This window comes from Lemur catta, chromosome 13 (genome assembly GCF_020740605.2).
Source record: "Lemur catta isolate mLemCat1 chromosome 13, mLemCat1.pri, whole genome shotgun sequence".
Classification (NCBI taxonomy): domain Eukaryota; kingdom Metazoa; phylum Chordata; class Mammalia; order Primates; family Lemuridae; genus Lemur; species Lemur catta.
The window spans coordinates 83,829,842-83,974,020 of NC_059140.1; the positions used below are offsets into that span (position 1 = coordinate 83,829,842).

At 47.9% G+C, this 144,179-nt stretch overlaps 4 long non-coding RNA genes across 23 annotated transcripts; 1 reads left to right on the forward strand and 3 right to left on the reverse strand.

The window, feature by feature from the left end:
* Positions 1 to 21,341: 21,341 nt before the first annotated feature.
* On the forward strand, positions 21,342 to 46,101 carry LOC123649318. 5 transcript variants are annotated; one of them, XR_006738985.1, is made up of 3 exons: positions 21,342 to 21,354; positions 39,646 to 39,787; positions 45,446 to 46,101. It is a non-coding gene; the product is annotated as an uncharacterized LOC123649318 (long non-coding RNA). The 5 variants fall into 5 exon arrangements; XR_006738984.1 differs by lacking the exon at positions 21,342 to 21,354 and adding an exon at positions 25,280 to 25,303; XR_006738983.1 differs by lacking the exon at positions 21,342 to 21,354 and adding an exon at positions 37,152 to 37,245.
* LOC123649317 lies at positions 41,028 to 109,744 on the reverse strand. Of its 16 annotated transcripts, none has more exons than XR_006738972.1 (6): positions 80,665 to 80,696; positions 79,760 to 79,973; positions 72,030 to 72,564; positions 48,026 to 48,160; positions 42,820 to 42,920; positions 41,028 to 41,200 (listed from the first exon to the last, which is right to left on the reverse strand). It is a non-coding gene; the product is annotated as an uncharacterized LOC123649317 (long non-coding RNA). The 16 variants fall into 16 exon arrangements; XR_006738973.1 differs by lacking the exons at positions 72,030 to 72,564; positions 79,760 to 79,973; positions 80,665 to 80,696 and adding exons at positions 57,897 to 57,979; positions 69,775 to 69,827; positions 71,672 to 71,690; XR_006738971.1 differs by lacking the exons at positions 72,030 to 72,564; positions 79,760 to 79,973; positions 80,665 to 80,696 and adding exons at positions 57,897 to 57,979; positions 69,775 to 69,827; positions 71,190 to 71,629.
* Positions 109,743 to 114,250, reverse strand: LOC123649319. The gene is made up of 3 exons (XR_006738986.1): positions 113,815 to 114,250; positions 113,391 to 113,476; positions 109,743 to 109,760 (listed from the first exon to the last, which is right to left on the reverse strand). It is a non-coding gene; the product is annotated as an uncharacterized LOC123649319 (long non-coding RNA).
* Positions 114,251 to 115,194: 944 nt separating this feature from the next.
* Positions 115,195 to 118,599, reverse strand: LOC123648963. Its single transcript, XR_006738849.1, has 3 exons — positions 118,072 to 118,599; positions 116,971 to 117,234; positions 115,195 to 115,491 (listed from the first exon to the last, which is right to left on the reverse strand). It is a non-coding gene; the product is annotated as an uncharacterized LOC123648963 (long non-coding RNA).
* Between the last annotated feature and the right edge of the window lie 25,580 nt (positions 118,600 to 144,179).

The window sequence follows — 144,179 nt, forward strand, 5'->3', positions numbered from 1 at the left end:
CACTAATTTGAACAAAAATCGGATTTGGTGTTATATTTTTCTTTCACTTTAAAATAAACATGACCTTTATAATTCTTAAAAAGTCTATTTACATACCAAATAAAATGATTTTGGATGATACACTAGAAGTGTTTGCCTATGGTTTTGAAATAATCTTAGCCTGAACAACATAGTGAATTTATTTTATAGACTAATTAGGTCATCTTCATTAGAATTCAACATTGATGTACTTGAATTCATATGTTAGCATTTCACATATGAAGTAACCATCTTGGGTTAGTAAGATCCTTATTTCTGAGCTGGTGTGTAGTCCTACCACTAAGTTTATTTCAGCTGTAGTCACAGGTTTTTTTTTTTTTTTTTTTTAAAGAGACATAGTTTTGCTCTGTTCCCAAGGCTGGAGTGTAGTGGTGTGATCATAACTCCTGGGATTGTTGTAACTAGCTACTAATTTGCCATGCAGAACAATAGATGTACTTATATTCCTCTCCTTTTTTAAGGGGGACTAAATAGGCAGTACAGTACCAAGAGGACAGGTATACCAATACATTTTTGTACACTGAAAATCCCTCCCTAAAACTATGAGACTTCTATTGGAGGTTTTTACATTGGCAATCTCCTGCCATTGCCTCTTGAGTAGCTGGGACTACAGGCGTGTACCACCGTGCCCAGCTGAGCAGAATTTTTTTTTTTTTTTTTTTTTTTTTTTTAGAGATGGGGTCTTGCTGTGTTGCCCAGGCTGGTCTTGAATTCTTGGGCTCAGGAGATCTTCCTGCCTCTGACAACCTCTCAGACAATCTCACCTTTGCTCATTACACTCTATCCAAGTTAGTCTGTTCAATTTCTCAAACATGCCATGCTTGGTCTTGCCTTAGGACTTTTACACTAGTTGTTTCCTTTGTCTGAATGGTCTTTCCCAGATCTTGAGCCTGGCCCCTTAACTTTAAGGTCTCAGCTTAAATATCACCTAAGTCACCACTCCGTTTAAAATAGCTTCCCCATTACTGTTTTAATTTCTTCATGGCATTTCTCAGTCCTTGAAATTATGTATTTTTATGTATATTTCTTATGAGAGCAGGGACCTCCTTTGTCTTGTTCCCTGCTGTCCACAATGCCCAGAACGCTACCTGGCACTAAACAGGTGTGCAGTGAAGTGTTGAATGGATGAAACCGGGTACCAGTCTCAGCTGTTCTGTTATGAATGATTTTAGTGTACTAGTATTTTAAACTGTCAACAGCACATTTCTTCTGACCTGGGGAAGACAGAAACTGGATCAGTCAGACAAAAGCCTGGTTTTAGAAAAGGGTGAGACAGTCTGGGACCTGCTCTGGTCCTCAGCGTGTCCCGTGGAGCCAGTGGTGCTGGCGTCGGTGGGTGCCTGTGCCTCTCGCTCCGAGTCCGCGCCCGGTGCCTCGTCTGCAGCTTGGACTGGCCGTGGGGGGACAGTTACAACACGGGAGTGGGCAAAAGCTGCAGATCAGGGCTCTGTCTTTCAAAAGAGGTGGTGGTTCAGTATTTATCAGGAGACCACTGGGTGGGCCCATGTGAAATTGCTGGTTTTTGCTTGAATATTGGCAATGTCTTATGTTTTAACCTAGTAGTTAGTTGGTTTGGTTTAAAGATAATTTCTTCATAGGAGTTAGTGAAATTACCTCAGTGCTTTACTTTCTTTCTTTTTCAAAATTATGTTCCCTTCACATCTGATGATTAGTTGAAATTCATTTAATGCATAAAATTAGCTATTTATATGTTTGTATGTTATTTAACTGTATATCTAATAGTTTAGCTTATTCCAAAGCAGGCACGAAAGATCTTCAGATTCCTCTGAGAATGTTCTTGGTTTTGCTACTGAGCAGTAACTAAGCCTTTTGAAAGGTGTTCCTTTTCTAGTCAAGAAAGCAGATCCGATTCAGTTAGTGATACGGCATTATCTACCCTTTTTTTCCCCCCAGCATGATTTACATAAATATGTCCGAGTTCAATTCTTTGGTTTTTTTTTTTTTTTCTGGCTTTTTTCTTCTTTTGCCCATTATTACTCTTGAAGCGCTTGCTTACATTTTCTGATCATTTACTTTTGCTACTCCATGATTTCTTCTACAAATAAATGTCACTAAATCAATGAAATGATTTTGTCTTGTTTCTCGAGTTTTTTCCTGTTATCTTTCCTGTGGTTACCTGGACATTCCAGCCCATTTCCAACCCTCCCCCCAGCTCTCCAGTAAAGAGACATGAAATTACAGGCATCATTTTCTTATCTGAGGAAGTTTATTGTTTGAAAATTGAACTTTGTTGGCTCAGGGGAATTTATTGGTATTTCTTGAGCAACATTTGCTTTATGTTAATTCTGAATAAGTGGATTTGAACTGGTGGTATTGAATTATTATAAAATATGACACCCACGTTTTCTATCCTTTAACTCAAATTGTTCTCTTATGTGCATATGAAAAAAAGTGTTTAATATAGAGCATCAGAAAGTACATATAAGGTAAAGAAGAAACCTTTACGCCTACCACCGCAAGATAACCAACCGCTGGTAATATTTTGCTGAGTGTTCTTACAGATAAATCAGTGAATATATGCTTTTTCACAAAAGTAGGATCTTATTATACATACTATTCTATAACATTTTGCCTTAGCAAATGTTATGATCATATAAGCATTGCTTTTTATTACTTCAGTTTGAAAGGGTCTTATTGGAAAGTGAAAATTTTGTTTGACAAGGGTAAAGCTGTCAGTAAAGTTGTGATTAAAAACAATGGTGTTTATAGAGAGCAGAATGTGGCAGAGTCAACTGGAGACAAGAATTACTTAAGCAGTAATTTTTTTCTTAGGAGCTCTCTCACCATTGTACAATAGCCTGATTGTTTTATACTAGCTAACAAAAACCATTCCTGACTCTATGTAAAGTAGAATTATTTTAAATAGCCGTGTGGTGAAATATGGGCCTGTAAATATGTTCATATTTTTTAGACTGCCCAAGTCCTACTGATGTCTTAATATTAAAAACTTCTAGAAGAAAAATGTATTTTTTTGACATCCTTCATCTATGTGTAGTATGACAGTTTTATTAGATATTGCTACCCTTTCTATGTGTCAGAGTGAGGGAGTTTTTAGAAAAAGAAAATTTAGCATGTAAGAATTCTTATGTTAATGTTTGATTTGACTTTTGTTTTATGACTGTGAAAATTCTTGTGGAAGAATTGCTGATGTGTATTGGTGTATTGCATTCTTGGAAATTACCAGTCCCAATCTTGTCAAGTAATTGTTTAGGTCTTAAGGTAGCAATTTTTTTTTTTTCTTGAGACAGAGTCTTACTCTGTTGCCTGGGCTAGAGTGCCGTGGTGTCAACCTTGCTCACAGCAACCTCAGACTCCTGGGCTCAGGCAATCCTCCTGCCTCAGCCTCCTGAGTAGCTGGGACTACAGGCATGCACCACCATGCTCGGCTAATTTTTCTATATATATTTTTAGCTGTCCGTATAAGTTCTTTCTATGTTTAGTAGAGACGGGGTCTTGCTCTTGCTCAGGCTGGTCTCGAACTCCTGAGCTCAAACGATCCGTGCGCCTCAGCCTCCCAGAGTGCTAGGATTACAGGTATGAGCCACCGTGCCCGGCCAGCAATTTTTTTTTTTTGAGACAGCTCTTACTCAGTTGCTGGGGCTAGAGTGCTGGTGGAGTCCTCATATCTCTCTGCAACCTCCTACTTGTTGGCTCAAGTGATCCTCCTGCCGCAGCCTCCCAAGTAGTTGGGACTACAGGCATGCGCCATCATGCCCGGCTAATTTTTTCTGTTTGTGGTAGAGAAGAGGTCTCACTCTTGCTCAAGCTGGTCTTGAACTCCTGAGCTGAAGGGATCCTCCCCGTTCGGCCTCCCAGAGTGCTAGGCTTACAGGCGCCAGCCACTGTGCTGGGCCTAAAGTAGCAATTTTTAAAGCCAATCAAATATCCTTTAAGGGTTTTATAATTTAAATGTTTTTTCCTTTGCCACAGGAAAGGTACCTGTTACCTAGTGTAGAAGTAGGCTGTTGATGTTTTGCCTTGTTTTTAGCTATGTCATTTTCTGTGTTGTATTACTGCTTGCTCGCAAGCTCTTGTAGTCCTTTTCTGTTCAGTAGCCATTTCTCTTACCCCGCAGTGCTACATCCTGGACGGTGCATGTGTTGCGGAAAGCACTTCTCACATGGTAAAGAAAAATAAAAAGCAGTGTAGTCAATGTGGACTTTTTTACTGAGAAATGATGTATTTCTTGTTTAGAGACTGGCAGTGTAGTCACTAAAAAATGTTTTTCATCCACATTATATGTTTGTGAATGGATATGCAGGTGTCTCTGTTTGTTGGAAGGTAAAGTGAATCTTGAGATAAATTCGAGAAAAGTGTTTAGAATTATTCCATACACTTTGCTGTTTTAAAAAAGTGTTATTTTTTAAAAAGTTTCATTCCACAGTGAGTTTTTAGCCTCCTCTTTTTACATTTATTTTGTTTTTGTAAACTGTTCTAAAGAAGCTTAGAAACTAGTCACACAGTAAGTGGCAGAACTCACATTTGAAGTCTTTTCTGATTTTTCAGAGTCAGTAAGCTTGGGAAGTGCTGTACAGTGGCAGAAAGAATATGGACTTTGGAGTTAGACACACCTCAGTTTGGTCCCTAACTCTGGCACATATTTGCTGCATGGCAAGTTCTTACCCGTGGTGATTTTTATTTTTCTTTTCATTTAAGTGAGGGTAATAGGCTTATTAAGATTAAATGAAGTAATACACATAAAGCACTTGGCTTGTAGAAGATGCCGATAAATGTTTCATTTCCTTTCTGCTACACCTTATGGTTTTAAAATATCTTGGGAGCCACTTGGACATTTCACTTGAAAGTGAATTGCAGCCAGGAAACTGGAAATAGACATAACCCAGGTGGACTCATATTGTAGTGACCCTCTTAATTTCCCTGTCTGAGAAGCAGAGTGGTTCTTATAACTGTTCAAAATATTTGACTTCAAGTCAGGTTTTATTGTTAAAAGCTGAAATGGAACCCATTGGGATGAGTTAATTATTGCTGACCAAAATGGCAAGAAAGTAACTATTTCTACATTTCCTGAGAAATTGAAGCATTTGTGCTGTATGCATAAAGATGGTAAATTTTAAAGGCTAAGAACTGACCCTTTGAAAAGAAATATATGATGAAAATAGGAGAAGAAAGTGTTTAACCAATAATAAAATTTTTTTTATCAGATTTAAGAGATGGTGCTGATTCAGACGTGCGCACAGTGACACAGGTGCTAAATGCAGTGCTGGAGGGAGTACAAATCTGTGGAACCTGTTGCAGAAGCACTTTGGCAATGTCACAGAGCAGAACTTAGTACTTCTGCGAGTACATCCTAAGTAACCAATTTTTCTGTTTTGCGGGAGTGAGGGGAGAAATAATTTTTTTACTGTAACAGCCTTATTGAGATTATTCACATAACATAAACACCTTTTTAAAGTACATAAGTCAGAGTTATACAGCCCTTGCCACTATCTAATTTTACAATATTTTCATCACCCCCCCCCCCCAAAAAAAAAGAAATTAGTAGTCGTTCCCCGTTCTTCCCTCTCCTCAGTCCCTGGCAACCACTAACATATTTCATCTTTCTAGATTCGCCTCTTTGGACATGTGATATAAATGGAATTATATGCTGTGTGGCCAACTGGCTTTTTTTCATTTTGCATAATGTTTCAAGTGTGATCTGGACAGTGTATATCAATAGTACATCATTCTCTTTTATGGCTAAATATTATTCCATTGTAGGATATACAACATTTGACTTATGTATTCACTAATGAATAGATAGTGAGTGAGTGAACCCAAACAACTATGATGAACAACGCTGCTATGAAAATTCATGTACGGGTTTTTTTGTGTGGATATGTTTTTTTTTTTTTTTGAGACAGTGTCTTACTCTGTTGCCCAGCCTAGAGTGAGTGCCGTGGTGTCAGCCTACCTCACAGCAACCTCAAACTCCTGGGCTCAAGCAATCCTTCTGCCTCAGCCTCCCGAATAGCTGGGACTACAGGCATGTGCCACCATGCCCGGCTAATTTTTTTCTATATAGATTTTTAGCTGTCCAAGTCATTTCTTTCTGTTTTTAGTAGAGACGGGGTCTTTCTCTTCCTCAGGCTGCTCTCAAACTCCTGAGCTCAAACAATCTGCCCTCCTTGGCCTCCCAGAGTGCTAGGATTACAGGCGTGAGCCACCGCGCCCGGCCATCAAATCTCAATTTACTGAATCTTTTTTGATTTCAGACCAGGTTCCCTTCACAATATTGACTATGAGATTGCAGTCTAAGAATTTTCAATTTTTTTTGTCAAGCAAGAAAAAAATTATCTATAATCCTCGTATTTGTGGTTTCCAAAATCATACTAACTCAAGTTATTTGTCTCTTTTTTGTATGTGCTCTTAACATTATCACAAGCTATATAATACCTGCTGTTGATATTTGTCTGATTGAAAGGTTTTCTTGGTGCGCTATTTCCCCAGCAAAGGAATGTGTGTAAAGAGGTCTCTGAAACCACTAGCTCTAGCCAGTGCTGACACTAAGGAGTTAAGATCCTGTGTACATCCAGTGTTCTCATAGCACTTCTCTGAACCAAGGACAAATGACAGACTTTTTTAGTCGTGATGTACAGTCAGCCCATGGGTTCTGTAGTCATGGATTCAACCAACTTTCTTGTCATTATTTGCTAAACAATGCAGCATAACAATTATTTACATAGAATTTACATTGTATTAGGTAGTATAAATAATCTAGAGATGATTTAAAGTATACAGGAAGATGGGTGTGGATTATATGCAAATACTATGCGATTTTATATAAGGGATTTGAGCATCCTCAGATCTTGGTATCTGCAGGGAGTCCTAGAACCAGTCCCCCAGGGATACCAAGGGACAGGTGTAACTGATTACTCCTTTTAGATGTAATTTATTCATTTGAGCTATGAGAGACTTAATATTAACTAATCCAACCCATTTATTTTTTAAGATATGATTAAGGCCCAGAAATCTTAGCACTGTACTCCAGGCTTTTGGTCTTTAGTCTGGTCTTGCTGATATTTGCTGATAACTTTATAATAAGCTTTGTGATAGTAAAAAGAAACCATGAAATATTTAGCAATTTTTCATTTTCTCTTAAACTTCTCAATACAATAATGATCATTTCTGTGGTATATTGTGTTTTTCTACAAGCAGAAATGAATGCCAAACCCTTACGAAGAGATAAAGGTTATTTGGTACATATTGGTGGTCTCTGTCCTTCGGTATCTGAGGTATGCCAAGATTTCTTTTTTGAACTTCATTTTTAAGTTTGTTAATTGTTCATATTATGATCATTTGTTGTGTTTCTACTTTTCACAAAGTTATTTCTCTTTTTTTATGCTGATTGAAGGTCTCATTTCCAGAAATACCAAGTTTCTGAAATTTCAATTTATGATTCTTCTACTAATTACAGGTGTGTTTCCCAAATTCAGTCAAATGTGCATTACTGTGTGCCTGCTGTTCACTAGAGGTTCTGTAGCAGACATCAGCCACAGTGGTGATAAAGTCAAAGGCCATTCCCACAGGAGTGTCCCAGGCTAGTATAGGGGGACACGTAGACAAATAGTTGCAGTCATTATAGACAAATAGCTGCAGTCATTAGTTTGTGCTGTTCTTAATCAGATCTTTCTTTGATTATACTTTGTAGCTTGTCATTAGAGTGCCTTAGTTAAGGAGAATGGGCTCCAGAAATAGATAACTTTGGCTCAATTCCCAGGTCTGTTAGCAACTTTATGAATAAATTTGGGCAATTTACTTAATCTTTTTGTACCTCAGCCTCCTCTTTGTCTATAAAGTGAGGTTAATAGTACTGTCATAGCGTTGTTGTGAAACTATGAGTTAAGTATGTAAAGCACTAGGAGTAAAGCCTAGCACATAGTAGATGCGCAGAAAATTGTATTCTATTATTTCTAATTTTAATTGCTTTTTAGATGACACTTTTATACTTTTTAGGTAGATAGCTACATCATCTATATATAATCTCTTCCAATATATACATTGGTACTTTCTATTTTGTGACATTCTCAGATCATTCAAATCACAGTGGTGATGGAAATACCTTTACTATCTTCTGATAAAAAGTGCTGGCTGTTCATTTCAAATATGAAAATCTTTATCAATTAAGAGAATCCTGTTTGTAGTTGGGGTTGAAATTTGTTAAAAAATAGGTGTTTAATTTTATTTAATGGAGTCACCTAAGAGTATGTGCTTTTTAAATTTTACTCATTAATGTGGTATTAATACATTTCATTATAGTAAAGTAGTATTATAATTCTAGTATTACCTGATGTGAAAGATTCTTTCAATATCTTGTTGAATCCTTAAAACAAACTGTGGGTTTTTTTTTCTTAATTATTATACATACTGTGTGGAAATTTAGGAAATACAATTAAATGCAAAAATACAAGGAGGTTATAAAAAATTATCCATAGTCGCATCATTTGAAAACAACCACTTTTTAGATTTGGTATGTATCCTGCCACTGTCTAGGTCTGTGCTTTTATAGGAATAGCTCTTGCTTGACTGCCTCAATTATATGGCTAAAATTCTGATTAGATATTCTAGCTCTTTTTTTGGTCTACATATTTCCCCACAACAAGGCCATAAAGATATTCTCTTAAATATTCTGGTAAATGTTTTAAATTTTGACTTTCACATTGCAGGCCTTTGGGTCATCTGGAGGTTATGTTTGAACATAGGAATTAATTTTAATTTTTTTAGTATAAATAGTCCCCAGATTGCTAGTCTCTGCAACTTTATCATACATCAGCTTTGCAAATGTTTTATGTTAAATTTTAATATAAAATTAATAGGAGATAATTCATGAGAAATGCTTACTATCTTTTATTTGTCATCTTTAATTTGGTTTTTATTTACTTATCCTAAATAAACATTCTTCCTGATTTCAAGCTAAGTATATCAACCATTTTTTTTTTTGGGAGACAGAGTCTCACTGTGTTGCCCGGGCTAGAGTGCCCTGGAATCAGTCTAGCTCACAGCAACCTCAAACTCCTGGGCTTAAGCAATCCTACTGCCTCAGCCTTCCGAGTAGCTGGGATTACAGGCGTGTGCCACCATGCCTGGCTAATTTTTTCTACATATATTTTTAGTTGGGCAGATAATTTCTTTCTATTTTTAGTAGAAACAGGTCTCGCTCTTGCTCAGGCTGGTCTCGAACTCCTGACCTTGAACGATCCACCCACCTTGGCCTCCCAGAGTGCTAGGATTACAGGCGTGAGCCACCCTGCCCAGCTTAGTATATCATCCTTTATAAGAGCATTTATTATTTTGAAAACTATATTTGAGCCAGTGGTTACAAAATTAAGTTTGAGGTAATTTAAAGTCATTAATGAAAAATCTTTTGGTTTTCTGCTTTTGTATTTTAGATATGCATCTCTTGCTTTCCAAAAAAAAAAAAAAAAAACAGTGATGTAAAGATGGCTGTGAAAGGAATGATGCCAAAAAGGTGGGGGACTGCTGCTTTACAGTCTTTTTTTAATTCTTTATTCTTGAATAGTGCTACTCTATAAGTGACTAATTATTATACTTTCATCACTTTTTGTAGCTAACGTTATCTCATAATTGTTGAAACCATAAAATGCAGTCACTTTATTTTTTTATGCCCTCATCTTTACCTCACTGAAATTTTAAACACGATGTGGAAAATGATGGAAGTTTGCTTTGTTCACTCTTTCCACTTCTCAGCAAAATGCCTGGGATCCCGTAGGCATCCACAGACCTTTCTTTTCAATGTACATGTAGTAAAATGCACATTTTGGTGTCCATGACTTTAGATGAAGGCATACGGGCAAGTAACCTCCACCATAATCAAGATACAGAACAGTTTCCTCATTCCAGAAAATTCTCTCATGCTCTGATATATTTCCTATTCTTAAAATTTTACCTATTTCAGAATGTCATGTCAATGAAACCATACTATGTATCCCCAGTAGTCTGGTTTCTTTTGCTTAGCTTAATGCACTTGACGTTGATCCATGCTGTTGTGTGTGTAAGTACTTCATTCCTGTTCAAGTATTCCTCATTTTTATTCAGTTATTTTCTTACTGACTTTTGAATTCTTTATCAGATAGATATGTGATTTGCAAATAATTTTTCTCAGCTTGTGCCTTGTCTTTTCATCTTAACAGTGTCTTTCTTAGCAGGGGTTTTTAATTTTCATAAAGTATAAACTATCAATTTTGCTTTTGTAACTTTTTAGTGTTGTAGCTAAGAGCTCTTAGCATAATTCAAGGTCACAAAGGTTTTGAGTTAATTTTTATAAATTGTTTGAGGTTGAATTGTGGTGGTTTTGAATCTTTGTATTTGTTTCTATTTTGCGTATGGAATTGTGCCAGTGTCATTTGTTGAGAAGACTGTCTAATGTCCATTGAATTACCTTTGCACCTTGGCCAAATATCAGTTGCCCCATTTGTGTGGATCTATTTCTAGACTGTGACAGTTCCATTTAACTCTATCTATTTTTCCACCCATACTACATGGCCTTGATTACTGTAGCTTTATAGTAACTCTTGAAATCAGGTGGAATGAGTCCTCTAACTTTATTATTTTTTAAAATTGTGGCTGTTCTAGTCTGTTTTGTCTTGCTATATAAATTTTATAATTCAACTTGTCTATCTACAACAAAAATCTTACTTGGATTTTTACTGGAGTTACTTTGAATTTACAGATCAGCGCAAATCCCTTTTTAATAAATGGATGAAAGAAAAATATTCGTTGAATAAATGAATCTAAATTTTTTCCTTAGTAAGATTAAAGGGATCTCTTTCAACTTTGTCTGTTTTCCAATCCTTTCCTAATTCCTGGAGTTATCACATTCCTTTTCTATAGCATTACCGTTTCCATTCACAGACCTTTGTCTCTACTCTCAGTCAGGCATAGCCCTTCTTTATCCCGACAGGATTTTCACTTGACTTTGCATTCCTTTGACGTTACTATCCTTATCTGTCTTGTGTTCTTATTGCCAGACTTCTCAATGAAGTGATTTATATCCAATGTCAATTTCTTTGGTTGCTTCTCTCGTTTGTCCTAATAATCTGTCCTCAGTCTTTACAATTTCACTTGAACTCCTCTTTCCATTGTCACTGGTGACGTTTTCAATGGTCTTTCCCCATCTGCCTTCGTGACTCCTTGGCCTCTTTAAATTAGTCATTTCTTTCTGGAAACTCTTTTCGTCTCATCTCAGTGACACTTCACATGGAGGGTGAATTTTTTGTTTCCTTCCACAGTAGGAAGGAAGGAAACAAAGTACAATTAGGTTACATGGGGACCTACACAGAAGGTTTGGGAACTGTGGCTTCTCCTCTCCCTTCTCATGTACCAGTTAATATGGTTTCTTGCCTCTGCATCTCTGTGTGTTCATTCTCCTCCTCCTCTCTGCACATGACAGTTTTCTGCCTGCATTTGGCTTTGTGTTACTGAATTCTGACTCTACAGTATTTTCAGTTTGACAGATTAATTTGCTTGAGGAACACCAAAGAAGCACCCCGAACGCGGCGCCGGGTACCGGCACGGCCCCTTTGGGCCCTCGGACTCGGAGCTTCTTTGGTTGGACTGGTGGGTCGTCCCGAGCGCCGTTTTTGGTTGATGGTCTTGGTTTACTCTGAGCCGGTTCTTTTCCTAGGAATTGTTGTTTGGGATCCTAACTTAGATTTGGAGGTGCATCCTAAAGGGTCTTCTCGCTTGTCTTTTTATCCTAAAATTAATCTCAGTTGGCTTTGCTGTGCATTTTTGAAAGAGGAAACTGAACTGTCTTGTTGGTAGATAAATGAGAGACTGAGCTCCTCAGCTCCGAAGAGAAGGGGCAACCTTACTCCTCCCAGCCTTGGGAGACCCGGGCGACCGGGGTCCCGGGTGGGAGTTGCCTGGGGCGATTCCCTGAGGCGCGAGTGGCCCAATAGGGAACCCCCCACACACACACATTAATTAAAAGAAGGCTCTTCCAGGAAACGCATATAAGAGCTGATCACTCGGCGTTTGGAGCCCTCTCGGAGGTGCTAGACCTCCGAGAGAGAAACCTGAGACACCTAAGAGGGTGGGAGCGACTCACTCAGTGGTGAGACCTTGAGGAGCCCCACCCACAAGCAGCACACTCTGATCCACAACACCCAACCCCGTGTTACAGTTCGGTTGCTTCTTTTAAAGAAAAAATGGGACATCCTTTAAAATGGAGGAAAGACAAGGGAGAATGACCCCCATGGGGCACCGCAGTTGGTGTGTGGTACCTCTACCTATAAGTAGTTCTGGAAATGAAAAGAGTGGAAGGCATGCCAGGTGTTGGTAGGGCTCCAGCTGGTTATAGCTAATGCTTGTGCACAAGTTTTTACGAAAGGGCAAATGACATCCAGGAAAATTCAGAGTTGAAACGGTCTACCTACCGCCTATAGAGTTGAAGTGTCTTGAGCTATTTCTCTCTCTTCTTTTCTGGCTACTCTAAACCCTGCTAAGTTTTTCTGTTGATGTCCAGATAACTCATTCTTTACGGCATTTACAATGGAAAGGCTACGTGGAGATCCTGATGCCAGTTATTGGTCAAAGGGGTATGAGAATATTTCCATTTTGGTCTCTTAACCCTAAAGGCAGACAGAGTTTACCTCCACTGATTCACTGTGTATAGAGAGGTACACAGGAGGTGTTTTTAAACGCACTGTCATGTAATGTTAACCGGAGTGTCAGGGACTCAGAGTTGTCCTAGAAGTTGTGGTTAGAAGAGCTTAAGGTGAAAGCTTCAGTTTTCCCTTCGTCTCGTCCATTTTTGTCCCACTCTTTACAAGCGAGCAGGTTATGTGTACATTATGTGGGTGTGACAAAGTTTGTGCCTGGGGAAAATGTTTGTAAATTATTAATTTTTGTGTAGTAATTTATTTTAAGCTGAAAAGTGAATGATGATTACAATCCAGAGAATCTGAAAACAGTCTTACTCTTTATGAATATTGCGTGTACTCAAGTGTACAGCCCCCCCCAAAAAATTGTTCTGAGAACATTTAGATTGTTTCCAGACACCTTAATCTTGATCCTCACGGAGAAAGCATGCTACTTTTTTGTGTCATTGTTTGAGTTGCTGAGGACTGGCGCTTAGAGTTGTTTTTTTTTTTTTTCCTTTCTCTGTCTCTCTCTCTCTGAGCCTACACTCAGGTGATCTTATGTTGATATCAGATTCAGAAAACTTAACTTAAAACGAAGGCTTCAGGAGCAAAAATGTTCTGACCTTGCCTCGTCTGCCTGCATCTTGTACCAACCCCTCCCTGAAGCCAGCCATAAAAACCAGAATCCCTCTACCCAAGGCAGGTTGTACAGCCCAGAACCCCTGTTTTTCTGAAAGCTAGCCTCAAAACCCAAACTTAGTCTATGTAAAATGGCCATGAAGTAATTATCTGACCTGCTTTGTTCTTACTTTGTTTTACTGTAAAACCCCATGCCAGAAAGGGCCTTGCCACCCTGCGGCCCAGAAGGGAGGAAGGCACACTGGAGAGAGGCCAAGCAGAATCTAAATGTAAAAGCCTTGCTGGTTCTGCCACTTGGCCTGTTAGAGTGAGCGCACCCCCTTTTGGGCCAGTCATTTCTACTGCACTGGCCATGCTTTCAACATAAATAATGGGCAGTTTCCCCTGCACCTTTGAGTGTACGTTCTGAAGGTGTCCATGCATAAGTTTTATTCCTTTTTCCTAGTAACCTTCTCAGCAGTAAATTCTCAACAGGTCTTCACGGGGACCTTTTTGGGCCTTTGCTCCCCGACTTTGGGGACCAGAGAGACTTTCATCCCTGTGATGTCAATAAATTCTATTTTGGGATGTGACGTTTTGGAAGGATCTAACGAACTGATGGGATGTTATAAAATGTCTACTACGTTTATAACATTTAAAAGTGATGTCATATTTGCTGACTAAGTCTTACTGAAGGACTTACTTGCTTTTCTCGGTAAAATTTACGAGTTTAACATTGAAAAGCCAGTAACTTACACGATATTTTAATCCCTGTTCCATGTTACAGATCTAATTTACAGGGTACAAAAATGGCAAACAGAAAAGTAACTTAAACGAATAGCTGGAATCTACGTAAACTGCTAAGGTACATGAATAGATAAGATAAAGTAGGTAAATACAAACGAATAAAATTTTCCTATATTTTAAAATCTTGAAGTCATTATGTTAATTTAAAAGAGATACTCATAAAATGTTTGGATCATTTATAAGGTAAAAGACTACAACATTGGTTGTTAAACATAAGTTTAAAGCTTATACCTTGTTATCTTTGTATTTAGGAATGCCAATAAAATGGGCGACTAACACTTCAAAGTTACTTTAACTTCTTAGGTTTTTGTAAGAGTTGCCGTGATCATCTGTATATGTGTGTAATTAAAACTTGTAGATGAAAGGAAAATAATTCCATACAAAATTTTTTAATGAAAATATCATAAGATATAAGTATTTTGTGAAAAGATGATTTTGTCTAATTCACTGATCTTTGAAAGTAAACTTCAGTATGTCAATGGTCATTAAAAATTAAGTGGATGTGAAAGTTAAAGGTCATAAAAGTTTGGCCATAGATGCCATCTCTCTGACATATCTTGGCCAAAAGGGGGGACTTGCGAACTAAAGTAAAATTTTGAGGCTCACCCTCCCCCAATAGTGCCGCAGCTGCCTATAACCTGCAAGCCGCTGCTTCCAGATGGCCCACCTCTTCAGGCCAAAGGGATGTGTACCTGCCACGTATTAATTTATGACTTTACCTAGAGGCCTCTTGGGCGTGGTTCAAGGTCATGAGTCTCAAATTTGGCTCAGATTAAATCTCTTTCAAGTTATGTTACGGAGTTTGGTTTCTTTTCCATTGACAAGATTGACACCTGGGCGTGGCGCTCGGGGAAGACTCAGGACCACTGAAGGAGCAGCCCGAACGTGGCCCCGGGTACCGGCACGGCCCCTTTGGGCCCTCCGACACCGAGCTTCTCCTTTGGTGGGACTGGTGGTTCGTCCCGAGCGCCGTTTTTGGTTGATGTTCTTGGTTTACTCTGAGCCGGTTCTTTTCCTAGGAATTGTTGTTTGGGATCCTAACTTAGATTTGGAGGTGCATCCTAAAGGGTCTTCTCGCTTGTCTTTTTATCCTAAAATTAATCTCAATTGGCTTTGCTGTGCATTTTTGAAAGAGGAAACTGAACTGTCTTGTTGGTAGATAAATGAGAGACTGAGTTCCTCAGCTCCGAAGAGAAGGGGCAACCTTACTCCTCCCAGCCTTGGGAGCCCCGGGCGACTGGGGTCCCGGGTGGGAGTTGCCTGGGGCGATTCCCCAAGGCACGAGTGGCCCCATAGGGAACCCCCCCACATGTTAATTAAAAGAAGGCTCTTCCAGGAAACGCATATAAGAGCTGATCACTCGGCGTTTGGAGCCCTCTCGGAGGTGCTAGACCTCCGAGAGAGAAACCTGAGACACCTAAGAGGGTGGGAGCGACTCACTCAGTGGTGAGACCTTGAGGAGCCCCACCCACAAGCAGCACACTCTGATCCACGACACCAAACCCCGTGTTACAGTTCGGTTGCTTCTTTTAAAGAAAAAATGGGACATCCTTTAAAATGGAGGAAAGACAAGGGAGAACGACCCCCATGGGGCACCGCAGTTGGTGTGTGGTGCCTCTACTTGCAAGTAGTTCTGGAAATGAAAAGAGTGGAAGGCATGCCAGGTGTTGGTAGGGCTCCAGCTGGTTATAGCTAATGCTTGTGCACAAGTTTTTACGAAAGGGCAAATGACATCCAGGAAAATTCAGAGCCGAAACGGTCGACCTACCATGCTATAGAGTTGAAGTGTCTCGAGCTATTTCTCTCTCTCCTTTTCTGGCTACTCTAAACCCTGCTAACTTTTTCTGTTGATGTCCAGATAACTCACTGTTTACGGCATTTACAATGGAAAGGCTACCTGGAGATCCTGATGCCAGTTATTGGTCAAAGGTTTATGAAAATATTTCGGTTTTGGTCTTTTAACCCTAAAGGCAGATAGAGTTTACCTCCACTGATTCAGTGTGTATAGAGAGGTACACAGAAGGTGTTTCTAAACACACTGTCATGTAATGTTAACCAGAGTGTCAGGGACTCAGAGTTGTCCTGGAAGTTGTGGTTAGAAGAGCTTAAGTTGAAAGCTTTGGTTTTCCCTTGGTCTTGTCCATTTTTGTCCCACTCTTTACAAGCGATCCGGTTATGTGTACATTATGTGGCTGTGACAAAGTTTGTGCCTGGGAAAAACATTTGTAAATTATTAATTTTTGTGTAGTAATTTATGTTAAGATGAAAAGTGAATGATGATTATAATCCAGAGAATCTCAAAACAGTCTTACTCTTTATGAATATTGCATGTACTCAAGTGTACAGCCCCCCCCCCCCAAATTGTTCTGAGAACGTTTAGATTCTTTTCCAGACAGCTTAGTCTTGATCCTCACGGAAAAAGCATGCTACTTCTTTGTATCATTGTTGGAGGTGCTGAGGAGTGGCGCTGAGAGTTTTTTTTTTTTTTTCTTCTCTCTCTCTATCTCTCTCTCTGTCTAAGTGTACACTCAGGTGATCTTATGTTGATATGGGATTCAGAAAACTTAAAAGGAAGGCTTCAGTAGCAAAAATGTTCTTGCCTTGTCTGCCTGCCTCTTGTACCAATCCCTCCCTGAAGCCGGCCATAAAAACCAGAATCCCTCTACCCAAGGCAGGCTGTACAGCTCAGAACCCCTTTTTTTCTGAAAGCTAGCCTTAAAACCCAAACTTAGTCTATGTAAAATGGCCATGAAGTAATTATCTGACCTACTTTGTTCTTACTTTGTTTTACCGTAAAACCCCGTGCCAGAAAGGGCCTTGCTGCCCTGTGGCCCAGAAGGGGGGAGGAAGGCACACTGGAGAGAGTCCGAGCAGAATCTCAATGTAAAGGCCTTGCTGGTTCTGCCACTCGGCCTGTTAGAATGAGCGCACCCCCTTTTGGGCCAGTCATTTCTACTGCCCTGTCCATGCTTTCAACATAAATAATGGACAGTTTCCGCTGCACCTTTGAGTGTTTGTTCTGAAGGTGTGCATGCATAAGTTGTAATCATTTCTCCTAGTAATGTCCACGGCAGTAAATTCTCAACAGGTCTTCATGGGAACCTTTTGGGGGCCTTTGCTCCCAGAGTTTGGGGACCAGAAACACTTTGATCCCTGTGATGTCAATAAATTCTGTTTTGGGACGTGACATCTTGGAAGGATCTAACGAACTAATGGGATGTTCTAAAACGTCAACTACATTTATAACATTTAAAAGTGATGTCATATTTGTTTACTAAGTCTTACTGCAGTACTTACTTGCTTTTCTCGGTAAGATTTATGAGTTTAAGAATGAAAAGCCAATAACATAAAGTATATTTTAATCCCTGTTCCGTGTTACAGGTCTAATTTACAGGGTACAAAAATGGCAAACAGAAAAGTAACTTAAACGAGTAGGTGGAATCTAAGTAAACCGCTAAGGTAAATGAATAGATAAGATAAAGTAGGTAAATACAAATGAATAAAATTTTCCTATAATTGAAAATCTTAAAGTCATTATGTTAATTTAAAAGAGAGAATTATAAAACGTTTCGCTCGTTTGTAAGGTAAAATACTACAACATTGGTTCTTAAACATAAGTTTAAAGCTTATACCTTGTTATCTTTGTATTTAGGAATGCCAATAAAATGGGCGACTAACAAACACTTCAAAGTTACTTTAACTTCCTAGGTTTTTCTAAGAGTTGACGTGATTGTCCATATATGTGTGTAAGTAAAACTTGTAGATGAAAGAAAAATAATTCCATACAAAATTTTTTAATGAAAATATCATAAGATATCAGTATTTTGTGAAAAGATGATTTTGTCTAATTCACTGATCTTTGAAACTAAACTTCAGTATGTCAATGGTCATTAGAAATTAAGTGGATATAAAAGTTAAAGCTCATAAAAGTTTGGCCATAGATGCTGTCTCTCTGACATATCTTGGCCAAAAGTGGGGACTTGCGAACTAAAATAAAATTTTGAGGCTCACCCCCCACACACACACACTGCCGCTGCCTATAACCTGCGAGCCCCTGCCCGCTTCGAGAGGGCCCACCTCTTCAGGCGAAACCAATGTGTGCCTCTTACGTATTGATTTATGACTTTACCTATGACCCCTGTCTCCCTGAAATGCATAAAACCAAGCTATAACATACCAGCCACAGCGAGTCCACTTCCTCAAGGCCTCTTGGGCGTGGCTTGGAGTCATGAGCCTCAAATTTGGCTCAGATTAAATCTTCAAATTATGTTATGGAGTTCGGTTTCTTTTCCGTTGACGAGATTGACGCCCGGGCGTGGGGCTCGGGGAAGACTCAGGACCACCGAAGGAGCAGGCCGAACGCGGCGCCTGGTACTGGCACAGCCCCTTTGGGCCCTCCGACTCCGAGCTTCTCCTTTGGTGGGACTGGTGGGTCGTCCCGAGCGCCATTTTTGGTTGATGGTCTTGGTTTACTCTGAGCCGGTTCTTTTCCTAGGAATTGTTGTTTGGGATCCTAACTTAGATTTGGAGGTGCATCCTAAAGGGTCTTCTCGCTTGTCTTTTTATCCTAAAATTAATCTCAATTGGCTTTGCTGTGCATTTTTGAAAGAGGAAACTGAACTGTCTTGTTGGTAGATAAATGAGAGACTGAGTTCCTCAGCTCCGAAGAGAAGGGGCAACCTTACTCCTCCCAGCCTTGGGAGCCCCGGGCGACTGGGGTCCCAGGTGGGAGTTGCCTGGGGCGATTCCCCGAGGCACGAGTGGCCCCATAGGGAACCCCCCCACATGTTAATTAAAAGAAGGCTCTTCCAGGAAACGCATATAAGAGCTGATCACTCGGCGTTTGGAGCCCTCTCGGAGGTGCTAGACCTCCGAGAGAGAAACCTGAGACACCTAAGAGGGTGGGAGCCACTCAGTGGTGAGACCTTGAGGAGCCCCACCCACAAGCAGCACACTCTGATCCACGACACCAAACCCCGTGTAACAGTTTGGTTGCTTCTTTTAAAGAAAAAATGGGACATCCTTTAAAATGGAGGAAAGACAAGGGAGAACGACCCCCATGGGGCACCGCAGTTGGTGTGTGGTGCCTCTACTTGCAAGTAGTTCTGGAAATGAAAAGAGTGGAAGGCATGCCAGGTGTTTGTAGGCTCCAGCTGGTTACAGCTAATGCTTGTGCACAAGTTTTTACGAAAGAGCAAATGACATCCAGGAAAATTCAGAGCCGAAACGGTCGACCTACCACGCTATAGAGTTGAAGTGTCTCGAGCTATTTCTCTCTCTTCTTTTCTGGGTACTCTAAACCCTGCTAACTTTTTCTGTTGATGTCCAGATAACTCACTGTTTATGGCATTTACAATGGAAAGGCTACCTGGAGATCCTAATGCCAGTTATTGGTCAAAGGGGTAGGAAAATATTTCGGTTTTGGTCTTTTAACCCTAAAGGCAGATAGAGTTTACCTCCACTGATTCAGTGTGTATAGAGAGGTACACAGAAGGTGTTTCTAAACACTCTGTCATGTAATGTTAACCAGAGTGTCAGGGACTCAGAGTTGTCCTGGAAGTTGTGGTTAGAAGAGCTTACGTTGAAAGCTTCGGTTTTCCCTTGCTCTCCGCCATTTTTGTCCCACCCTTTACAAGCGAGCCGGTTATGTGTACATTATGTGGCTGTAACAAAGTTTGTGCCTAGGGAAAAACTTTCTAAATTATTAATTTTTGTGTAGTCATTTAAGATGAAAAGTGAATGATGTTTACAATCCAGAGGATCAAAAAACAGTCTTACTCTTTATAATATTGCGTGTACTCAAGTGTATACCCCCCCCCAAACAAAAAATTGTTCTGAGACCATTTAGATTGTTTTCCAGACAGCTTAATCTTGATCCTCACGGAGAAAGCATGCTGCTTCTTTTCATCATTGTTTGAGGTGCTGAGGACTGGCGCTGAGAGGTTATGTTTTGTTTTTTTCCCTCTCTCTCTGTCTCTCTCTCTCAGTCTACACTCAGGTTATCTTATGTTGATATGGTATTCAGAAAACTTAAAACCATGGCTTCAGTAGCAAAAATGTTCTGACCTTGCCTCGTCTGCCTGCCTCTTGTACCAACCCCTCCCTGAAGCAGGCCATAAAAACCAGAATCCCTCTACCCAAGGCAGGTCATACAGCCCAGAACCCCTTTTTTTCTGAAAGTTAGCCTTAAAACCCAAACTTAGTCTGTGTAAAATGGCCATGAAGTAATTATCTGACCTGCTTTGTTCTTACTTTGTTTTACCCTAAAACCCCATGCCAGAAAGGGCCTTGCCGCCCTGCAGCCCGGAAGGGAGGAAGGCACACTGGAGAGAGGCCAAGCAGAATCTCAGTGTAAAAGCCTTGCTGGTTCTGCCACTCGGCCTGTTAGAATGAGTGCACCCCCTTTTGGGCCAGTCATTTCTACTGCACTGTCCATGGTTTCAACATAAATAGTGGACAGTTTTCCCTGCACCTTTGAGTGTTTGTTCTGAAGGTGTGCATGCATAAGTTTTAATCATTTCTCCTAGTTTATCTTCACGGCAGTAAATTCTCAACAGGTCTTCACGGGGACCTTTTGGGGGCCTTTGCTCCCAGACTTTGGGAACCAGAGACACTTTGATCCCTGTGATATCAATAAATTCTGTTTTCGGACATGACGTTTTGGAAGGATCTAACAAAATGATGGGATGTTCTAAAAAGTCTACTACGTTCATAACATTTAAAGGTTATGTCTTATTTGTTTACTAAGTCTTACTGAAGTACTTACTTGCTTTTCTCAGTAAGGTTTACGAGTTTAAGATTGAAAAGCCAAGGCCGGGCGTGGTGGCTCATGCCTTTAATCCTCGCCCTCTGGGAGGCCGAGGTGGGTGGATCGCTCGAGGTCAGGAGTTCCAGACCAGCCTGAGCGAGACCCCGTCTCTACTAAAAATAGAAATAAATTATCTGGACAACTAAAAATATATATAGAAAAAATTAGCCGGGCATGGTGGCACATGGCTGTAGTCCCAGCTACTCGGGAGGCTGAGGCAGTAGGATCACTTAAGCCCAGGAGTTTGAGGTTGCTGTGAGCTAGGCTGATGCCCTGACACTCACTCTAGCCCAGGCAACAAAGTGAGACTCTGTCTCAAAAAAAAAAAAGATTGAAAAGCCAGTAACTTAAACTATATTTTAATCCCTGTTCCGTGTTACAGATCTAATTTACAGGTACAAAAATGGCAAACAGAAAAGTAACTTAAACGAATAGGTGGAATCTAAGTAAACTGCTAAGGTAAATGAATAGATAAGATAAAGTAGGTAAATACAAATGAATAAAATTTTCCTATAATTGAAAATCTTAAAGTCATTATGTTAATTTAAAAGAGATAATCATAAAATGTTTGGCTCGTTTGTAAGGTAAAATACTACAACATTGGTTCTTAAACATAATTTTAAAGCTTATGCCTTGTTTTCTTTGTATTTAGGAATGCCAATGAAATGGGCGACTAACGCTTCAAAGTTACTTTAACTTCCTAGGTTTTTCTAAGAGTTGAGGTGATCATCTGTATTTGTGTGTAATTAAAACTTGTAGATGAAAGGAAAATAATTCCATACAAAACTTTTTAATGAAAATACTATAAGATATAAGTATTTTGTGAAAAGATGATTTTGTCTAATTCACTGATCTTTGAAAGTAAACTTCAGTATGTCAATGGTCATTAAAAATTAAGTGGATGTGAAAGTTAAAGGTCATAAAAGTTTGGCCATAGATGCTGTCTCTCTGACATATCTTGGCCAAAGGGGGGCACTTGCGAACTAAAATAAAATTTTGAGGCTCACCCTCCCCCAACACTGCCGCCGCTGCCTATAACCTGCAAGCCCCTGCTTCCAGATGGCCCACCTCTTCAGGCCAAAGGGATGTGTACCTGCCCCGTATTGATTTATGACTTTACCTAGAGGCCTCTTGGGCGTGGTTCAAGGTCATGAGTCTCAAATTTGGCTCAGATTAAATCTCTTTCAAATTATGTTACGGAGTTTGGTTTCTTTTCCATTGACAAGATTGAGGCCCGGGCGTGGCGCTCGGGGAAGACTGAGGACCACCGAAGGAGCAGGCTGAACACGGCGCCAGGTACCAGCATGGCCCCTTTGGGCCCTCTGACTCTGAGCTTCTCCTTTGGTGGGACTGGTGGGTCGTCCCGAGCGCCGTTTTTGGTTGATGGTCTTGGTTTACTCTGAGCCGGTTCTTTTCCTAGGAATTGTTGTTTGGGATCCTAACTTAGATTTGGAGGTGCATCCTAAAGGGTCTTCTCGCTTGTCTTTTTATCCTAAAATTAATCTCAATTGGCTTTGCTGTGCATTTTTGAAAGAGGAAACTGAACTGTCTTGTTGGTAGATAAATGAGAGACTGAGTTCCTCAGCTCCGAAGAGAAGGGGCAACCTTACTCCTCCCAGCCTTGGGAGCCCCGGGCGACTGGGGTCCCGGGTGGGAGTTGCCTGGGGCGATTCCCCGAGGCACGAGTGGCCCCATAGGGAACCCCCCCCAACATGTTAATTAAAAGAAGGCTCTTCCAGGAAACGCATATAAGAGCTGATCACTCGGCGTTTGGAGCCCTCTCAGAGGTGCTAGACCTCCGAGAGAGAAACCTGAGACACCTAAGAGGGTGGGAGCCACTCAGTGGTGAGACCTTGAGGAGCCCCACCCACAAGCAGCACACTCTGATCCACGACACCAAACCCCGTGTAACAGTTCGGTTGCTTCTTTTAAAGAAAAAATGGGACATCCTTTAAAATGGAGGAAAGACAAGGGAGAATGACCCCCATGGGGCACCACAGTTGGTGTGTGGTGCCTCAACTTGCAAGTAGTTCTGGAAATGAAAAGAGTGGAAGGCATGCCAGGTGTTGCTAGGGCTCCAGCTGGTTACAGCTAATGCTTGTGCACAAGTTTTTACGAAAGGGCAAATTACATCCAGAAAAATTCGGAGCCGAAATGGTCGACATACTGCGCTATAGAGTTGAACTGTCTGGAGCTATTTCTCTCTCTTCTCTTCTGGGTACTCTAAACCCTGCTAACTTTTTCTGTTGATGTCCAGATAACTCACTGTTTATGGCATTTACAATGGAAAGGCCACCTGAAGATCCTGATGCCAGTTATTGGTCAAAGGGGTATAAAAACATTTCGGTTTTGGTCTTTTAACCCTAAAGGCAGATAGAGTTTACCTCCACTGATTCAGTGTGTATAGAGAGGTACACAGAAGGTGTTTCTAAACGCAGTGTCATGTAATGTTAACCGGAGTGTCAGGGACTCAGAGTTGTCCTGGAAGTTGTGGTTAGAAGAGCTTAAGTTGAAAGGTTCAGTTTTCCCTTGGTCTTGTCCATTTTTGTCCCACTCTTTACAAGCGATCTGGTTATGTGTACATTATGTGGCTGTAACAAAGTTTGTGCCTGGGGAAACGTTTGTAAATTATTAATTTTTGTGTAGTAATTTATTTTAAGATGAAAAGTGAATGATGATTACAATCCGGAGAATCTGAAAACAGTCTTACTCTTTATGAATATTTCATGTACTCAAGTGTACAGTCCACCCCCCCCAAAAAATTGTTCTGAAACCATTTAGATTGTTTTCTAGACAGCTTAATCTTGATCCTCACGGAAAAAGCATGCTACTTCTTTGTAGCATTGTTTGAGGTGCTGAGGACTGGCACTGAGATTTTTTTTTTCCTCTCTCTCTGTCTCTTCCTCTCAGTCTACACTCAGGTGATCTTATGTTGATATGGGATTCAGAAAACTTAACTTAAAATGAATGCTTCAGGAACAAAAATGTTCTGACCTTGCCTCATCTGCTTGCGTCTTATACCAATCCCTCCCTGAAGCCGGCCATAAAAACCAGAATCCCTGTACCCAAGGCAGGTCGTACAACCCAGAACTCCTTTTTTGTGAAAGTGTTAAAGCTGGTTCCCCCCGTCCCCAGGAACAGAAAGACAGAGTCACTGAGGCTGCAAAAAGGCAAAGGAGTTTTATTGACTAGCTTGAGCTGGGGTCCAAGCCCGGAGCACCAACGCAGTGGTGGTCTCTTTCCATGGGCAGGGATCCCGCACAGCGGGGGGTGAATTTCTTTTATACTTTTCAGCAGATTACATGCACGGGGTATGCCATCCCCCCTCCCTCCCTTAATTCATTTGCTCCTTCAAAAGTGGCTGATTGTCTTGGCTCCTGATTGGTTGGTTTTCAAGCCGTGGGACTGCCTTTTGATTGGTTGGTTTTTAAGTTGCAGGACAGGCTTCTGATTACGCCTTGCCCTTCTTATCTGGTTAATTGGTTGGAAGGCCCAGGGACTTTCCAGCCCTTTATCAGGAAGTAACTTGTGGTTATCTCCGCCCGGCCTGTCAAGTCCATCTCGGCTTCACTTAAGCTAGGTCAGCAAGCCATATTTACAGAAGCAATTAGCATCCGTTAGAATCAAGGAGAGCACACTTTTTTTTTTTTAAACAACTCCTGTTCTTCAAAAGCTAGACTTAAAACCCAAACTTAGTCTATGTAAAATGGCCATGAAGTAATTATCTGACCTGCTTTGTTCTTTGTTTTACTGTAAAACCCCGTGCCAGAAAGGGCCTTGCTGCCCTGCAGCCCAGAAGGGAGGAAGGCACACTCGAGAGAGGGCAAGCAGAATCTCAATGTAAAAGCCTTGCTGGTTCTGCCACTCGGCCTGTTAGAATGAGCACACCCCCTTTTGGGCCAGTCATTTCTACTGCCCTGTCCATGCTTTCCACATAAATAGTGGACAGTTTCCCCTGCACCTTTGAGTGTTCGTTCTGAAGATATCCATACATAAGTGTTAATCCTTTCTCCTAGTAACCTTCACGGCAGTAAATTCTCAACAGGTCTTCACGGGGACCTTTTGGGGGCATTTGCTCCCAGACTTAGGGGACCAGAGACACTTTTATCCCTATGATGTCAATAAATTCTATTTCAGGACGTTACGTTTTGGAAGGATCTAATGGGATGTTCTAAAACGTCTAGTACGTTTATAGCATTTAAAAGTGATGTCATATTTGTTTACTAAGTCTTACTGAAAGACTTACTTGCTTTTCTCGGTAAGATTTATGAGTTTAAGATTGAAAAGCCAGTAACTTAAACTATATTTTAATCCCTGTTCCATGTTACAGATCTAATTTACAGGGTACAAAAATGGCAAACAGAAAAGTAATTTAAATCAATAGCTGGAATCTACGTAAACTGCTAAGGTAAATGAATAGATAAGATAAAGTAGGTAAATACAAATGAATAACATTTTCCTATAATTGAAAATCTTAAAGTCATTATGTTAATTTAAAAGAGATAATCATAAAATATTTGGATCATTTATAAGGTAAAATACTACAACATTGGTTCTTAAACATAAGTTTAAAGCTTATACCTTGTTATTTTTGTATTTAGGAATGCCAATAAAATGGGCGACTAACAGTTCAAAGTTACTTTAACTTTCTAGGTTTTTCTAAGAGTTGATGTGATCATCTGTGTATGTATGTAATTAAAACTTGTGGATGAAAGGAAAATAATTCCATACAAAATTTTTTAATGAAAATATCATAAGATATAAGTATTTTGTGAAAGATGATTTTGTCTAATTCATTGATCTTTGAAACTAAACTTCAATATGTCAATGGTCATTAAAAGTTAAGTGGATGTGAAAGTTAAAGGTCATAAAAGTTTGGCCATAGATGCCATCTCTCTGACATATCTTGGCCAAAAGGGGGGGACTTGCCAACTAAAATAAAATTTTGAGGCTCACCCCCCCACACACCGTTGCCGCCGCCTATAACCTGTGAGCTCCATTTTCCTAAAGAACCAGATGGAGGGAAAATAGGAAACGACTAACATTCTATGAGAATATGATTATTGGGATTTAGTTTTGACTAGAATGTCTGTCCCTCTAGGAGACCAACATTTAGCTTGTTGCATATTATGGAGCAATGTTTTTAATAAATGTACTGCAAACCACGTGTAATCCAACTCAATGAAAAAAACCAACTGAAATCTCAAGCTATTTTGAAACAGGAAGGAGAAAATTTGCAAATATAAGGTTTTCCCAACTAAAGCAGAGAAGGCAAAACATATGAACCCTTTGGAAGGTATTAAAGAGGCTGTCACAATCTGACTGCGAAGCAAGGTCATTGTCAGTCCTCAAATGCCCTTGGTCTCTGCCTCCAAAAGGAAAAAAAAATCATTTTTTTTCTAAGTTACAATAGTCAAGCCTGTAAATAAATATTTTTAAATTTCCGAAGCTGTATCTCCCCACTAAAAGATGCTCAAAATTAAAAAAAATATAAATCAAAATATTTTTTTAGCTACTTTCGTCAAAAAGCTAAATATTTTGTAAGGTCTCAGTATGCATGTCCGCCCTGTCTTTATCACGCTGTAACACACCATCTCTTGGGTTTTGCCATAACAGTAGGTAACAAGGCTTCCAGGCTCTCTTCAACGCCTCCAAGCTCCCCTTTCTCCAAACACAAAAGGAAGACGAAAACTACAAATCCCCATCTGCCCACCCTGCAGTTCCTGGGAAGAGACAGTCCTCAAATTGTTCCTGCCTAGACCCCTGAAGCCTGGAGAAGGAGATGGGGACAGGTGTGGCAGCGGGCGAGGAAGGACGTCCAATGAGGGGACAGACGGGAGAAGGGACATGGAGAGGAGGGGTCAGCGGAGATAAAACAGTGAGGGGGATGAGAAGGAAGAGCAAAAAAACTGGGAGAAAGGAGTGAGGATCACAGAAGAGAGAGAAAGATAAAATGGAAGAGAAAAAGAAGAAAGGGTCAGGGTTAAAGGACGGGGAGACGGTGGCAAAGAGAACGTGGAAAGGCTGTCACTGGGAAGAAGGGAGGTTAAGGCGGTGCCACCTACAGGGCTTTACCCCAGCAGGTGAATGGGCTGCACGGGGAAGGGGGAACTGGAAACCGAGCGGGTGGTAGCAAGGGGCTCTGGGCAAAGGCAGGAGCCTGAGGGAGACACCTGAGCCAGGGAGCAACACGCACGCGGGGGACGCGGCGGCGGCGGCGGCTGTGGCTTGGGTGGGCCCCGCTCCCTCACCGTGGCTGAGCCGGCCTGATCCTCGGGCGCAGCTTCTGCCCCGGGTGCGCCGGTGGCTGGACCGGAGCCCGCCCCCAGGCTGATCCAGCGCTGGGGCTCGGCCCCAGCCTTGGCCTCTTTCCCTCAGAAGTCGGAAGTGCCGCGACCACAGCCGGCAGTGGAGCGCAGACTCCACCTCGCTAGAGCCGTGCCTGCGCGTTCCTGTTTCTGTTGCTGGGTCCTGGGGTCTGTGTCACTGAGCAGCCGGCAGAGGGCAGGCTTCTAATTGTTGAAAGCCCTGGAGTGTCTGAGCGTGTCCAAGGGGGTTGTTGGGGACCTGTCACCTGGGTGCTGCTGGGTGAAGCCTGGGGGACTGCAGGGGACTGCCACAGTGGGTATGGGGAGCAGCCCTGCTCCGATGGCCAAGAAGCTGAGGAGTCTGATCTAAGATCAGGAGGGAACACTGGGCACCGACTCCCAGCCCAGGCATCTTCCATCCCATCCCTCCATCCCCCTCGCCTGTGAGAAACTGGAACCCGCATATATTGCTGCTGAGAGTGAAAAATGGTGCAGCTATTGTTGAAACACTTTGGTGGTTCCTCAAAAGGTTAAGCATAGAATTACCGTATGACCCAGCAAGTCCACTTACAGGTGTGTAACCAAAAGAATTCAGAACAGAGATTCAAACTTACATTTGCATAGTAATGTTCATAGCAACTGTATTCACGCTAACCAAAAGGCAGAAACAACCCCAATGTCCATCAACAGATGATAAATGGATAAAGAAAATGTGGCAAGTACACAAAGAGGAATATTACTCAGCCATGAAAAGGAATGGAGTTATATGACACCTGCTACAGCATGGGTGAATCTTGGAAACATCATGATAAATGAAATAAGCCAGGCACAAAAGGACAAATACCATATGATTCCACTTCTGTGAAATATCTAGAATAGGCAGATTCATACAGACAAAGTATGTTAGAGGTTACCCGGGGCTGAGGGCAGGGGAAATGGGAGTTATCGCCTAATGGTTACAGAGCTTCCAGTTGGTATGATGAGAAAATTGGAAATATATAATGATGATGGTTGCACAGCATTGTGAATTTACTTAACGCCAGTGAACTACACTTACAAATGGTTACAGTGGCAAATTGTGTATATCAGAAGAAAAATAGGTTTAAAGTGAAATACTTTTTAAGATACATAAAAGCTGAAAGAATCAATCAGCAACACACTCTTAAAATGCAAGAAATGTTAGACGTACTTTAGGCAGGAGAAAAATGATACCAGATGAGATTATGTTTAGAGATCTGCCCATGGTAACCAAATGGGTAGTATGTGACTTGTTTTCTTTTTAAAACGTCTTTAAAAGATAATTGACTCTTTAAACAAAAATAACAATAATGAAATTGGGGTGTATAACACATGTGTAAGTAACATATATGACAATACCATAGAGACCCAAGGGGAAGCGATGGAAGTGTGGAGCATTCTGTATGGCTCTTACGCAGCACAGAAAGTGGTGTCATATCACTGGAAGGTAGAAACCAACGGTATTGTTTCATATCCTATGCTGCACAGGACAGGTGCCCCCACAGAGAACTCTCCAACCCAAAATATAAGGTTGAGAAACCATGCCCTAAAGCTAAATAACTAAAACAGTAAAACAAAAAGTTATAGCTAATGGGCCACAAAGGAAATAAGAATGAAAAAATACTCAATGCAAATGAAGTCATAAAAGAAAACAGAGCAAAGAGCTGATGAGATGAAGAGAAAATATACAGGACGTCTTTGGTGAATGGAACATGGTGGAAATGACATGGTATCAGCTTCCAGGCCCAGGACTCATGAAACCAGCAGCTTCCACTGTCTGTCTCTTGGAACATTTGCTCTGGAGGAAGCCATCGCTCACATTGCCACCTGGGCTCCACCTCTTGTCATACCACTGGTGGCATTAGATTGTCATAGCATTTAAAAAGAAATATTTACAGGTAAATCTGACAAAACTACAAAAGACCTGTACTACAAAAACTGTAAACATTGCAGAGTAAAAATAAAGGAGACCTTAGCAAAGGGAGAGATACTCTTTCTTCGCAGGTCAGAAAAACACTCAGACATCAGTTCGGACCAAATTGATCTGCAGATTCAGCACAAGCCCAGTCAACATCTAAGTGTTCTCTGTTATAGAAATTGTCAAGCTGATTCTAATATTCATGTGGACATGCAAATGACATAGAATAAGTCCTCCAGAAAAAAAAAAGAACAAAATTCAAGGACTAATACCACTCAATTTCAAGATTAATAAAGCTATGGTAATCAAGACAGTGGTATAAAGACAAATAGATCAATAGAACGAAATAGAGAGTTCAGAAACAGACTCACGGCCGGGTGCAGTGGCTCACTCCTGCAATCCCGGCACTCTGGGAGGCCAAGGAGGGAGGATCACTCGGGGTCAGGAGTTTGAGACCAGCCTAAGCAAGAGTGAGACCCCGTCTCTACTAAAAATAGAAAAAAAAAATTAGCCAGGTGTGGTGGTGGCACCCGCAGTCCCAGCTACTCAGGAGGCTGAGGCAGGAGGATCACTCAAGCCCAGGAGCTAGAGGCTGCAGGGAGCTAGGCGGACACCATGTCACTCTAGCCCAGCGACTTGAACAAGCCTCTGTCTCAAAAAAAAAAAAAGGAAAATAGACTCACTCAAGCATGGAAAACAGATGTGTTACAGATGAGCAAAGGCCATGCAGTGGAAAAAGGATTGTCTTTTCAATAAAGTGTGCAGGAAAATGTGGCTACTCGTGTATCAAAAAAAAAAAATTTAACTCATTCCACATCTCATACATATACGAAAAGTAACTTAAAATGGGCCATAAATATAAATGTAAAACTATAAACTTCCAGAAGAAAATAGAAAATGTTTGTGATCTTGGGCTAGGCAAAGACGTCTTAAATATAACACCTGAAGCATGGTTTTCTGAAAGAGCACGCAGAATTTTATCAAGATTTTATTTTATTTTATTTTTTTTTTTTGAGACAGAGTCTCACTTTGTTGCCCGGGCTAGAGTGAGTGCCATGGCATCAGCCTAGCTCACAGCAACCTCAGACTCCTGGGCTTAAGCGATCCTACTGCCTCAGCCTCCCGAGTAGCTGGGACTACAGGCATGAGCCACCATGCCCGGCTAATTTTTTTGTATATATATTTTTAGTTGGCCAGATAATTTCTTTCTATTTTTAGTAGAGACGGGGGTCTCACTCTTGCTCAGGCTGGTCTGGAACTCCTGACCTCGAGCGATCCACCCGCCTTGGCCTCCCAGAGCTAGGATTACAGGCGTGAGCCACCGCGCCCGGCCTAAGATTTTAAACTTATATTCTTCCAAAGACACTGTTAGAGTGAAAATACCAACCATAGACTGGCAGGAAATATTTGCAAAGCCTGTACCTGATAAAGGACTTATATCCAGAATATGTAAATAGGTCTCAAACTCAGTAATAAAAAATAAATAACCCAATAACAAAATAAGCAAAAAATCTGGCTAGATACTTCACCAAAGAAGATGCTCAGAAGACAAGTAAGTATGCTCAATGTCATTAGTTGTGGGGGAACTGCGACTTGCACCACAGTGAGAATTGCTGCGCACCTGCCCGAGTGGCTGAAAGAAAGAGACTGGCGGGCCACGCAGGGCTGACTTCACGGGCCTGTGACCTGTGCAGTGACACAGAACCCCTGCACAGAGGGCCCTGCGCCTTGTTTCATGCCCTCCTGTTTTCATCTTGAAATCCTTAATGATCTTAGAACAGGGAGCCCGGCGTTTTCATTTTGCCCAAGACCCAGCAAATTATATAGCCAGTCTCAACTCCACATGTTAGCAAGGATGGGGGAAAGTGGGGCTCTCATACACCGCTGGTAGGAATGTAAAATGGAACCACCACTTTGGAAAACAGTTGGGCAATGTCTTAAGTGTTTACCTCCCGTAGGACCCAGCATTCCCACGCTTAGGTGTATACCCAAGAGAAATAAAAATATATGTGAAAGATTATGTAGATTTTATGGGGATTAACTAACCAATAAAATCCCTTTTCTTTCCATTATATCTTTCATGAATAGTGAAGGCATTACAAATACTTTCTCTTTAAAAAGTTTCTCTATTATGATTGTCCCAAAGGTTACACTGCAAATAATTACATTAGATTTTGACCTCTTATTTATGCAGTGACATTAATTAAAAGTAGAAAAGTAAAACATTTATTTATCTTAAAGCTAGTAGAGACTTAACTATCCCTTCCATAACAGGCAGAGTTTTCATTTGGGAGAAATAAACCGTTTTTACTGTGACACATACACTACTTACATTATTAACATTGGTTCCATTTTATAAAAAATATTTTTAATTCTAAGTTGTGATTTCAGTAATGATGAATTGTACATTTTATAGCTTGCTCTAATCTTTTTACACAATTAAATTGGACCTATCCCCAAGTTTTACCAACTTTTTAAAAACTTACCAGTCTATAACAATGACACAACTGATGAAAATGACATATCTGTGTAACAATGCAAAACTCACCATAGGTTCAAGAATAATGTACTTGTTTCATATCTGAAGATTAAACATATTGTAAATTTGGAGGGGGAGGTGTCTTTTTCTTTTTTTGGAGACAAGGTCTCGCTCTGTTACCTGGGATACAGTACAGTGTTACTACCACAGCTCACTGCAACTTCAAACTCCTAGGCTCAAGTGATCCTTCTGCCTCAGGCACTCCAGTAGCTGGGACTACAGGCACATGCCACCACACCTGGCTTTTCTCCCCCCCTCCCATTTTAGTAGAGATGGGGTCTCGCTCTTGCTCAGACTGGTCTTGAACTCCTGGCCTCAACCAGTCCTCCCTCCTTGGCCTCCCAAAGTGTTAGGATTATAGGCACGAGCCACTGCACCAGGCCTAAAATATACTGTAAGTTGTACAGTCCATTTCCTTGGTAGTTGGGAAAAAGAGCACAGGCAACAGCAGAGGACTGTCCTGGGACACTCTTCATCACACAACCAGTGACAGTTTAGTCAAAATCGCACCCGAAAGCCCAACCTTGACTACTCAAGACACAGGGCTATGCTCTGCCATCAATTAGAAAATGGTTACCTTTCTGAAAACCCTCAGGATAAATTTCCTTCTGGTTTTAGCATTGTGAATAAAAGCTACGGTTCACCTGGGCAACAAATTTGCTTTATGACCATCACTAAAATGTTGAGCTTGCCCTTTATACCAAAAGCCAAATTTGTGACACATCCTTAACAAGCTGTAGGAATTCATGGAAGACTTTCTCGTATTAGGTTTCCTCCTGGCTCTATTTTAGATCCTAAACTTCATTTCTCTTTTCCTCATCCTTCTCATCCCCTTCTAATATATATAGCCTTACTCTGTATCTTCTTTTCTAATTGTCCTCAAAATATTTTTGGAACAAAAGCTCTAATAAAATATACCGTGTATACTGATTGATACACATGAGGACAATGTGCACACACGCACACACATGGATTAAAAGCCAACCGAATTTTATTTTTCCTTCAGGATGATGGGGACCCTGCTTCCTGCACTGTGTGGCTTGCATCTTGCACCGACAGCACTGGTGACAGCGCCAGTCTCACTCTTGGCCAGTGGCAAACATTCCCATCTCTTTTGTTTCTCCATTCCTCAGCAGTTGAGAATAGGAATTAATCAATGTCTCATAATGAAATGGGATATTTCAAAATGTTACATTAAAGCTCAATTCCACCATTGAAAATATTTGTTATATGTTTTTCTTATTATATACATTTACTAGCCCTAAACCAAATCTAACTGTATTTTGTACAACACTTAGTACACAATCTATTTTAACAGAACTCTAAGACAAACTTTCAATGATTAGCAAACTTTATGATGTATAACCTACTAATTTTATTGAATGGATTTTCTTTCAAAATAAATTATGTAATTAAAAATTAGAAAATTACATCTTTCTAAATCATATACATTTTTAAAACTTCTATTTTCATTTTAAACTCAATTATAAAATATTATAATAATGTACATTGTACCTGAAAAGCCCTAACCTCACCATGATATAACTCATCCATGTAACCCAAAATACTTGCACCCCCTAAATCTATTGAAATAAAAAAAAAAAACTAAAAAAAAGGTCACAATAAAATTATATGCTTTGTCCATTTGTCAGAGAAAAATAATTAATGGTAAATACTAGGCCTTCTTTTTCAATTCTGTATGAAATTTCTCTTGATAACACTTGATAGAATTCTACTCACAACAACACTCAGCCAAATACACTTCTTTCTATAGTGCCAAGTGTTCAAAAACACACAGCATTCAAATAATGTAGTTTCCATGTAATTAGGATATCATTTTCAGTTTGATAATCTGGCATAGAAAAGTCTTCAGTGGAAGAAAAGAGAAATACCTAAAAAGAAACAGTTGACTTAAATGATGATGATTACTACTGAATGAACCGGTTCCCTAAAACATAGTGGAATAGGCTGTCAATGCCTGAATGTGACTGAGATGTGCACATCTGGGAACAGAAGGAAAGCTCTGCTGGCAACACAACAGTGATCCGACCAGGCAGGATAATCAATCCTTTCATTACATATCCCACCTCCTGACCCCTGTTTATCATCCACGTTCCCCAACAGGCTTCTGTGCCATCCACTTACTCGTTCTTTAAAATTTTTCATTTAGAAATTACTCATACAAGGAAGTATTTTAAAATATGTGCAGTTTGAAGAATAAAAGAAACACCAGAGAAACCACCACCTCGCCTCAGAAAGAGCAGAAGCTCCTTGGATAGGCCCCCTCCTGCTGGCTCCTGCCCCCACCACCAGTGTCCTTAATTCTGTGTTAACCATCTCCCTGTTTTTGTCTTCATACCGTTGGGTCCTGTGTATGTGCATCCCTTAAAAACACGTTGCTCTGTGCTGCCGGTTTTTGAGCTTTACAGAAATGGAGTCATTCTCCAAGTATTCTTTTGTAATTTGATTCCTTTCTTTCACATTATATTTTTGCAATTAATCCATATTGATGTGTGAGGCAACAGTTTATTTTTATTGTAGTGTAATAGCCTGTTATATAAACATGACTATCCGTTCTGCAGCTAATGATCCTTTGTTGTTTCTATATTCTGCTGCTGGTGTTACAGTTGCTCTGGCCTAAATATTTTTCACAAATTGAATGTTATATTTTATAGTTCATGCTTTAATTTTAACCACATTTATCAACTTTGCTCTTTATTCATTCTTACATTTCAGAACTTTTATTTGGGATCATTTTTTTTCCTACCTAATGTAAACCATTAAGAATTTCTTTTCTCTCAGACTTTGTCTAAAAAAGCCTTTATTTCAATTTCTTACTTGAAAGGTAAGTAATTCTAGGCTGAGAGTTAATATCTCTCAAGACATATTGAAGCTATTGTTCCAGTCATTTGAATTCCAGTGCTACAGTTAAGAAGTCAGTCATGAGTCTAACTACCACACCTTTATAAATGATGTCTTTTCAAAAATCTATTGTCTGTATTTAAGGTTTTCTCTTTCCCTCTAGTAAATTCTGCAGTTTTCACTATAATATGGCTAAATGTGGATATCCTTTTGATTTGTTCTGCACTGGGCTTCCTGGATTTAGTACTAGTATCTTTTACCCAATATCTCTATAAATAGTGATTCTTCCTCATTTCCTCTATCATCTCCTTCTAGAACCATAGATATGTAGATCTGTCAGTGAACTCGTATCCAGCACATATGAAGAACTCTATAACACTTCAGTAAGAATGCTGAAATAAACCAACTCACTAGGAAATGGGCAAAGGAACTGAACAGACACTTTGTGAAAGAAGATATCATTGGTCAATAGGCACATTAAAAGGTGCTTACATCAGGAAAATGCAAACTTAAACTTTGTGAGATGCCACTAACAAACCCACTGGAATGACACAAATTTTATAAGATGGACAATACCAGGTGTGGAAAACTTGGAATTCTCATATACTGCTGGTGGAAATGTAAACTCTTCACTTTGGATAACAGTTGTGCTGTTTCTAATAAAGTTAAACATACATTTATCATATGGCCTAGTGATTCCACTCTTAGATATTTATCCCAATACACGCCTACACCTGTACATAAAAGCACACTCTATCTTATGTCATAATAACCCCCAAATGTCCCTTCAGCAGATAAATGGATTTAAAAAATCATGGTGTATATATATATGCACACAATGGACTACTACTCAGCAATGAAAAAGAATGAACCACCAACATCCTTAAGCAGATGAATCTCAAAACATGTTGATAAAAAAAGCCGATCATGGAAAGTAATATACTGTATAATTCCACTTATATAAAATTCCAAAGCAGGCAAAGCTCATCACTGTGACAGAAAGCCAATCAGTGATGGAGTGGGGCTGGAGGGCAGGGTGGGCTGGCCACCCAGGAGCACAGAGAACCTGTATCTTGAATGAGATGGTGGAGACACACAGGCACCGATTTACAGACAAAGTAAGAAAAACGACTTCCTCGAGAAAACAGCCAGTTAATAGTAGAGCAATATTAGCATTAGTCTTGGTCTATTAACATTTTCAAGCTTTCTCTCAGAAGGACAAACTGGCTGCAGGAAAAGAGCTCACGTGCACCCAGCATGTAACAAACACTGCTGGAGACAGCTGGGTGAGGGCCACATGCCAGCCACATGCGACAGAGACCCCGACCTCACAGAGACCACACACCGGTGGGAAGAGGTTTCACGGCAGAGGGCAAAGAACACTATGGCACTGCCAACAAGCAATTTAACCATATGGTCGGCTACAGGGGCCCCTAAAGTATCTCCCACAAGAGTTTTTAAGGCCTTTATGTTTAAAGTATAAAGAACAAGGTAGACTCACAACAAACAATAAAGTAAGGTAGATCCTTACCTAACACATAAAAAGATAACTACAGATGGTTTAAAGACCTAACTATGAAAGGTAAAACTATAAAGTTAGTAAAGGAAAATGTAGGGAATATTCTTGTTGCCTTAAGGACTTCTTAAATAAAATTTCAAAAGCATAAAACAGTAGGCAAACTAGACTGAATTTGATCACATCCAAATTAGAATTTTCTGTTCAGTACACTATGGAAAAAATTAACAAACAGATGACAGAGAAAAGATTTACAAACCATAAAACCTATAAAGGAATTATTGTCCAGTGTAACAAGAGCTTCTGCAAGTCAACAGGAAAAGACAGCAATCCCAGTGGGAAATGGGCAGAAGGCAGTAACAGGCACCCGCAGCAAAGGAAGCCCAGAACCATATAAGAACACCAAGAGCTGCCTAAACCAAATACAGAAATGCAAATTAAAACATCCCTCTGAATGACAAAATTTGGGCAAGTGAACGTCAAGTATATGCAGATGTACAGGAAAACAAAACTCAATGTGCACGGCGCTACCAAACTTGTAGACTGAGGCATCCTTTCTTAAGAGCTTAGTCAAATTAAGTACCCATATGCACATGGCATCACCACGGAGGAATTCTTTCTGGACGTACATCGCAGTGAGTGGCCGTGAAGAGCTGGGGCAATGCACAGTCATCTGGGCTGGAGGGAAGCCAGAGACACTCGCCTGCGTGTCCATGGTAGGGAAATAATTCAAAGCACGAGGCAAGGGTGTGATGCGAGGGGACACAGAGCATGGTGAAAACACCCAGGTTATCCTAGCATGCGATGGTGACAGCACGGTGATGAAAAAGGCAGAGGACACTCACCTCAGGGTTGTAGACAAAGCCAGATGAGGTAATGCACGTAAAGTGCCCAGTCCCTTGCCCTTAGTCCTACGAAAGTAATTTCTGCTCCTTGGTATAGGTTACCCCTCTGAGCTTTCACCCCACTGTTTGTTTATTTGTGCAGCTGGAGCACGGAGCTTTGTTACGAGAACTTAATAGAAGATGCAGTGGCCACGTGAGTGCCCGGGGGAGGCGAGGCCTCTGGAGTCTGCGGGTCCCCTGTGCACAGCAGCCCCTGTATGGCAGGACAAGCCCTCATCCCGCCTGCATCTCCAGCTGCGCACCTAGAGAATCATTAAAGCCAGTGCCATGTGGCTGTGTTGCGGGTAAATGAGATAATGCAAACCTCATAACAAGTGCTCGTTCACCTCGCTTCTCCTCCCTCCCAGGTATGGGGAGGCACCGTCTTACCAGGGGGAGCCCCGTGCCACCATCACATGTTGCGGTGGCCACGCGACAACATGGAGGACAACTCAGCCATGCTGAGACAACACATACATATACAGAAAATGACTAGAAAGAACAACATCAAAATGAGTACCTTAGTTGAATTTGGGTAGAGAAATTATAGGTGGTTATTTTTCTGTTTTTGTATTTTCCGAGTATCCTATTATATGGTTATGTTACTTTTAGAAATGTAATATTTCATGGCAAACAAGTATTTTACTTTAAAATTGCATTGAACAAAAAGTGTTAAACTTCAAAACCTAAACAGCATCTTTATAGATTCTCTATCAAATGGAGTTAATTTTAAAATTCTAGAATATATTCTGAAGCACTAGGTTCTTCTTAATTCTAACACTTAACCTGGGAGAAGTAATTTACTCTGAGAGCTGCATTCTTCACCTATGAAGTGGGGCTAGTTTTAACTCACAGTTGTGAGGATGAAATGAGATAATATGTAAGTACCATGGAGATGGATCATGTTTTGAAAACTTCAAAGTTTGCAAAGATATAAATATAAACCCCTTAAATACCAGAAGAAAAAATTTTAAATGTTTAGTAGCTTGAACTCCAACATTAGATAGACCTATATTCAAATTTTAGCTCTGCCACCGACAACCTGGATGACTTTGGGCAACTACTTCACCTTCTCACTACAGTACCTTCTCAGCAGTGTGGGGGTAATGACCACATGCCTGTGTTGCTGTGAAAATTAAATGAGATAAGTAACTTATGTATAGCACAGTGCTTGTCACAAAATAATGGCTCATTTAATGTTACCAATTATTATAATCCTCCTTAAAACCACTTCTGCAGTTAATGAAACTGAATATTATTATTAACATCTCAATCACTGTTTCACATTAAGATACAAAAATAGAAAAGACATTCCCTACCCTTAAGGTTCTCACAGTCAATAAAAGAAATGGAAATATATTTCAAAGATCATAGGAGACTACAATAACTAATAAAATCAAATTTTATATCTATTACTATGAGAATAAAGACAAAGGGGAACAGGATTGGTTACAATGAGGAATGTATCAAAATCTCAAAGGAGATGATATTTTAGTTGGATCCTGAAAGACTGGGTATGATTTTGTCCATTAATGAAGGAAAAATACAAAATTAAAAATCCAAGCCAGGCATGATGGCACATGCTTGTAATCCCAGCTACTCAGGAGGGTAAGGTGGGAGGATCATTTGAATCCAAGAGTTCGAGTCCAGGCTGGGCAACCTAGCGAGATCCCATCTCTTAAAAAAAAAATCTATACAGTGCTCAGGCCATTGAGACTTGTCTCATCAGATGGAACACTGAGAGGGGAAAGGCTGGCTGTAAAAAGAAGAAATATTATGATCTAATTGTGAAGAGCTTTATAAAAATGCCCTGCCCCATTATTTGGACTTTATGCACAATAGGGAAATCAAAAGAGGATTAAAGAACACAATCAGACCTAAAATTTAGAAAAATAACTGGTAAAATTAGGTTGACTTAACAGTGCCAGGAAAGACTTCCCAGGGATGACATTTGGAAGAAGAGTCTGGGAAGGTCATCCCAGGTGGCGTGTGGGAGACACAGACCTGAGGACCTGCCAAGCGCATCTCCGGCTTCTGGAGCATAGCAGAGTGGGGGCAGCGGAGGTGATGTGGAAGACACGGGCCAAGACAGCGACACCTTTGCCCAGGAATGTGGGCTTCAAGGGCAAGAGAGAAAGGCCTGCGATGGTAGAGCGATCTGAGAAGATGACGTTGTGGAAAAACAGGGGCTGGAGGAACAGGCAGGAAATCACAAGAGTGAAAACTCAGCCCAGAAGAGGGAAGAGCAGATGGACTCAAGAGACATTTGAGGGGACCATTCAGTCTAGCCTGGGAGGGAAAAAAAATGAGTATGTTCTATTTTTTACCATTTTTCTATTCAAAAAGCACTCACTATTCCCCTCTACCTATGGATTAAAATGTCAATGCTAGCATTCAAGGCCTTCCTAGTCTGACCTCTCTGCCTTTTTATCCACTTTCCTTACACCCCACGGTCCCTCTACTTGGACTGTCCTCTCTGCCATGTCAAACCCCATCTGACGATTGAGGCCTGACTAATTCCATGCCACCCACAAGGCCTTCCGAGCTCTCCTGGTGCCTCTCCCCTCAAACAAAGCCTCCAGTGTTGTAAATTAATAAACCCTCATCATGTGGTAACGACCCTCTCCTATTACTAGGTACTACTGTATGATTCTTTAACAGCTGTTTACATTTCTATGTGCCTTGTCTGTATGTTTCCTTCATAGAACTGCAAAGAAATGTCAAGCACATGACCGCAGCTAGACAATCCAAGGCAAGATGAATGTCAGAAGATTTTGGCTTCCTGGAAAAAACTCACCATGGACTTTGGTTATTCAGAATTAGCTACTTCTTCTGTAAGGCTATCAGGTAAAATAAAATAGTAATGATAAGAGTGGTAAAGTATACCTGCCAATCCACTTTCACAATAAGATATGTAAGAAGAACAAATCAATATAGGTTGAAAGGAGAATACAATGAGTAATTCCATGAAGAATCCTTGGAATTACATAAGCAGCATAATAACAAGTAGTTTTTCAAACTAACTTATTTACAAAGAAGTAATTTAGGAGTGGCCATTCTCCTCCTCTCTAATAATTTTAAGAGAGAGAGGCCGGGCGCGGTGGCTCACGCCTGTAATCCTAGCTCTGGGAGGCCGAGGCGGGTGGATCGCTCGAGGTCAGGAGTTTGAGACCAGCCTGAGCAAGAGTGAGACCCCGTCTCTACTAAAAATAGAAAGAAATTATCTGGCCAACTAAAAAATATATATACAAAAACATTAGCCGGGCATGGTGGCTCATGCCTGTAGTCCCAGCTACTAGGGAGGCTGAGGCAGTAGGATCGCTTAAGCCCAGGAGTTTGAGGTTGCTGTGAGCTAGGCTGATGCCACGGCACTCACTCTAGCCCGGGCAACAAAGTGACACTCTGTCTCAAAAAAAAAAAAAAAAAAAAAGAGAGAGAGAGACATAGCAAACTTTAACTTAAATAAACAGTTTCTGGAAATTGGGCTTCAACAAGTGAAATTATAATACATAAAAAAAGAAATAATATGTACCTAGTTGCAACTTCAAAGTCAAGCTACACACGAAGAGGACTTACAGTTTGGGCTTATATATATCTGTAGCAACAGGAAGAACTCCAGGAGAACTCAGAAATTTCAATGCCAAACATGTCACAAGAGGTCAGAGGTCACATTTTCTAACTTGGGTTTTACCCTAAAGTAAGCAATACATGTAATTAATTGATGCCCTAATTCTGAAACATTAACTTGAATGGGACTAGTCTACCAATCCGCTGTTAGTCTAATCATGCTAGTCACAATGTGATCACCTCTAAAAACACAAAGTCAAAGTTACTCAAGACAGAAAGGAAACACCTAGGTTGACTATTTTGATTGCTTTTTCCCAGTAGTCAATAAAAAATAAGTTAACCTCCCCAATCACACTGCCTAGCTAATAATGCCAGCAGAGACTAGTAAAAAATCCATATCTGTTTCAAAAGCATGTCTTTAAACTATAACTATTACTTAAAATAATTATAAACTTCTAATGCCATGTTATAATTACCCAAATTAGATGTGCATAATTTGTTTGGTTTAAAGAAAAGCAAGTGATATATGTAACTTGATTTTATTGGACATTAAACTATACATGGCATTTAGAGAAATAACATGACAATGAGTTATGAATCATATTAGGAATCTGCATGACTGAAGGCTTAAATTTCACTTGTTACTGATTCTTTGTTCTTTGATTCTTCACCCTTTACATCTTGATTGGAAATCTGTAAAACAAGGGCATCATCTGAAGCATAAAAATATTTTATAAATATTTAATAGAAATGTTAAGTAACTGAGTATTTCAAAGCTTTAATGACACCTATCCAAATTACATAAAAGTGATGAATTCATGTGACAACTATAGTGTTTACAGACATTTAAACTGAAAAGAGGACTACTATTATCATGCGTATCTTCATACAACCCTCAACTGACTACTGTATTTCCTTTTTTAATAATAAAATGACTCAATTGTTTCAATTTTACGATGATTAAACATTAGAAGACATCCTTCCATTTCTAGAAATGTAAAACGTTTTTACTGAGAGGCCAAAATTCATGCTTATTTAGTTCCCAAATGAAGTCATCTATAGAATTTATGTTATCATTAATTTATAAACATGAGCTGTAAATCAGAGGGACAGCTTCACCATTAATCAAAACATCAGACTTAATCCCAGATATGTATTTTGAGCTCAGATTGATCTTTTTAGTAAAAATACTTTCCATAGCAAAATAATAAAACTTGTGAAAGAAGTTTCCCTTAGGTATATATTTTTAAAGATTTGAATTATTGAATAAATCTCAGCAGTGATTCTGTAACTTACAGCACCTTTCCTACTTTCTTGGATACAGCACTAGCAGTTCTTTTAAAAAAGGAAAATTAAAAGAAAATGGTAAAAAGGACTCAGAACACTCTTTCCTGGGGAGGTATCATGGACAGGTACTGCTATGAACTCTGAATGTTGGATATCATCATACTTAGGTGGAATAAACATCTAGAATGAACACAGATACATTCTCCTATTTTTTTATTGAGATAAGATTATTATTAGTTCCAATTAGCCGGGCATGGTGGTGCATGTCTGTAGTCCCAGCTACTCGGGAAGCTGAGGCAGTAGGATTGCTTAAGCCCAGGAGTTTGAGGTTGCTGTGAGCTAGGCTGATACCACGGCACTCACTCTAGCCCAGGCAACACAGTGAGACTCTGTCTTAAAAAAAAAAAAACAAAAAGATTATTATTAGTTCCTAAGAGTTCAATCAATTATGAGGATCTGAGGCTTAACTACTTTAAAAGGCCACAAATTCTACTCATGGAATTTCCTTTTAAAATTGCAATGTAAGTCTTACAACATTCAGGATCCTGTATTTGATGATGAGATTGCTGTGGATTTTGAGGTGTCCAGTGTTATATACAAACATGAAGAACATGCCTTGGGTTTGTTTCTGCTAAAAGGGATTTTTTTTTTTTATTGCTTTTAGCTCTGCTTTTGAACTTCAGAAAATATCCAGTGCCTTTAGCAACAAATTTTTTTTTTTTTTAAAGATAAATCACAAGATTGTTGTCAGCTGGGAAGATGGTGGAGGTAACAGTTTTAAACTCGCCCCTGAACCTCCTAGACAGAGTTACTGGAAGAGAAGCAAACAAAACAAAGCAAAAGGCCCTGGGACAACATATACAGTACCAAAAAAATTAAGTGATAAGGAGTCCTGTGAATCCCAAAATTTGAGCAGTCAGGACAAATCTGCAAGAGCTACTGATCTGCAATCAGTACTGACAGCTATGGAGGACAAGGAGGGACACAGTGGGGAATCTAGGGGAGCTGAGTACAGGAGAACCAACCTTGCAGCTGCAATGGACAGGGTGAGACATCCTCACGTGAGACGATTCACAGTAACGCACGGATCCATGGTAAAGTCCTCAGGAGCTGGAGCACGACAGTCCTGTGAACACCCAAAATTAGGCAAAGCTCCCTTCCAGGACAAAGCCCCACAGTATAGATAAGTGTGAGGAATTAAAATATCAAATACTACTGGAGTCAGTTAAAAAGACCTTTACTATAAGAAAGGGTGGTTCAAAGAAAAATGGGGGAAAGATAGAGAAAAACCTAGGAAATCTCAAGAAATATGAGGCCATATTTTTAGCACTTCACAAAACTGGCATAAGAAGAGCATTAGAGCCATAAATCTAGTAAAAGGATTCAGACCCACTTCTACCTGCTACAAGTTTGGGAAAACAGATTTTCACACCAGAATGACAACAGGAAGGACTGCAGCTCACAGGACAGAGTGACACCCTTAGATGAAGGCATGTCAGAAAGATATGCCTGCAAAACAGAAGAAAACCAGGATCCACTGTTTCAAGAAATGAGAAAAGACATTAAGAAAATGATATAATAGGAATGCTGTAAATCAGAATTAGAAAAACTCAGGAATGGGTTAAACATTTGAAGTAAATGGAAAAGAAATCACTTCAGAAGTGAAGTCTAAACTAGAAGCTACACAAGAGTGATTATACAGCAGATAATATCAGATAAACATAAGTTGCAAAGAATGAAAAAATTAAAAATCAAAAAGAAAAAAGATGAAAAGAATTCAATTGAAAATTACAAACAGAAGACAGGAAAAGAAGACTGAACACACTAAGACAGGCCTCAAATAATATAAACTAAATATATATAATAGTAATATAATCTTAACTATATATAATATAATTTTGTTTCTTATTCTCAGATAGCTGTGTATATAATGTTGCATAAAATATTGACTAATTATATGATATTCTAAAATTTTATTGTTCATGATATCCACAATTCTCACCATGTCAGAGAGGAGGTAAGATTTTAGATAGAAGAGATACATAAAACCCAGTAGCCATAAATTTCAATGGAAAATATCAGTATGAATTAATGAGGTGTTTTTATCTTTTAAAAGTATATTGATTTCCTAACTCTGTCCATTCCAAGGCCTAGAGAGACAACACAGTAGCAACTCGGAGTGGCCAGAAAGTACTCTTGAAATACAATTTCAAACTAAAAGAAACCGGAGCCCTTGGAAGAAAGCAGTGGTTTAGGATGTGTACAAAATGGGCCTTAAACCCTGTCACCCGAGAAAGCAGGAACAAACTTTGGGATCCAACACAGAGGCCCCCACTGGTCAAAGATGGGAAAACCTCAGCATCAGAAAGGATTTTGTCAAAAAATGACAACTAAAAGAAAAAACCTAGCTGGTTACCACTGAAGGATGCTATTTTGAAAACTGGTAAGTACATAAAGAGAAGGAATTAAACACTTCTCCTACTTTTCCCATGTGAACCATACCACAGCATAACCAAATAGCAGATAATGGGAAGCCTATATCCTTACAGAGGCATTCCAGTTAGCAAAGGAAAGAAAATTAGATTACCACCATTTTGCAATTCTTAATGAATTACTGGATCTAGCATCAATAGCTACATATATCACAAAACGAGATAACTGACATGTGTGCCTCCTGAAAACACAACTTTCCGCAGCCTGTGCAACAGCCTCGACCCACCCCACAGCCTCTGGACCAACCATCAATTTCCGGGAAATACAGAGGACTGAGCAGCAGGTCAAACTGGACCACAGAGCTGCGATCCTCAAAAGCCAGACTATGAGAAACCAAATGACCCAGTTTCCCCAATCAATAAATCCCAAATGAAAGCCACAACAAAAAAGATGGATGAGAAATCCACAGATCAAAACAGAAACAAGCAGAATGAAGCCATTATACCAAAGTAAATGATAATGTTTAGGATGCATGATAGCCTAAGAGGGAGTCACACCAACTCCCATAACTTTGAATGCATGACTAAAACTATGTAGCTTTCAATTTTTTTTAAAATGGAGTCACCAGTCAAAATAAAGAGTGAAACTTAATGACTACATATGCAATCCTAACAATAATTCTTCTGCAGCCTTCTGTAACTTCAGCCATTTCTAAAGTTTAAAAGACACCTCTATGTTGAGACTTACCTGTAAATAAGCAGAACAACCTGACCTAAAATGAATCCAAGGCTTGAGAGTACAGAATAGGCATATCAGGCTTTACAGCAAAAGATCAGAGTGCCTGTCCTCGTCCCACGCCACTTCCTAACTGACCTCAGGCAAGGGCAACAGGCAAGAAAGTTGACGTTAACCAAGAAGCAAAGGCACTGGGTCAGGCAGTTCTCTGCACAGTCCCCCCTGGAGCCAACTGTCCAGCAGGGAAATAGTTACGGCTGTGACTGATGTTGGGAAAAAAGCACAGAACGCTGAGACGTGAGCCACTGCGATGGGGGGAAATATGACACAGCTCTCAGAGGGGACGAGGCAGAGGACACACGGGGAACCCCTCCTGAGCACTTAACCTCCGATTTTCTTCCTTTCTTTTCATCTATCTTTAGATGACACTAATAAAACTAAGACTATTTACTGGGTAAAATAAATTTATTGATATTTAATTAGGAACTATGGACCTCACAACATGAAGGAAAATAAGCCTTGGCATCATTTAAGGCTATACCGATGAAGCAAGGAGAGAAAGGAACACTTAACGACAAGCCGCGATACAAAAGGAGAAGGTGTGTGCAATCCTGTTTAACAACCTTCGCATCTTTTGTCACAGTTTAACTTGCGCACACACGTACACACATAAGTGTTGCGATAATCCAACAGACGTCTGCACCCGGCACTGTGGGGTTAATTCTCTGACTCCCACACAGCAGGTGGTCACAATCTAACAGCAATATTTACTAGGAGAGTCTGACAGCTTCCTAGGGAACATCCCTAGAGCTTCTAGAAGGATGCTACACGTGAGATCTAGAAAGATGCTACACGTGAGAAAAACGAATAGTCTGAAAAACTGAAATGTTTCAGTCAAGCTTACATGATTTTATAATTTTTAAAAACAAATCCAAAGAACAGTATTTTATTTCAGCGGTCTTCTATGAGCAATTTGATATACAAAAACTGTTTTCTTAAAAGTCTCAACCATAAGAAAATACTTTTTATTCTTTGAGATTTCTTTAAATGTTTTTATTATCAACATCACCTCTCTGTAATTTGTATTTAGCTACCACACCTCAAATTATTTGCTTTAATTAAAACTATAATAATTAAAACAATGTACTATTTATTTTATTCTTACTTTTCATACAGTATTATTTTGTTCCTTCCACTAACCTACAGGAGCTAAGAGTTGAACATGGTCAGCGTCAAAGTATTCTGAGGGTGAGTGTAGAGTCAGAGCCACACAGAGCCTGAACACTTTCTCCATCTTCTGTTCCTTCCCTTGCAGGTAATTTTATGATCTTCTTCACCAGAATACAGGGAAGGGACAAAAATATATGGAATTCAATTTTGTTACTTATTAACAAAAGCCAACAAAAAGTGTTTAAGTGAGCTTTTGTAAATTATCTGTTTCCATTTTTACAAATAGCATTTAAAGAATATGGAGAAATAGGTATAAAGAAATTTTATCTAAATTAACAGCAACAACAAAAAAACCAACCTCCAAACATTTAAAAAGATAAATTTGACTTTTTTTTTTTGGAGACAGAGTCTCACTCTGCTGCCTGGGCTAGAGTGCCATGGCATCAGCCTAGCTCACAGCAACCTCAAACTCCTGGGCTCAAACAATCCTCCTGCCTCAGCCTCCCGAGTAGCTGGGACTACAGGCATGCGCCACCGTGTCCGGCTAATTTTTTCTATATATATATTTAGCTGTCCATATAATTTCTTTCTATTTTTAGTAGAGACAGGTCTTGCTCTTGCTGAGGCTGGTCTCAAACTCCTGAGCTCAAACAATCTGCCCACCTCGGCCTCCCAGAGTGCTAGGATAAATTTGGCTTTATTCCTTTAAAAATACCTAGAGAAACAAAATAAAACCAAGTTCTTATTTTAAGACATCCTTATAATTAGTACATAACAAGTAAATAGAAGAGTCATGAATTAGTTTGATTTTTTTTTTTTTGTATCCTGAATCTTTGTGTACCAATATAAATAGCATTACAAACTGGGGTGGGGAGGAAATTTCTTTTTAAAAACTGAGTGGTTTGGCCAGGCGCAGTGGCTCATGCCTGTAATCCCAGCACTCTGGGAGGCCAAGGCGAGTGGATTGTTTGAGCTCAGGAGTTCGAGACCAGCCTGAGCAAGAGCGAGACCCGTCTCTACTAAAATAGAAGGAAATCATATGGACAGCTAAAAATATATATAGAAAAATTAGCCGGGCATGGTGGTGCATGCCTGTAGTCCCAGCTACTTGGGAGGCTGAGGCAGAAGGATTGCTTTGAGCCCAGGAGTTTGAGGTTGCTGTGAGCTAGGCTGATGCCACGGCACTCTAGCCTGGGCAGCAGAGTGAGACTGTGTCTCAAAAAACAAAAAAACCAAAACCGAGTGGTTTATTTAATAATTTCTAAAATATAGAATGAAATTGTTAAAAATGCTGTCAGTGGGCTATGACCTAATACAATTTTGCTTTGTTTTCTTTTGAGGGTCTTTGAGGGGCTCTGTGGCCCCGGTTAGAGTACAGTGCCATCATCATAGCTCACTGCAGCCTCCAACTCCTGGGCTAAGGTGATATCCTCCTGCCTCAGCCTCCCAAAGTGCTAGTATTACAAGCGTGAGCACACAGCCAAGATGTTATTTACTTACTGCACATACCATGCTTGTCCTGTATTACAATGAGTAATGAACAGTATACTATTTTTAGACAGCTTCACTACATAAAAGCAAATGATTAACTAAAATCCATTTTAATAAAAGACCTAAAGTTACCAAGAGTTAAAAATTCTGATAACTGCAAAACTATTATAAATAGTACATACTGATATTTTACTTATCTAATATTTATTTTATAAACACAAGTTGCTTGTGTATGTTTCTATATTTGTTTTTCTAACAACTATATACTCCTGCAAAGAAAGTGACTTCAGTCCTTTGTAATATATGTTGATTAGCATAATAAAGTATTTTTGGACTTTTCCCCCAAGATCTCACATGAAATTTTACAAGGATTTTTTTGTTTGTTTGTTTAAATTTACTTACTTGGTAATATGGTCAATGTTGGCAATTTGCTTCTGGTTCTGTATAATCTCAATGGCTGCCCAAAGATGCTGGATAGCTTTTGTATCCGCCTGTCATCTTTTTGTTAAATGTGCCATGAGCTGTTTACTTCTTTAGCTGTAGTAATACATAAAAACATAAGGGAAAAAAAGATTACAAATTGAATTATTATTAACACAAGCGAGTAACATCATCAGTGCCTCTTGACTACTGATCATACCAAGGTAGCAGGTAGCTCTGCCAACTTTCTGCCTCATTCCCTACCATCCACCTCACCACTTTCTTCATACAAGTTACCATTTGCTTCGTTACTTCATAAAAAGTGAGAGTCTAAAAATGAAAGGGTTAAGGTTTTCCCAAGGAGAACAAATGGCTACCTTATGCCAACATGTTTTTTTAAATAAATTTAAGTTTTATTCTAATGCACAGAAATATTACAAGACAACATTTATCAATAATGCATTGTTTGTAATTTGATCAATAGAAAATGGAATTTAAATGCCCTAATTGTTTGTACTTTGGTTTATTATAATCATGGCTTAAAAAACCCAATTGTATATGCATATATTGATAAATGAAAGCATTTCAATAAAATAAAACCATGAACAGAAAATGCAAAGAGTATTAATAGTTACTTCTGGGGTAAGATGGGAAAAGCTGGCAAACAGGATACCAGAGGGCCACAAATTATTAGGAACAATCATATTCTTGAATAGATGTTAGTTTCAGGGGTATTTATTACATTATTAAGAAACAACATTGCTATTTTATTCAAATTTCAGTATTCTGGATTAACAGAAGAACATAGTCACCCGACCTCCAGATGATTTTCCACCTGTGTCTGGCAAGACTGGGGAAAACCCTGGGGCTACACTCGGGTGTCTGATGACTGAGGGTTTCACAGAAGAGGCCTCTCCTGACTCAGCTTGGAGGGACTCGTCTGTTAGGAACAGCATGAGCCTAGGAAACCTTCATCACGAACCTTGTGTTAGATCATGAGCCCCAGCATTTGGGAACAACTGAAACATATCTCTAAATCTTACAGATTATAATACTGTTTAAATTCTAGGCCTTAAAAATACAGTAAACATTAAAGCTTCTGGGATTCCTAAAATCTCCTTGCCCGGACCTTTCCCGTCCCATAAGGGAAGAAAATGAGCGAGGGAAGCTCATTCTCAGCACTTCACTGTATTCCATGATTGCAACTGAGCCCTGTGAATCTCCTCTTTCCCCACCTCCACACTTCCTTTCACAGCCCCCTCAGTCCTCCCTTTCCTTGACAAACCCAAGTAAACCCCACAGTTCAACCAACTGTAGATCAAAAATATTTGAGAAAAAAATTGTATCTGTACTGGACATGTACAGACTTTCTTCTCTTGTCATTATTCCCTAAACCATGTAACAACTATTTGCATAACATTTACATTGCATTAGGTATTATAGGTATTATAAGTAATCTAGATATGATTTAAAGTAGATAAGAGGATGTGCATAGGTTATATGCAAATACTACACCATTTTATATCAGGGACTTGAGCATCCATGGATTTTGGTACCTATAGGAGGTCCTGGACCGAATCCCCCACTAAGGAACAAGGGACAAATGTATATGTATGTATGTATGTATACATGCACACACATACATACATATACACATAAACACAAAGATGAGTATACCAGCAGCAATGAGCATACCAGACATCCAGACTTTGGTTTCTAAATACTATTCTCCTCAAAAGGAACCAGAGAAACGGCTAATTTCAGGGCTCAGGCAGGGAAAGTATTGAATAAGCCTAGAACATCATGTGCCATAAAGTATGGAAATTCCCAAAAGATCATGGAGATATGTCAAAATGACACTGGAGCTAACCAAGGGGCTCCCACTGGCTAAATCTGGGACAATTTGAACATCAAAGAAATGATATAATGAGAGCAATTGTCTATAACCCATTGAATAAAATAGGAACCTAGGAGCCCATACTGATATCAATTAATAAATAAATGGGGGGTGGATACAGAGGCAGGAAAGCTTTCCCTTACAATACAAGGTCAACTAATAAATGTAGAACGATGATGGAAGGGATGATTACCATTTGGTAACCCTTATAATAATTGTTTTGGTCAAGGAGCAAAACTGGATACTAATATAAATGGGTGAAAGTGTGATCAGGAACAGGATTTTTACATAGTCTCAAAATATCTCCAGACAATATTTATTCATTAACTTTCCATTGCAAAGTCTGGCAGATATCATCTTACCAAATGATAAAAGTAAATGTCATCAGCAATGGGACAAATCAACATCATGTGCCTTCTGATAGGATGCATTGAGAAGAACACAGCATCACTTCTGTGGTATTCCTGCCAAAAATGTATGTCCTGAGTACATTGGTGGTATAGTGGTGAGCACAGCTGCCTTTCAAAATGCATGTCCTAAATCCAGTCATGAGGAAACATCAGGCAAACACATACTGATAGACATTCTGCAAAGTAATTGGCCTGTCCTTTCCAAAATATCAAGGTCATGAAAGGAAGGAGAGACTCAGAACTGTTCAAGATAGAAGGAAACTAATGAGACATGACAGTTAAATGCAACATGTGATCCTATATTGGATCCTAGATCTATAAAAGACTTTATTGGAGAAAATCAGTAAAATTTGAATGAGGTTTGTGGATTAGAATGTGCTATTGTATTAATTTCCTGATTTTGATGGGCATAATGTGATTCATGTAGAAAAGTGTCTCTATTTTTTAGGAAACAGACATTGAAGTATTGAGGGGTCCTGTGACATCATATCTGTGACTTACTGTCAAATGGTTCCAAAAAAAATGACTTGTATCTACAGAGAAAGAGAGAGTGATAAGGCAGATATGGTAAATTTCTAACAACTGGGAAATCAGGCTGAGGGAACACAGGATATCTTTGTACAGTTCTTGAAACTGTTTTGAAGAGTTTAATTATTTCCACTTTAACAGTTTTGAAATATTTTTAATAACCCTATTGTAACATCCCCTTCAGCAATTTAATTCAAGATCAGTATAAAATAAGAGCATGAAGCTAATAAGAAATAAGTCATGCACAAAGGAAGAGAATTTATAAAGATAAATAGATAAGAGTTACTAAATATATTAAGACCTATGAATCTTGGATGCTATTTTTTAATTACATACTAAATTTTACTGTTAAAGAGCCATGGGGGGCCAGAAAAGTCCTAAGAGGTCTTTTCTTCATATATTTTTATATTAGGATCAAGAATAAAGTACAATGATCCCAAGAGGATTATGTATCAGAGAGTTCTTCTGGAGTTAACTCATATAAGGTTTTTATTTTATTTCGTCATAAAACAAGTCAAGCAAAAAAAAGCCTAGCTCTCTTTTTCTGCTGTGACAATGTGTCTGGTTGTCATCTGTGGCATATGTATCACACTCTGTAAACCTGTATCTTGCTCTTGCCCTATAATCCTATCTTTCTCTCCTCAATAAACCTCATTTCCATGCTTGCCTTACAAAAAAAAAAAAAAAAGCCTAGAGAAAACATCACCAGGACTTAATTTTGGACGGGGAACGAGGGAGAGGCAAGTCTCAAGGACAAAGCTTCCATTTCTGGCTTACACGGGGTACTGAAGTAAGGACTGTGGGATGAAGACTAAGTTTGCAGAAGGCAGTGGTGTGTGCGTGTGTGTGCTGAGTTCAGTTTGGGGCAGACCAAGTTCAGATGCCTTTTAGAAATCCAAGGGAAGATGCCAAGCAGCTATGTGGAGATACAGCTGGGGAGTTCAGGAGAGCACATGCTGAAGATCTGTGAGACACCCAAGAATAGTAACCAAAACCATAACTGCAGATTTGACTTCCCTAGGATAGAATATGGCAGAAAGAGACCTAGGCCCCAAGAACTAAGAGCAAATCCAGGAGAGCTATCCTATAGAAATCCAGTGAAGATAGGGTTTCAAAAAGTGCAGAGTATCACTGAAAAGTCAAAAAGCAAAAGGAACTGAAAAGTCCACTAGATTTAGCAAACTGTTGGTCACTGGTGACCTTAGCAAGAGTAATATTATTTTGTTGAAATAATATTGTTCCAAATCAGATCAGGGTGGGTGAAGGAGTGAGTGACAGGTGGCGAAACTGAAACAGAAATAAGAGCTCTTCCCAGAAGACAGACTGAACAAAGGGAGGAGGCAGATGGGAAAGGACCTGGAAAGAGATGAGAAGGCACAGGAAGGTCTATGGTTATGCAAATTTTATCCTCATTTTAATTCAAATACGTACATATGATTTTTCAAAAATCAAACAATCCCAAACCCTGTACCTCTATTGCTGCTACCCTACGGCAATCCCTGCCCTCTATTTTAGTTTTGTTTTTTGGTACTTACCTCTGTATTTATAAGCCCTACCCTTACCTACTGACGTCCTACCTCAAGTCAATTAATCTCTTCCACATACACCCACCCCCAACAAAAATGCACATACACTATCCTTCCTCTTATCTTCTCAATAAAGTCATACCCGACTTTCTAATTAAACCAGCATTCACTGTTTTTATTTATCATTTATTTATTTATTGACAGAGTCTCGCTTTGTTGCCCGGGCTAGAGTGAGTGCCCTGGCGTCAGCCTAGCTCACAGCAATCTCCAACTCCTGGGCTTAAGCGATCCTACTGCCTCAGCCTCCCGAGCAGCTGGGACTACAGGCATGCGCCACCATGCCCAGCTAATTTTTATATATATACTTTTAGTTGGCCAGATCATTTATTTCTATTTTTAGTAGAGATGGGGGTCTCGCTCTTGCTCAGGCCGGTCTCGAACTCCTGACCTTGAGTGATCCACCTGCCTCGGCCTCCCAGAGGGCTGGGATTACAGGCGTGAGCCACCGCGCCCGGCCCAGCATTCACTGTTTTAATTACCAGGACTACGTGCTGACACTCACAACTGCTCTGAACCCTTATCGCATCTCCAGTGCTCCAAGACCCAGTCAAGACATTTCCCCAGACACAGAGCAGGGCAACTGTGGGCTCATCTCCTCTATTTACTTCCTCTCGGGACTGCAGTCTTATACTGCCTATTGCCCAGTGCCGGAAAACAATAGCCTTGTGTATTTTACCCAGTTTCATCATGGAGGGTGGGAATGTAAGTCCATTAGCAGTTGCTCTGCCATGGCCAGAAGTAGAAGTCTAGACTGTCTCCTAGTACCCCTGTTTCTAGAAGGGCATCACCCACTTTCAAGACAGTCTAAATGAGAACTGTTCTCATTTGCCCTTTTCAGAAAACACACCTCAAGGCTTTTGCAGTATAGAAAAAGGTAGCGAGCTGGCTGCAGGTGCTAGGGAAGGACTCTGCGCATGTAACTACCACAGACTGGGAGAAATCACCCCATTCTCAGCCCCTTCACTTCCCCACCCCCAGAGGGACCTGGTGCCTCTAATTCTTGAGATTTCCATGGTTTTGAGGCTCAAACTGGCATGTTCCTTGACCTTCCCTCTCAGGCACTTACCTTTCCTGCTAAATCAAAAGACACTTCCACCACTTTCTTTCCAGTTTCCAAAATGTCATCTTTTCTACACTCTAGTCTATCTCATTCTTTTTGTCTCTATATATGGATTCACACACACACACACACACACACACACACACACACCCCAACACTCATTTCAATAGGGTTTCAGGAAAGAATGCACATTCAGTCAATCATGTTTCAACAAAGGATTCATTTCAAATACTAAAGGCTTCAAAATGCTTGAGATCCTATAAAAAGATTCAGTTGAGAGGATGAGGTTGACTATATAAGAGAGGAAAGACATACATAAACTTTTTTTAAAGCCAGAAGATCAAATTCAAGCCAGAGAAAACATAGTTTTTAATAAGAACAAAAAAAGTATATCACATGCAAATTAATAACTTTGGCCATATTTGAAAAAATTTATTAATATTTATAAATCTAAAGAATCCTAAGGAAAATAATTATCTTCTCCTAAATAGAAATTCAGGAATATGCCATAAAATTATTGAAATCAATGTAAAAGAATAGTGAAAAGAAAGTATTCAATTTTCTCCTGGTTAATCATAAAGAGTGGAGAACTATAAAGGGCTTCTCTGTTAGCCTCAAGTATTTGATGCATAAAAATGTCCTCTGTACCTATACAACCTGCACTGTACCTGCCAGAGCACAGCACAGTTCCCATAAGAGTTAGTTTGTTTTGACACTTTCTTTACATTCTGTGGGACAGAGACCCTACACCATTCAGCATGGGATCCAAGCTTAACATGGAAAAGTCTGAATTTAATAATTCCAAAACACTGTACAACACTGTATCCTGGGGAAGCAAATAAATCTATATAAACAGAAATTTTGGGTGCAGATTGCATAATTCAAATTTTTGCTTTCTTTCTTTTTTTTTGAATCAGAGTCTCACTATGTGGCCTGGGCCAGTGTACAGTGGTGTCATCACAGCCCACTGCAACCTCAGACTACTGGCCTCCAGCGATTCTCCTGCCCCAGCCTCCTGAGTCGCTGGGACTACAGGCGTGTACCACTACACCTGGCTAATTTTTCTATTTTTTGTAGAGACAGGATCTCGCTCTTTCTCAGGATGGTCTTGAACTCCTGGCCTCAAACAATTCTCCCACCTCAGCCTCCCAGAGTGCAAAGATTACAGGTGTGAGCCAAATTTTTGCATTCTGAACATGTCAAAAACACTATCACATACAAAAATGACCTAAAGCAGTTTGCTGTCTACACATTTCTCCATAAAAATGGAAGTCTACAAAAAATCATAAATTATGGAAGAGATTTGAGTTGTAATAGCTTATCAACAATTTACTACATTAAAAAGATGAGTATATCACGTTAATCTAAAAATTTTAGAACTACATTATGAAACCTAGGCTGTTAGTTTCTCTACTTGCTATAAATTATTTTGGTTTTATCCAAAGTGGGTTATGTGTCCAAACCTAACAAATATTAAGTTACAAACTTCCTCCATTAAAAACTCTAATATTTTACACTTCTAATAGAAAGCAGCCTATAAGTATATAAAGCTAAAATTTCAAAATGTAAAAAATTCTTTATTCACAGGAAGGAAAAACTCTTTCATAAGGAAGAATGTCATTTACAAGCAAAAGGGAGTAATAATTATTAGTGACTATTCATTTCTGCAGGGACAGAAAGAACTAGAAGGAAGTTAAAAGGTGTTTTTTTTTATATCTTGTCATGTAAAATTATGATTAAATATAACATAAATATCTCCCTATTCAGCAAAGATAAACAAGTATTCTCATAAAAATATAGCTAAGAGCTGAAAATAGTTGCTGTTAGACAACACTACTAATTTTGCATCATTTTGCACTCCACGTTGTTGGGCCAGCGAAGTTTTTTACCAGTGATCTAAATCAATACTGCAATTGGAAGTTTATGGAATTATAAGCATAATACATTGTATTTTTGCGATAACTTTCTGGTTTGTATTGATTAATGATGGTCATTTCTAAAGACTTTTCCTAAAATGTTTTTGAATACTTAAAAAATAACTATTACTATCAAAGAAAATTACTCTCAGTTGTCTATAGCAATTCATAACAAAAGCACACCTAATTTTGTTTAATGGACATTAAAGAAAATAGGAAAAGGGCCCAGTTCTATTAAAGTGCGTATTCCCGTTAGTGGGAAGTGTAAAATTTTGCTTATTTCAAAAATTAACCTAGAATCATTCATCCAATGTTTTTGAGCACCTACTATTTGCTAAGCACTGCTCTAGGTACTCAGGATATAGTGGTGAATGATTCAGAAAGGTTCCTATACTTATATGGCTTAGTGTTAATATTTGAGGCTATTGGGGGAACAGACAATAAATGTGAAAACAAAAAGATGATTTCAGATAGTGACAAGTCCTGTGAAAAAAAGAAAAGAAAAGGAAAAAAACAGCAGGCAATGGGGAGTGCCACTTTAGATTGGGTGGTCAAGGTTGCTGTGGTGGTCATCAGTGTTGTTCACTAAATACTTCTAGTTGTCCTAAGCAACAGCAGTATTGCACTTGTAAAGGAAAATCAAAACCTCAGGACCCTCCAACTCCTTATGCCAAAAGGGAAGGTCAAGCCCAGATGCTGAGTCATGCAACGCCCTCTTGCAAATGAATAGCTGTTACTAACACTGCTGGCCAGATTGCCACAGAAAGGTAAAGGGCTTCAGGCATCTACATGGACAGTTCCCACAGATCATCCATAAGGACACTGTTTGCTGGCCGCCCATCAATGAGGACATGCAAATTGTAACTTCCAGGTCTGCAGGCTAACTCTAGCTCCTAAAACTAAAGTCCACTTTGATTCCACACTAATAATGTGGATTACAAGTTTATCTTCCCAAGTGCAGAACAGAGACAAGACCATTCTTTCTTCCAGCTACCCAGGGACATCTTCATAACTGATTCTTCCTTTACTCCCTTTTCTCTTCAAACATTTACCTAATCTTGTGTAAAATGAAGATTTCCTGGCACTAACACAAGAATGTCACCATTTGCATCATGGCCCACCCTCTCCCCTTTTTTCTTTCTATATGCCCTCACTCTTTAAATACTGAGTTTCCAAATCCCTCTTCAGATAGCACAGGTGCTTCTGTGGTTTGTCCTTGAACTTTGGCTTCGTAACCCTCCACTGATTGAGATCTTTGCCTGGCCACCTATTTGGGTTGTCACACTTCCCCACAACCCTAAAAAAGTGATTTATGACACTTGGCATTTGAAGATTCATGAATCTTACTCTGATTTGCTACGCTTTTTCTATATACCACGGGCAATGGCAATGCCCCAATGGTGGCTGCTGTCAGCCTCCTACCAGAATGAGGACCATTTGAGGCAGAGCTCCCACTAACCCATGATGGATGGGTAGAATGAGCATGACCCATTTTTTGAACCACTGAGGTTTGAGGTTGCTTGTTTTGGAGCACAACCTAACCAATCCTGCCTATCATAGAAAGTTAGGGAGATCATAAATGAAGTAAAACTTAAATGATGAAAAAGAGCTAGACACACCAAGGGGAAAACACATGCAAAGACATAACTGAGAAAGGACAGTGGCGGGAGCGTGGCGAATAAGGAGAATCAGTATGAAGGAGGTGGAGAACTGTACTCAGATCAGGCCATGCAGGATTGAAGGCAGACTGTGGGCAGCTTGGGCTTAATACCATTTTGATAGGTGAGCAAGGTGGGGATTTTAAGCTGGAGTGGGTGGGATGGGCATTGGGAGGCTTTTAAGGGAAAAGCTACCTAATGAATCATGAACAGGTAAAGTCCCTTTCTACCACCAAATTCCAGTTGCCTGATCTCAGGCGCAGACAAGAGACCAAACAGCACCTTTCTGGAGAAATTAAATGATCCCAGAGAAAGAATTTTCAGACACTGACATTTGAAGGAACCTAAAGAAAAAGCCATCTGACCACCTGACATCCCAACAGTAAAACCCACACAAAGAATGTCCAACTAGCTTCCCAATGTCTCACTCATAAATACAAACAGACAGCCAGGAATCACCAGACATTTGAGACCAGCTTCTCCACAAAAGAGAGAAAGAGGCCACATGGAGCAAACAGAATAAATATAATTGATATCATGGAAAAGTAAGAAATGGAATCGCACGTATAAACCATAAATAGGATACTCTAAATAGAAATATTCAAAAAACTTTAAATATGATAAACAAATTCAGTAAAAGGGTTAGAAAATAAAATTGAGGCAATCTTACACAAAGTAGAAACAAAAGACAAGAAATACACAAATAGGAGATAAGAGAAAAAAACTTTGCGATACAATATCTGAATAACAAGAGTTACAGAATGAAAACGGGAAAAATTATTCAAGAAAAGTACCTACCAATGAAAAATAGGCATCTGCAAATGGACAAAGACCATGAAATGCCCAGCATATGAATGGAAGGAAGCGCACAGCACATCCACCTGGAAAGTCAAACACTGGTGGTAAGAAGAGGTGAAAGGCTCCGCAGGGTGGGTGACAGGAGAGGTCATAAAACAAACTGGTATCAGATTTCTCAGTAGCAACCTGGAAGCTAGAAAATCATGGAGAATGCCTTTTAAATTAAAAAAAAAAAAAAAACAAGTGGAAGATGAAGATGTGACTCAATTGCCACAATCACAGGATAAAACTTGAACACATGAGAAGTTGCTTCTTATGAATGAGCAAAGAAAGTGGTTTCTTGAAATAGAATCTACTCCTGGTGAAGATACAGTGAACATCATTTAAATGACAACAAAGGATTTAATAAATTTAATTGATAAAGCAGTAGCAGGGCTTGAGAAGACAGACTCCAGTTTTTTTTTTTGGAGACAGGGTCTTGCACTCTTTCCTGAGCTAGAGTGTAGCAACATCATCATAGCTCACTGCAACCTCAAACTCCTGGGCTCAAGCCATCCTCCTGCCTTAGCCTGTTAAGTAGCTTAGACTACAGGCACATGCCACCCCACCCAGATAATTTTTCCATTTTTTATAGAGACAGGGTCTTGCTATGTGGCTGAGGCTGGTCTTAAACTCCTGACCTCAAGAGATCCTCCTGCTTCACCCTTTCCTATGACTCAAAATCCAGAAACAAAGCAAGCGAAAGGCTGAAAAATGGGACTACCACCACATACACACAAAAACACAAAAAAACCCCACAAAACCTAAAAACAAACAAGCAAAATTAAAACCTTTTACATGTCCAAAATACACCATAAACAAGGTAAAAATATGCATGACAAATGGGATAGGTAAAAGTAAAAGAAATTTTTGCAAATTAAATTATGAATTAAGGGTTAGTATCCTTGGTATGTTAAAAAACAAAAAAAAAGAAAGAAACCTCTAAAATTTCAGAAAAAGCCCCAAAAACCCAATGAAAAAAATGAGCAAAAGATACGGACAAACAGAAAACACAACATGAAAGGTCAAGTTATGGAAAGACAATTTCTCTTAGAGGAGACCAATTTCTAAACTACATCTAATATAGCATTTCTATTTAATACCTATCAGACTAGCAAAACTATAAACAGGGATTCTCATATAGCAGTGGTGGGAACAGAAAATGTCCCAATGTTTATGGAGGGGAATGTGGCAATAACCACCAAAATTACATATGCATTTTCTCTTTGACCCAGCAATCCCACTGGCAAAATCACAAAATGATATACATACACATTCATGTCTTATGGCAGTATTTGTAATAGTAAATCCACAAGGAACTGGTGGAATACAGTGCAAGGCATCTACACAGTGGAATGCAAACAAACTAGAAAAAAGAGATCATATCATGTCAAAAGGCAACCAAAGAAAAAATTTAATGGATAAAATGGGCTACGTCAATATTAAAAACTTTTGTGCTTCAAAGGACACCATCAAGAAAGTGACAGCCACAGAATGGTCAAAAAGACCTGCAAATCCTACATCTGATAAAAGACTTCTACTCAAAACACATAAAAGGTTTTTACAATTCAATATAAAGACAACCCAACTAAAACATGGACAAACGATGTGAACAGACATTTATTCAAAGAAGATCAACAAACAGCCAATAAGCACAAGGATGCTCAACATCATTAGTCATTAGAGAAATGCAAATGAAAATCACAATGAGATGCCATTCCCAACCACCAGGGTAGCTATAGTCAGGAAATCCGGACAATAACAAGTGCTGACAAAGATGAGGAGAAACTGGTATTCTCATACATTGCTGGTAGGAATGTAAAATGGTACAGCTGCTTTCAAAAGCAGTTCAGCAGTTCCTCAAAAAGAAAACAGAGTTGACACGTGACCACAGCAATTCCACTTCTATATATATGCCCAAAAGAACTGAAAATATATGTCCACACAGAAACAGGTACATGTATATTCACAGCATTATTATTCATAATAGCCAAAAAGTGGGAAAAACTCAAATGTCCATCAACTGATGAATGGATAAACAAAATGTGTTACATCAGATGGAATATTATTGACACAATGAAACATTATTCGGCCATAAAAAGGAATGAAATAGTGATACATGCTACAACATGGATGAACCTTGAAAACGTTCTAAGTAAAAGAAACCAGACACAAAAGGCCATATATTATATGATTTCACACATATAAAATGTCCAGAATAGACAAATCCAGAGACAAATAGTAGAATAGTGAGTGCCAGGGGCTGGGGTGAGAAGAGAATGGGAGACGACTGATATTGCATCTGGGGTTTCTTTTGGGGGCAGTGAAAATGTTCTAAAATCAGATACTAGTAACAGCTGTAAAACCTTGTAAATATACTAGAAACCACTGAACTGTATATTTAAAGAAAAAAGTCACTGGAGCCAATTTACATGTCACTTTGTTCAAGTGGGGAGTCAGCAGAGGATTATTTTTGTAGCTTCTATTTAAAATTATCAATTTACAAAGAATTTTCAATGATTCCTGATTTTTCCATGTGTCTCCCCTTCCTTTGAGACTTTCCCCCACCCTCTAGGAAAGTTTTCATCATTGTTACTGTTACTATCAACTTTTAAAAGTATCTGTTATGGACATTTTTCAAGCATACAAAAGTAGAGAGAATTATATAAGCCTTTTGTGCTACAATAGTTCATTAACATGTGCCATGTATTTTAAATCTAAATTATTTTCCTGAAATTGCCAAGACCCAGGCCATAGCCTGAGGCATGGCTAATCACTCAAACCTGCCAGGATGGTGCTGGGCCAGTCATGTAACACTTTCAGGCTAACTTTGGGTGAATTCTGGCAAACTATTTCCTTCACTCACAATGACATTTCTCAAATTTCCCCTTCACTATCTTTGAAGATAGGATGGGCAAGGTAACTAGTGACCATTACATCACCTAAGGAGCAGGGTTCCATAAAAAAGGAAGTGAAAGAGTGAAAACAATGCATGTCGTTAGACTGTTTCAGCTTTTGTCCTTTTTCACAATAAAGTGCCATTCTCCTAAGTGATATAATGTCTAGTTAAAGGGTAAGGCTTGATAAAGTATAAAATCCATCCCCATATACACTAAAACATACCCAGAATGTAGAGTACAAATATTTAAAATGCAAGGTAACTGAATATATTTAGTTATACTTTACTAGTGTGTTGCTCTTCCAAATGTAAACTATATTTTTAAAATAATAACCAGTTTACTGCCTTGAAGCAGTTCTCAGGCCACAGTGCAGGGACAGAGAATCCAAAAGGAGTCTGAGGACTGAGTTGCAGAGACAGAGACCAGAGACTGAAGTGGCCAATTTTCAGTTTAGCCTTTTTTCAGAGAATTCAGATTTTTCAAAGCCAATTATTTTCTATGATTAATACTTCAGAGTCTTTTGCTTTCCTATTATTTACAATATTTAGGATAATTCTATGAAATGGTACCTACTTAAGAATACTGACTCACAATAGTATAGCCACCTAACATTTTCTACTCTGTTCAAGATCAAATTTTATAAAAATATTCTCTTTAAAATGTAATTCTAACAGCAGCAATTAAGAATATAATTCTTGACTGTATCTGATAATCTGAGACTGAGAAAATGATGTGTATTTAGAAAATTTGACTGAACACACTTTAAAAACACAGAACTTTGTGTGTTATCCCCGAGGCAAACTGAGAAGACAGAACACTAACACCACTGGGAATCCAGCCACCTGGGGAAGGGCCATGTCATGCAGTGGGAGAAGCAAATAAAGAACACGGCCCAGACTCTGCTGAACACCCTGTCAACAGTGCCAGCCCAGGGAGGCTTCCCTGTCACTTCCCAGATGTCCCTCCTCCTTTAAAACCCATCTGCCATGCACCTTGACTTTGTGAAACTGGTGAATTATGAACCTATATTAAAGAGGAATTAAAGAAACCTGTGGAAATTATCACAACTGTCTAGGTCCTAGGATCACTATGAAGCCTCAAAATGCTTGTATGAGAAATACAGTTAGTGAGGAGTGAACACAGATATTGTCCAGTAGTGGCTGAAGCCACAGTAAGTCTTGCAGCTCAAGGACTTCTTCCCAGGGCAAAGGAAGTAAGTAATAATCTTCTAGAGCTCAGCTGAAAGACTTTGAGTCTCCTCCTCTGGATGGCCATACCCACTGAACCACCTGTAGGTGGAAATGCCACCCCCAATCTGAAGGGACAGGAAGAATCATCTGAAACCCAGACAAAGGCCAGGGAAAAGAGGGGGCTAGCCAGAGAGCAGGGCACAGCCTGGAAAACTTTCTGAGGTTGTCTCATCATGGACTGCAGATGTGACCCCAAGATGGCTGGTCTGACTGCCCTAGGGAAAGGCTTTCAAGCTTTTCTGATTTTCGTACAGGATTATGAGGAATCCAGAGCACTGAGGGCAGAAGGGGCAGGAACACCACACTGCTGCTTTTCAGTCCAATTACTGGAATGCCCAGACATTCAAACTGGATGTCAGCCTATCTCCTGAATATTACCTACCTCAAGATATGGTACGTATTTACCTGTGATTATAGCTATATCTGAGCCCATCAGGGAACATCAGTCAATGATACTTTTGCTATCCATCTTACCTAGCAACACAGTAGCATTTCCGAGGAACCTGAAAAGACTTAAGGCTTTCTTCCAGGATGCACTTATTTTTCAGGTTGTGTTTTTTTCCCCCAGGTTGCTTTGATTATCGTCTTTTTTTCCCTAGGAAACTTAATTGATCTGATTCTTGAAAGAGAATTTCTGAGATTTAGAGCTAAAGGTCCCAGGGTACACCATTTTCTATAATCTATTCCAAAAAGAAATATTTAAAAAGAAAGCATGAATACCACTTAGAAAAATAAAAAATTTGAAATGTAAACATTTAAAAAAGTGTAACTTTTTTTTTTTTTGAGACAGAGTGTCACTTTGTTGCCCAGGCTAGAGTGAGTGCCGTGGCGTCAGCCTAGCTCACAGCAACCTCAAACTCCTGGGCTTAAGCGATCCTACTGCCTCAGCCTCCCGAGTAGCTGGGACTACAGGCATGTGCCACCATGCCCGGCTAATTTTTTCTATATATATTTTTAGTTGTCCAGATAGTTTATTTCTATTTTTAGTAGAGACGGGGTCTCACTCAGGCTGGTCTTGAACTCCTGACCTCGAGCGATCCACCCGCCTCGGCCTCCCAGAGGGCTAGGATTACAGGCGTGAGCCACCGCGCCCGGCCTAAAAAAGTGTAACTTTTAAAACTTAGAGCTTAGATCCATCCCCAGAGATTCTGGTTTAATGTTTTTATAAAACAAAATTTAAAAAGCAATTTAGATGCTTACTCATGATTGAGAACCAGCATGCTAAATATTGTTTCTTCCTAATGTGACTTGTGTAGCACTGTCACCTAAAATCCCAAAGAATTCATTTAAAACAATACGGTACAAATACTACTGTAACTAAGGCTTACAATAGTACATTTTTAATCAGCATTTGTCTAAAAATACAGATGAACCAAGAGAAAGTCCAACTTTATGTTAGAGTGCTGGCGTTTGGCTTTTAAGTCACTTGAAAGTAACTGGGACTGGCCGGGCGTGGTGGCTCACACCTGTAATCCTAGGCCTCTGGGAGGCCAAGGTGGGTGGATTGTTCAAGGTCAGGAGTTCGAGACCAGCCTGAGTGAGACCTCGTCTCTACTAAGAATAGAAATAAAAATTATCTGGAAAACTAAAAATATATATAGACAAAAAATTAGCCTGGCATGGTGGCACATGCCTGTAGTCCCAGCTACTCAGGAGGCTGAGGCAGTAGGATCGCTTAAGCCCAGGAGTTTGAGGTTGCTGTGAGCTAGGCTGACGCCAGGGCACAAAGTGAGACTCTGTCTCAAAAACAAAACAAAACAAAAAAAAAAAAACAAAATAACTAGGACTAAAACTAATTTTATTTGAATAGTCCTTAAAAAAAATAAAATTTAACTTTCAGATGATTCAAATGGCAGTTTCTTGCCTGAAACAAACCAACATGAATATTAATCACAAGTAAGAGGCTTCTTAAGATTGTGTAGAACATGTATGTGAAGAGTGGTAAATAAGTAGGTATTTCAAGAGAAACATTTCAGGTATGTTGATATTAAGTGATATTAAACTTGGTATTTCCAAACATATAAGAGAAATGATAAATTATAAGTACAGTAGAAAAAAATTACTTTAGACTTTATATTGTCTATAATTTAAAAAGACAACATCTCTAATGGTAAATACACCTCCTCCCAAAACCTATTAAATTTGCCATCAATGGAAACCCCAAATAAATTATTCTTATTTTTTGACTGGACAGTTAAAACAGGCATATTTTATATTAATTGGGGAAGTGCCCCATGTCAAAATTCATTTGAAATTAAGGACTTGCTCTCTCAAACAGCATTTTTCAGATGCACTTTTGAGATACAAAAAACAAACAATAAGCAAGTAAATCAAGAATCTACAAAAAGAGAAAAGTAAAAAATTCATAATAGCTTTCAAGTTCAGAGAGCTTCTCTATACTTAGCCTTTGTTAAAAAATTTCTTTTTAAAAATCTTTCCATAGCTATCAAATATGAGAAAATCATTTAATAACCCACTGGAACATTGCTATTGATGGCTGTCAGGATGCTCTGGATCTGTGGATGCTATAACTCACTTGGTCTGTTACTCTCTTCACCACATGCTTCTCATGAAAGGGTATTTTATTTTAGATGACAGTGCACACCTAATGGAATTCTGAAGCCTTAGCATTTACCGCAGCTTTCAAGAAATTAGCTATTTCAATCTAAATTGAACTTATCCAGTAGAAGGTATGTTAAAAGATTCCTCAAGACAATGACTTCCCCTTTGAAGACAAGAATGCTTTAATGTTGGAGTTAATTCCAAGTGTTTTCAAACATTTTTCTCCATTACATAAGTATTAAAATAAAGATCATAGGTCTCCCCACCTCCACTGCTCCTGCCTCAAGTTATCTTTATAACGTGAGCTACCATAGTGACAGCAAGAAAATGAGCCAATTACCCACACTTGTTCTTAGATTGCCAGCTATCATCACCAGTGAAACTGGAATTAACCAGAATTTTATGTGTGGAATGTTTTGATTACCAGGAGTTTCCTAATATCCCTGCCTTTCCACTTTCTGCTTCTGTAGGTAGAATGAGCATAGTTTTTACATTTTGTTAATATTACATACTTTTGCAGACTTATAAAGATACATTGGGAAGATGAAGGCATATCAGTACAAAGACCCAAGAGGTTGAGGGATTTTAGGGAGACAGACTAACATAACATACTACAGCTTTGGTAGTCATCATACACATGGATTGAAACCAATTTGATTAACTCTGTGTGAACTTGGGTACCAGCAATTTAACTGTGTCTCTTCCCTTATTGTAAAATCGTTATAACAACATTCCCCTCATGATGCTGTTGTGAAGACTAAATGGAAAATATACATTGCCTAGTATGGAAGATGCTCAATGATGGACATCTTATAAAAAAGACGGTAGTGCCACAGGCACTGTTTGTGATAAAACCTAGCTTGCTAGAAACTGCTTGCAAAGTGGACTTGCAAAGTGATCTGCATAGTCTAATGTGCATAGTCAAATTAAAATGTATATAAGTCAGATTCTCTTGCTATAAACCATAGTATCTAACTGAATTTTTTAAATAGTATTTTTAATCCCACTTATGAGAATTAATGTGACAAGCTCTCAACAGAAACCCATTGAAAAATATTTGTATATCTTGCTTTTATGTCCATATGATAAACGCTTAAACTAAGAAAGAAGATCCTACATTCTTTGAATTATATTTTAAATTTATTTAACATACAAGCTGACCAAACTGGAAAAAAAAACACTAAAACTTTTAAATGGGTGTATGTTTCACTTAAATGCTCAGATAATATCTGGAGAACATAATATATGTTTGATATTTAATACAGGTCTACTTTTTAACAGAGTACTGTAAAAAATTAACATAAGAAAGTTGCTTTTAGGCTGGGAGTGGTGGCTCATGCCTGTAATCCTAGCACTCTGGGAGGCTGAGATAGGTGGATTGCTAGAGGTCAGGAGTTTGAGACCAGCCTGAGCAAGAGCGAGACCCCGGGTCTACTAAAAATAGAAAGAAATGATCTGGATAACTGAAAATATATAGAAAAAATTAGCCGGGCATGGTGGCACATGTCTGTAGCCCCAGCTCCTCGGGAGGCTAAAGCAGTAGGTTTGCTTGAGCCCAGGAGTTTGAGGTTGCTGTGAGCTAGGCTGATGCCAGGACACTGTAGCCAGGGCAACAGAGTGAGACTCTGTCTCAAAAAAAAAAGAAAGAAAGTTGCTTTTAAAAACCCGCAGGTGGTTAATACAGTAAAATCTCAAAGTTACAAATTAGAATAAATTTTAAATCATCAGTGGTAACACCTCACAAGTAATCTTAACTCAAATACAATGTATCTTACTTCAGATTCTGTTCCACAGTACCCTGGACTTACTCTCTTCTGTTACACTTTATTGTGCTTCCTTCAGTAATTGTGTTACTCTGAACTATAAACTCTGCAATGGCTAGAACTCTCTTATCTTGTTCACCTCAGCACCTAGCAAGTGTATGGCACATAGCAGAGTTCCAATAAATAACAATGTATTAATAAATGAAGTTAAGACATTAAAATTGCATATATTCTACTTGTACAAAAATGCAATTTTTAATATGATTTTATGAAACAGATTTAATTATGAAGCAACTTGAACTATAAAAGCATTTATTTAAAATAAAACTAGCTTACCTACTATACTTATTATTCAGTTTAAAAAATAAAACTTTGTGTACAAGTTTTCAGCAACACATTTTCCAACTAATGTATAAGATAATGTGATCTGGAAATATATCACTCTCATCCCTGAAGAACATATAGATAAGAGTCTATATGACTCCTTTAAAACTCTGATGCAACAGTATTCTATTACCCTCATCATTTCTCTTTTTAATTTTACACAAAGGTAGACAAACTTTTAGCCATTTATGGAGCAAACACTCTGGACAATTGCTGATGTTACCAACTTTAAGTGAAATCTGCCACATACCCAGTACAAATGTAACTTTCCAATGACTTAATAGTGTGAATAAATTACTTCAGTGTTTGCACATAAGGGTATTTCTACTGCTATCTGACCAAACACATTTAAAAGATCTTACCCTGCACCTTAATTGTGAAAATACATTCCAAGATGCTAAATTTCCCTTAAAAGAAACCTCAGTTAAAAATCAGAATACTACTCTGAAATAGAAAATATACAAAAAAGAAAGATTAACTAAATATCTAAATAATTTGTTGAATTGAGTTAAATATCTAATTTGCTAAATTTCCCTCCTAAAATATGAAATAGATTATACAAATACTAAAAAAATTCCAAATAATATTTGTTTTATAGACTATTTCTTTCCATTTGTAACTAATTTTGATATTAAACCTTGTATAGCATTTTCACAATACAAACTAAATAACTTTTTATGAATTTCCTACAGAAAAAACGTAACAGCAGGTACCTACACACACATAAGCTCTTTCTTGAAAGCAATAATTCATTTCTGTATATGTTTTAAAAATTAAAGTTAAGCCGTGATTACTCAAAAAGACTACTTTATTGAGGATTTAGATTTAGAGTCTTATCTCCCTCCCATTATCTTCATTTCTATCATTTACCTCTTATTCCAGGGATTCTCAAACTTTCATGTGACATGGATCACATTCTCTCTCAAAACATCTGATTCACCCACTTCTCTTCTGTGTGTGTGTTTTTCTGTTTGTCATGCGATGGGAGGGGATGAGGGGTGTGCTACTAGGAGGTGAACCTTCCATAACTTAAAGAAGGACTGCTATGCTTTTAAGATGATAATACGTAAGGGTTTTAAGTGAGATAATGTATGTAAATAATTGCACAGTGGCTGACATACAGTAGATGGACAATACATGATATTAATATATATCATTATAACTCATCTGTGTTATAAAATTGTAGACACCAAAACATTTCAAAAACCAAGACTACTGGGGGGCAAAACACTGATAACCTGCAGTGCAACCTCTGCACAGAGTCTCTGCACCAAAGCAGATTCACACTTGTTTTGAAATGTGACAGTGGTACTGCAAGTAACTAACTCAAAGTTATTACGTGACAGATACAGGTAGACAGTGAACTCAAATCAGTTACTTTTTACTTCTTGTGAAAATTCCTAGTAAAAATGTTGGTAAGGGATTAAGGATGATCAAATGAAGAGGTGACAAAGATTTTCTTTATTCAAAAAGTCTGTTTCAAACAAATATAAAACATATAACCTGAAACAATTACAGACAGGGTGACAGATGTGGGGGGAAATATGAATTTAAAACTAATGGTTAAAATAAGAACTCTCACAATGTGTATTTCAGATATTTGTATTATTCGTCAAAGATTGAGTCATGATAAAAAACATTAAAATTGCTTCAGGTAAACAAGCCCTCAGGAGTGTAAGGAATGCTTATTTTCCAACATTCTGAGATAACTACTGTGCAAAAGCAGAGATTCAGATGTATGCTATGAGAGTTAAATACAAATTAATAAGACAAGGCATATCGTATGTGAATATGTCACACCATAATTTCAGATCTCATCCCTTTCCACACTAGTTTAATTACTATTTTCCTGAATTAGATTTGACTCATAAACCAATTTGAGTACCTTCTATGTATATGACAGTCCATTTTCTTCTTCCTTCTATTCTTAATATGACTTATTAAAAAATAATAAGAGCACACTGGGAAAAGCAAAGCAGAAACAAAGCAAACTAAACACAGAAACTGTCTAACTTCTATCATAGGAAACAACAGTCAAGATCAATGATGAGGGCCGGGCGTGGTGGCTCACGCCTGTAATCCTAGCACTCTGGGAGGCCGAGGCGGGTGGATCACTCGAGGTCAGGAGTTCGAGACCAGCCTGAGCGAGACCCCGTCTCTACTAAAAATAGAAATAAAAATTATCTGGACAACTAAAAATATATATACAAAAAATTAGCCGGGCATGGTGGCGCATGCCTGTAGTCCCAGCTACTTGGGAGGCTGAGGCAGTAGGATTGCTTGAGCCCAGGAGTTTGAGGTTGCTGTGAGCTAGGCTGACACCACGGCAGTCACTCTAGCCTGGGCAACAGAACAAGACTCTGTCTCAAAAAAAAAAAAAAAAAAAGATCAATGATGAATGAGGTTTTAGATTATTTATGAATTTCATTTAAATCCATGCTGTGGGCACATGAGGTTTCAAAACCTAAGGTATATGGTACTTGAGCTCCAAATACTAAAACTACCATTTCTAATAGGCAACTTTTATACTGGCAGCTTTTAAAAAATAGTGATGGGCATGCATTACACATGTTCCTTCTCCTACTAGAATGAAGAAAAAACAAATAAATTTAGAAAGAATTCTTAAGGTTAGACTGTCACTGGGAACACAAGACAGCCTATATCAGAACACAGTACAGAAATACCTTTATTGAGACTACAGGTTGAGGATCTGTGTTTCCTAAATCAACTTGAAAATAATGTATTGTAAGAAGGAGCTCAACTTGTGTTTACCTATCTTTGTTGTGCTCATTATGAGCCAGGCACTGTTTCAAGTGCTTTAAAAATGGTACCTCATCTAATCTTCACAATAACCCTATGAGTTTGCTGCAATTACTATCCCCCTTGTTTTTCATATAAGGAAACTGAGACAAGGCATGGCAAGTTAAAGTGATTTGCCCAAGGTCACTGTGCTAGTAAAGGACAGAGGAGAGATTCAAACCTGAGCTGTTGTGTCTCAAAGTCTGTGCTCTTCATCATTTTGCCATGCTACCTCTAATGACAAAGGAAAAATAAAAAAAGCCAAATGAACAAAAAAACCCTTATCACCCTGTAAAAAAAATTAAATAGTAAATCCAAGTTAAGGTTTGCAAACAGTGAAAAGTTTTTAACTATCAAGGATAAGACTATTTTCTCCATTTTTTTTTTTTTTTAAGACACAGCCTCTTTGCTTAAATGTAATGATGGTCTCTGTGTAGAATTCAATTGAAGGACAAGGAAGACAAAGACAATCTGACATCAGAGCATTAGGGCTTTAAGTAAGCAAGTTAGAGCAGCATTTCATACTTCCATTACAAATGTTAAAATTCTTAGTTCAGTCCAATTAGTGTCTCAGTTAAGGTATGCCAAAGGGTATGAATGCCCGTATTATACATTATCTGAGCAACCCTAAAAAGAAAAAAGGGGGGGTTACAAAAGGGTAAGAGTTCAAACAAACATATGTCATTTACTGAAGCATGCAAGATGATATCTATTCAAAGCACCAACATAACCACATCCTAGGAATGTTTAGTATGAACTAAAGAGCTAAATTTTAACATTTTAATTGATTTTTCTTTGTAAAGCTGGAAGGACATGTGTGCTTATTTAAATACCTCACACATGGTAATTGCAAAAATAAGGTGCCCAATTTAGAGAATGTAAAAGGGAGATTCAGTTTTCACATCAGCAATTTCTACAGAAAACAAAGACATTGTAAAATACAGAAATCCTCATAATCACATACTTAAATAAGAAAAATATTTTGATTCTGTCATAATTACAAACTATATCTTCTGATCTGATTCTGTATCCTGTTCATCTTATAAAGATGAGTCAACCAAAAATAACGACTGTAATGTAATCTGCATCAATTAGTCAAAGACAAGTAAAATAATATGCCTGTACAGAAAATCATATTTTATCTCCTGCCTGTACAAATCAGACATTCAGAAGAATTACAAATATGACCTTGCCTACCAGAAAGCACTCAAACCTTTAAACTTTTAAAGTACAACCAACATTCTCTCTCTGATAACTTCAAACCATTAATTAGAACCAATGACCCCAAAATCTGAAAAGTTTAAACGTTCCATTATTAGTAAGCTGATACTACTCTGCTTCTCAGTTTAAAAGTAAACAAGTAAACATTAATTTTCTGCCTGTGGAACTTCGTATACACTGTATGAGACAACCGGTAGCGCTTGCATAAACAGCGTGACAAGGACAGTGTGTACACACAGTACAGAACGCTAGGTACTATGTACACACTGTATATGGCATTGGGTACTGTGTAATACTCTATATGACACTCCATACTGCATACACAGCTTAAGGACAAGGATGCCATGTACACACAGCATGACTCTGAGTACACACCACATACAACCCCGCGTAGGACGCCGTGTAAAACACCAGGTGCTGTGCACACACCGCAAAGCGCCTCCACAGCCTGGCTCTGAAGAAAACCGCGAGGGAGAACAGAGCAAAGGATAGTTCGCGGCCCGGCCTCCCCCAAGGAGCCCCCTCGTCCCAGCGCGGCCCGGCAGCTTCTCCCCAGAGCTCCGGCGGGAGGAGGGCGGCGGACCCCACGGGACAGTCCCGGAGGCCCGCGAGGACCGGTTGAGGCAGCGGCGGCCTCATCTCCGGGGTCGCCCGCAGCCCCCGGGACAGGCACGGACCCCCGCCTGGCCTCGGCCCGACCCTGCACCGCGGCTCCCACCGCCCACGGCGCCCGGAGACTGCGAAGCGTCCTCTCCTCTCCGCCGTCCACACGCCGGGCCCGCGCTGCCACCAGCCCCACCGCACACGGTCCGAGGCCTGGCCGGGCAGGCGGCGCGGGGCCCGGCGGACGTGCTCACGCGACTCCACGGCTTCCCGGCCTGACCAGGCCCCGCGCCGTCCTCCCGGGCCTCCGCCCCGCGCCGCCGAGCTTTCCCCACCATTATCCTCCGGCTCCGCCACCGCCACGCCCGGCCCTCCCTCCGGAGCCGCCAGTTCCCGCCGCCCGGCGCCTCTGGGGCCTGAGCCGGCGCCGCGCGGGCGCGGGGGGCGCCATGTTGGCTGCGCGCCCGCACTTCCTGTGTGTCTTCGCGAGCGGCGGCCGCGGCCAGGCGGGAAGTTCGGAGCTGTTGCCGGGAAAGTTGGCGTCCCCGCGGGCCGCCCGTCCCTGCCGCCCGGATGGGCTGTGCCCGCCGGAGCCCCGCGTGCTGCTCCTACCTCCGCTCCGTCCCGGCTCCCGCGCGCTGCCCGCAGCGCTTCAGCGCGTTCCCGCGCAGCCGCAGGCGCCCTCCGTCCGCACGCGCGCCGAGGGGCAGCCGGCTCTGCGGTCCGAGCGCCGCTGGTTCTGCGGCCTCAAAACCGGCCACCTGCTTCTAGCATCTTTTTAATCCATCGTCAGGAGGAATTGCAGACAGGTGCTGCACTCCCGTTCTGTGCACAGGCAAACAGCACCTCGACAAGAACAGGACCAGCCCTTGCCAATTTGGCAAGAGCACCGCAAATTTGCATTCCAAGTAGGTTGTCTATCAGTCAGTCAGTCTGCATCTGACATCTAACGGGAGGAGATCCCGCACACCTGTGGTTTAAGAAAGTATCAGCGATAGGCATACTTTTATAATGCTCGCATATTTTCCCTCTTGTCTTTTCTCCCAGGAGTTTGGAAGGAAGACGTTTCGGCTAAGACGTCTTGCTCTCGTCATCAGTGGGCACGTGCACCTATACTTAGTTTCAGTTACCAGCAGTCAAGTGAGGTCTGAAAATAGGCGAGTACAGTACAGTAAGATATTTTGAGAGAGACCAAAGTCACATAACTTTTGTTATAGTATTTTGTTATAACTCTTCCATTTTATTATTATTGTTGTAAATCTCTTATTGTGCCTAATCTATGAATTAAACTTTATCATAAACATGTATGTGTAGGAAAAAATCATAGTATAAGTAACGTTTGATAGTATCCTGGTTTCAGGCGTCCACAGGGGGTCTTGGAACCCCCACAGCTTAAGGGGGGACCACTATACCTGAGAATCATCAGAAAGAGACTGTTCTAGAAATTTTGGGAATCTAATCCAATTTATCAATTAGCTTTCATTGCTGGTCTCTAAGATTAAGTTAGAACTTAGAAACAGGTGGTACTTGAATAAGTCTATGATGTACATCAGTCAAACATGATCTTTCAAACCATTCACAGCCCTTTTTCTCATACATCCCAGAGTTTTTGTCTATCTCAAAGACCATTACAAAATAATTTTAACTTATTTTGATTTTAAGGATAAATATATGCCATTAAAATTTAGTAGCGAGGTTAAAGAATGTGAGAAGAAAAGCAAGCCATAACTGGTTTGAACATTGGACTTCCAACAATGAAAAGCTTTAAGTGAATTGCCTTTTTTTTTTAAGTCTGGTATTTAATTTATAAAATAGAGGACTGTATGGTTCTATATATTAATATTTCACAGAGACCACTCGAGTAAGACAGCATCATATATGTGTAGGAAAGTAGTGGCTGCATAACTGCACATTTTTCTCCTCTTATACTTTGTGGGCATCATTTCAATTTTTGTACCCACATACCATCTCTCATTCAACCTAATGTAAATTAGCTAACTTATCTATGAATTTCTAAATGGTTTTGCCTAGCATTTAACCCTTGGCTCTGTTTTCCCTTTACAATGGTTCTATTTATCTCTTTTGTCCTTCAGCTGAGTGAATGTGTGTGTGGGTCAGGTGGCCAGTGGCTGGAGGTTGGGGGGAAGTCCAGAAGACCAAAAGAGTTATTTCCATGCAACCTAATTCGGATTAGGTTGAATTTATGAATTTATCTACTAGATTGTGAAGAGAGGGCAAGGGACTACGGTGGTGAGGGGAAGGAAGGGAAAGGGAGAGTAATGGGGCATGAGGTGTGGTTTTTCATCAACTAGTTTCAGAGCTGGGACCACGTAGGGAAGGACCCCCAGGCATGGCCCTCCAAATTCTTCCTTGCCCCAATGAACACTCTCTCTGTTTCATAACACCTGACCAGTATACCACTTCTCCAGATTCTGCATTGAGAAATGTTATATAAATAGAGAAAGCATGGATTAGTCAACAAACTGGAGTGGAAAATTTGTCTCTGTAAAAATTAAATATATCCTTACATTACACTACACTCTTTTTACAAAGTCCAAATCACTTAAGTAATACAACTGTAAAAACGCAAGATTTTTTTCAAAAGCTATAACAAAATATAGGCACCTGTTTGTAAGATTGAGCATGGAGAAGAATATCCAAAGCCCTAAAGCAATGGAGAAAAAAATCACACACACACAGAGACTGATAAATTTGAGTATGTAAAACTTTATAAATCCTATATGTGAAAAACAAGTATAGTCCTACTCTAAAATATGTCCATAAGAAGTTTCTTGTAATACCCTTTCTCCTACTTTCTTTGTATAATGAAGACCAACTCAAATTTCTTAGGACTTGCTAATGAGCCACGTGGGCAACTTGAGACCAAGATGGATAATGACGAGCTAAAAGTTGTAGTGGAAACGAATGAATCTCAATGGATGCGTGAATGAGCCAGCAGCAAGGTTTGCTGTTACTGTTCCAGTGGCATTGGATCATTTGAAACAAATCGGCAAGGTAAAGAAGCTCGATAAATGGGTTCTGCATGAATTAAATGAGTGTCAGGAGAGAAATCATCCCAAAGCTTGCTTTTCTTTACTGTCACAACATAAAGATGAGCCATTTTTACACCATATTGTTATGTGTGATGAAAAATGTATTATTTTTGACAATTGCAAGCATTTGGCACAATGGTTGGATAAAGATGCAGTGCCAAAACACAGTCCAAAACTGAATATTCATCAAAAAAAGCTAATGGTGCCTGTTTGGTGTCCAGCGCTGGTATTATCCACTACAGCTTCATGAAGCCTGGTCAGTGGATTACAGTGGATGTCTACTGCAGCCAATTGGATGAAATGATGAGGATGCTTGAAATTAAGCAGTGATATTGGTTGATAGAGACAGGCCAGTCCTCTTGCAAGACAATGCTCAACCACACATTGCACAGACAACACTGCTGTAACTACAGAGGCTGGACTTGGAAACTCTGTCATCCACCATATTCACCAGACCTTGTACCAACTGACTACCACTTCCAGGGTTTAGACCACATCTTGCGAGGAAAAATACTCAATTCTCAACAAGCTATGGAAAACACCTTCTGAGATTTCATTGCCATTCGCTCTCCAGGCTTCTTCGTTGCTGGCATAAAGAAGCTACCATTAAGATGGCAAAACTTTGTCAGTAGTTTAGGCACATACTTTGATTAATTGTACTACTTCTTGTTTAAGATATAATAAACAATACTTTTGATTAAAAAGTCAGACATTTCATATTGAATGACTTAAATATATCTGATAAGGGATTGATACTCAGAATGTGTAAAGAACTACAACTCAACAAGAAAATCACCAAATTAAAAAATGGGCAAAGGATCTGAGTAGATATTTCTCCAAAGAAGATACACAAATTGCCAATAAGCACACAAAAAGGTGTTCAATATTACTACTTATTAGGGAAAAGCAGTCAAAACCACAATGAGGACCGGGCGCCGTGGCTCACGCCTGTAATCCTAGCCCTCTGGGAGGCCGAGGCAGGTGGATCGCTCGAGGTCAGGAGTTCAAGACCAGCCTGAGCGAGACCCCATCTCTACTAAAAATAGAAATAAATTATCTGGACAACTAAAAGTATATATAGAAAAAAAATTAGCCGGGCATGGTGGCACATGCCTTTAGTCCCAGCTACTCGGGAGGCTGAGGCAGTAGGATTGCTTAAGCCCAGGAGTTTGAGGTTGCTGTGAGCTAGGCTAACGCCACAGCACTCACTCTAGCCTGGGCAACAAAATGAGACTCTGTCTCAAAAAAAAAAAAAAAACAAAAATCAAAACCACAATGAGAAGCCAGGCGCTGTGGCGTGCTCCTATAGTCCTAGCTACTCAGGAGGATTGCTTGAGCCCAGGAATTCAAGACCAGCGTAGATAACATACCAAGACCCCATCTCAAAACACACACACACACACATGCACACACACACACATATGCACACACACACATGCACACACACACACACACACACACACACACACACTATGAGATACCACTTCATACGCATTAGGATGGCTATTACCCAAAAAAGAGAAGATAATAATGTTATGGAGAAACTGGAAGCTTTGTGCATTGCTGGTGGTAATGTGAGATAGCACCACTGCTGTGGAAAATAATATGGCAGTAGCTCAAAACATTAACATGGCATTAATATATAATCCAACAATTCTACTTCTGAGTATATACCCAAAAGAAGTGAAAGCAAGAACTCTAACAAGTATTTGTACTCCCATGCCGGGATCCCAGCAATGTGGGGGCAAAGTTTCCAGGCTGCCCTTCCCTGCCAATCGATCGGTGTCTGCCAGTCAATTTTTGTGCAGTGCTCTCAGCTGGGAAAAATGCCACCAGCCTGCAGGAAAGGCGAGGGGAGGGACATCGGAGGGTGCAGCCTTCCCAGTGCTCAGGAAAAGACAGGGGCAGGTCCCAGGGCCCACGGGGTCCTTCCTTCTCCTGGGGAGACTTTGGCGGGGGGCTGTGCTGCCAGTTCCCCAGGAACAGGCTGTGTCCCTGCCCCAGCGTGCGGGCTTCCTGGAGTGCCTCTGCATTGGGCCCACAGGGGTCTGCTGAGCCCAAGGTGTGGGGCTGGGTGTAGGGTTGGTTCCCGAAGACACTGGAAGCCCTGCCTGGCCAGACAGTGCTGGTCCCTCTGTCCTCACCCATGGGGGAGGGGAGGATGACCTCAGAGCCTGGCAGCGGGTGAATAAGCTGTGCCCCCACCCCCTGGGGGCCACGCTGGGTTCCACTCGGTGTCCCTGCAATGCCAAGACTTCCCAGCAGGACTCAGGCCTGGTGTGTCTTGGGGTCCTGGCACCCTGTCCTGCCTGGACTCTGGGCAGCCTGTGCCCCTCCAGGGCTGGAGCCATAAGGGGCCTGTGGTCCTTCAATAGGGGACAGCACAGCAGCCACAAGCCAACTCAGTCTGGGAAGGGTGACTGCGGGCCTTGAGCAGCCCTGGAGGGACCCCCACTCTCTCCTGCAGACCCATAGGCCAACAGCACCCCCAGGTCCCCGGCAGCACCTACGCAGAGAAATCCCCTGGAGCAGTAGGTGCCGGGGGGCCCTGGGGTCTGAAGTCATCCTCAGAGGCCTGGTGGGCAGCTCAGAGCCCACCTGTGAGCAGGGGTCCGTGCCAGCTGAGATTCTGCCCTGTGTCGGGAGCCCCCCACTCCTGTTGGGAGCTGGGTTCTTATGCAGATGGGGGGCAGATGGAGGGATCTCCCGGCAGGCCCCCGGGGCCTTTTCCCCTTTGTTCCCTGCACTGCAGTGTGTGTGTGTGTGTGTGTAGGGCCCTGTCACCCTCCCTGGAAACTACACCCCCTCCTCATTGTCATGTGGGGGCTGAGCCTAGAGACCAGCTGCCCCCCAAGTGGATGGGACGTGGGGACATCTACATGGGACATGCACACCGGGGGTGTGATGGTGGGGTCCCACCAAGGCACTCGCCCTCTCCTGGGAGGATCTCTGTGCCCCCCTACCCCACTCCATGGTCAGCCTGTCACCCTTGACGGTTTTCAGGGGCCAGAGACCTCTCCTGGGAGGCTATAGCCCTCACCCGCAGGGAGCCACTACTGTGGTGGGTGGGGGTGGACCTGCCCAGTGCTAAGTCCCTGGGGGCTTTAGGGGGCACCTGTGGCAGCATGAGCTCACCCCCAGCCCCCAGCCCCCAGCCCAGAAGAACCCTCAGCCCTCAAGAGCCTCTGCTGCTTCAGGGGCTCGTCCCAACAGGCCTGGGTGATCTGACGAGCTGGGCCCAGTATACGCTGTTGGGCTGATGGGCACGTGTGCGCCTTGGATGCAGGCATGGGGCCAGCGGGACAATCATGGGTGTGTGCAGATGCCCATTTGGGGCAGTGATGACCAGCGAGGGGATGCCCAGGGCCGAGGGTGGGGTGGATGGGCTGCAGTCAGGGAGGGCTTCCCGGAGGCAGTGTCCAAAGTGCCCTATGAAGGCTGTGCTGAGGAATGACCCTACGAAGCCCCAGGCACAGGCATAGGAGATGGCCCAAGATGTGGTCCTCCAGCTAGAACAATGAGAAATAAGGCTACAGGCACCTCCCTGGGATCAGGCAGGGCCGACATGGGGAGAAAGCAGGAGAGGTGGCCCAGGCCCCTTGGGCGGGGCCTGGGGGTTCCAGGTGCATCTTGAGGAACAGTTTCCCTTTGCCCTGGGCCAGGGCTATCCTATGAGCCCAGGGCCACAGGGAAGCTGCAGCCCCCAGTCCTGGGCTAGTGGGGCCTCCCAGCTTGGCTCAGCACTAGAAGGGCCCATTTGCCAGTCTGTCTCCCCCCAGGGCTCTGATGGCAGCACTGGGTCCCAACTTGCTTCATTCCACCTGGCCCAGGACTCAGTGGCTGGGGGCCAGTCAGTGGGTGACAGGACAGAGCCCGTCCTGGGACAGCACTGACTGTCAGATGTTCTGGGGGCTGGACTTGCTTGGTGGTGGGGGCACTGTCTGGCCACCTGTCCTGGCCAGACATCATGCTGTGGGGACACTGGAATGTGTTTGTGTCTCCACCTTGGCCAGGCCTACTGCCTGGGACCTCCCCCAGTGAGCCCTGTCTGCAGCCACAGAGCCTGAAGGATCAGTGTGACCCCGAGCTTCCGGCCAACGCACCCCAGACTCGGGAGGGGGTTTCTCAGAGGGCTGGTAACTATCTTCATCACTGTCCACAGTGCAGGCCTGTCCCCTGGGTCCTTCTGCCCCTGGCAGGCAAATCCACATATGCCCCTGTGGGGCACCTGTGTCTTGCATCACCTGCTGTGGCCCTCCCGATTGGCAGGGGCACCTTGACATCCTCGGTCCCCACAGGGTTTCCACGTGGCCTATGTGCTCATCAAGTTTGCAAACTTGGGCAGCAGGGCTGCTGTGACCATGGCTTCTTGAGGTCTCGGTCACCAGCCCGGCCCTCATGCCCAACCCCTGTGTGGGTCAGGACCATCTGTGTGAAGACCAAGAGGCAAAGGGGAATTCATCAGGTCACCCCCGACTTTCAGCACAGCTAGGCCCAGGGGCTGGTGGTGGCAGGAATCTCGGTGCCATCTCCTGGCTCCCTCTGCGCTGCCTTCATGTTTGACAGCTCCCTGTGGTGGTGACACAGGTCCCTGGTGGCTCCCAGCTGGCTTCCTCCCAGCTCAGCTGCCTGTGTCAGGAGAGCTGGGTCCTGGAACTCACTCACCGGCTGCCTTTGGCCACCTGCCACCCTGACGGGTCAGGTTGGCAGGATGGGGATGCTCCAGTTTGGTGGCCTGGTCACGTGTCCCCCAAAACTCCCTGGCCCGAGAGTGGAGGAGGGGCAGTTCTCTGACAGGCAGTGGGGGACTGCCCCAAGGAAGGACATGAAGACAGTCCTCCAAGGGGAGCGGGAGACACCTGCTCTCTAGACATGTCCCAGGGAGAGGGGTGCAGGGGTGTGGGTGGTGAGCTGGTGCAGCTGTGCACGTCCAGCATGGCTGGTGGGGCAGGAGCTCCTCCCTCCACAGGGTTCAGTGACCTCTTCCCCAAGTCCTGCTGGCTGGTGGAGCCTTGGCTGGGTGACCCGTCGAGGGCAGAGCATTCCCACCTCAAGATGAGGTGGCCGGGCTCAGGCTCAGGTGACCAGCCCAAGAGGCAGCCTTCCAGGTGGTAAGGCTCAGGGAAGTCAGGGAGCCCAGGGGCCCCGCCTCTGGGCCTGTGGGCTTTTCTGGTGGCCTCAGCACTCCCTTTCCAGCCCTTTCCTGCAGCCTCCAAGAGGGGCTTCCTGGAGCAGTTTGGGCTGCGGTCACGTGGGATGACGACACCATCTGCACCACTGAGTACTCACGCATAGTGTCCCTGGAGAACGGCGAGGTGAGTCCGAGGACAGCGTGGTGGTGGGTTCTGCAGGTCTGCTCCTGGCGGCCACACCTGGCCTCACCGTCCACACCTTCTGCAGATCGTGGTGTTCCTGGTGAATGGGCGCCCAGGGGCCATGAACTACTCCTACTTCGCCACTGCTGCGCAACTTCACCAAAGCCACCAACATCCGCCTACGTTTCCTGCGCACCAACACACTGCTGGGTCACCTCATGGGCAAGGCCCTGCGGGACCCCACAGTCATGCACCAGGTGATCCCACCCTGTCTAGCATGTGGGGCAGCCAGGACCTGAGGCCCTGGCGCTCAGGGGCCTGCAGTGCAGTATTATTACAGCACCAAGGACATCAGCATCGGCGGCTGCTGCGTCTGCCATGGCCACGCGGGCGTCTGCCATGGCCACACGGATGTCTGCGATGCCAAGGACCCTTCGGACCGTCTCAGGAAAGGCCGTTTCAGGTGAGGCCCTACAGCTGAGGTCCCCCCAGGTGAGGCTGCTCTCAGCTGGGGCCCCGTCCGGTGAAGTCCTTTTCAGGTGAGGCCCTGTTAGCTAGGTCCCGCCAGCTGAGGCCCTGTCAGGTGAGGCCCCTTTCAGTCCTTTTCAGGTAAGGCCCCTTCAACTTTGGCCTCTTTCAGGTGAGTCACCTCTCCGATGAGGCTCCTTTAGGTGAGGCCTCTCAGTGAGGCCTGCTCAGGTGAGGTCCTCTCAGTAGCTATGTCAGCTACGTCAGTAGCACTCACAGCTGAGGCTGCTTTCAGCTGAGGGGCCTCTCAGGTGAGGGGCCTCTGAGAAGAGAAGAGGCCCCTTACAGGTGAGGCCCTTTCAGCTGAGGACCCCCCCCAGGTGAGGCTCCTCTCAGGTGAGACCGGCTTACCTGAGAACACTTTCAGTGCAGGTCCCTGTACGGTGAGTCCCCGTTAGGTGAGGCCCTTTCAGCACAGGCCCCTTTTACATGAGGCTCCTTTCTGATGAGACCCTTAAAGGTGAGCCCCCTCCCAGGTGATACCCCTCTTAGGTGGGGCCCTTTCAGCACAGGCCCCTCCCAGGGGCCTCCCCGATTTTCTGAAAGACACAGGACAGTGAGCCCATCTGAGTGTGAATTTCCAGATCCTGGCTCCAAAGACGCTGAACTCGGAATTTAACTGGTTCCCCAGCAAGGCCAGGAGGGAGTGCTCTCCACCGTCCCCCCCCCATGAGCACCGAGGGCTGCAGGGCCGGTGCGGGCTGGCAGGGGGCGGAGCTCCCGTCATGCCCCGCGGCTTTGCATGCGGGGTTGCACGTGGCATGAGAGGACGCAATGCCGCCATGTTAGCCTCGCCCAGCAGGCGCCGGTTCCCTGCTGCCTGCCGGCCTGGCCTCAGACCAGAGCCAGTGTGACCTCCTTGTCCTCACTCAGACGTGAGGCCCCGAGGGTGAGTTCAACCTTCCTGTCCGAGCCCCACGGGCACTGCCTTCCTGTCCGCAGCCACCTGCTGAGGGGCGGCCAGTCCTCAGAGACCCGGAGGGGCTCCGTGTGGACATTTGGAAACGGGGAACCCACAGTATCCACCGCACTGGGGTCCCCACACCCAGTACGCGGTGGCCACGGGTGTGACGTCCACGCGGTGGCCTCTCCACCCTAATGGGGTATCAAACTCTGAGCTGGACGTGGGTCTGGCTCAGCCTCTGTGAGGGACTTCGTTGTCATCTCTGTTTCACTGGCAGGGTGTTCAGGTGGTTGTTCATAAATGTAGTTTCCTTATGGGAATTTCATCCTTTCAGGGAACGTGCCGTCACAGCACAAAGTCCTCTGTGTCCTGCCTTCAGAGTCTCCAGCGTCATTGCTGTGTGAGGTCTGCTACATCAAGGTAAGTACTCCCATGTGTTTTACCGTGTTTTTTGCAGCAGCCACAAGCTCCCAGGTCATCACCGTTAACCCCGAATCAGGAATACACCCTTCTCCCTGACAGTCCAATCCACCAGGCCCACTTCACCGCCTTCCCCAACTGGGAGAAAAATGTGTCTTTCCCTTCGGTTCCAGTTTTCTTTTTCTGGAACTGTTTCTGAGACTGTCCCTCAGTTTCCCAGCCTTGGCAGATCTAAAGAGCAGAGATAACTCCAAGGTGGGTGTGGGCAGCACTTCCTCCTGAGCAGCACAGGACTGCCATGGCCTACAGACCCTGGGAGGTCCTGCCTGCTACCCTCTCCCATGCAGTCTACCCCAGCTGCCTGCAGTCTACTCTGCTTTCATTTTTAGGTGCACAGAAGGCTTTTGGTGTCTCAGGGATTTTATTCGTGTTCCATCAACTTGTCCACACAGTGGATACCCTTAGCAAATTTTCTAAGGCTTGGCCCAGCTAGACCATTAAAGTCACAGCAGTTTGTGGTATCTAACAGTAGAAAAAGTGGATAATGTGATTTTTCAAAGGACAAAAGAATTTCTTTTTTTCTTTCTTTCTTTTGAGACAGAGTCTTGCTGTGATGCCCAGGCTGGAGTGCCATGGCATCAGCCTAGCTCATGGCAACCTCAAACTCCTGGGCTCAAGCTGTCCTTCTGCCTCAGCCTCCCAAGTATCTGGGACTACAGGCATGCGCTACCATACCCCGCTAATTTTTTCTATATACTTTTAGTTGTCCAGCTAGTCTCTTTCTATTTTTAGTAGAGATGGGGTCTTGCTCTTGCTCAGGCTGGTCCCGAACTCCTGAGCTCAAACGATCCGCCCACCTCACCCTCCCAGAGTGCTAGGGTTATAGGTGTGAGCCACCGCTCCCAGCCGCCCCCCCAAAATTATTATTTGATATATGGTGTGTAAGAATCACCTTTGATTTATATATAAACCAAGGAAATAGTACCTAAACACAGAGTTTATATTTGGGATAATTAGTAAAGAAGAATTAAATCTCCCTGCGAAATGAAAGGCAAATGACCCAATTGATCATGGAAATTTCATAAGAGTTTACTGAACCACATATTACCATACTGTAATTCTCTAGCCGTGTGTGTGTGTGTGCATGTGCGTGCCCACCAGTTGCAAGGTATCTCAGGTTTACACACTTATGTTTACATCACCAATCGATACAGTTAAGTGATAAAGTCCTAGTCTATATTAGGACAATGTATATAAATATTGGAAAGCACCTTTTAAAATTTCACCATTTTTACCACTTGTGAATATATAATTCAATGGAGTGTCATACATTGCCCATGTTGTGCAACCATCTATTTATTAATAGTTACAGATTTTTTTTTCTTCCTCTGAAGGAAACTCAAAGCCCATTACGAAGTAACTTTCCTTTCCCTGTCCCCCAAGTCCCTGGCAAGCACTAATCTATTTTTCATCACCATGGATTTGCCTGCTCTGGACATTTCATACAAATGGACTCATATAATATGTGGCCTTTTGTGTCTGATTTCTTTCACTTAGGATGCTTTTGAGGTTCATCCATGTTGTGATATACATCAGTACTTCATTCCTTTTTTCTGTATGATTAAATACCTATAGCATTCACCATTCTTAAGTGCACACTTCAGTGGCTTGAACCATGTGCACATTGTTGCATAACCATCACCACCATCCATGTCCAGAATTTCTTTCATTTGCCCCAAGTGGAACCCTGTACTCGTTAAACACTCACTTTGTATTTTCACTTCCCCCAGCCCCTGGGAACTACTCCAGCTACTTCATAAGTAGAGCATACTCTATTTGTCGTTGTGTGCCTGGGTTGTTTCACTTAGCATGATGTCATTACATAAGTCAGAATTTCCTCATTTTTAAGGCTGAGTTATATTTCATTGTGTGGATGGACCACATTTTATTTTTCTACTCATCTGTCAGTGGACACTTGTATTGCTTCCACCTTTTGGCACAGTGAATAATGCTGCCATGACCGTGGGTGTTCAAGTCCCTGTTTTCAGTTCTTTTCAGTATATACCCAGAAGTGGAATCACTGTGTTGTAAGTGAATTCCATGCTTAATTTTTGAGGTACTGTCATACTGTGTTCCATACAGCTGCTCCCTTTCAGTTTTCTCTTTCCTTTTTATGGCTGAATAATATATCAGGTTATGATATACCTAATTTTGCTTATCCATCCATCTGTTGACGGACGTTTGGGTTGTTTGCACCTTTCAGCTATTGTGAACAGGGCTGTTATAAATATTCATGTACAAGTTCTTGTTTGAACACTTGTTTTCTAATCTTTGGAGTATGTACCTTGGAATGGAATTGTTGAGCTATGGTAATTCTGCATGTAAATTTTTGAGGGAAGATTCAACTAGTTTACACACTGCCTGTACCATTTTATATTTCTCCAAGTAGTGTTTAAGGGTATCCAGGTTTTCTATATCCTTGCCAACAGATATCTTCAATTTTTTTTAACAATAGCCTTTCAAACGTGTGTGAGTAGGTATGTCATTGTGGTTGGAATTTGAGTTTCGGATGACCTGTGACCTGGGCGTGGACTCTGAACAGGGCCCATTGCTTCTGTCAGGATGACCTGTGACCCTGGCCTGGACTCTGAGCAGTCACAGTTGGTGGAGTCTGTGAGGACAACCTGTGACCTGTGACCTTGGTGCAGAGTCTGCACAGGCATGGTTGCTGGTGTCTGTCAGGGAGTGACCATGAGGCGGGGGGGCCCCACTCTCAACCATGGAGTGCACACCCTTGCACATCCCATGCTGCTCCCTTGCCCAGGGCACCTGCAGCGACACAGGACTGTGTGAGGTGATGGGCCTGGGGCTGCGTGCAGGTTGCTCTTCTGAATTCAAGTGTAGTTTGGGGAAGACACTTTGCTACAAAACATGAGAGGAGCTGTTTTACCTACCGTTTTTGAAGTTTTTTTTTTTTTTTTTTTTGGAGACAGAGTGTCACTTTGTTGCCCTGGCTAGAGTGAGTGCCGTGGCGTCAGCCTAGCTCACAGCAACCTCAAACTCCTGAGCTTAAGCAATCCTACTGCCTCAGGCTCCTGAGTAGCTGGGACTACAGGCATGCACCACCATGCCCGGCTAATTTTTTCTATATATATTTTAGTTGGCCAGCTAATTTGTTTCTATTTTTAGTAGAGACGGGGTCTAACTCTTGCTCAGGCTGGTCTCGAACTCCTGACCTCAAGCGATGCACCTGCCTTGGCCTCCCAGAGTGCTAGGATTACCAGCATGAGCCACCGCGCCCGGCCCAGTTTTTGAGGTTTTTAATGCAACTCGCCTACCTCAGTACAGCACATAGGGTAGATGTACCCACATTACACATGGGCGAGCTCCGGGGAGCTCAGAGGAGGGAAACTTCAGGGTGGGAGACAGAAGCCTGTATGTGTCCAGAAATGACTGAGGTACCCTGTGTGGGCAGAGAGAGCCAACCCTCGTTTCCTACCACCTTCCTCCTGCCTCCCACAGCTCCCGCTGGAACAGCCTCCTGGCCCACAGCAGCAGGGGCTCTGGCTATCACACATGCTCCACACCTGATAACGACAAAGAGATGTGGAATGGCTGCTCCTCCCTTCCAGGTGAGCCCAGGAAATCCAGTGGCCCTCTGCTAATCACTTAGTCCTGTCCCCACCCTGGGATGTCCAGGAGCCAATGAGAAAAAGCCTTCTTAGATGCCCTGCCAAGCAAGATCCCGATGTCTTACAGAAAAGGAAGAAAGACATGCATTAAGGTAACCTAAGTGGCTGTCATAGTCGACCACAAATTGGGACTCCTGAGAGAGTCCCCAGAAGATCTGTGGTCTGTAGCCCAGGCACCTCAGGTATTTAGGCAACCTGGGACATCCCACACGTGAACCCTGGTCCATGGGCCAGTTCTGCCAAGGTGATTTAGGAAACCTGATACATCCCACAGATAAGCCCTGGTCTGTTGGCCAGTCTCCCCAGGGATATAGGGAATCTGGGAGAGCTCTGGTCTGTGTGCCAGTCTGCCCAGGGATTTATGAACCTGGGACATCCCACAGATGAGCCCTGGTCTGTAGGCCAGCCCCTCCCAGGGATTTAGGGAATCCCATTCCCCCCTCTGATTTAGAAAACCTGAGACATACTACTGATGAGCTCTGGTGTGTAGGCCAGTCCTCCTTGGGATGTAGAGAACTTGGGATATCCCACAGATGAGCCCTGGTCTGTAGGCCAGTCCCACCAGGGATTTAAAGAATGTGGGACAGCTCTGTTCTTTAGGCTAGTCCCGCAGGATTTAGGGAACCTGGGACATCCCACACATTAGTCCTGATCTGTGGGCCAGACTCCCAAGGGATTTAGTGATCCTGGGACATACCACAGATAAGCTCTGGTCTGTAGGCTAGAACCCCAGGGATATAGGGAACCTGGTACAGCCCGCAGATAAGCCCTGGTCTGCAGACCAGTACTCCCCAGGGACTTAGGGTACCTGTGACAGCCCATAGATGTGCCCTTGTCTGTAGAATAGACCCCCTTGGATTTAGAAAACCTGGGACATCCCACTGATGAGCCCTGGTGTGTAGACCAGTCTCCCCTGGGATTCAGGGAACCTGGAACATCCCACATATCAGCCATGGTCTATAAACAGTGCCTCCAGGGATTTAGGGAACTGGGGACATCCCACAAATGATCCCTGGTCTATAAACTGTCCCCCCAGGGATTTAAGGAACCTGGGACAGCCCAGAGATTAGCTCTAGTGTGTAGCTCAGTCCACTGCCAAGGATTTACGGAAACTGGGACAGCCCACAGATGAGCCCTGGTCTTTAGACCAGTCCCTCAAGGGATTTAGGGAACATGGGACATCCCACAGATGACACCTGGTTTGTAGGGCAGTCCCCCCAGGGATTTAGGGAAATTGGGATAGCCCTGAGTTGAGCCCTGCTCTGTAGACAGTCCCCTGAGGGATTTGGGGAAGCTCAGACACCCCACAGATGAGCTCTAGTGTGTTGGTCAGACACTCCAAGTATTTAGGGAACCTAGGACAGCCCATAGATGAGCCTTGGTCTGTAGGCCGGTGTCCCCTGGGATTTAGGGAACCTGAAACAGCCCACAGATGAGCCCTGGTCTGTAGGCCATTAACCCCCCTGCAATTTAGGGAACCTGGGACAGCACACAGAGGAGCCCTGCTCTTAGGCCAGTCCACCACAGGGATTTATGGAACCTGGGACATCCCACAGATAAGATCTGGTCTGTAGGCCAGTATCCCCAGGGATTTAGGGAAAATGATACAGCCCAGAGATGAGCCCTGGTCTGTAGGACAGTCCCTTCCTGGGACTTAGGGATCCTCGGACAGCCCACAGATGAGCCCTAGTCTGTAGACCAGTCACCCAGGGACTTAGGGAACCTGGGACAGCTCATAGAGGAGCCTTTCTTTGTAGACCAGTTACTCCAGGTATTTTTTGAACCTTGAACCATCCCACAGATGATCCCTTGTCTTTAGGTCAGTCCCTCCAGTGATTTGGGGAACCTGGGACATCCCATAAATGAGCCCTGGTCTATAAACAGTCCCCTCAGGGATTTGGGGATCCTAGGACAGCCCACAGATGAGCTCTGGTGTGTAGGTCAGACTCCCTAAGTATTTAGGGAATCTTGGACAGCCCATAGATGAGCCTTGGTATATAGGCCAGTTCTCCTTGGGATGTAGGGAACCTGGGACATCCAATAGATGAGCCCTGGTCTGTAGGCCAGTCCCTTCAGGGATTCAGGGACCCTGGGATATCCCACAGATGAGCCCTGGTTTGGAGGCCAGTCCCCCCTGGGATTTAGGGAACAGATGAGCCATGTTCTTTAGGTCTGTGCCCCCAGGGATTCAGGGAACCTGGCACATCACACAGATGAGCCTTGGTGTGTAGGCCAGTCCCCCCAGGGATTTAGGGAACCTGGCACATCCCACAAATGAGCCCATGTCTGTAGGCCAGTCCTCCTGAGGATTGAGGGAACCTGGGACAGCGTACAGATAAGCCCTGGTCTGTAGACCAGGTGCCCCTTGGATTTAGGGAGCCTGGGACATCCCACAGATGAGCTCTGTTCTATAGGCTAGACCACCCACAGGGATTTAGGGAACCTGGTACAGCCCAGACATGAGCCCTGGTCTGTAGGACAGTCCCTTCCATGGATGTGCGGAACCTGGGACAGCCCATAGATGAGCCCTGCTCTGTAGGCCAGTCCCCACCCCTGGGTTATAGGGAACATTGGACAGACCACAGATGAGCTCTGGTCTATAGCCCAGGGCCCTTAAGGGATTCAGGGAACCTGGGACAGTCCACAGTTGAGCCCTGGTCTGTAGACCAGTCCCTCAAGGGATTTAGTGAACATGGGACATCCCACAGATGATCCCTGGTTTGTAGGCCCATCCCTCCATGGATTTAGGCAACTTGGGAGAGCCCACAGAAGAGTTGTGGCCTGTAGACAGTCCCCCAGCGATTGCAGGAACCTGGGACACCACACAGATGAGCTCTGGTCTGTAGACCAGTCAACCCAGGGACTTAGGGAACCTGTGACAGGCCTCAGATGAGCCCTGGTTTGTAGGCCAGTCCCCCCCAGGGATTTAAGGAACCTCGGAGAGCCTACAGATTAGCCCTTGTTTCTAGACCAGTACCCTAAGGGATTTTGGGACCTGGGACAGCCCACAGATGAGCCCTGGTCTGTAGGCCAGGCCCCTCCAGGGATTTAGGGAACCTGGGTCATCCCACAGATAAGCCCTTATGTAGGTCAGTCCCCTGAGGGATTTAAGGGACATGGAACATCCCACTGTTGAGCCCTGGTCTGTTCGCCTGTACCAAAAGGATTGAGGGAACCTAGGACATCCCAATAGATGAGCACTGGTTTGTAGACCAGTCTCCCCTGGGATTTAGGGAACCTGGAACATCCCATATATCAGCCGTGGTCTATGAAAAGTCCCACCATGGATTTAGGGAACCTGGGACAGCCCACAGCTGAGCTCTGGTCTGTAGATCAGTCACCCCTGGAACTTAGGGAACCTCCTACAGGCCACAGAGGAGCCTTGGTCTATAGACAGTCTCCCCAGGGATTTAGGGAACCTGGGACATCCCACAGAGGAGCCCTAGTTTGTCGTTCAGTTTCCCCAGCTATTTAGGGAATGTTGGACATCCCACAGATGAGCCCTGGTCTGTAGACCAGTCCCCCCAGTGATTTAGGGAACCTGGGTCATCCCACAACTCAGCCCTGGTCTATAGACAGTCTCCCCAGGGATTTAGGGAACCTGGGACAGCCCACAGATGAGCCCTGGTCTGTAGGCCAGTCCCCCTTGGGATATGGATAATCTGGGACATCCCACAGATGAGCCGTGGTCTGTAGGCCAGACCCCCAGGGATTCTGGGGACCTGGGACAGCCCACAGATGAGCCCTGGTCTGCAGACAGTCCCACAGTGATATCAGCAACCTGGGACACCCCGCATTTGAGCCCTGGTCTGTAGACCAGTCACCCCCAGGGATTTAGGGAACCCCTGGCATCGCACAGCTGAGCCCTGGTATGTAAGCCAGTCCCACAAGGGATTTAGGGAACCTGGGACATCCCAGAGTTAAGCCCTGATGTGTAGACCAGGCCCCCCTGGGATTTAGGGAAACTGGGACAGCCTACATATTAGCCCTGGTCTGTACACCACATCCCCTGGGATTTAGGGAACCTAGGACAGCCCACAGATGAGCTCTGACTGTAGGCCAGTCCCCCTCTTGGATTTAGGGAACCTGGTACAGTGCACAAATGAGCCCTTGTCTGTAGGCCAGTTCCCCCCAGGGACTTAGTGTCATGGGACATCTCGCAGATGAGACGTGGTCTGTAGGCCCAACTCCCAGGGATTTAGGGAACCTGGGACATCTAAGAATTAATCCCTGGTGTGTAGGTAAGTACCCCAGGGATTCAGGGAACCTGGGACTTCTCACAGATGAGCCCTGGTCTGTAGGTTGTTTTCCCCCAGGGATTTAGGAAACCTGGGACCACCCACAAAGGAGCTCTGCTCTGTAAGCCAGTACCCCCCCCCCCCAGTGATTTAGGGAACTTGGGGAATCCCACAGATGAGACCTGGTCTGTAGCCCAGTCCCCCCAGGGATTTAGGGAACCTGGGACATCCCTCAGATGAGCCCTGCTCTGTAGCCCAGTCTTTCCCAGGGATTTATGGCACTGGGACAGCCCACAGGAGAGCCCTGGTATGTAAATCAGTTCCCCAAGGATTTAGGCAACCTGGGACATCCCACAATTGAGCCTTGGTCTGTACACCTGTCTCCCCCTGTGATTTGGGAATCTGGGACATCACACAGATGAGCCCTGGTTTATAGGCCTGTCCTCTGGGATTTAGGGAACCAGGGACAGACCACAGATGAGCCTGCTCTTTAGGCCAGTTCCCCCCCAGGGATTTAGGGATCCTGAGAGAGCCCACAGATGAGCCCTCATGTTTAGGCCAGTCCCCTCAGTCATTTAGGGAACTTGGTACAGCCCACAGAAGAGCCCTGGTTTGTAGGCCACTCCCCAACAGGGATTTAGGGAACCTGGGACAGCCCACATATGAGCCCTGGTCTGTAGACAGTCTCACAGTGATTTCAGCAACTTGGGACACCTGACAGATAAGCTTTGGTATGTAGACAAGTCACCCCCAGGGATGTAGGGAACCTGGGACATCCCAAAGAGGAACCCTGGTTGTAGGCCAGGCCCCCAGGTATTTTGGGAACCTGGAATAGCTGTAGTCTGTAGGCTAGTCCCCCAAGAGATTTAGGGAACCTGGGACATCACTCAGGTGAGCCCTGGTTAGTAGCCCAGTCTTCCCCAGGGATTTAGGGCACTGGGCCAGCCCACAGATGAGCCCTGGTCTGTAAATCAGTCCCCAAGGTCTTTGGGCAACCTGGGACATCCCACAGTTGAGCCTTTGTCTGTACGCCAGTCCCCCCCTGTGATTTAGGTAACCTGGGACATCCCACAAATGAGCCCTGGTTTATAGGCCTGTCCTCCCTAGATGTTTAGGGAATCAGGGATGTCCCACAGATGAGCCCTGGGCTGTAGGCCAGTCCCCTGAGCGATATAGGGAACCTGGGCCAGCCCACAGGGGAGCCCTGCTCTGTAGATCAGTCTTCCCAGGTATTTAAAGACCTAGGAAATCCCAAAGATGAGCCCTGGTCTGTACGCCAGTCCCCCCAGGGGTTTAGGGAACCTGGGACATCTCAGAGTTAAGCCCTGGTGTGTAGGCCAGTACCCAAGGGATTCAGGGAACCTAGGACATACCACAGATGAGCCCTGGTGTGTTGGCCTGTGCCCCCAGTGATTTAGGGCACCTGGGACAGCTCTGGTCTTTGGGACAGTCCCCCCAGGGATTCAGGTAAACTTGGGCATCCCACAGATGAGCCCTGGTCTGTAGGCCAGTCTGCCCCAGGGAATTAGGGAAATTGGATAGCCCACAGATGAACCCTGGTGTGTAAATCAGTCCTCAAGTGGTTTGCACTAGCTGGGACAGGCCACACCTGAGACCTGGCCTGTAGGCCTGTCCCCCTTGAATTTAGGCAACCTGAGACAGCCCACAAATGACCCTGGTCTGTAGGCCTGTCCCCCAGAGTAATTTAGGGAACCTGGAGCAGCCCACAGAGGATCCCTGGTTGTAGGCCAGGCCCCCAGGGATTTTGGGAACCTGGGAGTGCGCAGAGATGAACCCTGGTGTGTATACCAGTCCCTTCCAGGGACATAGGGAACCTCAGAGAGTGCACAGATGAGCCCTGTTTCGTAGCCCAGTGAACACCCCCCCTGGGGATTTAGGAAACGTGGGACAGCCATCAGATGAGGCCTGGTCTGTAGGCCAGTCCCCCCAAGGGTTTAGGGAACCTGGGACAGCATACAGATGAGCCCTGTTCTATTGGCCAGGCCCCCCTGGGATTTAGGGAACCTGGGACATACCACAGATCAACCCTGGTCTGGAGGCCTGTGCCCCCCCCCCCAGGGATTTAGGGAATCTGGGACATCCCAACAGTTGAGCCCTGGTCTGTAGGCCAGACCCCAAGGGATTTAGGGAACCTGACACAGCCCACAGATGAGCCCTGCTGTGTAGGCCGGTCCCCATCCCTGGAATTTAGACAATGTTGGACAGCCAACAGATGAGCCTTGGTTGGGCTGCCATGTCCTGCATGAGAAGTGGGGACCCGTTCCCTGCATGAGGGCAGATTGGGCTAACGCATGCCACCCACTGTTAGAAGAGGCAGGTCCACAACGCGCTGCTTGAGAGGAGACAGGGACCCTTGCCCAGAGGGAGAGGCGTTTTCGGCAATGCACTCTCAACACTGTTAGAGCAGGTGGGGCTGTCGTGCCCTGCATGGGGGAAGTGGGATGGCCACACCCTATGGGAGAGGAGCCAGGGTTCCTGAGCCAATCCTAGGAGTAAGTGGGGCCCCCATTCCCCGCGGAAGAGGAGGTGGAGCCCCATACCCTGCATGAGAGGAGGTGAGGGCCCGAATCTTGTGTGAGAGGTGGGGGGTGGCCTGTGCCCTGCGTGAGGGTGGAAGGGGCCAACACATCCCACCCACTGTTAGAATAGGTGGGTCACAATGCCCTGCTTGAGACGAGCCGTGCCTCTTGCCCTGATTGAGAGGTTTAGCCAATGCACTCTCAACACCGTTGGAGAAGGTGGGGCTGCCGCGTCCTGCATGGGGGGAGGTGTGATAGTCACGCCCTATGTGGGAGGAGCCGGGGCTCCTGAGCCATGCCTAGGAGGAATTGGGGCCCCCATTCCCGACGGGAGAGGAGGTGGTTTCCCATATCCTGCATGAGGATGTGGGGACCCGAATCATGTGTGAGAGGAGGGCGAGCCATGTGCCCTGCATCAGAGGAGGCACGGCACCTGCGAACTGGTTAATATGAGGCGGCCCTCCCTGTCCTGCGTGAGAGGAGGAGGGGTTGCTGTGTCCTGCATGAGGAGAGGAGGGGCCAATGCGCCCTCCCCCACAGAAGAGGAGGGGCCCCGTGCCCTGCATCGAAGGAGGCGGTGTCGCCATGCCCTGCGTGACAGGAGGCTGGACACCTGCGCTGTGCTTGACAGGAGGCGACCCTCCGTGCCCTGCGTGAGAGGAGGTTGGGTGGTTTTGTCCTGTGTGACGGGAGGAGGGGCCAATGCACCCCCACCCCACAGAAGAGGAGGGGCCCCATGCCTGCATCACAGGAGGCGGTGCTGCCATGCCCTGCCTGAGAGCAGAGGATGCACCTGCGCCCTGCTTGACAGGAGGCGGCCCTCTGTGCCCTGCGTGAGAGGAGCAGGGGCCAATGCGTCCCACCCACTGTTAGAAGGGGCGGGGTCACAACGCCTTGCTTGAGAGGGGGCAGGGCCCCTTGACCAGAGTGATAGGAGGTTTAACCTATGCACCCCTTCACCATTAGAGCAGGTAGGGCTGTCTTGCCCTGCATGCGGGGAGATGGGATGGCCACGCCCTATGGGGTTGGCGCCAGGACTCCTTAGCCAATCGTGGGAGGAAGTGGGGCCCCCATAGCCCACGGAAGAGGAGGTGGGGCCCAGTACCCTGCATGGGAGGATGTGGGGGCCCTAATCCATAGGGGAAGGAGGTGGGGCCAATGAGTCTCACCCACTGTTAGAGGAGATGGGGCCACAACGCCCTGCTTGAGAGGAGGCATGGCTCCTTGCCCAGCGTGAGAGGAGGTTTACCTAATGCACCCCCCCACCATCATTAGAGCAGGCGGGGCTGTCGCGCCCTGCATGAGGGGAGGTGTGATGGCCACGCCCTATGTGGGAGGAGTTAGGGCTCCTGAGCCATGCCTGGGAGAAGTTGGGGCCCCCATGCCGAACAGGAGAGGAGGTGGTTCCCCGTACCCTACATGTGAGGAGGTAGGGGCTCGAGTCATGTGTGAGATGAAGGGGAGCTCTGTGCGTGCATCAAAGGGGGTGCGTCACCTTCGAACTGGTTGGTATGAGGTGGCCCACTGTGTCCTGCGTGAGTGAAGGTGGGGTTGCTGTGTCCTGCGTGGGGAGAGGAGGGGCCAATGAGCCTGCCCCCACAGAAGAGCAGGGGCCTGGTGCCCTGCATCGGCGGAGGCAGTGCCGCCAATCCCTGCATGACAGGAGGAAGGGTTGTGTGCCCTGCTTGACAGGACTCGGGGCACCTGCGCCGTGCTTGACAGCAGGCGGCTCTCTGTGCCCTGCGTGAGAGGAGATGGGGTGGTTGTGCCCTGCGTGAGAGGAGGAGGGGTCAAGGCACACCCTCTGCACGGAAGAGGAGGGGACCCATGCCCTGTGTCAGAGGAGATGACGACCCATCAACGCTCTCCTTGACAGGAGTTGGCCCCCTGTGCCCTGCGTGGGAGGAGGTGAGGGCAACGCATCCCACCCACTGTTAGAAAGGACGAGGTCACAATGCCTTGCTTGAGAGGAGGTGGGGCCCTTTGCCCAGAGGGAGAGGAGGTTTAGACCACGCAACACTGGCAGCATTAGCGCAGGAGGGGCTGTTGCACCCCGCATGAGGGAGGTGGGATGGCCATGTCCTATGGTGGAGAAGCCGGGACTCCTAAGGTAGTCCTATGAGGAAGTGAGGCCCCCAAGCCCCACGGAAGAGGAGGTGGGGCTCCATACCCCAGATGAGATGAGGTGGGGGCCAGAATCCACAGTGAGAGGAGTTGGGCTGCCGTACCCTGCGTGAGATCAGGCGGGGGCCCTTGCCAAGAGTGAGAGGAGGTTTAGCCAATGCATCCTACAACCATTAGAGCAGGCGGGGCTGCCGCACGCTGCCTGAGGGAAGGTGGGATGACCATGCCCTAGGGGGAGGAGCCGGGACTCCTGAGCCAGTACTGGGAGGAAGTGCGGCCCTCATGCCCCACGGAAGAGGAGGTGCGGCTCCCTACCATACATGACAGGATGTGGGGGCCCGAATCCAGCCTGAGAGGAGGTGGGCCTGTCATGCCCTGCGTGAGAGGAGGCTGGGCCCCTTGCCCAGAGTTAGAGGAGGTTTAGGCATGCTCCTCCTGCCATTAGAGCAGGCGGGGCTGCAGCGCCCTGTATAAGCAAAGGTGGGATGGCCATGCCCCATGGGGGAGGAGTCGGGACTCCTGAGCCAATCCTTGGAGGCAGTGGAGACCCATGCCCCACGGAAGAGGAGGTGGGGGCCCAAATGCAGCGTGAGAGGAGATGGGCCTGCAGTGGCCTCCATTAGAGGACACAGGGCCCCTTGCCCAGAGTGAGAGGAGGTTTAGCCCATGCACCCCCCCCCCCCCGTACCGTTAGAGCAGGCAGGGCTGCCCGGCCCTGCATGAGGGGAGGCGGGATGGCCACGCCCTATGGGGGAGGAGCCGGGACTCCTGAGCCAATCCTGGGAGGAAGTGGGGCCCCCATGCCCGACAAAAGGGAAGGTGGAGCCTCATACCCTACATAACCGGAGGTGGGGGCCCGAATGCAGCGTGAGAGGAGGTGGGGCTGCTGTGGCCTGCGTAAGAGGGGGAGGGGCTTATGCGTGCCACCCACTATTAGAGCAGCTGGGGCCCCTTGCCCACAGAAGTTTAGCCAATGCATCCCCCTACCCTTAGTGCAGGCGAGGATGCCGCGCTGTGCGTGAGGGGAGGTGGGATGGCCACCCCCTATGGGGGAGGAGCCGAGACTCCTGAGCCAATCCTGGGAGACAGTGCGACCCATGCCCCACGGAAGAGGAGGTGGGGGCCCAAATGCAGCATGAGAGGAGGTGGGTCAGCTATGCCCTGCGTAAGAGGAGGTGGGGCCCCTTGCCCAGAGTGAGAGGAGGTTTAGGCCAAGAACCACTCCACCCTTAGAGCAGGCGGGGCTCTCGTGCCCTGCATGATGGGTGGTGGGATGGCCACGCCCTATGGGGGTGGAGCCGGGACTCCTGAGCCAATGCTGGGAGGAAGTGGCAACCCAGGGCCCACGGAAATGGAGGTGGAGTCAGGTATGGGATACGAGAGGAAGTGGGGGACCAAATCCAGCCTGAGAAGAGGTGGACCTGCCGTGCCCTGCATGAGAGGAGGCGTGGCCCCTTGCCCAGAGTGACAGGAGATTTAGCCAATGTCCGTCCCTACTGTAAGAGCAGGTGGGAGTGTGGGTCCCTGTTGAGAGGATGTGGGATGGCCACTCCCTCTGGGGCAGGAGCCGGGACTCCTGAGCAATCCTGAGAGGAAGTCTAACTCCCATGACCTGTGGAAGAGGAGGTGGGGCCCCAAACCTACATGAGAGGATGTTGCCACAAATGCAGACTAAGAGGACGTGGGTCTGCTGTGCCCTGCGTGACAGGAGGCCGGGCCCCTTGCCAGAGTGAGAGGAGGTTTAGCCAATACAGCCCCCGCTCAGGGGCTGGCTGCATGAGGGCAGTTGGGATGGCCATGCCCTATGGGGGAGCACCCAGGACCCCTTATCCAATCCTGGGAAGCACCGGGCCCCTATTCCCCGTGGAGGAAGAGGTGGGGCCTTGTACCCTATATTAGGGGAGGTGGGCGCCCGAATCCAGCTTGACAGCAGGTTTGGCTGCCATGCCCTGCGTGAGAGGAGAAGGGGCCATTGCCTCCCATCCACTGTTAAAGGAGGTGGGGCCACTACGACCTGTTTGAGAGAAGGCAGGGAGGGCCCTTTGCACAGAGGGAGAGGCAGTATACCCAATCCACCCCTCTAGCGTTACAGTAGGCGGGGCTGCTGCACCCTGCATGAGGGGAGGTGAAATGGCCACGCCTATGTGGGAGGCACAGGGACCCCTGAGCCAAGTGGGAAAAGGTGGGGCCCCCATACCCCGCCCCTGGAAGAGGAGGTGGGGCCCCTTGCCCTACATGAGAGGAGGTGGGGGCTCAAATGCAGCGTGAGAGGAGGTGGGGCTTCCGTGCCCTACCTGATAGGATGGGAGGCCTCTTGCCCATAGTGAGAGGAGGTTAAGCCAATGCACTCATCCCACTTCTAGAGCAGACGATTCTGTTGCACCCTGCACGACTGGAGCTTGGATGGCTATGCCCTATGAGGGACCACCCAGTCATGTGAGCTGTGGACTTGTCACAAGGCTAGTCACGTGGGCCCTGGGCTGGTCACGTGGTCAAGTGATGGTCAAATAATGGTCCTGTGGTAGTCACCTGGCTGCTAATGTGACGGTCACACGGGAGTCACATGATTGTCAGGTGAAGGTTACGTGATCATCACGTGGCTGCTCACATGGGCTACTTACGTGGTCAAGTGATGGTCATGTGGCTGGTCCCGTGGAGATCACGTGGCTGGTCCTGTGGCAGTCACATGATAATCGCGTCATGGTTACGTGGCCGGTCACGTGGCAGTCACGTGACAAGCCCACGTGACCATCCCACAATGCCTCTGACCAGCCAAGAGCCCACGTGACCAGCCACGTGACCACCACACATGACTGGGTGGTCCCTCATAGGGCATAGCCATCCCAGCTCCAGTCATGCAGGGTGTGACAGCACTGTCTGCTCTAGCAGTGTGGGGGGGGGTGCATTGGCTTAACCTCCTCTCACTGTAGGCAAGGGGCCTCTCATCCTCTCACGGAGGGCATGGCGGCTCCCCCTCCTGTCACACTGGATTTGAGCCCCCACCTCCTCTCATGTAGGGCAAGGGGCCCCATCTCCTCTTTCGGGGGAGAGGGTCACGTTGGCTGCAGGTTAGGGTTACAGTTACGGTTGGGGCAAAATCATTGGCTCTGGAATTGTCACGTGGGCAGTCACCTGGTCAAGTGAAGGTGACGTTTTGGTCACGTGGCATGCTTACGGGGACTGGTTACCGGGTCACGTTATGGTCACTTGGCAGTCAAGGCAAGGGGCCCCGCTGCCTCTCACGCAGGGCTCGGCAGCCCCAACTCCACTCAGGCTGGATTCAGGCCCCCACGTCCTCTCATGTAGGGTACAGGGCTGCACCTCCTGTTCCATGCAAAGGCATGGGGGCCTCACCTCCTCCCAGGATTGGCTCAGGAGTCCCGGCTCCTCCCCCATAGAACCTGGCCATTTCACCTCCCCTCATGCAGGGCCCAGCAGCCCCACCTGCTCTAACGCTGGTGGCGTGCTTTGAACAAACCTCCTCTCACTCTGGTCAACGGGCCCTGCCTCTTCTCAAGTAGGGTGTTCTGGCACCAGCTCCTGTAACAGTGGGTGGGAGGCGTTGGCCCTCCTCCTCTCAGGCAGGGCATGGCAGCCCCACCTCCTCTCATGCTGGATTCCGGCCCCCACCTCCTCTCATATAGGCTATGGGGCCCCACCTCTTCTTCCGCGGGGCAAGGGGGGCCACATGTCCTCCCAGGATTGGCTACGGGTTCCCGAGTGCTCCCCCATAGGGTGTGGCAATCCCACCTCCCTTCATGCAAGGAGCAAAAGCCCCGCTGGCTATAACGGTGGGGGGGTGCATTGGCTAAACCTCCTCTCACTCTGGACAAGAGGCCCCGCTTCCTCTCTCGCAGGGCACAGGAGGCCCAACTCCTCTCATGCTGCATTTGTGCCCGCACCTCCTCTTCCGTGGGGCATGGGGGCCCCACTTTCTCCCAGGAGTCACTAAGGAGTCCAGGCTCCTCCCCCATAGGGCGTGGCCATCCCACCCCCCCCATGCAGGGTGCAACAGCCCCACTTGCTCTAATGGTGGAGGGAGTGGATGGGTTAAACCTCCTGTCACTCTGGACAAGAGGCCCCACCTCCTCCCATGCTGCATTTCGGCCCCCACCTACTCTCATGTAGGGTTCGGGGCCCTACCTCCTCTTCCGTGGGGTATGGGTGCCCCACTTCCTCCCAGGCTTGGCTCAGGGCTCCCAGCGCCTCCACCATAGGGGATGCCATGCCACCTCCTTTCCTGCAGGGTGTGACAGCCCCACGTGCTCTAACGGTGAGGGGGTGCATTGACTAAACCTCCTCTCCCTCTGGCCAAGGGGCCCTGCCCCCTCTCAAGCAGGGATTTGTGGCCCCACATACTCCAACAGTGGCTGGGAAGCGTTGGCCCTTCCTCCTCTCACGCAAGAAACGGCAACCCTACCTGCTCTCATATAGGATACGGGGCCTAACCTCTTCTTCGGCGGGGCAAGGGGGCCACACTTCCTCCCAAGATTGGCTCAGGAGTCCCAGCACCTCCCACATAGGGCGTGGCCATCCCACCTCCCCTCATGCAGGGCGCGAAAACTGCACCTATTCTAATGGTGGGAGTGTGCATTGCCTAAAACTTCTCTCACTGTGGGCAAGGGGCCCGGCCTCCTCTCACGCAGTGCAAAGCAGCCCCACCTCCTTTTACGCTGGATTTCGGTCCTCATGTCCTCTCATGTAGGGGACGGGGCCCCACTTGCTCCCAAAACTTGGTCAGGAGTCCTGGTGAATTCCCCCAAAGGGCACGGCCATATCACCTCCCCTCATGCAGGGTGCAAAAGCCCCAGCTGCTCTAACGCTTGGGGCGGTGCATTGGCTAAACCTCCTCTCACTCTGGGAAAGGGGTCCGGCCTCCTCTCACCCAGGGCACAGCAGGCCCACCTCTTGTTATGCTGCATTTGTACCCGCACCTCCTCTCAGGTACAGTTCGGGCCCCAGCTCCTCTTCTGTGGGGTATGGGGGCCCCACTTCCTCCCAGGGTTGGCTCAGGAGTTCTGGCCTCTCCCGCATAGGGCGTGTCCATCCCACCTTTCCTCATGCAGGGCGCGACAGCACCGCCTGCTCTAACATTGGGGAGGTGCACTGGCTGAACCTCCTCTCCCTCTGGGCAAGGGGCCTGGCCGCCTCTCAAGCAGGGCGTTGTGACCCCACATCCTCTCACAGTGGGTGGGAAGCGTTGGCCTTTCCTCCACTCACGCAGGAAACAGCAGCCCCAGCTCCTCTTCCGCTGGGCATGAAGGTTCCACCTCCTCCCAGCATTGGCTCAGGAGTCCCGGCTTCTCCCCCATATGACCTGGCCATCCCACCTCCCCTCATGTAGGGCCTGGCAGCCCCACCTGCTCTAATAGTGGAGGTGGTGCATAGGCTAAACCACCTCTCCCTCTGGGCAAGGGGGCCTGCCTCCTCTCAAACAGGGCGTTGAGGCCCCACGTCCTCTAACAGTGGGTGGGACGCAATGGCCCCTTTTCCTCTCATGCATTACACAGCACCCACTAGTCGTCTCATGCAGGATTCTGGCCCCCACCTCCTCTCATATAGGGTACGGGGCCCCACCTATTCTTCCACGGAGCATGGGGGCCCCACTTCCTCCCAGGATTGGTTCAGGAGTTTCTGCGCCTCCCCCATAGGGCGTGGCCATCCCACTTCCCCTCATGCAGGGCGTGACAGCACCATCTGCTCTAGCAATGGGGGGAGGGTGCATTGGCTTAACCTCCTCTCATTGTAAGCAAGGGGCGTCCCATCCTCTTACGGAGGGCACGGCAGCCGCACGTCCTGTCACGCTGGATTTGAGCCCCCACTCATGTAGGGCAAGGGGCACCCCCACTCCTCTTCCGGGGGGGACATGGAGGCCACACTTCCTCCCAGGATTGCTAAGGATTCCCTGCACCTCCCACATAGGGTGTGGACATCCCACCTCCCCTCATGCACAGCGGGGCATCCCCACCTGCTCTAATGGTGGTGGTGGGGGACGCATGGGCTAAGCCTCCTCTCACTCCGGGCAAGGGGCCCCGCCTCCTCTCATGCAGGGAACGGCAGGCCCACTTCCTCTCAGGCTACATTTGGGACCACACCACCTCTCAAGTAGGGTACAGGGCCCCACCTCCTCTTCCTTGGAGCATGGGGGGCCCCACTTCCTCCAAGGATTGGCTCAGGAGTCTCGGCTCCTCCTCCACAGTGTGTAGCCATCCCACCTCCCATCAAGCAGGGAACAACAACCCCCTCTCCTCTAACAGTGGGGGTGTTGCATGGCATAAACCTCCTCTCACTCTGGGCAAGGGGCCCCGCCTCCTCCCACACAGGGCACGGCAGGCCCACCTCCTCTCAGACTGCATTTGGTCCCCCACCTCCTCATCCGTGGGGCATGGGTCCACACTGCCTACCAGGATTGACTTAGGAGTCCCGGCTCCTCCCCCATAGGTCGTGGCCATCCCAACTCCCCTCATGCACAGCGGGGCATCCCCGCCTGCTCTAATGGTTGTGGTGGGGGGGTGCATTGGCAAAACCTCCTCTCACTTTTGACAAGGGGCCCCACCTCCTCTCAAGCAAGGCGTTACGACCCCGCCCTTTCTAACAGTGGGTGGGACGCGTTGGCCCCACCTCCTCCCACGCAGGACACAGGGGGCCGACTCCTGTCAAGCAGGGCGTTGGTGCGTCGTCGTCTCCTTTCACAGAGGGCAGAGTCCCCGCCCTCCTCTGATGCAGGGCACGGGGCCCCTCCTCTTCTGTGGGGGGGGGCGCCTTGGCCCCTCCTCCTCTCACGCAGGGAACAACCACCCCACCTCCTCTCACGCAGGGCACGGAGAGCTGCCTTCAGTCAAGCATGGCCCAGGTGCCCCGCATCCTGTCATGCAGGGCTTGGCGGCATTGCCTCCTCGTTGCAGGGCACGAGGCCCCTCCTCTTCTCTGGGGGAGGGCGCATTGGCCCCTCCTCTCCTCACGCCGGACACAGCAACTCTACCTTCTCTGACGCAGGACACGGTGGGCCGCCTCATATCAACCAGTTTGCAGGTGCCACAACCCCTCTGATGCAGGCACAGGGCTCCCCAACCTCTCACACATGATTCGAGTGCTCACCTCCTCTCCCGTCGGGCATAGGGGCCCCAATTCCTCCCAGGCATGGCTCAGGAGCCCTGGCTCCACTCCCACAGGGCGTGGACATCACACCTCCCCTCACGCAGGGTGTGACAGCCTGGTCTGCTCTAACAAAGCGGGAGTGCATTAGGTAAACCTCCTGTCACTCTGGGCAAGGGCCCATGCCTCCTCTCAAGCAGGGCATTGTGGCCCCACCTCCTCTAACAGTGGGTGGGACGCATTGGCCCCACCACCTCTCCCGCTGGATGAGGGCCCCGAACTCCTCCCATTTAGGGTACGGGGCACTACCTCCTCTTCCGTGGGCCATGGGGGCCCCACTTCCTCCCACGATTGGCTGAGGAGTCCTGGATCCTCCCCCATAGGGAGTGGCCATCCCACCTCCCCTCATGCAGGTAGCAATAGCCCTGCCTGCTCTAATGGCCGGGGTGGGGGAGTCGGGGGGTGCATTGGATAAACCTCCTATCACTCTGGGCAAGGGGCCCCGCCTCCTCTCAAGCAAGGCCTTGTGACCCCGCCCCTTCTAACAGTGGGTGGGATGCATTGGCCCCCGCTCTTCTCATGCAGGGCACAGAGGGCCGCCTCCTGTCAAGCAGGGCGCAGGTGCATGGCCTCCTCTCAGGCAGGACATGGCAGCACCGCCTCTGATGCAGGGCACGGGGGCCCTCCTCTTCTGTGGGGGGAAGTGCATTGGGCCCTCCTCTCCTCATGCAGGACACAGCAACCCCACCTCCTCTCACACAGGGCAGGGAGGGCCACCTCATATCAACCAGTTCGAAGGTGCCACACCCCCTCGAATGCAGGCACAGGGCTCCCCCTCCTGTCACATATGATACAGGTCCCTACATGCTAATGCAAGGTACGAGGAACCATGTCCTCTCTGGTCGGGCATAGGGGCTCGAATTCCTCCCAGGCATGGCTCAGGAGCCCCAGCTCCTCCCCCATAGGGCGTGGCCATCACACCTCCCCCCATGCAGGGCGCGGCAGCCCCGCCTGCTCTAACGATGGGGGAGTGCATTACATAAACCGCCTCTCACTGAGGCCAAGAGGCCCCTGCTCCTCTCAAGCAGGGCGTTGTGTCCCTGCCTCTTCTAACAGTGGGTGGGATGTGTTGGCCCCTTCCACCCTCATGCAGGACACAGGCTCCCCCTCCTCTCACACACTATTCCGGCCCTCACCTCCTCTCATGCAGGATATGGGGCCCCACCTCCTCTTCCACTGGGAATCCCTGCCCCACTTACTCCCAGGATTGGCTCAGGAGCCCTGGCTCCTCCCCCATAGGGCGTGGCCATCCCATCTCCCCCATGCAGGGTGCGACAGCCCTGTCTGTTCTAAGGGTGTTGAGAGTGCCTTGGCTAAACCTCCCATCACTCTGGGCAAGGGTCCCTGTCTCCTCTCAAGCACCATGTTGTGGCCCCACCTCTTCTAACAGTAGGTGGGATGTGTTAGCCCCTCCTTCCCTCAAGCAGGGAATGAGTCCCCACTCCTCACGGAGGACACGGCAGCCCCACCAAGGCTCATCTGTTGGCTGTCCAATGTTCTCTAAATCCCAGAGGTGGGAACTGACCTACAGAGCAGGGCTCATCTGTGGGCTGTGTCAGGTTCCCTAAGTCCCTGGAAGGGACCGGCTGAAGACCAAGGCTCATCTCTGGTCTATATCAGGTTCCCTAAATCCCTTGGGGTCTGGCCTACAGACCAGGGCTCAACTGTTGGGATGTCCCAGATTCCCTAAATCCCTGGGGGGGCACAGGCCTCCAGACCAGGGTTCATCTGTGGTGTGTCCCAGGTTCCCTAAATCCCAGGAAGGCCTGGCCAATAGAACAGGGCTCATCTGTACACAGTCTCAGGTTCCCTAAATGTTGGGGGGACTGGCGTACAGACCAGGGCTCATCCATGGGATATCCCAGGTTCCCTAAATCCCTGGGGGGCTGGCCTACAGACCAGACCTCATCTGTTGGCTGTCCCACATTTTGTAAATCCCAAGGGGGGAGGACTGGCCTACAAAGCAGGGCTCATTGCGGCAGTCCCACATTCCCTAAATCCCTGGAGGCCTGGCCTACCACCAGGGATCCTCTGTGGGTTATCCCAGGTTACCTAAATTACTGGGGGGACAGGGATAGAGACCAGGGTCATTTGTGGGCTGTCCCAGGTTGCCTAAATTCAAGGGGGGACAGTCCTACAGGCCAGGGCTCAGGCGTGGCCTGTCCTAGCTTGCGCAAACCCCTTGAGGACTGATTTACACACCAGGGTTCATCTGTGGGCTGTCCCAGTTCCCTAAATCCCTGGGGTGGACAGGCCTAAAGATCAGGGCTTATCTGTGGCATGTCCCAGGTTCCCCGAATCCCTGGGGGGACTGGTTAAAAGGCAAGGGCTCATCTGCAGGATGTCCCATGTTCCCTAAATTCCTCAGGGGACTGGCCTACACAACAGGGCTCATCTGTGGGAGGTCCCAGTTTCCCTACATCCCAAGGAGAACTGGCCTACAGACCAAGGCTCATCTACGGGCTGTCCCAGGTACCCTAAATACTTGGGGGGCTCTGACCTACACACTAGGGCTCATCTGTGGGCTGTCCCAGGTTCTCTAAATCGCTGAGGGGACTGGCCTGCATCTAAGGGCTCCTCTGTGGGAGGTCCAAGATTCCCTAAACATCTGGAGAGGACAGGCTTATGAACCAGGGCTCATTTATGGGCTCTCCCAGGTTCCCTAAATCACAGGGGGGGACTGGTGTACAGACAAAGGCTCAACTGCGGGATGTCCCAGGTTGCCCAAATCCCTTGGGGACTGATTTACAGACCAGGGCTCCTCTGTGGGCTAGCCCAGTTCCCTGAAACCCTGGGGAAGACTGGCCTACTCACCAGGGCTCATCTGTGGGATGTCCCAGGTTCCCTAAATCCTTGGGGTGGACTGACTTGGAGAGCAGGGCTCTTCAGTGGGCTGTCCCAGGTTCCCTAAATCCCAGCGAGGTACTGGCCTACACACCAGGGATTATCTGTGGGCTGTCCTAGGTTCTCTAAATCCTTGAGGGGGTACTGACCTACACAACAGAGCTCATCTGTGGGCTGTCCCAGGTTCTCTAAATCGCTGAGGGGACTGGCCTGCATCTAAGGGCTCCTCTGTGGGAGGTCCAAGATTCCCTAAACATCTGGAGAGGACAGGCTTATGAACCAGGGCTCATTTATGGGCTCTCCCAGGTTCCCTAAATCACAGGGGGGGACTGGTGTACAGACAAAGGCTCAACTGCGGGATGTCCCAGGTTGCCCAAATCCCTTGGGGACTGATTTACAGTCCAGGGCTCCTCTGTGGGCTAGCCCAGTTCCCTGAAACCCTGGGGAAGACTGGCCTACTCACCAGGGCTCATCTGTGGGATGTCCCAGGTTCCCTAAATCCTTGGGGTGGACTGACTTGGAGAGCAGGGCTCTTCAGTGGGCTGTCCCAGGTTCCCTAAATCCCAGCGAGGGACTGGCCTACACACCAGGGATTATCTGTGGGCTGTCCTAGGTTCCCTAAATCCTTGAGGGGGTACTGACCTACACAACAGAGCTCATCTGTGGGCTGTCCCAGGTTCCCTAAATCTCTGGGGGGGACTAGCCTACAGAACAGAACTGTCCCAAGTGCCTAAATCCCTGGCAGGACTTGGCTACAGAGCACAGCTCCTCTGTGGGCGGTCCCAGGTTCCCTGAATCCCTGGAGAGGACGGACCTACAGACCAGGGCTCATCTGTGGGCTGTCCTACATTCCCAGAATTCCTCAGGTACTGGCCTACAGACCAGGGATTAATTCTTGGATGTCCCGTGACCCTAAATCCATGCGGGGAACTGGCCTATAGACCAGGGCTCATCTGTGGGCTCTACCAGGTTCCCTAAATCCAAGGGGGGGACTGGCCTATGGCCTAGGGCTCATCTGTGGTATGTCCGAGGCTCCCTAAATCCTTTGCAGGACTGGCCTACAGACCAGGGCACATCTGTGGGATGTCCCAGCTTCCCAAAATCCTGGAGGGACTGGCCTACAGACCAGGGCTCATCTGTGGGATATGCCAGATTCCCCATATCCCAAAGAGGACTGTCCTACAGACCAGGGATCATCTGTGGGATCTCCCATGTTCCCTAAATCCCTGGGTGGGAACTGCCCTACAGACCAGGGCTCATCTGTGGGATATCCCAGGTCCTTCAATCCCTTGGCGTACCGATCTACAGACCAGAGCTCATCTATGGGCTGTCCCAGGTTCCCTAAATCCCTGTTGGGGAGTGGCCTACAAACCAGGGCTCATCTGAGGGCTGTGCTAGGTTCCCTAAATCACTGAGGGGACTAGCCTACACACCACGGCTGATGTGTGGGCTGTGCCAGATTCTGTAAATCCCTGGGGTAAACTGGCCTACAGACCAGGCTCATCTGTTGGCTGTCCCAGCTTCCCTAAATACCAAGGGGGCCTGGCCTATTAGCCAGGGCTCATCAGTGGGATGGCCCAGGTTGCCTAAATCCCTGGAGAGACTGTCTGTAGGCCAGGGCTCATCTGTGGCCTGTCACAGTTTGCCTAAGTCCCTGGGGTGACTGGTTTACAGAACAGGGCTCATCTGTGTGGTGTCCCAGGTTGCTGAAATCGCTGGGGGACTGTCTACAGAGCAGAGCTCATCTGTGGACTCTCCAAAGTTGTCTAAATCCCTAGAGGGATGGGACTACAAACCAGGGATCATCTGTGGTATGTCCCATGTTCCCTAAATCCCTTGAGTTACTGGTCTACAGACCAGGGCTCATAAGTGGGATGTCCCAGATTCCCCATATCCCAAAGAGGACTGTCCTACAGACCAGGGATCATCTGTGGGATGTCCCAGGTTCCCTAAATCCCAGGGGGCCTGGTCTGCAGACTAAGGTTCATCTGTGCACTGTCCCTGGTTCCCTCAATCCTCGGAAGGACTGGTCTACAGACACGGACTCATCTGTGGGATGTCCCAGTTTCCCTAAATCCCTGGGGGGACTAGATGACAGACCAGAGTTGTCCCAAGTTCCCTAATATCCAGGGGGGACTGGCCTACCCACCAGGGCTCCTTGGTGGGGTGTCCCAGGTTCCCTAAATCCCTGGGGTGGACTGTCCTACAGACCAGGGCTCATCTGTGGGCTTTCCTAGGTTCCCTAAATCCTTGAGGGGGGACCAACCTACACAACAGAGCTCATCTGTGGGCTGTCCCAGGTTCCCTAATTCACTGGAGGGACTGGCTCACAGACCAGAGCTCATCTGTGGTATGTCCCAGGTTCCCTAAATCACTGGAGGGACTGGCTTACAGACCAGAGCTCATCTGTGAAATGTCCAAGGTTTCCCAAATACCTTTGATAACTGGTGTACAAACCAGGGCTAATCTGTGGGATGTCCCAGGTTCCCTAAATCCCTGGAGGGACTGTCTGTAGACCAGGGCTCATCTGTGGCCTGTCACAGGTTCACTAAGTCCCTGGAGAGACTAGTCAGGAGACCAGGGCTCATCTTTAATGTGTCCCACATTGCCGAAATCACTGAGGGACAGTCTACATACCAGGCCTCAACTGTGGGCAATCCAAAGTTCCCTAAATCCCTGGGAGGACTGACCTAAAAACCAGAGATCATCTGTGGGATGTCCTAGGTTCCTTAAATACTTGAGGGGGTCTGACCTACACACCAGAGCTCATCTATGGGGTGTCCCAAGTTCCCCAAATCCCTGAGGGGACTGTCTATAGACCAAGGCTCATTTATGGGATTTCCCAGGTTCCCTAAATCACTGCAGGGACTGGCCTACAGACCAGGGATCATCTGTGGGATGTCCAAGGTTCCCTACATAACTGGGGTGACTGGTCTGCAGACCAGGGCTCATTTGTTGGGTGTGCCAGTCTCCCTAAATCCCTTGGAAGACTGGCGTAGAGTCCAGGACTCATCTGTGGGATGTCTCAGGTTCCCTAAATCCCTGGGGGGAGTAGCCTACAGACCAGAGATCATCTGTGGGATGTCCCATGTTCCCTAAATCCCTTTAAGGACTGGTCTACAGACCAGGGCTCATCTGTGGACTGTTGCCAGTTCTGTAAATCTGTTAGGGAGACTGTACTACAGACCAGGGCTCATCTCTGGGCTGGACCAGGTTCCCTAAATCCCTGGGGAAACCAGCCTACAGACCAAAGCTCATCTGCGGGATGTCCCAGTATCCCTAAATCCCTTGGGTTCTGGCCTACACAGCAGGGCTCATCTGTTGGGATGCCCAGATTTCCTAAATCCCTAGGGAGGACAGGACTCCAGACCAGGGCTCATCTGTGGGATGTCCCATGTTTCCTAAATCCCTGGGTGGGAACTGCCCTATGGACCAGGGCTCATCTGTGGGATATCCCAGGTCCTTAAATCCCTCCATGTACCGATCTAGAGAGCAGGTCTCATCTATAGGCTGTCTCAGGTTACCTAAATCCCTCGGAGGACTGGCCCACAGACCAGGGATCCTCTGTGGGGTGTCCGTGGTTGCCAAAATTGCTGGGGGACTGTCTACTGATCAGGGCTCAACTGTGGGCTCTCCCAAGTTCCCTAAATCCCTCAGGGAACTGGCCTACAGACCAGGGCTCATCTGTGCACTGTCCTACATTCCCGAAATCGCTTGGGGTCTGACCTACAAACCAGGGCTCATCCGTTGGGATGTCCTAGATTTCCTAAATCCCTGGGGGGACAAAACTCCAGACCAGGGCTGATCTGTGGGATGTCCCAGGTTCACTAAATCCCTGTGTGGGACAGGACTCTAGACCAGGGCTCATCTGTGGGATGTCCCAGGTTCCCTAATCCCTGGGGCAGACTGGCGTAAAGACCAGGGCTGATCTTTGGGATGTCCTACGTTATGTAAATTCCTGGGGCAGTCTGACCTACACACCAGGGTTCATCAGTGGGCTGTCCCAGGTTCCTTGAATCACTGAGAGGCTGGCCTACAGAGCAGTGCTCCTCTGTGGGCTGTCGCAGGTCCCCTAAATCCCTGGGGGGGCTGGCCTACAGACCAGGGCTCAGTTGTGGGCTGTTTCAGGTTGCCCAACCCCCTTAGGGACTGATTTACACACCAGGGCTAATCTGTGGGTTGTTCCTGGTTCCCTAAATGCCTGGGGGGACTGGTCCACAAACCAGAGGTTTCCCAGGTTCCCCCAAACTCCTGGGGGTCTGGTGAACAGACCCAGGATCAGGTGTGGGATGTCCCAGGTTCCCTAAATCCCTGGCAGAACTGGCCTAGAGACCAGGGCTCATCTGTATGATGTCCCAGGTTCCCCAAATTTCTGGAGGGACTGGCCTTATGACCAGGGCTCATCTATTGGGATGTCTCAGGTTCCCTGAATCCCTGGGGTACTGGCGTACAGACCAGGGCTCATCTGCAGGATGTCCCATGTTCCCTAAATCCCTGGAGAGAACCGGTTTATATGCCAGGGCTCATCTGTGAGCTCTCCTAGGTTCCCTAAATTTCAGGCGGGGAATGGCCCACAGACCAGGGCTCATCTATGGGATGTCTCAGGTTCCCTAAATACCTGGAGGGACTGGCCTTATGACCAGGGCTCATGTATTCAGATATCACAGGTTCACTGAATCCCTGGGGTATTGGCCTAGAAATCAAGGCATAGCTCTGGGATGTTCCAGGTTCCCTAAATCCCTCGGAGGTCAGGCCTACAGACCAGGGCTCATCTGCAGGATTTCGCATGTTCCCTAAATTTCTCAGGGGACTGGCCTACACACCAGGGCTCATCTTGCGATGTCCCAGGTTTCTTAAATCCCTGAAGGGACTGCCCTGCAGACCAGGACTCATCTGTGGGATGTCCCAGGTCTCTAAATTCCTGGGTGGACTCATCTACAGACCAGGGCTCATCTGTGGAATTTCCCAGGTTCCCTAAATCCCTGGTGGGACTGGTCTACAAACCAGGGCTGATTTGTGGGCTGTCCCAGGTTCCTTAAACCCCTGGAGGTACCTGTACACAGACCAGGGCTCATCTCTAGGCTGTTGAGTTTCCCTAAATCCCTTGGTGGCACTGGCCTAAGGACAAGGGCTCCACTGTAGGCTGTCCCAGTTCCCTAAATCCCTGGAGGGACTGGTCTACAGACCACGGCTCATCTATGCGAAGTATCAGGTTTCCTAAATCACCTTGGCAGAATTGGGCTACAGACCAGAGCTCATGTGTGGGATGTCCCAGGGTGCTTAAATACCTGGGGTACCTGGGCTACGGACCACAGAACATCTGGAGACTCTCCCAGCAGTCCCAATTTGTGGGCGACTGTGACAGCCACTTAGGTTACCTTAATGCATGTCTTTCTTCCTTTTCTGTAAGAGATCAGGAACTCGGTGGGCAGGGCATGTAAGAAGGCTTTTTCTCCCTGGCTCCTGCACATTCCAGGGTGGGGACAGGACTCAGTGATGAGCAGAGGGCCACTGGAATTCCTGCGCTGACCTGGAAGGGAGGAGCAGCCATTACCCATGTCTTTCTCGTTATCAGGTGTGGAGCGTGTGTGTGATGGCCGGAGCCCCTCCTGCTGTAGGCCAGGAGGTGGTTGCAGTAGGAGCTGTGGGAGGCAGTAAGAAGGCGCTAGGAATCCAGGGTTGACTCTCTCTGCCCACACAGGGTGCCTCAGTCATTTCTGGACACATACAAGCTCCTGTCTCCCACCCTGACGTCTCACTCCCGTGAGCTACTCTAAGCTCACCGGTCTCTAATGTGCCTACATGTACCCTATGTTCTGTACTGAGAGACACAAGTTGCATTAAAAACCTCAAAAACTGTAGGTAAAAGGGCCCCTCTCCTGTTTTGTATCCAAGTGTCTTCCCCAAACTTCACTTGAATTTGGAAGAGCAACCTGCACAGAGCCCCCAGGCCGTCCCAACGTCACACAGTCCTGTGTCACTGTAGGCACCCTGGGCAAGGGAGCAGCCCAGGATGTGCAAGGGTGCACACCCCATGGTTGAGAGTGGGGACCCCCCGCCTCCTGATCACTCCCTGACAGACACCAGAAACTGTGCCTGCGCAGAATCTGCACCAATGTCGCAGGTTGTCCTCATGGACTCCACCAACTGTGACTGCTAAGAGTCCAGGCCAGGGTCACAGGTCGTCCTGACAGAAACAACTGGCCCTGCTCAGAGTCCATGCCCAGGTCACAGGTCATCTGAAATTCAAATTCACACCACAATGACATACCCACTCACATACGCTTGAAAGGCTATTGTTAAAAAAAATTAAAGATATCTGTTGGCAAGGATACAGAAAACCTGGATACCCTTAAACACTGCTTGTAGAAGTATAAAATGCTACAGGCTGTGTAAACTAGTTGAATCTTCCCTCAAAAATTTACATGCAGAATTACCATAGCTCAACAATTCCATTCCAAGGTACATACTCCAAAGATTAGAAAACAAGTGTTCAAACAAGAACTTATACATGAATATTTATAACAACCCTGTTCACAATAGCTGAAAGGTGCAAACAACCCAAACATCCATCAACAGATGGATGGATAAGCAAAATTAGGTATATCATAACCTGATATATTATTCAGCCATAAAAAGGAAAGAGAAAACTGAAATGGAGCAGTTGTTATGGAACACAATATGGCAGTACCTCAAAAATTAAGCATGGAATTCACTTACAACACAGTGATTCCACTTCTGGGTATATACTGAAAAGAATTGAAAACAGGGACTTGAACACCCACATTCATGGCAGCATTATTCACTGTGCCAAAAGGTGGAAGCAATACAAGTGTCCACTGACAGATGAGTAGAAAAATAAAATGTGGTCCATCCATCACAATGAAATATAACTCAGCCTTAAAAATGAGGAAATTCTGACTTACGTAATGACATCGTGCTAAGTGAAACAACCCAGGCACACAACAACAAATAGAGTATGCTCTACTTATGAGGTAGCTGGAGTAGTTTCCAGGGGCTTGGAGAAGAGAAAATACAAAGTGGGTGTTTAACGAGTACAGGGTTCCACTTGGGGCAGATGAAAGAAATTCTGGAGATGGATGGTGGTGATGGTTACGCAACAATGTGCATGTGGTTTATGCCACTAAAGTGTGCACTTAAGAATGGTGAATGCTAGGCCAGGCGAGGTGGCTCACATCTGTAATTTTAGCCCTCTGGGAGGCCGAGGCGGGTAGATCGCTTGAGGTCAGGAGTTTGAGACCAGCCTGAGCAGGACCCCATCTCTACTATAAATAGAAAGAAAAATTACCTGAACCACTAAAAATACATATAGAAAAAATTAGCTGGGCATATCATGGCGCATGCCTGTAGTCCCAGCTACTCTGGAGACTGAGGCAATAGGATCGCTTAAGCCCAGGAGTTTGAGGTTGCTATGAGCTAGGGTGACGCCATGGCACTCACTCTAGCCCGGGCAACAAAGCGAGACTCTGTCTCAAAAAAAAAAAAAAAAAAAAAAGAATGATGAATGCTGTATGTATTTAATCCTACAGAAAAAAGGAATGAAGTACTGATGTATATCACAACATGGATGAACCTCAAAAATGTCCTAAGTGAAAGAAATCAGACACAAAAGGTGACATATTATATGAATCCATTTGTATGAAATGTCCAGAGCAGGCAAATCCATGGTGATGAAAAATAGATTAGTGCTTGCCAGGGACTTGGGGGACAGGGAAACGTAAGTGACTTCGTAACGGGCTTTGAGTTTCCTTCAGCAGAAGAAAAAAAAATTTGGAACTATTAATAAATACGTGGTGGCACAACATGGGCAATGTATGACACTCCACTGAATTATATATTCATAAGTGGTAAAAATGGTGAAATTTTAAAAGGTCCTTTCAAATATTTATATACATTGTCATAATATGGACTAGGACTTTATCATTTAACTATATCGATTGGTGATGTAAACATAAGTGTGCAAACTTGAGATACCTTGCAACTGGTGTGCACACACATGCGCACACACACAGCTAGAGAATTACAGTAAGGTAATATGTGGTTCAGTAAACTCTCATGAAGTTTCCATGATCAACTGGGCCATTTGCCTTTCCTTTGGCAGTGAGATTTAATTTTTCTATACTGATTATCCCAAATACGAACTCTGTGTTTAGCTACTATTTCCTTGGTATATATATAAATCGAAGGTGATTCTTACACATGATATATCAAATAATAATTTTTTAGGGGGTGGCCGGGAGCGGTGGCTCATGCCTATAACCCTAGCACTCTGGGAGGCCGAGGTGGGTGGATCATTTGAACTCAGGAGTTCGAGACCAGCCTGAGCAAGAGCGAGACCCCATCTCAACTAAAAACAGAAAAAGATGAGCTGGACAACTAAAAATATATAGAAAAAATTAGCCGGGTATGGTATCACATGCCTGTAGTCCCAGATACTTGGGAGGCTGAGGCAGAAGGACGGCTTGAGCCCAGGAGTTTGAGGTTGCTGTGAGCTAGGCTGATGCCATGGCACTCCAGCCCAGGCAACACAGCGAGACTCTGTCTCAAAAGAATGAAATAAAAAGAGAAATCTTTTTGTCTTTTGAAAAATCACATCATCCACTTTTTCTACTGTTAGATATTACAAACTGCTGTGACTTTAAGGGTCTAGCTAGGCAAAGTCTTAGAAAATTTGCTAAGGGTGTCCAATGTGTGGACAGGTTGACAGAACATGAATAAAAGACCCGAGACACCAAAAGCCTTCTGTGCACCTAAAAATGAAATTAGAGTAGACTGCAGGCAGCTGGGGTAGACTGCATGGGAGAGGGTAGCAGGCAGGACTGCCCAGGGTCTACAAGCCATGGCAGTCCTGTGCTGCTCAGAGGAAGCACTGCCCACACCCACCTTGGAGTCATCTCTGCTCTTTAGATCTGCCAAGGCTGGGAAACTGAGGGATAGTCTCAGAAACAGTTCCAGAAAAAGAAAACTGGAACCGAAGGGAAAGAAACATTTTTCTCCCACTTGGGGAACGCAGTGAAGCGGGCCTGGTGGATTGGATTGTCAGGGAGAAAGGTGTATTTCCTGATTTGGGGTTAACGGTGATGACCTGGGAGCATGTGGCTGCTGCAAAACACACAGTAAAACACACTGGAGTACTTACCGTGAAGTAGCAGACCTCATACAGCAATGATGCTGGAGGCTCTGAAGGCAGGACACAGAGGACTTTCCGCTGCGATGGCACATTCTCTGGAAGGAGGAAATTACTGTAAGGAAACTACGTTTGTGAACAACCACCTGAACACCCTGGCAGTGAAACAGAGATGACAACGCACTCTCTCACAGAGGCTGAGCCAGACCCACGTCCAGCTCAAAATCTGATACCCAATTAGGGTGGAGAGGCCACCGCGTGGACGTCACACCCGTGGCCACCACGTCCTGGGCGTGGGGGACCTCAGTGTGGTGGAAACTGTGGGTACCCCATTTCCAAATGTCCACACGGAGCCCCTCCCGCGTCTCTGAGGACCGGCCCGGCTGAGGACAGGAAGGCGGTGCCCTTGGGGCTCAGACAGGAAGGTTGAACTCACCCTCAGGGCCTCACGTCTGAGTAAGGACAAAGAGGTCGCACTCGCTGTGGTCTGAGGCCAGGCCGGCAGGCGGCACAGAAGCAGCTCCTGTGGGGCGACGCTAACATGGCGGCACTGCGTCCTCTCACGCCAGGTGAAACACCCCGTGCAAAGCCGCAGGGCATGACGGGCGCTCCACCCCCTGCCAGCCCGCCCAGGCACGGAAGCCCTTGGTGCTCATGGGGCGGGGCCTACAGTGGGGAGCACTCCCTCCTGGCCTTGCTGGGGAACCAGTTAAATTCCGAGTCCAGCGTCTTCGGAGCCAGGATCTGGAAATTCAAACTCAGATGGGTTCACTGTCCTGTGTCTTTCAGAAAAACCGTGAGGGAGGGAACAATTAAGAGGAAAACATATGGAATGAAATAAGTGTAAATATAAACTTTACAACTGATATTAAAATTCATTCAAAATCATCCTCAGACTTCAACTATAATGCAAAACTTTAAAGATTCGGAAAAGAAACACAGAAGAAAATTTACGTGGCTTGGGTTTGGTGATGGGTTTTAACACACAACAACAACAACAAAAATCTCATCCACAACAGAAAAAATAATACCATGGCTTTGATAACATTCAATATTTATACTCTGTGAAAGACCAAGTTCAGAGAATAAAAAGACAAACCACAGAATGATAAGAAATATGTGCAAAATACATACTGGAGGAATAATTCATATTCTACATATAAAAAGAATTCTTAAAACTCAACAATAAGAAGACAAACACCCTGACTACAAAGGGGTACAGATCTCAACACACACCTGACCAAAGAAGATACATAGATGACAAATAATCATAAAAGACGATGCTCAGCATCATATATCATTAGGAAACAGCAGATTACAGCAGCAATGAGATACCACAGCACGCCTCCTAGAATGACTAAACTTTTTTTTTTTTTTAAAAAAGGACAAACCATTGCTGGAGGAAAGGCAGGAATTCTCATTCATTGCTGGTAGAATGCATAATGGTACACAGTCACTTTGGAAGCCAGCGTAGAAGACTAGAATATGCCACCCCAAGATATAGCTCTTTTTCTTGTTGTTATTGTTTTGGACAGGGTCTCTGTCACCCAGGTGGGAGTGCAGTGGCATGAACACAGATCACTGCCACCTTGAACTTCTAGGCTGAAGCCATCTTCAGCCTCCCAAGTAGCTGGGACTACAAGCATGAGCCACCACTGTCAAATAATTTTTTATGTGTGTGTACAGATGGGTCCTTGCTGTATTGCCCCGGCTGGTCTTGAACTCCTGGGCTCCACGGAGCCTCCTGCCTTGGCCTCCCAAAATGTTGAGATCATAGGCATGAGCCAACATGCCCAGCCCAACGTAAAGATTATTTTGAGCTGATAATTTTGAAACACTGCAGACCCAGGAGAAGCTCTGAAAACAGGCCAGAAGTTACCTTTTTGTCAGGGAAATTTACGTCTGTGAAGGAGACCTACTTCCATTTGTAAAGGTGTCTCCCTCTCATACCAAGAAGAGAAGGATGACTATATCATGAGGGATTCTTAGCAATGCGGAAGGGCACCACTTAAGTCTGAACAACAATGCTTGCTCTTGCTTACCTTGCTTTTCCTGTGGGCTGTCCCAGGTTCCCAAATCCCTGGGCGTCACTGTCCTAGAAACCAGGGATCATCTGTGGAATATTCCAGGTTCCCTTAATTCCTGGGGGTGACTTGCCTACATACCAGGGCTCATCTGTGGGCTGTCTCAGGTTCCCTACATCCCAGGTGGTGACTGGCATACAGACTAGGGCTCATCTGCGGGATGTCCCAAATTTGCTATATCCCAAGGGTGACTGGCGAACAGACCAGGGCTCACCTGTGGGATGTCCCAGATTCTCTAAATTTCAGGGGGGGACTGGCCTACAAACCAAGGCTCAACTGTGGGAAGTCCCAGGTTCCCTAAATCCCTGGGGGGACTGGCCTACACAGCAGGGCTCATCTGTGGGATGTCCCAGGTTCTCTAAATCACAGGGGGAGATGGGCCTACAGACCAAGGCCCAACTGTGGAACATCCCAGGTTCCCTAAATCCCTGGGGGCATGGATCTACAGACCAGGAATCATATCTAGGCTTTCCCGGGTTCCCTAAATCCCTGGGGGAGTCTGGCCTAAGGAGCAGGGATTAATTGTGGGATGTCCCAGCTTCCCTAAATCCCTGGGGGGACTGGCCTACAGACTAGGGATTAACTATGGGATTTCCCAGCTTCCCTAAATCCCTGCAGGGACTGGCCTACAGACCAAAGCTCATCTGTGGGATGTCCCAGGTTCCCTAAATCCCTGGGGGTGGGGGGAGACTGGCCTACAGACCAGGGCTCCTCTGTGGGCTGTTCCAGGTTCCCAAATCCCTGGGGAACACTGGCTTACAGACCAGGGTCCATCTGTGGAATGTTCCAGGTTACCTTAATTCCTGAGGGGCACTGTTGTACATACCAGGGCTCATCTGTGCACTGTCCCATGTTCCCTACATCCCAGGTTGGTGAGTGGCCTACAGACCAGGGCTCATCTGTGGGATGTCCCAGGTTCCCTAAATCCCAGGGAGGACTGGTCTACAGACCAGGGCTCATCTATTGGGATGTCCCAGTTTCCCTAAATCCCTGGGTGGACTGGCCTCCAGACCAGGGCTCATCTGTGGACTGTCCCACGTTCCCTAAATCCTTAGGGGGGGACTCATATGCACATCGGAGCTCATCTGTTGGCTGTCCCAGGTTCCCTGAATCCCTGGGGGGACTGTCCATATTCCAGGGCTCATTTTTGGGATGTCTCAGGTTCCCTAAATCACTGGGGGGACTGGCCTGTAGACCAGGGCTCATCTGTGGGCTGTACCAGGTTCCCTGAATCCCTAGGAGGTGTAGCCTATAGACCACAGCTCATCTGTGGCTTGTCCCAGGCTCCCTAAATCCCTTGGTAGACTGGCCTACAGATTGGGGCTCATCTGTTGGGTTGTCCCAGATTCCCTAAATCCCTGGGGGGACAGGCCTGCAGACCAGGGCTCATTTGTGTGATATCCCAGGTTCCCTAAATCCCAGGTGGGAGTGGCCTACACACAACAGATCATCTGGTGGCTCTCCAGGAGTCCCAATGGGCTGGCGGCTGTGACAGCCACTTAGCTTACCTTGATGCATGTCTTTCTTCCTTTTCTGTAAGAGACCAGGAACTTGCTGGGCTGGGCATCTAAAAAGGCTTTTTCTCCTGGGCTCCTGCACATCCCAGGGGGGGTACAGGACTAAGTGGTGAGCAGGGGGCCACTGGAATTCCTGGGCAGATCTGGAAGGGAGGAGCAGCCATTCTCCATCTCTTCCTTGCAGTCAGGTGTGGAGCATGTGTGTGATGGCTGGAGTCTCTGCTGCTGTGGGCCAGGAGGCGGTTCCTGCGGGAGCTGTAGGTGACAGGAGAAAGGTGGTAGGACACCAGGGTTGGCTCTCTCTGCCCACACAGTGTGCCTCAGTCATTTCTGGACACATCCAGGCTCCTGTCTCCCACCCTGAAGTCTCCTATGAGCTCCCCTGAGCTCGCCCATGTGTAATGTGGGTACATCTACCCTATGTGCTGTACTGAGGGGAGTGAGTTGCATTAAAAACCTCAAAAACTGTAGGTAAAAGGGCTCCTCTCCTGTTTTGTATCCAAGTGTCTTCCCCAAACTTCACTTGAATTCAGAAGAGCAACCTGCAGGCAGCCCCAGGCCCCTCCCCACCTCACACAGTCTTGTGTCAGTGCAGGGGCCCTGGGCAAGGGAGCCGCCTCGGATGTGCAAGGGGTGTGCACCCCACTGGCTGAGAGTGGGGCTCTCTTCCTCCTGGTCACTCCCTCTGGGCCACCCCCCCTCCCTACAGCTTCCACACCTCCTTTAACCCCCACCTCCGGCCCTCCCTAGAGCTCCTCCCTACCCCACACACCTGGTCTCCTCCTACTCCCTGTCCAGTCACTGCCTCCTGCCCACCCCCCTCCCTACCGCTTCCCCACCTCCCAGAACCCCCACCTCCAGCTCTCCCTACAGCTCCGCCACACCCTGCCCACCTTGTGCCCCGGGCCCCTACCCAGTCAGTCCCTGCGGGCCACCCCCCACCACCCCACACAGCTGGTCACTCCTGCCCTGCCCAGCCACCCTCTCCAGGACCCCTTGCCGCCCCCTCCCTTCCGACCGCTCTGCCGAAATCCGTGTCACCCTGGGCCCGCCCAGTCACTCCCTCCCCGCCACCCCCACAGCCCTCCTTACCGTCCCCTCCCTCATCGCTGCGGGCCCCCTGGCCACTCTCCTTTCCTCCCTACGTTCTTTCTGTGCATCCCCGGAGCTTTGGCTGCAGGGCCCCGCCGCCCATCCGCCGTTCGGCTCTCTTCCTCAACCCTCGGTGGTTTCCGTCCATCCTCGGCCCTCTCCGTCGTAACTCGGTCCTCCCTGAGGCCTTTTGGCTCTCTTTGCCAAACCTCTTCGGCCCTTCCCGTGGTCCCCCGGCCTTTGTCGCCAACTTTCGGCTCTTTCCGTCACCTGCGGGGTGCACTGTCCCGATCCTGGGACTTGTGCAGGCCCTGCGGTTTCTTGGCGGTCTTGGCAGCAATGGCACCTTCTGGAAGAGTCTTCCTGTTGTCCACACTGCAGGGGGTTTGCGTCTAGATCCAGTTGCTCCTTGCACAAAGATCCAATGATTGAGACCAGGGTTGCCAAGTAAGGAAGGAATTTTTAATTGAAGAGACATGGAGAAAAGCAGCTGCTCAAATCCATCTCCGGCTAGCGGAGCTCTCAGGCTTTCAGGGAGGGGCCGCGAGCCCGCGAGAAGTGGGGGGGGCGGTGATTCCCGGGGCAGGTGGGAGGGGCGTGGCGAGTCCCGGGGCAGATGTGGGAGGGCATGGCGAGTCCCAGGGCGGGTGTCAGGGGGGGTGGTGAGTCCCAGGGCAGGTGTGGGGGGTGGCGAGTCCGGGGGCAGGTGGGAGGGGGCTGGCAAGTCCCCGGGCAGGTGGGGGTGGGGGTGGCGAGTCCAGGGGCAGGAACTCTGCCGCCTGCAGTCCTAGTTCCCCGGGAGGCTGAGGCGGGAGGATCGCTGGAGCCCAGGACTTCTGGACTGTGGTGCGCTGTGCCCATCAGGTGTGCGCACTAACTTCAGTATCAACATGGTGACCTCTCCGGAGCGGGGGACCACCAGGTTGGCTAAGGAGGAGTGAATCAGCTCAGGTCGGAAACGGAGCAGGTCAAAACTCCCTGGCTGATCAGAATCTCAAATCCTTTTTCTTGCAAAAAATCCATCTTTTCTGGTAAACTCCAAAGGTCCAAGAGTCAGTTAAGCGAGAAGATTACATTGGGGTAGCCAAAATTTGCTCAGTGAGGGGCAGGTACAGTCTCTGGTCACACAGGTGTTATTTTACCGTTGGTGCTGCTCACCAAATGGACCCCTCCTGGCCACGTGGATGCCCTAAAACATTCTGTGCAGAACCACTGTTGTTTCCCTGGGCCATATTTAGTCCAGAATCCTCTTTCCTAGACCCACACAGCCTAGCTGGCTTCTCTGGAATCTTCTAGGCATTGGAAGTGATGAAAACTACATGGAAGAGAGAAAAGAGATATTATGTCTTGTTTTCCCCTGGTGCAGTAGGTGCCAGGGGACCCTGGGGTCTGAAGTCACCCTCAGAGGCCTTGCGGGCAGCTCAGAGCCCACCTGTCAGCAGGGGTACATGCCAGCTGAGACTCTGCCCTGTGTCGGGAGCCCCCCACTCCTGTTAAAGCTGGGTTCTTGTGCAGATGGGGGGTTAGATGGGGGGGAAGGTGGAGGGAAATGCTGGCAGGCCCCTGGGGCCTTTTCCCCTTTGTTCCCTGCACTGCAGTGTGTGTGTGTAGGGGCCCTGTCACCCTCCCTGGAAACTACACCCTCTCCCCATTGTCATGTGGGGGCTGAACCTAGAGACTGGCTGTCCCCCAGGTGGATGGGACGTGGGGACATCTACATGGGACATGCACACCGGGGGTGTGACGGTGGGGACCCACCCAGGCACTCGCCCTCTCCTGGGAGGATCTCTGTGCCCCCCACCTGCCCACTCCATTGTCAGGCTGTCGCCCTTGACAGTTTTTAGGGGAAAGAGACCTCTCCTGGGGGGCTATAGCCCTCACCCGCAGGGAGGCACTCCTGTGGTGGGTGGGGTGGATCTGCCTAGTGCCAAGTCCCTGGGGGCTTTTTGGGGCACCTGTGGCAGCATAAGCCCACCTCCAGCCCCCAGCCCAGAGGGACCCTCAGCCACCAAGAGCCTCTGCTGCTTCAGGGGCTCGTCCCAACAGGCCTGAGTGATCTGATGAGATGGGCCCAGCATATGCTGTTGGGCTGATGGGTGCGTGTGCGCCTTGGATGCAGGCATGGGGCCAGAGGGGGAAACATTGGTGTGTGCAGATGTCCATTTGGGGCAGTGATGACCAGCGAGGGGATGCCCAGGGCCAAGGGTTGGGTGGATGGGCTGCAGTCAGGGAGGGCTTCCCGGAGGCGGTGTCCAAAGTGCCTTGTGAAAGCTGTGCTGAGGAACGGCCTTACTAAGCCCCAGGGGCAAAGGCACATGGGACAGCCCAAAATGCAAAGGCACATGGGACAGCCCAAAATGCCTTACTAAGCCCCAGGGGCAAAGGCACATGGGACAGCCCAAAATGCAGTCCTCTGACCAGAACAATGAGAAATGAGGCTACAGGCACCTCCCTGGGATCAGGCAGGGCCGACATGGGGAGAAAGCAGGAGAGGTGGCCCAGGCCCCCTGGGTAGGGCGTGGGGGTTCCAGGTGCCCCTGGAGGAACAGCTTCCCTTTGCCCTGGGCCAGGGCTATCCTACAAGCCCAGGGCCACAGGGAAGCCGCAGCCCCCAGTCCTGGGCTAGTGGGGCCTCCCAGCTTGGCTCAGCACTAGAAGGGCCCATTTGCCAGTCTGTCTCCCCCCAGAGCTCTGATGGCAGTACTGGGTCCCAACTCACTCCATGCCACCTGGCCAGGGACTCAGTGGCTGGGAGCCAGTCAGTGGGTGACAGGACAGAGCCCGTCCTGGGACGGCACTGACTGTCAGATGTCCTCGGGGCTGGACTTGCTTGGTGGTAGGGGCACTGTCTGGCCACCTGTCCTGGCCGAACATCATGCTGTGAGGACACTAGAATGTGCTTCTGTCTCCACCTTGGTCAGGCCCACTGCCTGGGACCTCCCCCAGTGAGCCCTGTCTGCAGCCATAGTGCCTGAAGGATCAGTGTGACCCCGAGCTTCTGGCCAATGCACCCCAGGCTCGGGAGGGGGTTTCTGAGAGGGCTGGTAACTGTCTTCATCACTCTCCCTGGTGCAGGCCTGTCCCCTGTGTCCTTCTGCCCCTGGAAGGCAAACACATAGATGACCCTGTGGGGCACCTGGGTCTTGTGTCACCTTCTGTGGCCCTCCTGATGGGCAGGAGCACCTTGACACCCTCGGTCCCCACAGGTTTTCCACGTGGCCTATGTGCTTATCAAGTTTGTGAACTTGGGCAGCGGGGCTGCTGTGACCATGGCTTCTTGAGGTCTCGGTCACCAGCCCGGCCCTCATGCCCAACCCCTGTGTGGGTCAGGACCATCTGTCTGAGGACTGAGAGGCAAAGAGGAATTCATCAGGTCACCCCCGACTTCTGGCACAGCTGGGAAAAGAGGCTAATGGTGGCAGGAATCTCGGTGCCATCTCCTGGCTCCCTCTGCGCTGCCTTCATGTTTGACAGCTCCCTGTGGTGGTGACACAGGTCCCTGGTGGCTCCCAGCTGGCTTCCTCCCAGCTCAGCTGCCTGTGTCAGGAGAGCCGGGTCCTGGAACTCACTCACCGGCTGCCTTTGGCCACCTGCCTCCCTGACGGGTCAGGTTGGTGGGATGGGGATGCTCCAGTTTGGTGGCCTGGTCACGTGTCCCCCAAAACTCCCTGGCCCGAGAGTGGAGGAGGGGCAGTTCTCTCACAGGCAGTCGGGGACTGGCCCAAGGAAGGACATGAAGACAGTCCTCCAAGGGGAGCGGGAGATACCTGCTCTCTAAACGTGTCCCAGGGAGAGGGGTGCAGGGGTGTGAGTGGTGAGCCGGTGCAGCTGTGTACGTCCAGCCTGGCCATCAGGGCAGGAGCTCTTCCCTCAGCAGGCTTCAGTGACCTCTTCCCCAAGTCCTGCTGGCTGGTGGAGCCTTGGCTGGGTGACCTGTCGAGGGCGCAGCATTCCCACCTCAAGATGAGGTGACCGGGCTCAGGCTGAGGTGAGCAGTCCAAGAAGCAGCCTTCCAGGTGGTCAGGCTCAGGGAAGTCAGGGAGCCCAGGGGCCCCACCTCTGGGCCTGCGGGCTTTTTTGGTGGCCTCAGCACTCCCTTTCCAGCCCTTTCCTGCAGCCTCCAAGAGGGACTGCCTGGAGCGGTTTGGGCCGCGGTCACGTGGGATGACGACGCCATCGGCACCACTGAGTACTCAGGCATCGTGCCATTGGAGAACAGCAAGGTGAGTCCGAGAACAGGGTGGTGGTGGGTTTTGCCGATCTGCTCCTCGCGGCCACACCTGGCCTCACCGTCCACGCCTTCTGCAGATTGTGATGTCCCTGGTGAATGGGTGCCCAGGGGCCATGAACTACTCCTACTCGCCGCTGCTGTGCAACTTCACCGAAGCCACCAACATCCGCCTACGTTTCCTGAGCACCAACACACTGCTGGGTCACCTCATGGGCAAGGCACTGCGGGACCCCACAGTCATGCACTGGGTGAGCCCACCCTGTCTAGCATGTGGGGCAGCTCCTGGTGGACGGGGGGGGGAGCCGGCTCTGGGGGGCAGCTGGGACCTGAGGGGCCTGCAGTGCAGTATTATTACGGCACCAAGGACATCAGCATCGGCAGCTGCTGCATCTGCCATGGCCACACGGTTGTCTGCAATGCCAAGGTCCCTTCGGACCCTCTCAGGAAAGGCCATTTCAGGTGAGGCCCTTTCAGCTGAGGCCACTCTCAGGTGAGGCTGCTGTCAGCTGGGGCCCCCTCAGGTGAAGTCCTTTTCAGGTAAAGCCCTGTTAGCTAGGTCTGTCCAGCTGAGGCCCTGTCAGGTGAGGCCCCTTTCAGTCCTTTTCAGGTAAGGCCCCTTCAACTTTGGCCGCTTTCAGGTGAGTCACCTCTCCGATGAGGCTCCTTTAGGTGAGGCCCCTCAGTGAGGCCTGCTCAGGTGAGGTCCTCTCAGTAGCTACGTCAGCTGAGGCACTCACCGCTGAGGGCCCCTTTCAGGTGTGACACCTCTCAGTTGAGGCCCTTTTAAGCTGAGGCCCTTCCCAGGTGAGGCCCCTCTCAGTTGGGGACCCTGTCAGGTGATGTCCTTTTCAGCTGAGGGACGCTCTCAGCCGAGACCCTTTTCAGCTGAAGCCCTTTCAGCTGAGGGGCCTCTCAGGTGAGGGTTCTGTGGGAAGAGAAGAGGCCCCTTACAGGTGAGGCCCTTTCAGCTGAGGACCCCCCCCCTCCAGGTGAGGCTCCTCTCAGGTGAGACCCACTCACCTGAGAACACTTTCAGTGCAGGTCTCTGTCAGGTGAGTCCCCTTTAGGTGAGGCCCTTCCAGCTGAGGGTTCTTTCAGCAGAGGCCTCTTTTACATAAATCCCCTTTCTGATGAGACTCTTAAAGGTGATCCCCCTCCCAGGTGAGACCTCTCTTAGGTGGGGCCCTTTCAGCACAGGTCCCTCCCAGGGGCCTCCCCATTTTTCTGAAAGACACAGGACAGTGAGCCCATCTGAGTTTGAATTTCCAGATTCTGGCTCCGAAGACGCTTAACTTGGATTTTAACTGGTTCTCCAGCAAGGCCAGGAGGGAGTGCTCTCCACCGTCCCCCCCCCATGAGCACCGAGGGCTGCAGGGCCGGTGCAGGCTGGCAGGGGGCGGAGCACCCATCATGCCCTGCGGCTTTGCATGCAGCGTTGCAGGTGGCGTGAGAGGATGCAGTGCCGCCATGTTAGCCTTCCCAGTACTAGCCATCTGCCGCTTGCTGGCTGGGCCTCAGACCCGAAGCGAGTGCGACCTCCTTGTCCTCACTCAGACGTGAGGCCCCCAGGGTGAGTTCAACCTTCCTGTCCGAGCCCCACGGGCACCGCCTTCCTGTCTGCAGCCGCCTGCTGAGGGGCGGCCAGTCCTCAAAGACCCGGGAGGGGCTCCGTGTGGACATTTGGAAATGGGGAACCCACAGTTGTCACGACACTGAGGTCCCCCACGCCCAGGACTGGGGGCCACGGGTCTGACGTCCACGCGGTGGCCTCTCCACCCTAATAGGGTATCATACTTTGAGCTGGATGTGGGTCTGGCTCAGCCTCTGTGAGGGAGTTCGTTGTCATCTCTGTTTTACTGGTAGGGTGTTCAGGTGGTGGTTCACAAACGTAGTTTCCCTACAGGAATTTCATCCTTCCAGGCAACGTGCCTTCGCAGCGCAAAGTCCTCTGTATCCCGCCTTCAGAGTCTCCAGCGTCATTGCTGTGTGAGGTCTGCTACTTCACGGTAAGTACTCCCGTGTGTTTTACCATGTGTTTTGCAGCAGCCACACGCTCCCAGGTCATCACTGTTAACCCCAAATCAGGAAATACACCTTTCTCCCTGACAGTCCGATCCACCAGGCCCACTTCACCACCATCCCCAAGTGGGAGAAAAATGTGTCTTTCCCTTCGGTTCCAGTTTTCTTTTTCTGGAACTGTTTCTGAGACTGTCCCTCAGTGTCCCAGTTCCACCAAGGTGATTTAGGAAACCTGATAATTCGCATAGATGAGCCCTGGTCTGTAGACCAGTCCCCCCAGGGATTTAGGGAACCTGGGACAGCCTACAGATGAGCTCTGGTCCTTAGGCCAGTGCCCCCAGGAGATTTAGGGAACTCCAACAGCCTAGAGATGAGCCCTGGTCTGTATAGAGGTACCCCCAGGGATTTAGGGAACCTGGTCCAGCCCACAGATGAGCCCTGGTCCTTAGGCCAGTGCCCCCAAGAGATTTAGGGAAACTTAGCAGCCTAGAGATGAGCCCTGGTCTGTATACAGGTACCCCCAAGGATTTAGGGAACCTGGGACATCCCACAGGTGTGCCCTGGTCTCTGGATCATTCTGACCAGGAATTTAGTGACGTGGGACATTTCACAGATGAGTCCTCGTGTGTAGGCCAGTCCCTCCAGGGATTTAGGGAGCCTGGGACATTACAACATGAGCCCTGGTGAGTAGGTCACTTCCCCAAGGAATTTAGGGTACATAGGAAATCCTAGAGATGAGCCCTAGTCTGTATGCCAGACCTCCCAGGGATTTAGGCAACTTGGAACATCCCAGTGGTAAGCCCTGATTTGTAGGCCAGTACACCAGGGATTCAGGGAACCTGGGACATCCCAAGATGAGCCCTGGTGTGTAGGCCAGTTCCCCGAGGCATGTAGGGAACATGGGAAATCCCACAGATGAGCCCTGGTCTGTAGGCCAGTACTCCCAGGGATTTAGGGAACGTGAAACTTCCCAGAGTTAAGGCCTGATTTATAGGCCAGTACCCCAGGAATTCAGTGAACCTGGGATATCCGAATAGATGAGCCCTGGTCATAAGGCCAGTCCCTCCAGGGATTTAGGGAACCTGGGACAGCCGATAAATAAGCTCTGTTGTGTATGTCGGTACCCCCCTCACGGATTTAGGGAACCTAGGACAGCGCACAGATAAGCCCTGGTCTGTAGGGCAGTCCCTCACTGGGATTTAGGGAACCTGGGACAGCCCACCGAGGAGCCCTGCTCTCCAAGTCAGTCCACCCCAGGGATTTAGTTAACCTGGGACATCCCAAAGATAAGCCCTGGTGGGTAGGCCCATGCCCCCTGGGCATGAGGAAACCTGGGACAACTCTGGTCTGTAGTCTAGTCACCTCAGGGATTTAGGGAACCTGGGACAGTCCACAGATGAGCCCTGGTCTGCAGACCAGGCCCCCATGTGATTTAGGGAACATGGGACATACCACACATGATCCATGGTTTGTAGTCCTCCCTCCAGGGATTTAGGCAACTTGGGAGAGCCCACAGATGATCTTTGGCCTGTACACAATCCACCAGCGATTTTGGCAACCTGGGACACTGCACAGATGAGCCCCGTTTTGTAGAACAGTCACCGCAGGGACTTAGGGAACTTGTGACAGGCCACAGATGAGTCCTGGTCTACAGACAGTCTCCCCAGGGATTTAGGGAACCTGGGACAGCCCACAGATGAGCCCTGGTCTGTAGATCAGTACTCCAAGGGATTTACGGACCTTAGACTTCCCACAGATGAGTCCTGTTCTTAGGCTAGTCCTCCCCAGGGAATTATTAGGGAACCTGGGAAATCCCACAGATGAGCCCTTGTGTGTAGGCCAGCCCCCCAAGGGATTTACGGGACGTGGGACATCCCATAGTTGAGGCCTGGTCTGTAGGCTGGTATCCCAGAGATTCAGGAAACCTAGGACATTCCAATAGATGAGCCGTGGTCTGTAGACCAGTCTCCTCTGCGATTTAGGGAACGTGGGATATCACACATATCAGCCGTGGTCTATAGACAGTCCACCCAGGGATTTAGAAAACCTGGGACAGTCCACAGATGAGCTCTGGTGTGTACGGCTGTCCCTCCCCAAGGATTTAGGGAACCTGGGACAGACCACAGATGAGCCCTGTCTCTAGGCCAGTCCCCTTTGGAATGTAGGGAACCTCAAACATTCCACAGATAGGCCCTGGTGCGTAGGCCAGACCCCCCTGGGTTTTAGGGAGCCTGGGAAAGCCCACCGATGAGCCCTGGTCTGTAGACAGTCCCACAATGATTTCAGCAACCTGGGACAGCCCACAGATGAGTGCTGGTGTGTAAGTCAGACCCCGCAAGTATTTAGGGTACCTGGGACAGCCAATAGATGAGCCTTGGTCTGTAGGCCAGTTCTCCTTGGGATGTAGGGAACATGAGACATCCCACAGATGAGCCCTGGTCTACAGACTGGCCTACCGGCCAGTCCCCTGTTGGATTTAGGGAACCTGGTAGACCCACACATGAGCCCTGGTCTGTAGGCAAGTTCCCCCGAGGGATTTAGGGTCATGGGACATCCTGAAGATGAGACGTGGTGTGTAAGACAGACCCACAGGGATTTAGGGAACATGGGACATCCAAGAATTATGCCCTAGTCTTTAGGCCAGTATGGGAGGGATTCCGGGAACCTGGGATAGCCCACAGATGAGCCCTGGTCTGTAGCCCAGTCCCACCCCCAGGGATTTAGGGAACCTGGGGCCACCCATAGGGGAGCTGTGCTCTGTAACCCAGTCTTGCCAGGAATTGAGGAACCTGGGACAGTTCTGGTCTGTAGGCTAGTACCCCCAGAGATTTAGAGATTTTTTACATCACTGAGATGAGCCGTGGTCTGTAGCCCAGTCTGTCCCAGGGATTTCTGGCACTGGAACAGCCTACGGATGTGCCCTGGTCTGTAAATGAGTCCTCAAGGGATTTGGGCAACCTGGGACATACCACAGTTGAGCCTTGTTGTGCATGCCAGTTCCCCCCTGGGATTCAGAGAACCTGGCACAGCCCACAGATGAGCCCTGGTCTGTAGGGCAGTCCCCCCAGTGACATAAGGAACCTGGGACATGCCACAAATGAGCCCTGGTCTATACAGTCCCCCCAGGGATTTAAGGAACCTGGGACAGCCCACAGATTAGCTCTGGTGTGTAGGTCTGTTCACTGCCAAGGATTTACAGAAACTGGAACAGCCGACAGATGAGCCCTGGTCATAAGGCCATTCTCTCCAAGTATTTAGGGAACCTGGGACATCACACAGATGAGCCCTGGTCTGCAGACAGTCTCCCCAGGGATTTAGGGATCCTGGGACAGCCCACAGATGAGCCCTGGCTAATAGACCAGTCCCTCCTTGGGATTTAGGGAACCTAGAACAGCCAACAGATGAACCTGGTCTGTAGGCCAGTTTCCCCCAGGGATTTACAGAACCTGGCACAGCCCACAGATGAGCCCTGGTCTGTAGGCTAGTCCCCTCAGTGATTTAAGGAAACTAGCACAGCCCTCAGATAAGCCCTAGTTTGTAAGCCACTCTCCAACAGGGATTTAGGGAACCTGGGACAGCCCATAGATGAGCCCTCATCTCTAGATCGGTACACTGAGGGATTGAAGGACCTCGGATATCCCACAGATGAGCCCTGATCTGTAGGGCAGTTTCCACCCAGGGATTTAGGGAACATGGGACATCCCACAGATGAGTCCTGGTCTCTAGGCCAGTCCTCTTTGGAAGATGGGGAATCTGGGACATCCCACAGATGAGCCCTGGTCTGTAGGCCAGTCCTGCAAGAGATTTAGGGAACCTGGGACATACCACAGATGAGCCCTGGGCTGTAGGCTAGTCCCCTCAGTGATTTAAGGAAACTAGCACAGCCTTCAGATAAGCCCTAGTTTGTAAGCCACTCTCCAACAGGGATTTAGGGAACCTGGGACAGCCCATAGGTGAGCCCTCATCTCTAGATTGGTACACTGAGGGATTTAGGGACCTGGGATATCCCACAGATGAGCCCTGATCTGTAGGGCAGTTCCCACCCAGGGATTTAGGGAACATGGGACATCCCACAGATGAGTCCTGGTCTCTAGGCCAGTCCCCTTTGGAATATGGGGAATCTGGGACATCCCACAGATGAGCCCTGGTCTATAGGCCAGTCCCTCCAGGATTTTGGGAAGCTGGGACAACCCACAGATGTGCCCTGGTCTGTAGGCCAGTCCTGCAAGGGATTTAGGGAACCTGGGACATACCACAGATGAGCCCTGGGCTGCAGGCCAGTACCCCCCTTGGATTTAGGGAACCTGGTAGAGCCCACAGATGAGCCCTACTCTGTAGGCCAGTTCCCCCCAGGGATTTAGGGTAATGGGATATCCCACAGATGAGCTGTGGTCTGTAGGCCAGACCTCCAGGGATTTAGGGAACCTGGGACATCCAAGAATTATGCCCTGGTCTTTAGGCCAGTCTCCTCCAGGGATTCAGGGAACCTGGGACCACCCACAGAGGAGCTGTGCTCTGTAGCCAAGTCCTGCCAGGAATTTAGCAACCTGGGACAGTTCTGTCTTGTAGGCTAGTCCCCCCAGAGATTTAGGGAACCTAGGACAGCCCACAGATAAGCCCTTGTCTGTAGGGCAGTCCCTCCCTGGGATTTAGGGAACCTGGGACAGCCCACAGAAGAGCCCTGCTCTCCAAGTCAATCCACCCCAGGGATTTAGGGAACCTGGGAAATCACACAGATGAGCCCTGGTGGGTAAGCCCCCAGGGTTTTAGGGCACTGGGACAGCCCACAGATGAGCCCTGATCTGTAAATCAGTCCCCAAGGGATTTGGGCAACCTGGGACATCCCACAGTTGAGCCTTTGTCTGTACGCCACTCCTCCCCATCTGTGATTTACAGAACCTGGGACATCCCACAAATGAGCCCTGGTTTATAGGCCTGTCCTATCCAGATATTTAGGGAATCTTGGACCTCCCACAGAGCAGCCCTGGGCTGTAGGCCACTCCCCAACAGGGATGTAGGGACCCTGGGACCGCCGACAGATGAGCCCTGGTCTGTAGATCAGTCCCCCCAGGTATTTAAAGACCTGGGACATCCGACAGATGAGCCCTGGTATGTAGGCCAGTTGCGCCTTTGGATTTAGGGAACATGGGACATCCCACAGATGAGCCCTGCTGTGTAGGCCAGACCCTGAGGAATTTAGGGAACATGGGATATCCTGTAGATGAGACCTTGTCTTCTGGCCAGTCCCCCCACATATTTAGGGAACCTGGGACAGCTCTGGTCTGTGGACCACACCCCCCAGTGATTCAGGGAACCTGGGACATCCTACATATGAGCCTTGGTCTTTAGGCCAGTCTGCCCCAGGGATTTAGGGAACTGGGAGAGCCCACAGATGAACCTTGGTGTGTAAATCAGTCCTCAAGGGTTTTGCGCAAGCTGGGACAGGCCACACCGGAGCCCTGGCCTATAGACCTGTCCCCCCTTGAATTTAGGCAACCTGGGATGGCCCACAAATGACCCTGTTGTATATCCCTGTCCCCCCAGTAATTTAGGGAACCTGGGACAGCCCACAGAGGATCCCTGGTGGTAAGCCAGGCCCCCAGGGATTTAGGGAACCTGAGACTGCTGAGATGAGCCCTGTTTTGTAGGCCAGTCCCCCCTCCTGGCATTTACAAAACGTGGGACAGCCAACAGATGAGTCCTGGTCTGTAGGCCAGTCCCCCCAGGGATTTAGGGAACCTAGGATATCCCAAGAATGAGCCCTGGTCTGTAGGCCAGTCCCCTCAAGATTTAGGGAACAGTGTACAGATGAGCCCTGTTCTATTGGCCAGGCCCCCCTGGGATTTAGGGAACCTGGGACATCCCACAGATGAGTCCTGGCCTGGAGGCCTGTCCCCCCAGGGATTTAGGGAATCTGGGACATCCCAACAGTTTAGCCCTGGTCTGTACACCAGACCCCAAGGGATTTACGGAACCTGATATAGCCCAGAGATGAGCCCTGGTCTTCAGCTGGTCCCTTCCAGGGACTTAGAGAACCTGACACAGCCCACAGATGAGCCCTGTTCTGTAGGCCAGTTCTCACCTCTGGGATTTACAGAACATTGGACAGCCAACAGATGAGCTTTGGTGGGGCTGCCGTGTCCTGCGTGAGGAGTGGGGACCCATTCCCTGCTTGAGGGAAGGAGGGGCTAACACGTCCCACCCACTGTTAAAAGAGGTGGGGCCACAACACGGTGCTTGAGAGGAGACAGGGACCCTTGCCCAGAGTGAGAGGCGTTTTAAGCAATGCACTCTCAACACCCTTAGAGCAGGCGGTGCTGTCGCAGCCTACCTGGGGGAGGTGGGATGGCCACGCCCTATGGGGGAGAAGCCAGGGCTCCTGAGCCAATCCTGGGAGTAAGTGGGGCACCGATTCCCCGCGGAAGAGAAGGTGGGGCCCCATATCCTGCATGAGACGAGGTGAAGGCCCGAATCGTGTGTGAGAGGAGGGCTAGCCCGTGACTTGCGTGAGGGTGGAAGAGGCCAACACATCCCACCCACTGTTAGAAGAGGCGGGGACACAACGCCGTGCTTGAGGGAAGGCGGGGCCTCTTGCCATGAGTGAGAGGAGGTTTAGGCAATGCACTCTCAACACAGTTGGAGGAGGTGGGGCTGCTGCGTCCTGCATGGGGGGCGGTGTGACAGCCATGCCCTATCGGGGAGGAACGGTGGCTCCTGAGCCATGCCCAGGAGGAACTGGGGCCCCCATGCCCGACAGGAGAGGAGGTGGTTCCCCATACCCTGTATGAGGATGTGGGGACCTGAATCACGTGTGAGAGGAAAGCGAGCCCTGTGCCTGCATCAGAGGGGGTGTGGCACCTTGGAACTTGTTGATGTGAGGCGGCCCTCCCTACCCTGTGTGAGAGGAGGTGGGGTTGCTGTGTCCTGCATGAGGAGAGGAGGGACCAATGTGCCTGCCCCCAAAGAAGAGGAGTGGCCTCGTGCCCTGCATCAGAGGAGGCGGTCCCTCCATGCCCTGCGTGACAGGAGGCTGGACACCTGCGCCTTGCTTGACATGAGGCGGCCCTCGATTCCCTGCGTGAGAGGAGGTTAGGTGGTTGTGTCCTGTGTGAGGGGAGGAGGGGCCAATGCGCCTCCCCCGAAAGAAGAGGAGGGGCCCCTTGCCCTGTATCATAGGAGGCGGTGCCGTCATGCCCTGTGTGAGAGGATGCGACGCACCTGCGCCCTGCTTGACAGGAAGCGGCCCTCTGTGCCCTGCCTGAGGGGAGCAGGGGTCAATGCGTCGCACCCACTATTAGAAGGGCGAGGTCACAACGCCTTGCTTGAGAGGAGGCGGGGCCCCTTGCCCACAGTGATAGGAGGTTTAACCAATGCACCCGTCCCCCACATTAGAGCAGGCAGGGCTGTCGCAACCTGCATTAGGGGAGGTGGGATGGCCATGCCCTATGGGGTGGGAGCCAGGACTCCTCAGCAAATCGTGGGAGGAAGTGGGGCCCCCATGGCCCACGGAAGAGGTGGCGGTGCCCTGTACCCTACATGGGAGGAATTGGGGGCCCTCATCCAGCGGGATAGGAGTTGGGGCCACAACGCCCTGCTTGAGACGAGGCATAGCCCCTTGCCCAGAGTGAGAGGAGGTTTACCTAATGCACCCCCCAATCGTTAGAGCAGGCGGGGCTGTTGCGCCGTGCTTGAGGGGAGGTATGATGGCCACGCCCTATGGGGGAGGAGCCAGGATTCCTGAGCCATGCCTGGGAGGAATTGGGGCCACGATGCCCGACTGGAGAGGAGGTGGTTCCCCGTCCCCTATATGCGAGGAGGCGGGGGCTCGAATCACGTTTGAGAGGAGGGGGAGCCCTGTGCCTGCATCAGAGGGGGTGTGGCACCTGCAAACTGGTTGATATGAGGCCGCCCACCGTGTCCTGTGTGAGAGAAGGTGGGGTTGCTGTGTGCTGCGTGAGGAGAGGAGGGGCCAATGTGCCTTCCCGCACAGAAGAAGAGGGGCCTCATGCCCTGCATCGGAGGAGGCGGTGCCGCCAAGCCCTGCGTGACAGGACGCGGGGCACCTGGGCCGTGCTTGACAGAAGGCAGCTCTCCGTGCCCTGCGTGAGAGGAGGTGGGGTGGTTGTGCCCTGCGTGAGAGGAGGAGGGGCCAAGGCGCCCCCCCTACAGAAGAGGAGGGGACCCGTGCCCTGCATCAGAGGAGGGCGGGGACTCTGCCCTCTGTGAAAGGAGACGACGACGCACCAACGCCCTGCTTGACAGGAGTCGGCCCCCTGTGTCCTGCGTGGGAGGAGGTGGGGCCAATGCATCCCACCCACTGTTAGAAAGGGCGGGGCCCCTTGTTCAGAGTGAGAGGAGGTTTTGCCAATGCACCCCCCCACACACACACCCTTAGAGCAGACGGGGCTGTCGCACCCTGCATGAGGGGAGGTGGGATGGTCACGCCCTATGGGGAAGGAGCCAGGACTCCTGAGCCCATCCTGAAAGGCAGAGGGGACCCATGTCCCACGGAAGAGGACGTGGGGACCCAAATGCAGTGTGAGAAGAGGTGGGCCTGTGGTGCCCTGCGTGAGAGGACGTGGGGCCCCTTGCCCACAGTGAGAGGAGGTTTAGCTTATGCATTCCCCCACCATTGGAGCAGGTGGCGATGCCCTGCTGTGCGTGAGGGGAGGTGGGATGGCCACGTCCTATGGGGGAGGAGCCGGGACTCCTGAGCCAATCCTGGGAGGCAATGGGGTACCAAATGCAGCGTGAGAGGAGGTGCGACTAATGTGTCCCACCCACTATTAGAGGAGGCGGGGCCCCTTGCCCAGAGGGAGAGGAGGTTTAGGCCATGCAACACCCCCACCGTTAGAGCAGGTGGGGTTGTTGCGCCCTGCATGATGGGAGGTGGGGTGGCCACGCCCTGTGGGGGAGGAGCCCGGACTCCTGAGCCTATCCTTGGAGGAAGTGGGGGTCCCCTTGCTCCACTGAAGTGGAGGTGGGGCCTTGTACCCTACATGAGAGGTAGTGTGGTCCCAAATATACTGTGAGAGGATGGGGGCCTGCCATGCCCTGCGTGATGGAGGCGGGGCCCCTTGCCCATAGTGAGAGGAGGTTTAGCCAATGCATACCCCTACCGTTAGAGCAGGTGGGGCTGCCTCAGGCTGCATAAGGGAAGGTGGGATGGCCCCGCCCTATGTGGGAGGAGCCGGGACTCCTGAGACAATCCTGGGAGGAAGTAGGCCCTTCCCCATGCCCCAGGAAAGATGAGGTGGGGCCCCGTACCCTACATGACAGGAGGTTGGGGTCCGAATGTAGCGTTAGAGGAGGTGCAGCTGCCATGCCCTGTGTAAGAGGAGGAGGGGCTTATGCGTCCCACCCACTGTTAGAGGAGGTGGGTCCCCTTGCCCAAAGTAAGAGGAGGTTTAGCAAATGCATCTCCCTACCATTAGAGCAGGCGGGGATGCCGCGCTGTGGGTGAGGGAAGGTGGGATGGCCACGCCCTATGGGGGAGGAGCCCAGACTCTTGAGCCAATCCTGGGAGGCAGTGCGACCTATGCCCCACGGAAGAGGAGGTGGGGGCCCAAATGCGGCATGAGAGGAGGTCGGCTTGCTGTGCCCTCTGTGAGAGGAGGCGGGGTCCCTTGCGCAGTGTGAGAAGAGGTTTATCCCATGCAACCCGCGGCGTTAGAGCAGGCGGGGCTACCGAACTCTGCATATGGGGAGGTGGGATGGCCACGCCCTATGGGAGTAGGAGCCGGGACTCCTGAGCCAATCCTCGGAAGAAGTGGGGCCCCATACCTTACATGAGAAGACGTGGGGACGCGAACCCAGCTTGAGTGGAGGTGGGGCTGCCGTGCCCTGCATGAGAGGAGGTGGGGCTCCTTGACCACAGTCAGAGGAGGTTTAGCCAATACACCCCTTTAGCGTTACAGCAGGCGGGGCTGCCGCACCCTGCATGAGGGGAGGTGGGATTGCCACGCCCTATGTGGGAGGCGCAGGGACTCCTGAGTCAATAGTGGGAGGAAGTGGGGCCCCCATGACCCCCCGGAAGAGACGTGGGGCCCCTTGCTCAGACTGAGAGGAGGTTTATGCCATCCACCGCCCCCCCCGACTGTTAGAGCAGGAGGTGCTGTTCTGCCCTGCATGAGGGGAGGTGACATGGCCATGCCCTATGGGGGAGGAGCCGGGACTCTTGAGCGAATTCAGGGAGGAAGTGGGGCCCCCATATCCCACGGAAGAGGAGGTGGGGCCCGAGGAGCTGGGGCCCGAACCATACATGAGAGGAGGTGCGGGCACAAATGCAGCATAACAGGAGGTGGGCCTGCTGTGCCCTGCGTGAGAGGAGGCCGGGCCCCTTTCCCAGAGTGAGAGGAGGTTTAGCCAATGCACCGCCCCAGCGTTAGAGCAGGCGGGGCTGTCGCGCCCTGCATGAGGGGAGGTGATATGGCCATGCCTTTTGGGGGATTCGCTGGGACTCCTGAGCCAATCTTGGGAGCAAGTGGGGTCCCCATGCCTGCGGAAGAAAACATGGGTCCCCGTCCCCTACATAAGAGTAGGTGAGGGCCCAAATCCAGCGTGAGGGGAGGTGGGGCTGCTTTGCCTGGCGTGAGAGGAGGCCGGGCCCCTTGCCTAGAGTGAGAGGAGTGTTAGGCAATGCACACTCCCACCATTAGAGTAGGTGCGGTTTTTGCGCCCTGCATGAGGGGAGGTGGGATGGCCACGCCCTATGGGGGAGGCGCTGGGACTCCTGACTAATCCTGGGAGGAAGTGTGGCCTCCTTGCCCCTCGGAAGAGGAGGTGGGGCCCCGTATCCTATATGAGAGGAGGTTCGGTTCCCGTTTCCTGCGTGAGAAGAGGAGGGCCAATGCTTCCCACCCACTGTTAGAGGATGTGGGGCCGCAAAGCCCTGCTTGAGAGGAGGCAGGGCCCCTTGGCCAGAGGGAGAGGAGGTTTAGTCAATGCACACCATGCACCATTAGAGCAGGCAGGGCTGTCACACCCTGCATGAAGGGAGGTGGCATGGCCATGCCCTATGGTGGAGGCGCCGGGAATCCTTAGCCAATCCTCGGAGGAAGTGGGGCCCCCATGCCCTACGGAAGAGGAGGTGGGACCTGAACCATACATGAGAGGAGGTGCGGGCACAAATGTAGCGTAAGAGGAGGTGGGCCTGCTGTACCCTGCGTGAGAGGAGGCGGGGCCCCTTACCCAGAATGAGAGGAGGTTTAGCCAATGCACCCCCCCCACCGTTATAGTCGGCGGGGCTTTCACTCCCTGCATGAGGGGAGGTGGGATGGGCGTGCCCTATGGGGGAGCACCCGGGACCCCTTAGCCAATCCTGGGAGGAAGTGTGGCTCCCTTGCCCCGCGGAAGAAGAGGTGGGGCCCCATAGCCTATATGAGAGGACATGGGGGCCGGAATCCAGCATGAGAGGAAGTTGGGCTGCCGTGCACTGCGTGACAGGAGGAGGGGCAATGCCTCCCACCAACTGTTAGAGGAGGTGGTGCCACAACGCCCTGCTTGAGAGGAGCCAGGGCCCCTTGACCAGAGTGAGAGGAGGTTTGTTCAAAGCACGCCACCAGCGTTAGAGCAGGCGGGGCTGCCGGGCCCTCCCTGAGGGGAGGTGGGATGGCCACGTCTTATGAGGGAGGAGCCAGGACTCCTGAGCCAATCCTGGGAGGAGGTGGGGTCCCGATGCCGAGCGAAAGAGGAGGTGGGGCCCCATACCCTACATGAGAGGAAGTGGGGTTGCCATTTCCTGCGTGAGAGGAGGAGGGACCAATGCTTTCTACCCACTGTTAGAGGATGTGGGGCCACAACGCCCTGTTTGAGATGAGGCAGGGCCCCTTGCCCAGAGTGAGAGGAGGTTTACTCAATGCACCACCCCCACCGTTAGAACAGGCGGGGCTGTCACACCCTGCATAAAGGGAGGTGGCATGGCCACGCCCCATGATGGAGGTGCCGGGACTCCTGAGCCAAGCCTGGGAGGAAATGAGGCACCCATGCCCCATGGAAGAGGAGGTGTGGCCCCGTACCCTACATGAGAGTAGGTGGGGCCGAAATGCAGCGTGGGAGGAGGCAGGGCCCCTTGCCCAGAGTGACAGGAGGTTTTACCCACCCCCCCACCGTTAGAGAGGTGGGGCTGTCGCGTCCTGCCTAAGGGGAGGTGGGATGGCCACGCCCTATGGGGGAAGGAGCTGACTCCTTAGCGAATCCTGGGAGAAAGTGTGGCCCCCATGCCCCATGGAAAAGGAGGTGGGACCTGAACCATACAGGAGAGGAGGTGCGGGCACAAATGCAGCGTAAGATGAGGTGGGCCTCCTGTGCCATGCGTGAGAGGAGGCAGGGCCCCTTGCCCAGAGTGAGGGAGCTTTAGCCAATGCACCTCCCCACCATATAGTTGGTGGGGCTTTCACTCCATGCATGAGGGGAGGTGGGATGGCCACGCCCTATAGGGGAGCACCTGGGACTCCTTAGCCAATCCTGGGAGGAATGGGTCCCCATTTCCCTTGGAGGAAGAAGTCGGGCCCTATACCCTATATGAGAGGAGGTGTGGCCCTGAATCCAGCGTGAGAGCAGGTGTGGCTGCTGTGCCCTGCGTGAGAGGAGGAGGGGCCATTGCGTCCCTTCCACTATTTGAAGAGGTAGGGCCACTATGACCTGTTTGAGAAGAGGCAGGGCCTCTTGTGCAGAGTGAGAGGAGATTTAGCCAATGCAGTCTCAACACTGTTAGAGCAGGTGAGGCTGCTGCGCCCAGCATGAGAGGAGGTGGGATGGCCACGCCCTATGGAGGAGGAGCCAGAACTTCTGAGGCAATCGTGAAAGGAAGTGGGGCCCCCATCCCCCCTGGAAGAGGAGGTGGGGCCTTTTGCCCTACATTAGAGGAAGTGGGTGCTCAAATCCAGAGTGACAGGAGAGGGGGGCTGCCGTGCCCTCCATGAGAGGATGGGAGGTCCCTTGCCTACAGTGAGAGGAGTTAAATCCAATGCACCCCCCCCCACACTGCTAGAGCAGAGGGTGCTGTCCCGCCCTGCACAAGGGGAGGTGGGATGGCTATGCCGTATGCGGGACCACCCGGTCATGTGGGCTGTGGGCTGATCACGTGGCTGGTTATGTTGGCTGTGGGCTGGTCAGGTGGCTGATCACGTGGCCTGTGGTTTAGGGTTACGGTTTAGGGTTAAGGCTAGGATTAGGGCTACGGTTACAGTTAGGGTTGGGTCAAGGTCAATGGCTGTGGAATTGTCACGTGGGAGGTCACCTGGTCAAGTAATGGTCACGTGGGCTGCTTACATGGGCTGGTTATGTGGCCACGTGACGGTAACTTGGCAGTCACATGTTGTTCACATGAGGGTCACCTGGTGATCACGTGGTAGTCTCGTGGAGGTCACGTAGCAGTGACGTTGATGTCACGTGATGGTCATGTTGAGGTCACGTGACCTGCCCACGTGACTGACCCTGTAAACATAACGTGGTTATCACGTGACTGCCACACGATCGCTACAGGACCAGCCGCATGACCATCACGTGACTGCATTGTAACTGCCACGTGATGATCACGTGACCTTCAGGAGGCCATCACATGACTGCCACGTGACCATCTTGTGCCCTCCATGTCACCTCCTCGTGACCTTCAGGTGACCACCACATGATCATCCCATGACCTGCACATGACCAGCTATGTGACAATCACGTGACCATGTAACTAGCCGAGGTGAGCGGCCACGTGATGATCACATGATCTTCACCTGACAATCATTACTGCTGGGTAACCATCAGCTTAGCAGCCACGTGACTACATAACCAGCCCATGTTACCAGGAACGTGACCAGCCCAGGGCCCAGGTGACCAGCCATGTGACAAGCCCAGAGCCCACATGACGGGGTGGTCCCTCATAGGGCATAGCCATTCCACCTCCGCTCATCCAGGGCACAACAGCACCATCTGCTCTAGAAGTGGGGTGGGTGCACTCGCTTAAACTCCTCTCACTGTGGGCTAGGGGCCCCCCCTACTATCAGGTAGGGCACGGAAGCCCCACCTCCTCTCACGCTGCATTTGAGTCCCCACGTACTCTCATGTAGGGCAAGGGGCCCGACCTTCTCTTCTGTGGGGCATGGGGGCTCCACTTCCTTTCACTATTGGCTCAGGAGTCCCAAACCCTCCCCCCTATGGTGTGGCCATCGCACCTCCCCTCATGCAGGGTGCGGCAGCCCCGCCTATTCTAACAACGGTGTGCGGATGCATTGGCTAAACCTCCTCTCACTCTGGGCAAGGGGCCTCGCCTCCTCTCACTCAGGGCACGACAGGCCCACCTCCTCTCAGGCTGGATTCGGGCCCCCACATCCTGTCATGTACGGTACGGGGCCGCACCTCCTCTGCCATGTGGCATAGGGGCCCCACTTCCTCCCACTATTGGCTCAGGAGTCCCAAACTCTCCCCCCTATGGCGTGGCCATCCCACCTTCCCTCATGCAGGGCGTGGCAGCCCCGCCTAGTCTAACGGTGTGAAATTGTATTGGCTAAACCTCCTCTCACTCTGGGCAAGGGGCCCTGCCTCCTCCCAAAGAGATTGTAGTGGCCCCACCTCCTCTAACAGTGGGTGGGACGCAATGGCCCCTCCTCCTCTCATGCAGGGAAGAACAGCCACACCTGCTCTCACCTGAATACGGGTCCCACCCTCCTCTTGTGTAGGGTACGAGGCCCCACCTCCTCTTCCGTGGGGCATAGGAGCCAGACTTTGTCCCAGGATTGCTCAGGAGTCCTGGCTCCTCCCCTAGAGGCTGTGGCCATCCCACCTCCTCTCAACAAGGACCGGCACTCCAGCCTGCTCTTATGGTGGGGAGGGTGCATTGCCTAAATCTCCTGTCACTCTGGGCAAGGGGCCCCGCCTCCTCTCACGCAGGGCATGGCAGGCCCACCTCCTCTCAGCCTGGATTCGGGCCCACACATCCTGTCAAGTACGGTACAGGGCTGCACCTCCTCTTCCGGGGGGCATGGGGGCCCCACTTCCTCTCTCTATTGGCTCAGGATTCCCAAACCCTCCCCCCTAGGGTGTGGCCATCCCACCTCCAGTCATCCAGGGCGCGGCAGCCCCGCCTGTTCTAACAGTGTGGGGGTGCATTGGCTAAACCTCTTCTCACTCTGCCAAAGGGGCCCCACCTTCTCTAACAGTGGGTGGGACGCAATGGCCCTTCCTCCTCTCATGCAGGGCACAGCAGGCACACCTACTCTCACACTAGATTCGGGCCCCCAACTCCTCTCATATAGGGTACAGGGCCCAACCTCCTCTTCTGCAGGGCATGGGGCCCCACCTCCACCCAGGATTCTCTCAGGGGTCCAGGGTGCTGCCCCATAGGGCGTGACCATCCCACTTCCTCTCTTACATGGTGCGGTAGCCCCGCCTGCTCTAGCGGTGGGCGGGGGGTGAGTTGCATGGACTAAACCTCTTCTCAATCTGGGCAAGGGGCCCTGACTCCTCTAAAACAGGGCGCTGTGGCCCCACCTCTTCTACCAGCCTGTGGGACTCATTGGCCCGTCCTCTCACACTGGATTCAGGCCCCCACCTCCTCTCATCTGGGGTACATAGCCCCACCTCCTCTTCCGTGGGGCATGGGGGCCCTACTTCCTGGCAGGATTGGCTTAGGAATCCTGACTCCTCCGCCATAGTGCCTGGCCATCCCACCTCCATTCATGAAGGGTGAAAAGCCCCACCTGCTCTAACGTTGGGGGGATGCATTGGATAAACCTCCTGTCACTCTAGACAAGGGGCCCTGCCTCCTCTCTAACAGGGCGTTGTGGCTCCACCTCCTCTAACAGTGGGTGGGACGGATTGGTCCCTCCTCTCACCCAGGGCACGGCAGCCCCCCCCTTCCTATCACGCCAGATTTGGGACCCCACTTCCTCTCATATATGGTACGGGACTCCACCTTCTCTTCCGTGGGGCAAAGGGCCCCACTTCCTCCCAGGATTGGCTCAGGAGTCCTGGCTCCACCCCCGTAGGGCGTGGCCATCCCACCTCCCATCATGCAGGGCACGACAGCCCCGCCTGCTCTAATGGTGGAGTGGTTCATGTCCTAAACCTCCTCTCACTCTGGGCAAGGGGCCCCGCCTCCTCTTACACAGGGCATAGCAAACCCACCTCTTCTCATGCTGCATTTGGGCCCCCACCTCCTCTTCCGTGGGGCATGGGTAGAACTGCCTCCCAGGATTGGCACAGGAGTCTCGGCTCCTCCCCCATAGGGGGTGGCCATCCCACCTCCCCTCACGCACAGTGCGGCATCCTCGCCTGCACTAAAGGTAGGGGGATGCATTGGCTAAAACTCTTCTAACTTTGGGCAAGGGGCCCTACCTCCTCTAATAGTGGGTGGGATGTATAAGCTCCTCCTCTTACGCAGGGCACAGCAGCCCCACCTCCTCTCACGCTGCATTTGGGTCCCCACCTCCTGTCACATAGGTTATGGGGCTCCACCTCCCCTTTTGTCGGGCATGGGGGCCCCACTTTCTCCCAGGATTAGCTCAGGAGTCCCGGCTCCTCCCACATAGGGCGTGGCCATCCCACCTCCCCTCGTGCAGGGTTCCATCAGCCCCGCCTGCACTAATGGTGGGGATGTTCATGGGCTAAACCTCCTTTCACTCTGGGCAAGGGGCCCCACATCCTCTCATGGAGAACACTGCAGGCCCATCTCCTCTCACGCTCCATTTGGGCCCCCACCTCCTCTTCCGTGGGGCATGGGTCTCCACTGCCTCCAAGGATTGGCTCAGGAGTCCTGGCTCCTCCCCAAAGGGCTTGGCCATCCCACCTTTGCTCATGCAGGGCGCTGCAACCCCGCCTGCTCTAATGGTAGGGGGTGCATGGCTAAACCTCCTCTAACTCTGGGCAACGGGCCCCGCCTCCTCTCACTCAGGGCACAACAGGCCCACCTCCTCTCAGGCTGGATTCGGGCCCCCACATCCTGTCATGTACGGTACGGGGCCGCACCTCCTCTTTTGTGGGGCATAAGGGCCCCACTTCCTCCCAGTACTGGCTCAGGAGTCCCGGCTCCTCCCCCTAGTACGTAGTCATCCCACCTTCCTTCAGGCAGCGTGCGGCATCCCCGTCTGCTTTCATGGTTGAAGCATGCATTGGCCAAACTTCGTCTCACTCTGGGCAAGGTTCCCCGCCTGATCTCACGCAGGGTACGGCAGCCTAACTTCCTCTCATGGTGGATTCGGGCCCCCACCTCATCTCATCTGGGGTATGGGGTCCCATCTCCTCTTCCGTGGGGCTTCAGGGCCCCACTTCCTCATAAGACTGCCTTAGGAGTCCCGGTTCTTGCCCCATAGAGCATGGCCATCACATCTCCGCTCTTGCAGGGCATGACGGCCCCGCCTGCTCTAGCGATGGTGGGGGTGCATTGGGTAAATGTCCTGTCACTCTGGACAAGAGGCCATGCCTCCTCTCAAGCAGGGCATTGTGGCCCCATCTCCTCTAACAGTGGGTGAGACGCATTGGCCCCACCCCCCCCTTTAGACTGAGGCCCCCATCTCCTCCCATGTAGGGTACCGGGCCCCACCTCCTCTGCCGTGGGCCATGGGGGCCCCACGTCCTCCCACGATTGGCTGAGGAATCCTGGCTCCTCCCCCATAGGGCGTGGCCATCCCACCTCCCTTCATGCAGGGCGCCACAGCCCTACCTGCTCAAATGGTGGGGGGGGGGGGGCCATTGGTTAAACCTCCTATCACTCTGGGCAAGGGGCCCTGCCTCCTCTTAAGCAAGGCGTTGTGACCCCCGCCTCTTCTAACAGTTGGGGGGACTCATTGGCCCCTTCTCCTCTCACGCAGGGCTCAGAGGGCCGCCTCCTGTCAAGCAGGGCGCAAGTGCATCACCTGCTCTCAGGCAGGGCATGGCAGCACCGCCTCCTTTGATGCAGGGCATTGGGCCCCTCCTCTTCTGTGGCGAGGGGGTGCATTGGCCCCTCCTCCCCCCACGCAGGACAAAAACCACCCAACCTCTTCTCACGCAGGGCACGGAGGGCCGCCTGCTGTGAAGCACGGCGCAGGTGTCCAGCCTCCTGTCATGCAGGGCAGGCTGGCACGGACTCCTTGGATGCAGGGCACGGGGCTCGTCCTCTTCTGTGGGGGAAGGCACATTGGCCCCTCCTCTCCTCACGCAGGACACAGCATCCCCTCCTCCTCTCACGCAGGGCAGTGAGGGCCGCCTCATATTAACCAGTTCGCAGGTGCCGTGCCTCCTCTGATGCAGGGCACATGGCTTGCCCTCCTCTCACACATAATTCGGGTCCCCACATCCTCATATAGGGTACGGGTAAGCACCTCCTCTCCCATCGGGCATGGGGGCCCCAATTCCTCCCAGGCATGGCTCAGGAGCCCCGGCTCCTCCCCCATAGGGCGTGGCCATCATACCTGCCCCCATGTAGGACGCGGCAGCCCCACTTGCTCTAAGGGTGTTGAGAGTGCATTGCCTAAACCTCCTCTCAATCGGGGCAAGAGGCCCTGCCTCCTCTCAAACAGGGCATTGTGTCCCTGCCTCTTCTAACAGTGTGTGGGATATGTTGGCCCCTTCTACCCTCACGCAGGGCACAGGCCCCCCCCCACCTCTCACACAAGATTCGGGCCCTCACCTCTTCTCATGCATGGTATGGGGCCCTACCTCCTCTTCCGTGGGAAATTGCTGCCCCATTTACTCCGAGGATTGGCTCAGGAGCCCTGGCTCCTCTCCCATAGGGTGTGGCCATCCCACCGCAGCCACAGCCGCTCGTGCTCTAACGGTGTTGAGAGTGCATTGCCTAAAACACCTCTCACTCTGGGCAAGGGTCCCTGTCTCCTCTCAAGCAGCGTGTTGTGGCGCCGCCTCTTCTAACAGTGGGTGGCATGTGTTAGCCCCATCTACCCTCATGCAGGGAATGGGTCCCCACTTCGCACACAGGACATGGCAGCCCAACCAAGGCTCATCTGTTGGCTGTCCAACATTCTCTACATCGCAGGGGTGGGGACTGGCCTACAGAGCAGGGCTCATCCGTGGGCTGTGTCAGGTTCCCTAAGTCCCTGGAAGGGACTGGCCTACAGACCAGTGCTCATCTCTGGGCTATATCAAGTTCCCTAAATCCCTTGGGGTCTGGCCTACAGACAAGGGATCAACTGTTGGGATGTCCCAGATTCCCTAAATCCCTGGGTGGGCACAGGCCTCCAGACCAGGGTTCATCCGTGATATATCCCAGGTTCCCTAAATCCCAGCGGGGCCTGGCCAATAGAACAGGGCTCATTTGTATGCTGTGCCTGGTTCCCTAAACCCTTGGGGGTACTGGCCTATAGAGCAGGCCTCATCTGATGGGTGTCCCACGTTTCCTAAATCCCCGGGGGGGGGCACTGAGCTAAGAAGCAGGGCTCATCTGTGCAGTGTCCCAGGTTCCCTAAGTCCCTGGAAGGGACTGGTATACACACCAGAGCTCATCGCTAGGTACTCCCAAGTTCCCAAAATCCCTCGGGGCCTGGGCTACAATCAGGGATCCTCTGTGGGCTGCTTCAGGTTCCCTAAATCACTGTGGGGGACAGGCCTACAGACCAAGGTCATTTGTGGGCTGTCCCAGGTTGCCTAAATTCAATGGCGGACAGGCCTACAGGCCAGGGCTCAGGTGTGGCCTGTCCCAGCTTGTGCAAACCCCTTGAGGATTGATTTACACACCAGGGTTCATCTGTGGGCTGTCCAAGTTCCCTAATTCCCTGGGGCAGACTGGCCTAAGGACCAGGGCTCATCTGTGGGATTTCCAAGGTTCCCTGAATCCCTGGGGGGACTGGCCCAAGGACCAGAGCTGTCCCAGGTGCCCTAAATCACGGGGGGTACAGGCCAACAGACCAGGGCTCATCTGTGGGATGTCCCAGGT